General features: G+C 57.7%; 1 protein-coding gene across 2 annotated transcripts; it reads left to right on the forward strand.

Annotated features, from left to right (window-relative positions):
* The first annotated feature begins 27,202 nt into the window (after positions 1-27,202).
* PHF21B (PHD finger protein 21B) lies at positions 27,203-120,550 on the forward strand. Of its 2 annotated transcripts, none has more exons than XM_046010747.1 (13): positions 27,203-27,567; positions 28,464-28,529; positions 89,392-89,484; positions 92,307-92,657; positions 95,014-95,154; positions 109,267-109,318; positions 110,540-110,616; positions 111,949-112,003; positions 112,731-112,753; positions 114,720-114,878; positions 116,425-116,500; positions 116,839-116,942; positions 118,481-120,550. In XM_046010747.1, exons 1-13 carry the CDS (start codon positions 27,514-27,516, stop codon positions 118,697-118,699), a joined length of 1,470 nt encoding a protein of 489 aa, XP_045866703.1. In that variant the 5' UTR covers positions 27,203-27,513; the 3' UTR covers positions 118,700-120,550. The 2 variants fall into 2 exon arrangements, with proteins under 2 accessions (XP_045866703.1, XP_045866704.1); XM_046010748.1 differs by lacking the exon at positions 27,203-27,567 and adding an exon at positions 28,253-28,278.
* Positions 120,551-121,470: the final 920 nt, after the last annotated feature.

The raw sequence follows: 121,470 nt of genomic DNA on the forward strand, positions 1-121,470 counted from the left end.
CCAAGAAGGGCAGTCTCCCCCCAAGGCAGGGACCCCATTTGCCCAAAGGACCTAAGGGCGCCCAGCAAGGACCCCAGGCCTCCATTCCGTCATCTGTCAGCTGGGAATGATCATGCCCGTCGGCCTGTGTCACTGAGCAGGGCAGCTACGATTCCGAATGCCGGACCGCCCTCCACCACTCCGGCCCGCTCTCCACAGGGGGTGCCCTGGCTAGGAGACGGTGTTTCCGTTTGTACCCACAAAGGGATGTGAACATCGGTTCTGGAAAATCAGTAGGACAACACGGAGTAACAAAAAAACAACAACGAAAAAGGCATCTCAACGGCTCTTCTGAAAGTGGCAAGGACTCTTTCCTAGAATCCTACGATTTCTTTCTTCGGTTTTGCTGGGGATTGCACCACATTTCCTCGAAGCTCTTTCCGGGAGTTTTCATGGCAGAATGCGGGTGGGTTTGTTCACTGCTGGAGTGACAGGGGACAAGGCGAGCCCTCCGGAGCCCGGGGCCGAGCTGGCAAGGACGTGCTCAGCAGCGTCTCCTGGGGGACTTGGGACCACCTGACGGCCATCGTCTGTGATGGAAAGTGCCCGAGGAGAGCAGAATCACTGAAGCACATGACAGACACCCCAGGGCTCAGCCCAGCCGGTGCGGACGAAGGGGGCAGCACCCCCGTGCTGGGTAAGTCCCTCATCTACCCTAGGCCGACCCCCGCAGGCTTGTCCCTCTGAGAGGAGTCGAGTGGGACCCCCGGAAGCAGACTTTGGGGGCGCTGCCAGGGCCCTGCTTCCTGGGATCCCTTGCCTTCTCCGTGCCTGGGCTTGTCTACCCACTCCCTAGTTGGAAAGATCTAGATGCTTGGAGCATGCGGGCCGCATGGGAGCCTGGCAGGGAGTTTCCAAGTGCCCCGACCTCTTGGGAGGGGCCACCCCACGCCCATCCAAGCCTCTTTGAGCCCATGTCTGGTCAACGACTTGTGTGGGTAGAGGGAAGGCTCTTTGGAAGAAGCAGGACAGAGCGGCCCTGGACCCACATCCCTCTGGGTCTGAGCCCCAGAGTTCATCCTGGCCCTAGCCTGGCAAAAGGTCTAGGATTCGGGGAGGGGGTGGTCCAAGCCACTCTCCCTCTAGATGAGCATGGGCCGCAGAGTCACACATCTCTCCTGGGCGGGGCGCACTGACCTCGCCTGAATTTCTGTGTGTCTTGGTAAGTGCTGGGGAGAGAGGAGCTCCCACCGTTGGCTGCCCTCGAGTCTCATCGGGAGAGGAGGGAGTCGTAGAGCAGAACCCCCTGCAGCCCTCCCTGGCCTTCCGCAGGCTTCCATCCTTCCTCCATTCCTGTTCTATCAGGGGCCAGACAGGGCACGTTCCATGCTGACATCCCCCGTCCTTGCTGAGGGCACCGGCTCAGGGACCCGGGCTGGAAAAGAGGGAGACCCGGTGCTGGGCCGCACCCTGCCAGCCCCTTGGAGAGTCCCAGAGAGGACTTCCCCACCTCTTGTTCGCCCTGGTCTGGGAAGGGAGGCACAGGCCAGAGTGAGGGAGGGCCCTGTTGTCTCTGTGATGTGCTGCCCCACCAGCACGAGGGGACCCAAGCCTTCCCCGACCCCCTCCACCACCTGTGGGCAGGAGAGCTGGATGCACAGAGAGTGGGGCGCCCCCAGACCCCCTGCAAGCCGTCCGGGCCGAGGCCAACGCAGAGGAGCAAGGGGACACCAGCGGAGGGGACCAGAGCCCTCCCGGTGAGGTGGGGAGGAGTCCAAAGGGCTCAGAGTCGTGCAGGAAGGAAGGTGGGGTGAGGAGGGGGAGGAAGAGGGTCCCCCAAGTCCGCTGTGCTCAAACGTACACGCTCTGTCCGCTCCTCCGTTTACTCCTCCACGTCGTGCTCCAGCACCACCGAGCCCTGGGGAGCGGGGCCCCGCGTCAAGGATGGTGCCCCGTGCGGGAGCCCCGGGGATGGTGGTGGTGCAGGTGACGGTGTGGGCCACGGAGGGGGTGACCAAGGCCGCACCCGGGGCAGTGACATTCAAGCTGTGTTTAGGAGGACGGACTGAGAGCCGTCACAAAACCTCCCCAAGGGCCTGGGTCCCCTCGGACCTCTCTCTCGCCCCAATGCCAGTGACACTCATCGTCTGTTTCACAGTCCAGCACCGAGAGCCGCCGAATCCTGCCCTGGGCCGCCTCGCAGCCAAGCCAGGACTCCCCTCTGCGGGGTCTGGAGCGTGGCTTTGCTCCCCGTGGAGCGCGGGCTCGGAGAACGTGCCCCCCCGGGGAAGTGGCTCCGCGTCTGGGGCTTGGAAGGTCCCGCACTTGGCTTGACGCTCTGCTATCACTGCTTCGAAATTCTTCGTCATTTTTGAACCCGGGTCTGCATTTTCGTTTTGCCCCGAGCCTGTTCTGGCCCAGCCGTGACCCCCTCACCTCCGGCAAAGACACCCACAGGTGCACCGCAGAGCTCCTGGGACAAGTGACACCATTTTAGTTAACGTTTCATTGTATTTTCCGGCCCAGTCGCTCGTGGCCGTTATGACTGTCCCTGGGAATAAAGTTTCTGGCAACAAAGTCTGGCCTCGTAAGAAGTTCTTCTTATTAAGGGAGGCAGTATGGTCGATGAAGAGTCAAACACGGGCACCGTATGAATTAGGGTGATTATTCCCATGAAGGAGAGGCTCTCATTTTTAGGAAATGATTCCCTTCGGCATTCCTTTAAACAGCCAGCCTTCCCGATGCATTGTTACTGTGCTTCAACATATCAGAAATTATTTACATGCTGTCTTCTCAGGTCTGTCCCTCAGTCCCCACATGCCAGGCTCCTGCCTGGAGGGATCACACTCTGGAAACGTGGGTCCTCCCAGAGGAGAGTCACCTGGGGGAGGGGTCACCCGCCTTGCCGTGAGGGAGAAGGCCAGTGGGCACTGAGCCCAGGGCAGTGTCCCTAGAGCCCAGGGAGTAGGGGGATGTTTTCCCCAAGCAGGGAGATGGGTCTTGCCCGGCAGGAAGCCGTAAGAGCAGGAGCTCCCGGGACAGATGGGGACGCTGGGAGGAGGTCATGCTGTGTGGCCTGGGTTGCCAGAGGGAAGAGTCAGGAGAGGTTCCATTGGTGGCAGAGAGCACGGGCTTTTGTGCTCACCTGAGGACTGTCACCTCCGGAGCCAGGGGCCGGGGACATCACTGGCCGCAGCCGGAAGACAGATCAGGGCCCCACCAGCCGGGGGTGGCCAGCCGGCTGTGAGAGGCTGTGATGACCTGGAGAGCCCACGTGACCCACCTGAGACAGAGGCCCTGGGCATTGCAGATGGGGACAGCTCTGAGAATCATCCCCGAGGTGGCCCCAGACGGGAGGCCAAGGCCCGGAACTCGGGGGCGAGGCAGGTAGAGTTGAGAACAGCCAACCATTTCCTAACTCAGACCAAAGCCGGAGTGAAGGGATGAGCTCGGGCATGAACACGTGACACAGGGACCCGTGGGGACACGAGGGCCAGGAGAGAAGGCTGCCGTCTTAGGGCTTGTTCTGCTGAAGTTTCTGGTGGGTGCAGAGGGAGAAGGGAAGTCAGGAGAGGAGGGAAACCAGGCAAGGGACTCAGGCCCGCCCTGGTGTGGTGTGACCTCATCGGGACTTGAGGGCAGCTGCAGAGCCTGTTTGTGAACCAGTGACATTCTTGGGCTCCGGGTGCCTGTGCAGGTTTGAGGGACACTAGTCCACCCAGTGTGGGGGCTAAGCCTGAAGGCAGGGGCCTCGGTCTGTCCTTTGAGGCCGCTGTGCACGGAAGCCCTGCCGGTGACCGGGTCCCCTGAGGGTCCTGGGGACAGCACCTGTACGCCGGAGCTGACCACACGTGCTGCCCCTTCCGCTCACGTCCCAGGATCGGGGCAGGAGGGAGAGGGCGTCGCAGATCCAAATGGACCTTGGCCAGAAACCACTTTTGGGGAGAAACTGTGTCCCCAGTATCACAAAGAACTTCATGTTAGGGCCGCAAGCCAGGAGGGACCCTTCAGTGGGTCGGGACAGGGCACTTTTATTTCTGGAGGCTGATGCTCTTTCCTCCAGCCAGAGTTCCGTGTGACCAGAGCTCCCCTCCCCCAGATGCCTGGGAACAAACAGCGACTTCTCTTTCCCTGGCTCCGCAGGACGGCGTCTGGCCCTGGGCCGGCCCGTCGTCAGAGACTCGGAAGGGCCGGAGCATCGCCCAGCCGGACCCTCCATAGTCCTGGGGGGACACTCGGGGGGGGGGGGTGGGTGCTGTTTCTTCTCTTTTCCCCTCAAAAATGTTTACTCTGTGTCTACACTGGGCCCCCGAGTGTGCCCCTCCCTGGTCCGCTCCCAAGCTCCATTTCCGCACTTAGCCAGATGGGGAAGAAGTCAGCGTCTGCCCATGGGGTGGCGTGGGGACAGCACGTGAAAATGAAGGTCTGGTCTGGGAAAGTGAGGCAGGCGTGGCTGTGGCCAAAGGCAGGGGTGAGGCCACATCGCCGGCGATGGCCAGGACCCCTGTCATTTAACAGGTGAGCGGCCCAAGCTGGGGACAAAGCAAGGAGGGTTTTAAGCACCAGAGAGAGCCCACATATCCCCAGCCACATCCCACGTGGAAGGTGTGCGTGGCCTCAAGGCAGCAGAAGCCGGACATGGTTCTACCCCGCACCTCTCCCCTGCCGGGAGCTTGGCAAATGCCTCACCGTCTGGAGCCTCGGCACTCTCACTGGAGGGCGAGGGGGTGCGTCCCTCTCACGCCGCCCCATGGGAGAACCGAGCCCCGAGGCCCCCACGCAGTCCCGTGTGTTCCAGACCCGAGTCTGCGCGGGCCTCCCGCAGGGACTGGCTCACGGCCCGGCCCGCTGGACGGAACACGTTCTCCGCTAGAGGCAGCGGAAGAGAGAGCAGATGCGATGTCTGTTCCCAAGGGAGACGGGTCTCGCCGGCAGACTGGAGCGTTCTTTTCCACTTTCCCTCTGTGCCAGGTCAAAGAGACCCAGGACGAGCCGCCAGCGAGGAAAGCAGCCTCTGAGCGCTGCCCACGACCAAGGCTATCGGAGCGCTGGGCGTGGGGGCCGCGGTGCTCCTGTTCGAAGTGTCCTGCGGGGCGGCCTCAGACCCCACTTGGGCTCACCGAGACCGCAGAGGGACCTGGTGGCTTGACATGGCAGGACCGGTTGGGATATTTGCAAACCGTGGGCAGGAGAACCAACTTTCCAGAACAAATGTCTTTTCTTCAAGCAGAAAGAGCCCTGACTGGGAGGCTTCCGTGCCTGTTCCCGTGTGATCCTGGGCAGGTAGAGGACGCTGCTTCCCAGGCGCCAGGCGAGAACTCCAAAGCCTGCTCCGGAGAGATCTCGGGGTTGGTAGGGTAAAGACCTTCCTAATGCCAGCGAACCCAGAGCCCTCTTTAGGTCAGGGATTCAGGAACGCCCGGCCCCCTGCTGCTCATTGCTGTCCTCCTGCCCCAAGAGCACCAGCATCTCGGGGTCTCAGCACCCTTGGCAGGAAGAGGGGAAAGAAAATTCCAGACGCCCCACATCACCAAGGTGCTGAGTCCTTCTAGAGAAACGAAGGCTGCTGCCTCTCCCAGCCCCTTGTCTCCAGGCACTTCTCATTACAACCTCTAGTGGGGGTGTGGGTGGCTGGGACAGGCAGGGTCACCTCTGCGGGAGGTGGGGGCGGTCAGCTGGCCAGGTACAGAGAACCGTCCAGTCTCAGGGCAACTCAAAAGCATCTGCCGCTTTCTGCGTGCCCACCCCGCCCTCGCTCCCCCTACCCCTGCCTCCTTGCCCTGCTTCCTCCCTCCCTCCCTCTTTCCTTCCCCCTTCCACGCGTGTATTTGGAATTATACCGTGCGGACCTAGAAAAGGAGTCACGGTGGCCTTTCACAAAACAAAGCATGACAGATACGGCTCCTGTAACACGTGTAACGTAGCCATTAAACTGGAAGGGACAAGTCCAGTGTCCCCGGGAGAGGGCTGGTGAGCGACGCTGCCTTCTCTTCTGACGGACCTCGGGAGGCATGGCCGGTGGTGTCTGGGCGCAGGCTGTGTCTACACCCGCGGACCAAGGTCCCTGGGCGGACCTGCGGAAGGGGGTGCAGGGCTGGGAGACTCTCGGGCTCCGGGTCCACCTTCTCTGTCCACGTGGGGAGGCTGAGTCCCACGGGCAGCGTGTGTCAGTATTACATTGGCGAAGAGTCAGAACAGCCGGGTGCTTGGTCGTACCTGCCTCGGTGGGCAACCGCGTGGCCCCATTGACAGAGTAGGATTTCCTGGGGCTGGGGGGGCATCCACGGGGGTCTGCTCTGGTGCCAACGACAGAGTTAAGTCTAGAGAACGCGGAGTCAAGTCACGGTTCGTGGGTGTGGGTGTGCCCACGGCTGTTCCCGGGACGTGCCCTCTCGGCCCCCCCGTGGCTGGAATTCCGATCTCATCCACGCTCCGCTTCCCACCCGCGTCCCCGGAGCCTCAGACACGCGGCCGCCCGCAAATCACGCTGAACTCCCGTCTCAGTGGGGTTTCCTGTAAAACACGAATACTGCTTCCTCTGCCTCCGCCTTGGCTGGTTTGTGAACTAAACCAGAAGGGGTGTTGGAGCAGGTCTTGGAGTGTGGAGGCACCCCCGGGGAGAAGGCGCCCGCAGGCGCACCCGTCTTGGGGTCAGGCCGCCGCATCCATGTGGGTCAGGCGTGGGGGTGGGGAGCTGGGGGAGCACGTCGAAGATTCGGAGCCGCTTTGCACACCTTCCACCCGGGATTCGTCTTGTGCTTCTCCCACTTCACACGTGGCTCTCCGAGGGAGTCCCCGAGCGAGCCCGTTGCCTGCTGCCCCCGCGCGGGGGAGCCCCTCGCCTGGGTGTGCAGCACACGGACTTCCACGCAGCGGGTCTCGTCTCTGGTCTGGATGCGCGTGGTCCTGGGTCCAGTATCGTAGGGAGAACGTGAAGCACAAGAAAGGACTTCAAAGAACTGACGAAGGACCAACCATCGCTGCTGCCATTTCTTTTATTTTTTTTAAGATTTTATTTATTTATTTGACAGAATGAACGAGAGGGAGAGCATGAGAGGAGAGAGGGTCAGGGGGAGAAGCAGACTCCCCGCTCAGCAGGGATCCCCATGTGGGACTCGATCCTGGGACTCCAGGATCATGACCTGAGCGGAAGGCAGCCGCTCAACCAACTGAGCCACCCAAGCGCCCCTCATTTCTTTTAATAAACAAGAGTTCCTCCCTCTCTGCTAAATACAGCGCACGCTACAGCCCCTCCTGTTCCTCTTGAGCAAACAGACCTGTCCTGTGATAGGAGGAAGTGTTGCATGTTGTACTCGGGCAACTCCTCCAATCTGGAGTGCAAACCTGGGAGTCTGGCTGCCCAGTGGCTCCGTGCCCAGGAGGTCAAGCAGCGAGCACCGAGCACGCAGCAGCGAGCAGCTGGCGGGGCGGGGGGGGGAGCCCCTGCTCCCGGAGAAGCCCGGCCCCTGCCCCGTCTGTGGCACAGACCTGGGCTCTTCAAAGTTCTCAGAAGCTTTCATCTGAGATGAGCTTGCAAGTGTCTTTTCACTTTGAGTTGGATTTAATAGGCAGCTCTGTGTCCCTGCGCAGAGTCAGGAGGCGTGTCTGTGTGTGTGTGTGAGTACGGGTCTGGGTCTGGGTCTCCGTGTGTCTGTGATTATGTCTGTGTGGGCGTGACTGTGATGTGACTGTGTGTAGGTCTGTGTCTGTGTCTGTGGGACTGTGTGTGTATGTGTGTATGTATGTCTGCGTGTGTGTAGTTGTGTCTGTGGGTAATGTGACTGTGTGCGACTGTGTCTGTGTGTGTGTGACCCTGTGTGTGTCTATGTGATTATGTCTGTGATGTGACTGGGTCTCTGTGTGGCTGTGTGTGTGTATGTCTGTGTGATTGTGTGTGTGTGGTGTGACTGTGATGTAACTGTGTGTAGGTCTGTGTGTGTCTGTATCTCTATGTGACTGTGTGTATGTATGTGTGTGTATGTATGTGTGTGTGTAATGTGACTGTGTGTGTCTCTGTATGTATGTGACTGTGTGTCTGTGTGACTGTGTGTGTAACTGTGTCTGTGTAATTGTGTGTGATGTGACTGTGTCTGTCTCTATGTATGTGACTGTGTATCTCTGTGACTGTGTGTGTGTGTATGTATGACTGTGTGTGTGACTGTGTGTGTGTCTGTGTGTGATGTGACTATGTCTGTGTGTGTCTGGGTGTGGTGTGACTGTGTGTGTTTGTGTGTCTGTATGACTGTGTGCATGTCTGTGTGACTGTGTCTCTGTGTGTGACTAAGTCTCTGTGTGACTCTGTGTGTGTGTCTGTGAATGTGGTGTGACTATGTGTGTGACTCTGTGTGTCTGTGTATGTGTGACTGTGTGTGTTGGTGTGTGTCTGTATGACTGTGTGTGTGATTGTGTGTGTCTGTGTATGTGTGACTGCGTGTATTGGTGTGTGTGACTGTGTGACTGTGTGTGCACACGCATGAGCACACACATGCAGCCCCAGGGGACCAGGAGTAGAGTCCCACTGCTCCGGACATGGCAGACGGCCTCCTTGGGCTTGGTGGCAGGAAGCTGCAGGCAGGGGACTCTGTGGTCAGGAGCCCCAGGGAGGGCAGGCTCCACACTCCCCATTGAGCGTCTCCTCAGAGCTCCCCACTGTCCACTCCAGACCAGCATTTATTGAATGCCTACTGTATACCTGGGATACCTGCTTAGTACCCCTGCCCAAGTGACTTGCCGAGCCCCCATGGAAGACCACGGAGCAGATGGCTGGGGCCTGGGCTAGTTTGCTCCAGCGGAATTGGGCTCACACACCCAGGTGGCCCAGTGACGTAGTTCAAGTCCGTCACCCCCTGTCACCCCAATGAGGGAAAATAAACTGCCTTTATTCCGTGGACCTCGTGTTCTTCTCAGGTCTATTTTTACCCTCGGACTATTTATACGGGCCAGGTGCTGGTTCTGGGCCCAGAGCTGCCAACACGCCCACACCTAGCGCCCCCCCCCCTTCGCACCCCAGGCCCCCTCCTCCTCCGGGGTGAGAGGGTCCTCAGCGGGCAGGGACCCGGGCTGAGCTCCTGACAGGCATGGGCAGGACGCCGTCCTTGATGCCCTGGAGCTTTCTGTGCTGGGAAAGACAGACAGACACGCCCCCACATGATGGGAGCACAAGGCAGGGAAGGGAAACCCAACCACTGGGGGACCCAGAGTTGGGGAGAGGGAGGCTCATGACTCTGGGGGCAGCCAGTCCAGCAAGCCCTGAATGGGGGGCCTGGGCCATTAGAGAGGCCGCGGAGGGTGGCCCCACAGCCCGGCAGATAGCCCGGCACTGGGGGGGTACACGGGGTTCAGGAAGCCACACGGGGCACTTGGGAGGGCTTCTCTCTTATCCGAGAAGTCAGATCACTGCTCTGTGCCTCAGTTTCCCTACCCAAAATTGGGCGGAGCCATCGACTTGCTGGGCCAGCAAGGTACCACAGTTGGCAAGGCCTGTCTTCCCTGGTGTAGACAGCTCCTTCTCGCTGTGTCCTCACATGGCCTTTCCGTTGTGTGTGCGCAGGGAGGTAGATGGGGGGAGGTGGGTTGGAATATGAGTAGGGAGGGAGGGAGAGAGAGAGGAGAAGAGAAGGAAGGGGAGAGAGGAAGGGGAAGAGAAGGAAGGGGAGGGGAAAGGGAAAGAAAGAGGGAAGGAGGGAGGGAGAAATGAAGCGAGTGAGTGCTCTCGGGTGTCTCTCCCTCTCCCTGTGAGGGCATCAGTCCTGTGGGATCAGGGCTTCAGCTTCATGACCTCATTTAACCTTAACGATCTCCTTAAAGGCCCCCTCCAGTTCCAGCCACACTCGGGGTTAGGGCTCCCACCCGTGAACGTGGGTGGGACAGCCCACAGCACTGGGCAGCCCACGGCACTGGGTCAGGCAGTCCCTTGCCCACAGTATCGCAGGGATGATGCCATGACTTCCTTCAGCAAATGCCTGTCCCAACACAGAGACACAGATAATAAATAATCGATAATCCTTCTAATTGTTATGACAAAAAATTCAACATTGCAGAATCCGAAATATCCCCTCAGACAGGACCATGGAGAGCTCAGGTTAGGGACAGGGTTTTGTCCCTTGTAAAACAGCAGGTAGAAACGAGGCCTGGGCTACAGGTAGGAGAGGAATAGATTTCAACAGGCCTTTGCACTAAGAGAATCAAAGGTTTGGGTGGACAGAAGCAGGATGCCCCCAAGGGCGGGACTGGCAGGCGTCTACCCAGCTGCACTCAAGAACAACCCAGAGATCCTGGGGCCCCGGCCAGTGCCTGGGGTTCTGCTGTAGGGGCGGTCCCAGCAGTCGCCACACCGCCTCCCCACTCTCTCCTGGATCTGCGTCTCACCACCTCCCAGCCAAGACCGGTCCTCTCTTTCCTAGACCGTTTGATCATCTATCTGGGCCCCCTCCTTGCGCCCCCTTTCTGCCTAGCCCACCCGAGCATGGCATCCCCTGCACAGCCCCTGTCACCTGCAGAATCAAACCCAGGGTCTTCCGTGGGGCCACAAGGCCTGACCAGTTTTAGGCTTGGTGACCTCTCTGACCTAATCCCTCCTATCCTACTCATTCACCTCCTGTGACACTGGCCTCCCTGCGGTCCCTGCCCCAGGGCCTTTGCACAGACTCTCTCTCCAACTGTACTGCCCTGCCCCCATTCTTTACCTCCCTGCCTTCCTCCCATCAGCTAGGCCTCTGCTCCGACGTCGGCTCTTCAAAAAGCCTCTGACCTACAAAGCGGAGATGGCCCCTGATGTCATCTCCACCCCCTTCCCTGTCCCAGCTGTGCTCTCCTGCATAGCGCTGGCTGTAGACGGACCCGCATTCCGTCCAATTTCGTCTGTCAAAGCCCTGCCACCCGGCGTGACTCTCTGGAGATGGGGCTTTTAGGAGGTAAGTAAGTTTAACTGTAGGCATGAGGGTGGGTTCCTAATTGCGTAGGGTTGGTGGCCTTCTGAGAAGAGTCTCTTTCTCTCTCTCTCTGTCTCGCTTCCCTCATGGATAGCTGTATGTCCAGCCCCCAGGACAGTGCCCGGCATGGTTCATGCGAGGCACTGAAAATTAATTGATTGATTGATTGATTGATGTCAAAAATCAACTGATTGATCAGTCAGTCAAGTATATGGCTATCCTCCCCATCCATCATCGCTAGGAGGAATATGGGGGGAGCTCTGACCAGCAGCTTCATTGAAGGGGGCCAGGCCAGGCCACTGAAAGACCAGGCCAGAACCCTGCAAACAGCCCTCCCCCCTCCACCCCCCTGCAAGGATGTGGAGTGGAGAGAGGGGCTGAGCATTCCCAGGGGAAAGGGGGATGGGAATGCAGAGCCCATCCTGGGGACAGGCTAGGTGGCCCGCACTGGGGAGGAGGGGCTGGGCCCATGCCCAGGGGCTGGCGGGCACTAACCAGGGAGGGTCTGAACGGAGTAGCCCGGGGCTGCGGGGAGCCACTGGGGGCTCCCAGCAGGGCGGAGGGCTCGGTGGCCAGGCTGGGCCTCTGCCCGCTGTTCTGTATGGCTAAAGGTCATGGATGCCAGTGAGACAAACACCTGGAGGGCTTCATCAACCCATCTGGGACCTCTCAACAGGAAACCTCACCCAGCAGCTTCTCATCCCAACTTCTTGCTCAATTGGTTGATTAGGAGACATTACATGATTCATTTTATGACTCCAATGGTGAAGCCTTTAGCCTCGAACCGATGCCCTCGGCAACCCCAGATCTGAACGCTCTGGGCTTATTACAGAGTTCCCATTGGTCTCCTTTGAAAATCTTTCTAGGAGGAAGGTGCGGGAGGCCCATGGGCGCCTGGGACACAGGTACCAGCTAAACCAAGCCCCCTGCCCTGCCTACGGGGTCTGAGATAAAGGTTGGCAGGGCTGGTTCCTTCTGGAACCTCCATCCAACCCATGCCTCTATCCTAGCATTGCTGGCGACCCCTGGCACCCCTTCCAGTCTCCACCTTGTCTCTATACGACCTTCCCGCCACATGTGTCTATATTCCCCTCGGAGGCTAATCCAACACGCCCTCACTTCTCTTTGTCACACCTGCAAAGACCCTATTTTCAAATAAGGTCACAAACACAGGACCCAGGGGCTAGGACAATCTCCAAGATTTTCCAACTTGACTCTTTCCTAGCGCCTGGTTGCCAGTGGGAAATTTAACGACAAACCCCAAGTTTACACCCCTTTCCAGTTTTTAACGCATTTATTTAGTACCGAGTTGGATTCCTACGGGGACACAGAGGCACATAAATAAATACACACACACACTCGCAGTCACACCCACACCTGCGCGTGTACCATCTGAAGCCCGCACGGGCATACCCAAGGCAACTGGGGGCCGAGCCCGTGGTCAGCTGCGTGAAATGCCCCCGACTTGGTCCCGTTCACGACGGCACGACTCACAGAAATCGCAGTCACCATGACGTCAGTGATCACCTGCCCCGATGTGGGCGCGGGGCTGGTACCGGAGGTATCACGACGCCCCTGACCCTCCACGGGCCCCGCGTGCTCCACGGTTTACCTGCCATCTTAGCTGGGATGGAATGATCCTGGGGTCCAAGGTCACCGTCTTTTTGTCTTTTCTTTTCTTTTTTCCTTTTTGCACTTTTAGGAGCTGTGATATATCCAGAACTTCCCAGGGCACACGTTTTCACGCATCCTTTCCTTTCTCATTCCTCCCTGATTTACAAACCTTGACTCGTCTTCTAATTCCCCAATAAGTGAGTAATTATTGCAATTAACGTTAGTTCATGGCTCCTCTCATGGTTTAATAATGGTCTTCATTTCGTTGTTATAAATGTTACTAATAACTCGTAACTCCTTACCTACCGTCCTCACCGGTGACTGCCACGTGGCCGTTGAAAGATTTTCACCTGTGTCCTCCCCGGAGGGTGACAAGCTGACGCCAGAAGCCTGTAATGCAGTTCCCCCAGGCCGCGCTGTCCGTGGGCCACAGCGGTCAGCCTGCCGGCCACTGTCTGCCGCACGACCCTCGCAAGCCCAACATCGTTGCAAGGTACGGGGAACTCCCTGGCTTGGCCCCGGCGCAGTTTCGGGCAGAAACAGTGACTTACCAGTTGCGCTTCCTTAGCCAAGTCCCTCATGTGCTGGCCTCAGTCTCCACATCTATACGATGGGGTTAATAATACCCACCTCAGAGCGTCTGGGTGAAGGATGAAGACGATGAAAAAAATAAGGACACGGGAAAGCCCTCTGCATAATGCCGGGCATTTAAACACGCACGCTTCCGATAAACTTTCCTGCTGTTACGATAACGTACAGCGTCTATGTACTACCTGACACGTGATGGGTGCTTCATAAATGCTCTTTGATTCGGAATCTGCAAGCTCAGATGAGAGGCAGGGAAGTGGGGGGGGGCAGGAAGCCGGACGCCGTTCTGCGACGTCTGTTCTGCGGTTTTGGCATTCGGCTAACTAAAATGCGGAGAGAATAAAAGAGGGGTGTTTTTGTTGTTGTTTTGTGTTGTTTTTGAAAGTCTTTAGAAGTTTTCACTGAAATATGGGGGGAAATATGCTGACTGTGTGCATGAATAATTGAACTTGACTTTCTAGGGCTGCGAACACAGGCTGCAGAAGCAGGAACGGGCGGGGTCCCAGGACCGTGGAGCGCCGAGGTGGGGCGGCAATGCAGACAACAGCTCGTCTGGAGTCCAAACCCCGCGTGTGAGCAGCGCGGTGCTTCCCCACAGGCTCTAGGATGGAATCTGTTCCTGCCTCTCTTGGCTTCTGGGGTTGCTGGCCGTCCTTGCCAAACCCCGCATCTGTCACCGTATGGCCTTCTCCCAGCTGGGTGCGTCTCTGTCCCATTTGCTCCACCGTGGAACCCCTGCCTTCCCAGGTGACAGGATCAAGGCAGAGCTCGAACAGGGCGGGTCCCAGGAGGCCACGGCTGGGGTCCCCGACCTTTGCATTCAGGGACTCAGCAGTTCTTAGACTTGAACTTTCCTGGGTCGCGGTTTTGTTTTTTTTTGTTTTTTTTTTTAAAGATTTTATTTATTTATTTGATAGAGAGAGATCACAAGTAGATAGAGAGGCAGGCAGAGAGGGAGAGAGAGAGAGAGAGGGAAGCAGGCTCCCTGCCGAGCAGAGAGCCCGATGCGGGACTCAATCCCAGGACCCTCAGATCATGACCTGAGCCGAAGGCAGCAGCTTAACCCACTGAGCCACCCAGGCGCCCCGGTTTTGTTTTTTTTTTTTAAGGAAACAAAGATGTGTCTAGGATTTCCTGCCATGTCGTCAGGTGGGTCTGCCGTGTTCTCTGACTCTGGAGAGAGCAGTGCCCCCCATCCCCAGGTGCTCTGCCTGCCCCCACACTCTCGGGGGGATGCCTGCTCGGGGTGCAGCCAGACATGAGTGGTGAGCTTTGCTGAGGTGAAGGGGGCTGCCAGGCCGGCCTGGCCCTGTCTCTCCAGGGCCCCATCTGAGCTGTGGGCACAGAGCTGCAGGATACTTTTTTTTTTTTTAAGATTTTATTTGTTTATTTGACAGAGAGATCACAAGTAAGCACAGAGGCAGGCGGGGGGTGGGGGGGGGAGGAGAAGTTTCCCCGCTGAGCAGAGAGCCCGATGCGGGGCTCGATCCCAGGACCCTGAGATCAGGATCTGAGCTGAAGGCAGAGGCTTAACCCACTGAGCCACCCTGGTGCCCCTGTAGGACACTTTTTAAATAACTCTTTTTAAAATAATACTAACAGGGGCACCTGGATGGCTCAGTTAAAGCCTCTGCCTTCGGCTCAGGTCATGATCTCAGGATCCTGGGATCGAGCCCCACATCGGGCTCTCTGCTCAGCGGGGAGCCTGCTTCCCCCCTCTCTCTCTGCCTGCCTCTCTGCCTACTTGTGATCTCTGTCAAATAAATAAATAAAATCTTTAAATAAAATAAAATAAAATAAAACAAATAATAGCAATAGTAAGGACACCGGACATTGGACTGAGGGCCCACCCTCCCCCAGAATGACCTCATCTGAGCTTAGGCACATCTTCAAAGACCCTATTTCCAAATCAGGCCACATTCTGGGGTTCTGGGAAGGATGCGAATTTTGTGAGGACACATGTAACCCCATACACGGGTGAAAATGACCACAAACCTCACGTCCCGCTGCCTGCCTACCCCAGCACTGGAACTTGGCCCTTTGCAGGTCACCACATACCCCCCAGACAAGCCTGGGGGCGGGCAGGGCCTTCACGCCCAACCTCATCATCTCTCCAGCCTCCCTTCCCCCACCCCACACCCATTCCCACTCCACCGTCCAGTCACCCAGGCCAGAGGGCGGGTGCTGGTTACCCTCCTGGTTTTTTTTTTTTCCTGGTACCCAGGAAACCCTCCTCTCCCTTGTTCCCCCACGTCGCCCGCCCGCCTGCGTCGCCGTCACCCATCCTGCCCCACGGGTCCCACTGCTTCCTCCTGTCTTGGATACTGTCCCGTCCCAGCCACCGGGGTCGCGGACCACCACCCCTTCCTGAAGACAGCGCAGGACTGGCAGGTCCGGCCCCAGACCTTCAGGGCCCGTCCTCCTGTGGCCGCTGGTGCCAGGTGCCCTGCAAGAGGCGTTACCTGCACTCTGGCAGCCAGCCGAGCCCTGTGCCTGCGGTCTCGTGTCGCCAAGGGTGAGGCTGTCCATTGACTCACGTTCGCACGGGCATGTGGTGCGCCCTCTGCCACCGTCTCCAGCCTGGATGACCCCACCGAAGCGGGGGAGAGAAGGACACTCAGAGCCAACAGCTGCCTGCAGGCCATTCAGCCGGGGACCTCCCCCCAACCTCAGCCCCCCCACCGTCCCGCTCTTTTGCCTCTCAGAAAGGCCAAGTGCAGGGCCCCGAGGGACATCACGGGAGCAGCAGCATCAGCCCCCGGAGAGGCCAACGTCCAGAGAAGATTCAGGGAGCGTGACAGGGACAACCGAGAGCCACCAAGCTCGTCCCTTGGTGCTCCCAACTAAGCCTGCAGCCGTCCGCTCCGCCTCCCGCCCAGATGCCCTAGCCGTCAGCGCCTGCCCGCGGCCACAGCCCCTCCCGGTCCGGCCTCTCAGCCTGCCCCCCCAGGTGGTGTGGGACGACCTCATCAGCCACTTGGTTTCACAGGCCCGACAGGCAGACCCATTTTGGAGCCTCTGTCCCGTGCTCATGTCTATGCGGCATTCACTCCGCAGCTCTCACCCCGTCCTGCCCACACCACCAGAGCGAGGCCAGGTCTAGACCGCCCCCCACCCCACCCCACGTCTGAATTCCGCAGACAACAACACGGTCAGAGCCCTTCCCCACTCCGCCGTGTCTATCGACTGTCCTAACTGCTGTCGGGGGCTTTCGGCTTCTGTCTCCTTTCCCGGCATGTCTCTAACCCTCTCTTGCTGGGCGGATGCTGCCATACCCTGCCCCATGCCTCCCACTCTCCCACCTGCCTTCCGTGTGCCCGAAGCTTCTACTGTGCACATCTCCAACTCTGTGGCCTTGGGAGCGGGTATGAGGAGACTCTGCCCCCGGAGCGGCCCTTGACCAACGACGGGCAGGGTGTTGGGGAAGAACTCCCCCAGCTCTCTCCCCTTGGGTAGGACAAGGCACAAGTGAGGTCCATGTGGTCTCCCGGCTAGAGCCCTGGGACCCGCCCTTGTGACTTGCCCCTTAGCTCGCCTCGCCTGGGCTTCCTTCCTCCCCCCGGGCCACTTTCCGCACTTGCCGGTGCTTCCGCGATCACCTCCCAGCTGGACTCTGCCCCTCAAATCCCACTCCGGCCAGCTTCAGGCTCACAGCTCAGCCAAGCCACCACCCGTCTCCTCTCTCGGCACGCCAGTGCCCAAATCCACCTCGGCATTCGCGCCTGTGCCTCTAAATCCTTGCCGACACCCACCGACGAGGTGACCGGTTGCAACCAGGAACAGCGGTGGTGACGGCAACACCCCACCTCCTTCCCTCGTGTTGCAGGGGCCAGCGGAACGATGGCGCGTGCAGCCTGCCAGCGACAATGGGCACCTCCTCCTGGGTGCCTTCCAGCCCCTGTTTGTACCTCTCGCCAGCATCTACTTTGGGCCCCCCTGTGAGGTGGTGGGAAGGAACCTGTTACCCCCCCCATCAGATTGGGAGCCCCTAGAGGGATCCCATGTCCCCATAGCCTCTGGCATGACGGCCGACACGTAGTAGGACCCACACACGATGCCCTGCAATGAAATCCCACTTTCCCTCACTCTATTTCCCAACACTTACTCCCCCGGATGCCCTTTGGCTCTGTCCACAGAGAGAAGAACCAGGCTTGGGGGCGGATAGGGAAACATCACTTTCGCGATGACTCTGCCGCCGAGAGGTCCCAGGGTCAGAGTCCCCATATGGTCAGAAGCCTGAGGGTAAAAACATCACCAAATGTGAGAAAGAAAATCAGAGAAGCCATTCCACTCCTGCGACTTCTGGAGGCTTCCAGGCGTAAAGGTGAGAGAGAAACAAGGTTTGGCCCACCACGTGTTCTGGAGGAATCCTCCTTCTCCTTGTAAAGGGCATATCCTACATGTATGTACAACACATTGACTCATTCTCAGAAGAGAATTGAACCTCTAACTTGGAGTCTCTGATGTGGGCGTAAAAGTACTAATTAGGATGGTTCTGCTAATAATAGAAGCTTTGGGACAGAAGCATTCTAGGCGGCACCAGGGCTTAGCTCCTGTGGGGGACGGCTTCCGTCTCTGCGGTTCCTGCCGTGGGGGCCAGGCAGTCCGGCTGCTGCTGGAAACCCCCTGTCCTTCCCTGGCCATTTTCTCACTCGAGGTCCTCATCAGCCACTTTCACCAGGAGGAGCCCAAACTCCCAGAGGTGAAGCCAGGAGCCCACGGGCACCTGCCAGGACTTCAACCCACAGTTACTGACTCCAAGGATGATCAGAAACCTGCATCCCTGCTCCCTCCTTCCCCCCAGAGAATCTCCTACTGGGAGGTGGTCAGGCTGGTGTCTCCCCCCAACCCCGAGGCTGTCAGCATGGTGGCCACATCTCCCAGAAGAAAGGCTGAAGGTTTCAAACACCGGGCTCCTCCGGTCCCTTATCCGCCACTGCCACTCCCAGCCGGGGGGCCCAGAGAGCTTCCCTTTGGTTTCCCTTTGGCAGGTGGTCCTCTTGACTTGACGGCCACCATTTTGGGATCCGGCAGACCCGGACTGAGATGTAGGGCTCCCGCCCGACCCATAGGCTGGGTGACTCTGGTTGCTTGGTTCTCTCCTCTGTGAATGGGGCAGGATGTTAACACTTCTCTGGGGCTCTTATGGAATCATCAATCAAAGAGCACGTGTGGACAGACTTAATGCTGCCCCTGGAAAGTTCCCTGCACCGGCTGAGTCTCATCTCCCCCTTTGTCCAGAGGACACGTCGCCAGTTCTGAACATCTCTCTCGGCCCAGTCCATATCTCTGTTCCCCGTATTCGGGCTGATTGCATGAGGGAATAGAGACATTCACAGGGGCTGAGGAGAGGAAGGGAGCTGGGGGCTGCGGTCCCCCACAGACCTGTAGTTAGTGCCGCGCTGAGTACTCGAAATTCCGTTGAGATGCTAGATCTTACGTGCCCTTACCACGAAAGAAAAAAAGGAAAAATTTTAAAAGTCTTAAATATGAGGTGCCTGGGTGGCTCAGTCCTCAAGCGTCTGCCTTCGGCTCAGGTCATGATCCCGGGGTCCTGGGATCGAGCCCCCATCAGGTTCCCTGCTCAGCGGCAAGCCTGCTTCTCCCTCTCCCACTCCCCCTGCTTGTGTTCCCTGTGTCTCTGTGTCTCTCTCTGTCATATAATAAAGTCTTTGGAAAAAAGTCTTAAATAAAAAGGGCAGCAGGAAACGTTTGGAGATGACGGACAAGTTCATGGCCTTGACTGCGGTGATGGTCTCGTGGGTGCACACTTACCGCCCAGCTCACCAGGCCATGCACGTTGAGGACATACAGCTGTCTGTGCCTCAGTAATAGGGTTTTTCCGGGTTTTGACCTCTGCCTTTGAAAACTATGCTGTTGTTGGCAAGGGAGGTAAGAAAATGCATTGGGGGAGAGAAAGACAATCCCCCAAGTGGCTTTTTGACCCCGAACTTGTAACGGCACCAGGATGGAGACCCAGCTAGCATGGGAGGTGGTCGGGGCAGTGGAACCATCCTGGGTTTGGAACCAGACAGCTCTGAGTTTGAATCCTGACCCCAGCCCACACTGGTCAAGATCTGGGGCTACTATTTCGCTTCCCTGGCCTTGCCTTTCAAGCATGGGGCAATTACACCTGCCATGCAGGGGGGCAGGGCCCAAGGTTGAGGGGAATGATGATGTGGTGAAAGAGCCCAGTTCGCCTGGGGTAGGCACACACCATCATGGGTGACCCGTCCATGCGGGCTCCTGCCTCATCCTCTCCCTCTCCCTCTCCAGGTACACAGGGAGCCTCAGCCTTGGACCAGACCCACGGAACTTTCCCCAGTCTGGAAAGGGGCACCACGGTGCTTTGGGGGCATTCGCTCAGCCTCCAGGCCATCCCATGCGTATTTGAAGGGATTTTGGACGACAAGACCAGGCCAGTCTCCAGTTCATTGTCAACATAGAATCCGTACATGGAGGACTTGTCTTTCCACTCTAGCTGACGTAGCAATAGGTATATAGTAGAAATGCCCTGTAAAGCCACACGTAACCTTTGAGACTCCTGGGAATAACTATTTGGAAAAAAAAAAAAAAAGTCGGTAGAGCTCATGACTCTTGATCTCGGGGTCAAGGCTTCCAGCCTCATGTTGGGTATAGAGATGACTTAAAAATAACATCTTGGGGCGCCTGGTGGCTCAGTTGCTAAGCCTCTGCCTTCAGCTCGGGTCATGATCGTGGTACCAGCCAAGGCCTCCCCACCAGCCTCGGTTCCACCTCTCCTCTGTCCAGTAAAGGGCTCCCAGAACACATGGACGGGCATCCTGTCTTCTCCATTCACAAACCAGGTGGGATGCATGGCTCCAGAGGAGAGGACAGGGACGTGGGTTGGGAAGGAAAGGAGAGACTCCCTCCCAAATTAGCAAAACGTCCAAGCTAAAGTCCCGCCAGAGTCCCTGTGCACGCCTGCCAGGTGGGGCTAGATACGGAAATCAGGAGCAAGGACTAAGAACTCACAGCATCCGTGCTTCACAGATGCGTGGGGAATGAAGGGAAACTCAGTGTTCCCCAGAGAGAAACCTCCGAGAGAAATCTCCCGGTAAGCCGTTGTGTTGGACCGCGTTCCCCGGTGTTCCCGCGTGGGAGTCTTAATCCCAGTACCTCAGCATGGGACCTTATTTGGAAATAGGGTTTTTAGAGAAGTCACCAAGTTAAAGTGAAGCCATGACAGTGGTCCCGAGTCCAGGGTGACTCGTCCTGGATAAACAGGGGAACTTTGGACACAGGGGCACATCCATAGGGAGCCTGTCTTTTGGAAGCAGAGGCAGGTATTGGGGTGATGCTAAGAATGCCAGCAAACCCCAGAGGCTGGGAGAAGCCTGAACAGAGTGTCCCCCACAGCCTGAGAAGTAACCCACCCTGCCACCCCCTGCTTGTGGCTTCCGGCCTCCAGTCTGCAAGAGCATAGATCTCTGAGGATTAAGCCCCCCAACACAAGGAGCTTTATAAGGACCCCGGCACGAATACACATGGACCCTGACCTGACCCCTGCAGGTGAGCGGATGCTATCTGGTGTTTAGAGGGGACGGGACCATGGGTAGGGGCCCGAGATATGGGGCCTGTGCTGTGATGGGCTCCTGGTGACCACAAGTGGGTCCTGGGAGCATCTCTTTGCCTCAGTTTCCCCACTGGTAGCAGGACAGCCACTATTCCTGTCCTCCCTGGCCTGGGAGCTGCTGTGTAGGTGGAATCAGTTAGAGACACGGAAGGGCTAAGGCCAGCCTGGCGAGGAAGGGAAATCAGAGTTCCCAGTGGGCAGACTGTGTGGAGTTCTGAAGTCCCAACCAGGTTCGGTGTTACGCCGATGAGTCTGATGCTCACGCTTGTTTGGCAGCAGACCCTGATGTGAGCTGACGGGAGGTCGTCCAGGGGCTCTTGTTCCCCTTCTGGTGGACATTCGCATGTTTGGCAGCGGGAATACCGAGGGGTGTGGTTGCTGGGTGAGGCACTGGTCCATGGGGGCTGTAGGGAATGTCTGGTAAGTGCATCCCATGCCTTCTCCAACCTGACAGGTTCTGGATCACTGTGGACCTGAATACAAGCAGCCCTGTGCTCCTCTCTTCTCCCTGGGAGATGCAGGAGTGACGGTCTGCACGCCCGCAGGACTGGGGGGACAGCAGGACGGGGACCAGAGCCTGTCTGCGCATCAGAAAGGAGGCTCTGACTGAGTGCGGGTTTCCCGGGCTGCCCTAATGAGGTACCACACGCTGGGAGCTTAAAGGAACAGACATGTATCCTTTCACAGCCTGGAGGCCAGAAGCCCTAAATCCTGGTGTTGGCAGGGCTGGTCCTTCCAGAAGAGAAGAATCCTTCCCAGGCCTCCTCTCTCTCAGCTACTGGTGGCTCCGACAATCCTTGGTGTTCCTCGACTTAGGGACGCTAATCTCTGTCTCTGTCATCACACAGCGTGGTCCCGTGTGTGTCTGGGTCCCTCCTCTCCTCTTCTGATAAGGACGCCAGTCATACGGGAGGTCAGGTCCACCCTCATCCAGCATGATCTGAACTTGACTAATTACCTGAAGTGCGTGTGACATGGGACATCAGAGGAGAGGGTGACTCCAGGGTCAGTGGGCGGTGTTGCCACCCCCAGGGCCGGTGAGCTTAGAGCAGGGTGTGGTCCGTGCAGGCGCCCAGTGACATCCCAGGAGATGCTCGGGGACAGCAGGCTCCAGGCTTGAGCCAGTCCGTGTCTGGCAGACGTCTCTCGGATTCTCCAGCCAGGCTCTGAGCTGGTGCGCAGGCCATGGGACAGGCCCTGACCACCCATGTTCAGGGAGCAGAGTATGTGTGTGACGCTGAGGTTCTCCTGGGGCTCGAGCCCTTGGAACCCGAGTCCCCTGCACCAGTGCCCCAGGCTTCAAGCCTGACCTCCGGCCACTGCTCCAGACGATGGGGCGCTGTGCTGGGCGAGACAGAGCGGAGTACTGGGAAGACAAGGCTCTGGGGCCGTGAGACCAGGGTGGGGGGGAATTTTGCCCCAATCCCTACGGTGAGCTGACCATACAATTAGTCATCCATGCTGGGACACATTGCATAGTGAAAAAGGACGCTGTTAAATATTACCCAGGACAGTTACTCGTGAACGGGACTGTTGCAGGCAGTGTATGGATACCACATCCATAGCTACGCAGCTTGGGAAGGTTCTGGAACCACTTTGGGCGTCTGTGTCCTTGTCTATTAAGTGGGGATAATTGTTCTCACCTCCACAGGATCGCTTGACCCCAAGGAAGTCTTCTACAGAGGACAGAGGGAAGGCTCTCCGTAAACGGGGCCCACAACAGCACCTAATGCAAAGTCAAGTCCGAAGCCTCCCCAAGAACTCGCTCATGATGGGTGCACACCCTGCACCAGACTTTCCAGTCCCTTCTTGCTGCTCCCCTTGCTTCATGTCTGCAGGAGACCGGGGTGGCCCCAGGAATCGGAACCTGCCTCCTTATCTTCTCCTTCAGGCCAAGCATGGGCACCTCTGTCCTGAGTCTTGGCCTCTACCTCCCAGCTGCCCCCACCTTGTCCGCATCCCTTACACACCATGCAGTAATCTCAGAGCACAGACTCGACCAGAACCGTGCAGAAACCTTGGGCAGGTCCCCCTGCCGTCGTGCCACATCGAAACCCATGTGATCTGGTCTCATGGCTTTTTTTTTTTTTTAAGATTTATTTATTTATTTGACAGACAGAGATCACAAGTAGGCAGAGAGGTAGGCAGAGAGAGAGAGAGGAGGAAGCAGGCTCCCCGCTGAGCAGAGAGCCCGATGCAGGGCTTCAATCCCAGAACCCTGGGATCATGACCTGAGCTGAAGGCAGAGGCTTTAACCCACTGAGCCACCCAGGCGCCCCTCTCATGGCTTTTTTTATCCTACTTCTCTCCACCATTAAACCCTTTTTAAGGGTAGGAATTCGAGAGGCCGCTGATGTCTCTGTCTCAGGACCTTGGTTTATGCTGCTTCCTCAGCTACAGTACCTTTCCCTGTCATTAAAAACCAGGCTGTTGTCAGCCAACTTGCCCAAGACCACACAGCTCCTAAGGGGAAGAGCCTGGGTCTCTTCTGCCTTGGTCTGTGCCTGCCTCCTAGTCAAGCCAGGGCCCTCTGCGTTGGTCCTTTAACCTTCAAAACAGGGGTACCTGACCTAAGTCCTGGAACTCCGCTGAGGGCCAGCGAGATCACAGATATGGAGAAAGCATCGTGAATGGTAAAACCCAGAACAAATGCTATTCTTAACCCTTTCAAGGCTCTGCTCAAATGGCTTCTGGACAAGCCCCTTCCAGACCACCCTTCCCAGAATTAACCCTTCCCTCCCCCGCTACCCCATTTCCCTCACTCTGTGCTATCTTTAATGCAGGGTCCCTGGGATGGTCATTCCTTACGTCTGTGTTTTCTCTCTTGGAGCCTCACCACACCACGGTCCCCCGAGGGCTCTGAGACTCGTCTAACTGGACGTCTGTCACACAGCGCCCGGTGCGGGGCCCGGTACAATGCAGGTGCATATTAAATGCTTATTGAGGAGCTTTCGAGGTCCTCTTTCAAGGTGCACTTTGGCTTTTTATGGGAACCTTTCATGCGGGGAGAAACTGAAGACCCCTTCTTTAGTCTGAGAATTATCACCAACACTTTCAGTTCGTTCCAATGCCCCAAGGGCTTTCTTAGATGTGATCTCATGACCCCTCACCAGAACCCATCTTAGCTGGGGGTCCTTTGAAAACAGAGGCAACACAAATCTTACAGTCTCTTTCTTGGGGTACAATCCTAGGGCAGCAAGATGTGGGGAAAGGGAGGGAAGGAAGGAAAGCAAAGTCAAGGAGATGGATCCCTGCAACGCCCGCCGCTTCACACAAAGCGGGTCCCACCCAGAGCATCCAACCTGCCAAGGAAGGGAGTGATACTGATTTGCGGGCTCCTGTGTGAATCAGTTTCTGGTTGCTTCAAGTTCATTTGATGGAGTACTAGCCAGATACCCCGGACTTCCCAGTTTCTGTTCCTTCACCCTTTGTCCAACAGCGTGGAGGCCAGATCCACGTCCAAGGTGCAAAGCTTCACTCAGAAACTAGCAGGGGAGGCGGGGAGCGGCCAGGCTCCCAGGGGTCCACAAGGTTGGAGGAGCTGCAGCTCCCAACGTGGCAGCCGTGGGGTGGAGACTGCGCTGCAGGCCGGCCTTCCCCTCTGCCTGGTTAAGCCAGCAACGGACCGGGACTGGGGCTCCCCACTGAGCTAGTAGCCAAGGTCTGGGGCTACAGGAGCTGAGTGGGTCTGAGGGTAACTGTGGTTGGCCGGATAATTCCCATTCCCATTTGACATCCGAAGAAACAGAGGCTAGGAGATGTGGAGTAACTTGCCCAAGGTCCCGAGACTGTCAAGAGACGGACCTAAGTCTCAAATTCAGGTATTCAAGCTCTAATCCAGGACCCCTGTCCACCTGATGCAGGTGAAGAGAAACATGGATGATGGGATGTAGACACTGTTCACTTCTGTGGCAATTATTAATCATCCATCTTTCCAGAAACGGACTGTATTTCTCCTAGCATCCAGCCAGCCAGCCAGCCACCCTCCCACCCCACTCACCTGCTCCTCTGTTAAGCACTTGCTTGGTTCTGGGCACATGGGGCCATCCGCTAACACACAGATGCCAAGCTCTGCTCACAGACCAGACTCGGACTTGGCCTGGGCGCCCGTGGGGAAAAAAGCAATCACCTTTCTTACGGGACAGAATGCGCCTCACGCTAAAGAGCTCCACCTGGCAGGTCTCCCCGGGGAGGAGTGAAGAACTCATGTGTAGAAACCAGAGTAAGTTTCCCGGGAAATGGGGCATTTGAGGTGAACATGGGAGGATGAAGAGGCTTTTTAAAAGGTAGGATATGAGGGAAAGGGCACTCCACACGGAGGGCACAGCATGGGCAAAGGGAGGGCGGCCCGGAGAGCAGGACAGAGTCAGAGAGCGGCGTGTCCGCGGTGACTGCGCCAGACTCTGCACGTTTGCTCGCAAGAACTTCAGCTTCAACTCCCTCATCGTCGTTGAGCGCCCCAGCCCTGGGCCTCCGCTGCTTGCTCAGGAATTAGGTTGCTAGGAAAACAGCAGAGGGCCAAGCAGACATCATTACTGCGCCCTGAATTAATTAACAGAAACTTACAGACAGCATTTCAAAGCTCCACAGCAGAAAGCACTCTCCTCTAGCTGGCACCTGCCGGAGCGCACGCCTGGTCACGGGCGACCTGAGAGTCCTGTCTGCTGATTTAATTACATACATGGCCAATGAGATTATTATGAATTTTTACCAAAAAGCCAGTGACATTTACAGAGATTCTAGTAGGAATGCGCTCACACCGGCCGGCTGTCCCAGGCTCTCGCAACACACTGCTCCCCCGGGCCGTCCACTTTACCAGGCTGGGGCCAACTGGCGGCCAGGGCCAACGAAACCCCTGGAGCGGGAGGATGCCATCCTGAGCTGGGCTGAACCCAGAGTGGAAGGAGCCGGAACTTCTTTCCAGCGTCAGACCTTTTGTTTTGCATTCGGTGAACCGGGCTTGTCCCTGGTTGGTGCTAGACCAAATGGATCATGACCACTTAGAACATGCGTTAGTTGTTTTTTTTTTAAAGATTTTATTTATTTATTTGACAGAGAGCGATCACAAGTAGATAGAGAGGCAGGTAGAGAGAGAGAGAGAGGGGGAAGCAGGCTCCCTGCTGAGCAGAGAGCCCGATGCGGGACTCGATCCCAGGACCCCGAGATCATGACCTGAGCCGAAGGCAGCGGCTTAACCCACTGAGCCACCCAGGTGCCCCGCGTTAGTTTTGCATTGGATGACGAAGCTCACAGACTAACCCGCGATCCATTACTGAGTTTTTCCTAAAGGTTAGTGCTGGGGTCAGAGATGAGAGGCCCCTGGTGTCTGGGGCCCAAGGCACCAACACGTAAGTCACTTTTGGCAAAAGCCAGAACAGGGGCCAGAGCCACGCTGGGGTCCTGACCTGAAAAAACACTGCAACAACTTCTGATGGTGTAAGTGACATGGGACGGGGGCCACATGTCGAATGGGGCTTTGGGGGATTGTGTGAGCCGAGGTATTTCTTGGGCTGTGCAGGAATATGAAGTCATAATGATTTACCAGTTTAAACGTTTCCTTTGAGAGAGGACTGCTCGGTCCCCCCAACCCCCAGCGTCTTCCAAAGGTACCGGGTCGCCGGGGCAGGGCACGGAGCACCGGGACGTTCATGACGCGGAGGCATCGGCTCGGGGACAGTCCCCTCCGGGCCGTGGGCTGGGACTTTGGGGATGCGACCTCGGCGGCTGCTCGTACAATGTCACATCGACCGGGCGCGTTTACGATTTTTAGCAACGGCCTTAGAAAGTCCGGTGACATCTGAGAGCGTAACTGTGAGTGTGAAGAAACCACTACAGGGACAGTCAGGAGACCCGTCGTCGTCCCGTCCAGCACCGCGGCGGCCCTGGGGCGCGGGGGGACCCCGGCCACCGCACGAGCGCCCCCTCCCCGGGCCGCGCGGTGTGCAGGGCGGCGGGAGGGCCGGCAGGCGACTTGGGTGAAGTCGGCGACGGAGCTGCCCGGGCAGGGAGAGCGGGGAGAGAAGGGCCCCGCGCGCGGAGCAGGAAAGCCGCGGAAACGGACATTTTACCCTCCCACCGGAGAGTCCCAACGACCCGGCCTCGGGCGGCGCCGCCCGTTCTCCCCGCGGGCGGCGGGGCGTCCGGCCCGAGCGGCCCCGGGAACCGAGTCCCCCCGCCGCGGGCCGGCGAGTTCGCGCCCCGCCGCGCCGCCACTTTTGTTCTCGGGTCGGGGAGCCGGGCCGCGGCGGGGCCGCAGTGCGCACGCGCGGGCGGGGCGGGGGCGGGGCGGGGCGGGCGGCGGGCTCCGGCCCCGCCCCCCGCCGCCCCGGCCCGCTCCATCCGGGCACTGCCGAATTAGCATCGTGCCGAGGCACAACTTTGCCGAGGCCCTGCGAGATCCAGGCGCGCGCCGGAGGAAATATAGTCCCTGCCGGCCGGCGGCTCGCGCGGGCGGCGGCGGCGGCAGCGGCGGCGGGACGGGCGCGCGCGGGGCTGCGCGGGGCTCCCGGCGCCTGGGGGCCATGCGCCGGCCAGCGCGGGGGGCCCGGGGACCCGGCGCAACTTGCCGGCCGGCCTGAGGAGTTGGAGCGGCCGCGAGCTCGGCGCCCGGCCACCTTTCTTCCCCCTCGCCAGGACCCCCCCCCCCCAGGCTCCCTCCGGTTCGGCCTTGGGGGAGGGGGCTCGTGTGCACCCCCTCTCCGCGGAGGCCCGGTCCGCCACCGCCGGCTCCCGCCCCCGCGGAGTCGCGCAACTTCCCGGGAGCCGGGGCCAAAGTGAGCGCAAAGTGCTGCCCAAGTTGCCGGGATGGAGCTGCAGAGCCGGCCCGAGGCGCTCGCCGTGGAACTCGCGCGCCACCAGGTAGGCGGCCGGGGGCCCCGGGCCAGGAGGGGGCTTCAGAGACCCGAGCCCAGCGTCCTCTTCCTCGTCGTCGCAGGGTGTCCACGGCTGAAGGTGCCCGGCGAGGGCTCCTCCTCCAGCCCGCCCCGGGGCCGGGGGGAGTTTTTACGCGCCCGGTCCCCCGCCCCCCGAGCTCCTCCTCCTCCTCCCCCCTCCTCTCTCGCAGTCTTGCACAGTTTGGGGGGGTGGGGTCCGGACCCCGTGGGACCCGAGCCTCGCGTCTTTTTCTCCACGCAGGGTCTGCAGGACTGAGGGTGCCAAGAAGGGGCCCCTCCGTGAGCCTGCCCCGGGGTGTTTGTGTGGGAGCTTGGACCGACCCCCACCCGGCCCCCACCCCCATGCAACCCCGCACAGTTTGTAAAAGTAGTTTTGGCGATTGTTGCTCGGGCTAGCGGCGGCGTGGCGGCCGGAGCCCGAGCGGAATTGCGGCGTGCGCGTGTGTGTGTTGGGGAGATTAGGACGCGACTTGAATATTTATGAGCTTTGCTCGACACGGACTCGCCGTGTTTACTTGGCTCTTTGTTCCTCCCCCCTCCCCCGGCACACAGTCACACTCACACTCACTCGCACACGCACCCCTGCCTGCAAACTTGCACGGCTCGGGGCGCGCCGCCGGGTGGCCGCGGCCCCCGCCCCGCCCCGCGAGCTGCCCCGATGAGGCGGCAGCCACAGGTAAGCGGCCCCGCGCGGCACTGCCCGGCCGCCGCGCGTGCAGGACGCGGCCCGGGGAACTTGGGGCGCGCTGCGGACAGCCCGGTCCGCGAGCTGTCGGGCGGGGGGCTGCGGCCCGCGGGGCCCCGGGCGCACTCGATCCCCCAGGGCGGCCGGCCTGAGCCCGCTCCTCCGTGTTTCCGCAGAACGGCGACCTCAAGAAGCAGCTCCACGAAAGGCAGCCGCGGATCGCCGCGCTCAGCGACAAACAAGTAAGCGAGCCGGAGCCTGCGCCCCCAAACTCCGCCCGCGGTGGGGAGGAGGGGTCGCCCGGCACTTTGGCAGCACCCTAAAAAGTGCCGGCCTCGGCGCCGCACGCTCAGACTCCCAAAGGAGTCTGTCTGCAACCCTCAAAGTTACCCGCCCCCCCCCTTTTCTGGAAAGAAAGAGCCGGGCTCTTGGAGGCCGAGGGGTGGAGAGCAAGGCTCCGGCAGTGGCCGAAAGAGAGAAGCTGCACTCAAAAGGCGGCGAGCAGCCCGGCGTCCATTTTGAGTTGGTGGACATGTTTTTGGAATGTGGCAGTTTCTCCCGGCTGGGGGTCCCCCACTTCACGCCGCTGTGAGGGTAGGGGTGGCGGGGGTCGCAATTTCAGGCCTGGATACCAAACTCCTTGGAAGCGATTTCTGGATTCCATTGCAAACCTGATTTAAGGCGTCGTTCCTCCGGGCTCCCCCCCCCCCCCTCAACACTTCTCCAGCATCACTTTTTATTCTCGGAACCTGACGCCAGCTCGCAGGGAACAAAAGAAAGGCGCCCCCAGGACCCCCCAGTTCTGCCCCAACTTTGGCCTCTGGCCTCCAGGCGTAGATTGGGACACCCGAGGAGCGCCTCGCGGCGTGGGGCACGGCCGCCGACCCCCCTCCCGGGCCCTCCGGGGAGGAAAAGTTGTCCATTGTGACTTAGTTGCGCTGAGCTCAGCGCTCGGGGTTTCAGCACCACGAACAGATGCCGCCGCCAGAGCTCGGCCGGCCGCGCGCCCCCGCCCCCTCCCTCCCCGCCGCTCGCGCCCCTCCCCCTCCGCTCCTCCCCCTCCGCGCCCGGCTCCCCGCACACGCGCTCCCGCCCCTTCCCCGCGCCGCCCGGAGCCGAGAACTTTGAGCGGCGCAGCCAATGGCGCTCCCGGGGCTCCGAGGCTGGCGGGGGCGGGGGCGCCGGCGCCCCACCCCGCGGCCCCTCCCCTCCGCGGGCCCGCCCCCGCCCCGCCGCACCCCCTGGCCTTCGATCGCGCTTCCTTCGGAATGCCGGCCGCAGCCTCAGCGCCAAACTTGGACAGCGTCGCCCCGCCCCCGCCCCCGCCCCCGCCGCGGCCGCTGATGTGGCCCCCTCCGTCCTCTCCCAACTCCCGGCCGCGGATCCGATGGCCCCTCCCCGGAGGGGTTTTCGGTGGAGGGAGAGACGTGGACGAGATCGGCGGGGGTGGCGGCGGAGCGGGAGAACTCGGAAGCCGGGTGTAAATTTCGAGTCTTTAAAGTTGAAAAGTGATGGGAGGGGGCGTGCGGAGAGGAGGGGGCCGGGGGCTGCGGAAAGAAAGATGGCTGTCCCCGCGGGTCCGCGCCTGGTCGGGGGCGCCCGGCTGGACGGGAGGGTTGGGACGAATGCATTAACCCCTTTCTGTCGGTGCCGCGCCGCCCCCCCCCCCTCCCCGGCCGCGCGCGCCCGCCCGCCCGGCCCGCGCCCCCGTCCGGGCGTGGAAGCTTCCATTCCCGCCGGAGGGGGGTCCGGCGCGCGGCCCCGGCGAAGTCGGGGAGTTCGCGGGGGGAGGGGACCCAGGCCCGGCATTACCATTTTGATTGCTTTGATGCCATTTTTGGAGGGGGAGGGGTTGGAAGACCCTTCGCTGAGCACAAAGATGTTTAATCAGTGTGCAGAATCAAATCAGATACTTTATTTATTTTTTTTTAAAGAGAAAAAAAACCCATCATCAAATCCCGTACGGTGTGATAGCTGAGGGTTGCTAAACCCTTTTTTCAGTGGGTAAAACGGCAAGTTGTTGACTCTTAGGCTCTGAGTGGAAGATTTAAGAGAGAGAGGGAGGGAGAGGGAGAGAGAATCCAGTAATCCCGCAGCTTTTATGGTAACAATGTCTTTATGTGTGTTTCTGCATGGCAATAGTTTCACTATTTGGAGTGGCTTTTCAGAGCTTGGGTTTGATCATTTCGTCTGTATTGTAGCAACTGTTTCAAGGCTGTTTAAAATTTTATGCTGATAGTATATGAGTAGCTATTTATTATCCGTCATGCCGGAATTTAGATGAGGCTGAGGGAAACATTTGAAAATTCTGCTCGGAGGCTCTGGTGCAGCTTCAGGGAAGGAGCTGTCCGACTCCAGGCTGCCTTTGCCTTTAAATCTGAACTCGGGGAAGGAAAGATGCTTGCGAAAGGAATGCACCTCCATCTTTTTGTGTGTGTGAAGTGTGTGTTCAAAAAGAAAGGAAACAAGGAAAACTTTTGTTCTCTGGTCTTTTAAAAATGTTTCTTTTTTAAATGACTAAATATAACATCTGGTAAGCATCCAGCATTGGGCCTGGCCATCGAAACTTGTGTTTAGAACTGTCTGTTGTTTTTCCTTTTCCCTTTGTGGCATTTTATATAACAAGGGCTCATAAAAGAGGGAGGGGAGGGGGCTGAGGCCGTGGTGCAGCATGCTAATAAAGCTGCCTTGTCTCTCCCGAGCTCGGAGGTGAAATCTTTCAGAGGTCACCTATGAAATGAGTTGGGTAGACTTAACATTTACTCGTCTCTCCCTCCTTGGGAGAGTTTGGTGGTGATTGGCAGCTCGGCTGGGGAAAGGTCCATGCACAAGCCCTTGGAGGTGATTCTGGGCTGCACCCGGGGTCTGGAAGAGGAGCAGCGGGGCTCTGCTTGGTGACTTCGGAAGCTTCCCCGGGAGAAGCAGAAATGTGGGAGGAGGTAAGAAAAGGCGAGTCTTTTCGAGTTTGTTTTTGACTCAACATAAAATGAAAGGTAGTGCTCATTGATGGATTCCCTCAGGAAGACACTCAGACCGTTTACACTCACGAAGATGTGTTTTTGGGCTGCTCCCGCCTGGAATGGCTGGAACGGGGGCTGTAAATGTTAAGTTTCAATTAAAAACGCATATGGGGTGACGGGCCAGGTAGTAAAGCGAACCGAGGACTCCGTTATCCACATCTGTTAGAAACATGATAGCCGCTGAGTATTATCTTTTGGTGCCCAGCCATCAGTTTCCCATTCATGCCCTTGACACTGGAATTGTTTCAGTGATTTCTAGAAACATGGACAAGTGTTTAAAGATGTTTATCAAGGACTCACAGAAGTAAATAGGTTGGTCAGAAGTAGAGAGCTACAAATCCTGTATAACGCCAGTGTGTCTCCCACCATCGGTGGACAAGGGAATAAACAGGAAACCAGCTTCTGTAGGACCTTGCTGTTTGAAAACGGAGTTCATATTTTTTTGCTTTAAAAAAAAATTAAAAAGGAGGTGTGGGGAGTTGGTCAGAGCTGCATTTGTCCAGGCCGGATTCCCAGGTGTGGCCGCGCCTGGCTGCCAAGGTTTTGAATTCCAGTGGAGGACGGACCCCTCATCTTTAAGGAGATATGATGTGTGAAGACTCCATTAGTTGCTCCAGTGGTTTTACGCCGTGAATTTGCAGCACACACAGAGAGGCAGTAACATTTTTATCTAAATTGTCAAGCAACAAGCACTTCCATGTAAATAACAGACCCATCATAAGTACTGGGTTGGTTTGGCTTTTTTCCCTTCTCTCTTTGGAGTTCTCAGCTTGACATTTGGGTGCCACGTGTACCGGGCGTCTCCAGACTTGAACTTCATGAAGTTCAGCTTCACCAGACTGAGAAGAGTCCCGTGTGTTAACTGCAGCCTGGGCAGGCGTGGCCTTGTGAGAGAGGGACCCGCCCGGAGGTGAACTGGGGGCCTTTCGCGCCGCTCGATCCATCAGTTTGATGGACTCTGGATTCTGAGGGGCTGTCCTTAAGTGCAGCAATAAAAATATGTCTTCTTGAAAGGTATTATGTATGTGGCACGCACCCCGGGCACTGAATCATGTCCTCACCGTGATTCACTAGCCACGGTGGTCACCGGAGGGACTGCGCCAGACGGAATTGCAGCTGAGTTTTATTCCGAAAGCTCCCGATTGTTTGCAGTCCCTCGGTAAAAGGACAGAGCTGTTTTCCAAGCGTTCCTTCAAGTCCGTCCCTATCTGGGAGGGTACATTTTTGGCTTCCTGACTTCGATTGGAAGTTGTCACGCTTCTGATATAGCATCATCACATGCTAAAGAGGAAACGTACCAAAGCTCCACATTCTGTCCCCTGTAGAGAAGAGTATGGACTAGGGCCGCAGCCCCCACCCTGGCTTGACCCGCCACCACCCTTCCCCTCAGCAGTCCGTGTCCCTCCCATACTCACCCCAGCCCTGTTCCTGAAGTCCCTCTTCTGCTACCCCTTCCCCTCCCCCCTCCACCGCCCAGGCCCCTCCCCAATCATCTGTTAGTTGGAAGATTACAGTACATCCCCTATAAAAACCAATAAATAAATAAATAAGCAAACAAACCGAAAAATGAAAAAAACACACCGCCAACAAAACCCAGAACCGTTTATTAAAGTATAATGCACCTAGCGTATCACTCACCCGTTTAAGGTGCACGATTAAGTGGTTTTTTTTTAATATATTCCAGAGATTTTCAGTTGTCACCACCATCAATTTTAGAACGTTTTCATCTTTCAAAAAGAACCCCCCCGGCTGTCCCTGGCTGCCCACCCCTGCCCAGCCCTAAGCAGCCACTGGTCTGCCTTCTGTCTCTAGAGAGTGGCTCATTTTGGCGTTTCCTGTGAATGGAATCACGCGACGTGCGGTGTGTATGACCGGCTTCTTTCCCTGAGCGCAGCGTTGTCCAGGCTCATCTGAGCCGTAGCAGGCAGAGGCCCTTCATTGCTTTTCATGTCTGAGTAATATTCCATCGTGCGGAGAGACCACAGTCTGCTTGGCCGTTTGCCAGCTGGTGGGCATTTGGGCCGTTTCCTTCCCTGGGCTACATGAATAACACTGCATCTCCTCTTGCCCCTTCTGGTATGTTCTGCTTGGTCTCCACTCAGGACATTGTCCCATCTCCCTCCTGCACATGCGGCGCTGTCCCCGTGGTTGCTTTCCAGCAGCTTCTCTGGCACTGTGAGCATTTCCTTGCGTCTCGAGAGTGTGGGTATTGTCTCTCTCTTTTCCTGTCTGCTCTGTGCTGGACTGTAAGCTCTGTGAAGGGTGGTGGCCCGTCTGCTCCCCTCTGCCCTTGTATTCTCAAGGCAGTGCCTTCTAGGGATTGATTGCACATTTGCTAAGTGAGCGGAAGACCTTGTAACAAGAGGGGCATGAGGATTAGTAGTGATTTACCGAATGGTCCTCGCCGAATCCCCAGCCAGTGGTAGGCATGCAGTAAATGGCAGGTTATTGTATGTTCGAGATGAGCGGACAGAAATGAGTAAGACGCGCAGCTCCCTGCCCTTGGAAACCGCACCAAAGAGGAAGGCAACGATAACCGTTTTTCCAGAAGAGTTCTGGGAAAGTCCCGCTGTGGGAGCACCTGCGTTGTTCCTGGCCTGGAGACTGAGGATTGCTTCCTGGGGGGGTTGTGGGGGGGGGGTCCTCGAGGACACCTGGGGTTGTGGACGGGAGAAGCTGGTAGCCAAGCCCGCTAAGGGGCAATGGCTTGAAGAAACCTGCAGATGCTGTGAGCTTTCTGGCAGTAAGACCATGGGAGACAGCAGGAGAGGGACATCAGAGAAGGCGAGCGGGGACCAGAGCAAGGATGGCATCACTTGCTTGGATGAAGGGCCTGGCTTTTACACTGTAGGCTTAGATGGAGCCAGGGGCCGTTAGTGCACACAGGCCAAGAAGCCGCAGGAATGGTGCTGGGGACACGTGGGAAGGGAGGAGGGAAAAGGAGGCCTGACCTGCCTCCCTGCTTGGCCCACGTGCATGACATGGGGGAGGAGGCTGGGAACCTGCAGCCCCATAGCCCTGGGCGACCAGCACCTAACAGGATGCGGGGCCGGGGGCCACTGGGGCCTTCTTCCTCCCGCCTTCACCAAGAGTTTCTTCGAGCTGAGAAGTGGTGCTTCTGGAAACCTAGTTGGCAAGCCTGGCCAGTTGATTTAAGAACGAATATATGTATATGTGTGTGTCTGTTGGTGCTGTCTGTGTTACTGCTTTTATTTTGGCTATGGAGCATATGATAAGTGAAGTAAGTAAAGAGTATGTTAACATGTATCAGTAAATACATACACGACGCGTACCTAACCAGTATGTGATGTAAGTCAGTTACTAATAAATACATAGACGCGTACGTAACTCGTATGTAACATAAGTCAGTAACTAACTTTTCAGGATTATGCACTGAAGATGAGGGGATTCATTTTGGAGCTAAGAAAACGATTACCGTTCTCCTGCAGTAAAACCTTAACGAAGGAAGGCGGTGACCGCTGTTCTTTTTATTAGCTCTCTTAACAGTGAGAAGATAAGAATTCCGCTTTCAGAAAAGTTTTTATTGTAAGAGCAACACATGCTTGCTCGGAAAAGGCTTACAGTATGAATCTGAAGGTCTCACCACCCCGGCCCCCTTCTTTCCGCCCCGTCCTCTATTGGGGCTGAGACCAGGACATGTTCTGTGCGCACACAGATGCCCGAAACCCGCGTAAACATGCACGGTGCGGGCACCAAGCTCAGCGTGCCTCCGCTTGCTTCCTACACTCGGCATCATACCGCACACGTCTGTCTTGGGAAGAACTCGGTTGAATGCCACGAGCCTTCAATGAGCAGCCACCAAGTGCTGGGGATGTGGAGGTGATGGTGGGTGGGGCGCTGTTATTAGCAACAGGGGCGTCTCATTTTGTAAGGCTTCTTACACTTAGAAAGTGCTTTCATTGTCTACAAACATTTCCACATATCGCTGGGGAGACAGGTGTCCCCAGGGTTTCCTAGCCCTTGAAGCCCGGTGAGGCCTCTGCTTGAGGTATTCAACCGCTGGACCAACACCGGTGGCAGGCGGGGGGTGTGCTCTGATGGGTGCTTGGGGATCGCTCTGAGGTGACGTTTCTACCCGTAGGGAAGCAGAGAGACAAACTGCACAGAGACGGCTGTCTGCCGCACCGTACTCTGCAGCGGGTCTGTCTGGCCCGTCACCTCTTTGATGCTGTCTTTTTCTTTGATAGTCAGGATAATCCCATGAGTTGGGGCAGGCCGGGCAGGGGAATCTTTCCTGCTGGACCGATTGGAGAAGGGCAGCTTCCCAAGGTCAAACAGCTCGGGACCACCAAGACGGTACCTTCTGTTGCAGCCACTGCCTCATCTCCGACGGGCCCCTGCTTTGTAGAGTCAGATGTCCCGTAGCCACGAGAGCAGAGACCCTAAAGTCGCCCACCACAGTTCATAACCCAGCTCCCCGCATCTGGCCGAGTCGCTTTGGACGAGTCATTTTGCTGCCTCGAGCTTCCTATCCGTAAAGTGGGTGTAGAAACAGGACCCATCCCGACCAGGAAGCAAAGGGGTTGATGGAAGGGAATCGTGGTCCTTGCATCCGAGACCACAGGAGACACCTGCTGAGCCCAGCCCTGTGCCTTGGGGGCCGCCGCCTTGCACTGCTACTCACGACCGTTCCCCGAGCCCATGTTCTTCTCCAAGCGACGGCGTCCTGTTGCCCCGTGGCTCCCGGTAGAGCTGGACATCGGCTGTGCCGTCTTCTCCAGCCAGTCCAAGTTTCACTTTGATATTCAGCCTCTTAAAACAGCTGCTGACGGGGCTGTACAATTGATTTCAATTAGCTTTGAATGTTTTCAAGGAGATGATTCTGATAATAACTTTGGTAATCCCACGATGCCTTATTAGAGCTGTTGGCTATGATGATTAGCCCTGTGATTTAGCAAGTTTTTCCTCTGACACCTTTGTCCAGGACCCGCATCACGGGCTTGCTGCTGTTTTCACATCACTTGGATGAGCCCACACTGAAGGCGCCGCGGCCTGGTCGCCCACCGGAGCTCGCGCTGGGCCCGAGCAAGCGCCCGCCTTCCCCGGCGACCTGGGCTCGTGCCGCTGAGCGGCGTCTTGGCACGCGTCGGTGACACACGGGGGCAAGGAGGCCCGTTTGGGGGGGAGGGTATCAGTTTGCTCAGCCTCTGAGGTCCTCACCCCACCCAGACACGGGAGGACGTTAGGGGAAGAGGCGGGTTTCTGCAGGGGTTGCACGTGGCCACGCGGTCCGGAATGTATGTTGTTGATGGAACTGGGACTCTGGGTTTGATTTCCCTTCCAGAAGAGGGCCGCCAAGAAGGCTGTTAACCTCTGTCTCTGAGAGGCACGTAACAAAGAGGTTAAAAAGCACGAGCTTTATAACGGGACGGACAGGAGCTGCAGACCCCGCGCCACCCTCCTGTGGCCGCTCCCCGTTCAGTGGGTGTGAAGTGGGGGTGCAGCCCCTTGCACGTGAGGTACCAGAGCGTGGCACGAGGTGCGCGCACAGGAAGTGACCTGGGAGAGCTACTCGGAGGGTTCAGCCCGACGAAGCGTTCAGCTCTGGGTCTTCAGCAGGTGGGACCTGGCGGTCATCTTCTGTTCTCCTTCTTGAGTCCCAGCTTCCCTGCTCGAGGCTAGCCTGAGCCATGTCCCTCTGAGGGCTCTGTTGGACCAACCCATTCCCCATTCACATAGCTCTTTGGGAAAGGCCTGCTCCTAATTTCCATTTTACTGAGGACAGGCTGGAGCCCGGGGAGAGTCAACGGCTTGTTGACATCACACAGGCGGTGAGTGGAGGGGCTGCAGTCCACTTCTGGGCCTCATGGTTCTCATCTCTCCGCGGGAGTGGTGGGGAGAGGGATGACCGCACTTCATGCCACGACCTAGAAAAGCGGCCGGGGAGTGGAGTCAGCACATCGGAGACAAGCGCTGGTGCATTGGAGGTAGCCGGTCCATGACGAAGAGTGGGAACTTTACTCTGGAGTACGAGGTCGTAGAACTTTGGTAGGACCCTGGCTCTGCACCTCGTCTCTGCCTGGGGCACCAGGATGGGGAGTGGGTGGCAGGCTGGGTGCAGGGAGGGGTCTCTGCGGCGTGGAAGCTGAGGTTCGGGCTGGCCCCCAAGGCACACTGTCCTCCCCACCCTTGGGTGACAAGTCCCTGGGTCTGCCTCCTCCACTCTCTCGGTGCCACCTTGGTCCCCTCTGGCTTGGCTGCTGGGATTCTTGTTTTCAGGGTTAGTTCACACTGACATGCGGAGGCATCTTCTCATTTTGAAACGGCCTCTGTTTTCCAAAGGAACAGACTTGCTTCCTTGAGTTGTTTTTTTGGTTTTTTTTTTTTTTTAACCGTGGCTTATTGTTTGGTGGTAGCGGTTTTCCAGAGCCACGTGAGAAGTTGCTCGTCCAGCCCCGTCCTGGTTTCAGTGTCCGACAGCCAACAGCGGGCATCCGTGCGGGCTCAGACGGGCCACACTTCACTTTTTTTTCTTTTCACTTGGCACCTCTGTCGGTCATGTAAAACAGCAGAAAGACGTGCTTCTCCGGGGATGTTAGGGGTTTTTTTGTCCAAGGCTGAGTGGCTCCTGAGCCTCCAAGTGATCACAATAGGAGGGGCAGGTGGCTGAGTCCTTATCTCCGAGTGGGGGTAATGCTGCTTCCCAGGCAAGGTTGTCCTGAGGATGCGCGTCCCAGGGGCGCGGGGTAACTCCCAGCATGCAGCAGGGCAGCGGAGTTCGACGGAGCTGCTCTTGGTATCACTTGACCGACGGTAATGTACGAAGCAGAGGGCCGGCGGCACCGTAAAGATGCTCTTGTCGTGGAGAACTCGGGGGCTTTTTGTCGGGACGGAAACCTCTGGTTGCTCTTGTCTCCATGGATTGCTGCGGCCACAGCTGGGACGGGGTCATGGACTTGGGATTTCATGGAAAGTTAGGGTGTGTGCTCCCCCAGACTTGGGACGATGGCTCAAAGCACAAGATGTGGGAGCCATGGGGGGCATTGCGGGGCATCTCTGCCGAGCCCCCGTGTCACACGTGGGAAAATGAGGCCCTGAATGGGGGGTTGGCAATGGCACCCAGGAACCAGGACAAGCCCCAGGGGATGGCAGTCTTCCCAACCACACAACACAGTCGCGCAAGAATTGCATGTTGTTTTTTCAAACAGTTGCATTTCATTCCTCGGAGGGTGTTTTGGGGAAGCATCCTGCTGGGGGTCCGCTGTGTAATGTGCCGGAGTCGTGCACAAGATGTCCTCTCTGACAACAGGACCGCCAAGGAAAGACCCCAGGGGGGCGTTCAGCGGCCGTCCTTAGACTGTAAGAGCAGGTGACGCCCGTTTGGCACAAGTAGGGGGCAGGCGCCGCTGGCAGGACCCAGCCCACTCCAGGACTGCCAGGTTGTGAAACTCACTGAACCCGACTGCAGCTCCAGTGTGGGCGGGTTTCGAAACACTGGTTCAGGACGAGTCCCTGCAGGGCTGTCCGTGACCCAGGCCGCCGGCCCGCACTCCTGCCCGCACTCCCGCCTTCAGAGACTGATGGTGGCTTGCGCGGGGAGAGTCACTCTCCCAAATGGAAAAGGTGCTAAGAAATTGTGATAATGAGGGGAGCAGTCGTCTTTAAGGGAAGTCACGACTGCCTTTTCATCTCTTGTGTGGAAGCAGCAGAAAGTTACTTGAAACAGCAATTTGGAGAGGTCTGGGAGACGTCCGTTGGGGTCTCCCTGGGGGGCGCCAGCAGGCTGCTCCAGGTGATACTGTAATGGATCTGGGGAGAGGCTTTTTGTCCCACAAAAGAGAAAAAGGCAGGGATGGGGCAGGGGAGAGAGAGAGAGAGGAGAGGGAGATGGGTTTCTCTTTGATGTCATTCAGGCGGAAAGCCAATCTGCGCATGTAAATGAACTTGAAAATGCAATTAAAAATATATACATATTAGAGACTGTGATCCAGAACTTAACGTGAGGTGCAAGTTACAAAGTGACGAGCCGCATCTCCTACAATCAGTGATACCAACTCTTCCCTGTGATTAGTGCGTCTGTCTGGGCGGTAACAAACACACCACAGATAAATACCAGAGTTCTCTCTTAGACTATAGTCTGACAGTCTCTCCGAGTGCAGAGTTTTCATTGCCCGCGTCGCCAGCCCCCTCCCAGCTGCCACTGCCGAGGGGACAGGTGCTCAGGAAGGCCTCTCCAGCGGCTCGTCCTGGCTTGATGGGAGAGGTAGCATGACAGTTGTGGGCATCACTGCGGGCAGAGATCAGGGGATCCTGAACGTGGTCACGGCTGCGGCTCCAGCCAGTGGGCATGTCACAGGGAGGTTACAAGGAGCCACCGATCTAAAGCTGGAGCTGGGATGTGATGGGGCGGTGGGCACTGGGGTGTTCAGCTTAGGGAGGAGGCTTGAAGGGAACAGGGTGACAGAGTTCTCCATGACTTAAGGCCTTCATCGAGAAGGCAGCTGTGGGGAAAGGGCCTGCAGATGCTGGAGCCTCGTGGTTCTCTGCAGGAAGAGTGTTCTGGGCAGAAGTCACAGCCTGTACAAAGGCCCTGAGGTGGGGCGTGCCTAACTTTTCCAGCGGAGGCTGGTGTGGCTGGGAGAGAGTGACAGGTGAGCGTGAGGGAGGTCAGGGAGCTGATGGGACAGGTGGGGTGAGGCTGTCCTCTCCAGCACCACTGACCCCTGCCCTTAAATCATCATCTACTGGCTGTAATGTGTAAGAGGGAACAGCCCTGGGGCACCCGGGTGGCTCAGTGGGTTAAGCATCTGCCTTCAGCCCAGGTCTTGATCTCAGGGTCCTGGGATCGAGCCCCGCATCAGGCTCTCTGCTCGGCAGGGAGCCTGCTTCCCCCTCTATCTCTGCCTGCCTCTCTGCCTACTTGTGATCTCTCTCTCTCTTAAATAAATTTTAAAAAAAATAAATAAATAGAAGAGGGAGCAGCCCTTCCATGGGGCAGAATTTTGAATAGAAACGGCAAGTTACCAGACGGGCAATTTTAACTCCCGAGTGTGGAGATCTTCCCTGATGAACTGTCCCAGGATAGAATTGGTGGTTCTGTGTCCTTTGTCCACCAAACCAGCATCCAATCAGCCAAGGGGAAGCAGCAACCAATGGCAATCAGATGGGAGACCAGGCCGGTTCTCCCTACACTGGGATCCTGTTCGGAGATGCTAAGGCTCATCACGGATTCCGTAACTGCCTAATTCTAATCCGAGACGCTCGCTAACGCAGAATTGCAACCTTTGACCCTCAGGCCAGTGTGTGGTACTGCTGAGGGCTGGGACCCCTGCACAGACCATGCCCTGCCATTTGGTGGGGGAAAACACTGTGGTCCGGCAGCACCCGTCCCCCACCACGCCACGGCCTGGGCCCCGTGCAGCCTTCTCCTTTGACACTTAACCAGAAAGCCTGTATCTGTGAGATCTCGTGAGGGGTGGATGTGGGTCGTGCGCGCATTAAGGCCTTTTCTGAACGCTGCTGGCCCAGGGGTGCACTCTTGCAGCCAGCTCCGAGCCGAGTCCTCCGCCGTGCGTCCTCTGATCGCCTTTCCGAGCTCCCTCCCCGAGCCCCGTTTCCTCCTTCTTCATCGTCCATCACCCAGGCCTAGCTGGGGTGGGCTGGTGCCCCTCCTTGGGGCCGGTGCCCCTCCACAGCGCCGTCGCGCCGGGTCGCGATCTAGTAGTGTCCTGCCTCCCTCTCCCCCGGTCACCGTCTCACGTGGCGTCCACGGACTGAGCGCTCAGCTTCTGTAACCTTCAGGGGCTAGGACAGCGAGCCCCGAGGGTCGGCAGTTCTGGGCCCTAGAGACCCCCCCACCCCCCGGCGGGTTAGGGGAAAGCGGTCAATCGCCCAGTTGGAGGGCCGTTGAAGTTCTTCAGGAACATTTCCCTCTCCTTTAGGTAAGTAAGTGGAACTCGAGTCTATTCCTGCACATAAAACGGGCCTGCAGCGCCGCGCGCCCCGGCCGAAGTCGGCGCCTCGTTCAAGTTATTTTATTAACAGGTTCTGCTGAGTGGGCTCGGGTGGGGACTGCTGCCCTCATATTGTCGATCTGATTATAAACACGAGGGACAGGACCAAATAAGTAGCCTTTAAAGGGAGAAGAGTCTGGCAGCTTGGTTTAAAGTGTCCTTTAATGAACTTCTTTGGCACTTGTCTCTTAGCAACACATTTTATTACATCCTGGTGCAGCTGGACGCGCGCGCGGTAATCATCCCCCTCCCCCGGCGGCTCCGCGCGGCGCTCTCGGGCGACGGAGGGAGGAATGTCCCGACCCGCTTTCCCGAGGCTCCGTGTGCATCTCTCCTGCTTTGTTTGGTTGACGAGAAAGGCAAACACGGCCCCGGGAGTGGGCACCTTGCGGGCTGGCTGGAGCTGCCATGGAGGGGAGCCCAGCCCGGGAGGTCGGCGGCCCCTCTCGTTGCCGGGCAGCCCCCGGGCCAGATGCTGGTGCTGCGGGCTGCTCGTAGAGGTGCCCAGCCTCTCCCGGGTGCTCCCCGGGTTTGGGTGTTTTTATCTGGACTCCTTCCCTGTAATGACACTAATTTGGAAGCGGTGGAAGTGGGGATGTTTGCAGATCTTCGTGGTCATCAGCAGCCTGTGAGCAGGGAGGGGGGAAAGCTCTAGGTAAAGTGGACACGGTCGGGAGGGCACCGCAGGGCAGAAGGAGGGCTGAGACGTGGGGCCTGGGTCCACGGCTCAGAAGCCCAGGGAGCCCAGCCCGTTCCTGACCTTCCTGAGCTTACCCTCGTTGTCGGCTGCGTGCACGTCCTGGGGCAGATGACCACTAACCGGGGGCTCACAGCCACAGACGTTCACTCTCTCCCCGTGTGGAGCCAGCGCACTGAGACCCCGGTGTGGGCAGGCCGAGCTCCCTCCTGAGGCTCCAGAACACTGTCCCTCCTCCTCTTCCAGCTCCTGGGGGCTCTTGGGCACTCATGAGCTTGTGGCTGCTTCTCCCCAGGCTCTCGCCTCCGGCTTCATGTGGCCATCGTCCCTGTGTCTCTGTCTTCTCTTCCCATAAGGACCCAGTCGTTGGATTTAGGGCCTGCCCTAATCCAGTGTGACCTCGACTTAACCGATCACATCTGCAGACATCCTTGTTCCACATAAGGTCACCCTGAGATTTTGGGTGGACATGAATTTGGGGGAGACCGTTCAACCCAGTGCACCTGCCGCTTGAGATAATCACACTGACCTCAGGTGAGGGCCGGGGGACTAGAGTCGATGGTGGCCTCTTGGTGCTGGCCCGACGCTGTGAATGCTCTAGCACCCCGGTGTCTGCCCTTCCCCCCTTTCCCTGCAGTCGGGAGCTGAGAGCGGAGCTGCAGAAACCGTGCTCATCATGAGAAAGTGGCCGTATTGGGGCGCCTGGGTGGCTCAGTGGGTTAAGCCGCTGCCTTGGGCTCGGGTCATGATCTCAGGGTCCTGGGATCGAGTCCCGCATCGGGCTCTCTGCTCAGCGGGGAGCCTGCTTTCCTCTCTCTCTGCCTGCCTCTCTGCCTACTTGTGATCTCTGTTTGTCAAATAAATAAATAAAATCTTTAAAAAAAAAAAAAAGAAAGTGGCCATATTTTCTCAGTGTGTCACCGGGCAGTGGGTGTGAATACTGGACATCGGGACCATCCCTGGAAAAGCCGGGTGTGTCCTTTATCATGGCTGGCAGCTCAGCAGAAGTGGAGAGTTGGACGTGAAACTCCGGCTTGAAGACCAGCCAGCTGGTGGTTTCACCCTGATCGGTTCTCACTTAGTCGCAGGGAAAGGGTGCTCTAGAACACAGTGAACAGCCAGTGGGAACGCGCGCCTGCCGAGCGGCATGGGAGCTCCCACTTGTCTTGTAGGAAGGTACGGGATCCCCGGCTGGAGCCCGAGGCTCTCCTCCTGTGGGCTCCCACCTCCCAGGAGCTCTGGGACCTTTTGTCAGGCATACGTCTCCACGGGCCTCAACCCCCCGCCATCTGTGAAATGGGTGTGATGAGGGATCCTGCATCTGAGACCTCTGGTGGGGATGAAATTCACTATGCGGAAGCCCGCTGTAAACCACGACCTGCCACATGTGGGGGTTGGTTGAGACATGCTGCCCCAAGACTGCGGTCCGCTCTCTTGGACGATCTGGAGGCCACGTCCTCTCCGGGCCGCTCTAGGGCCGTCGTCACCGGCAGGACGATGGAGCCAGTATTTCCCTGTGACTGGCTGCCTGCTCCCTGGCCTTCCTCCAGTGGCCGTCACTCCCACTCGCACTCCAGTCTGCCAGGCGAGGACGTCAAGGCTCGGGCGCGGGGACCCAGCCACAGACTCAGTCTGGAGCCGCGGTGTGAGCTCAGTCGGCCTCCGGGTGCAATCTTGAGCACCTGCACGGTCTGTGTGTCGTGCTGGCCACCACCCATCCCAGGGGCTGGGGACGCTGCACGTGGGTGTGGCACTTGGGGGTCATACGGGTCTTCCCTGCACCTGGTGCGCTGTGGTGGGAGTGGTGGGGGAAATGTGTCCCAGGGGACTGAGTGAGGAACTGGAGGCCCCCAGGGCCCTGTGGGTCAGGCTTCCGTCGTTCCGCGTCATTTTCTGCGTCTGGGAAGTGGGGACGAGAGGTCGGTGTGCTCCGCAGGGTCGTTGCAAGAGCAAAGTGGGGACACGAGGGGAGGCCCGGGGGCTTGGAGGGCTGGGCGTGGGGCTGCTGGGGCCATGTGGGTGGGCTGCAGTGCCCGCTGTCTTCCCCATCCTCCCCCCCACCATTTAGTTTGCACCTACTGTATGCCAGGTGTCCTCCACGCTGTAATGCTGTTACTCCCTGGAACAAAGCTGTGGTCCCTGTTTACGGCGACAGGAAGTGACGCCAGAGCCCTTCCCTAGGGGTGTGGAGGGCAGCACCGGGCCAGGCTCTGACGGAGCTGGTGTGAACCCTGCAACCCTCCCGCACCTCCACGGGCGGCTCCGTTCCTGGTGCGCGAGAGACGCTCAGCCGCGATCCCCGGGCCGCCGGAGGTTTCTGGGGCTCCATGGGGGGACGTGGCCCATCATCACCCTTGCTTTGCAGCCGCCCGCAGTGGAGCAGGACTGGGAGACGTGGCTGGCGGTCAAAGCCGTGGGGTGGCTGTCTCCCCGGCTCCTGAGCGCCGGCTGGGGGCTCAGGTCTGGCAGCCTCTAAGACCAGGCCAAGGGGCTCTCTCGGGTTTGGTGGGGAGCCTGATGTGACTCCAGCTGCTGCCGCCTGAGGCCACAAAGAAGGGAAGGAAGACCCTGCTGCAGACCGTGGTGCTGGTCCTTTGTTTCAACCCTGTTAGTACCGTACGCCGCGTCGGAAAATTCTGCAAGGCTAGCATGTCTGTGGCTAGCTGGTAGGTAACAGAATCCGGAATTGTCCCCTCACCGAGTGGGTCCGGAAGGGGCTGGTCTTCCATGCTCTAATGGAAACACGCACTGTGTTCCCACTGCGTCCCACTCGGCTCCGGCCACCCGGGCGGCACGGGCTGTGCTCCGAGGGGGCGTGCTGGCTGTGAGGCTGTGGCAGTCAGGCCCCCGGTCTCTGCCCTCGCTCAGCACTTTCCTCTGGGGCCTCCAGCCCTTGGGCTGTGTCCTGTGTCACTCTAGCCCCCGTTCCATTGGCCAAAGCTGCCACAAGGCCACATTTGGCAGCAGAGAGGCCCTGAGAGGACAGGACAGGGGACAAGGGATCATCCCGCCCAGTCGGGCAGCTGTCTGTCCCATGGCCACCTGCTCAGGTGGCCCCTCGCACACCCGCTTCCCAGCACCCCTCTGGGGTCTTGGAGCCTACAATAAGGTGGTGGAAGGGGCTGGGAGAGCGTGGCCTCTGGAGCCCACAGACGCAGGTCCGTGTCCTGCCCCTGCCGCGACAAGCCGTCTGTCCTGTGGAAACCATCCCCGCCTTGCTCCCTGCGCCCGTGCACACGCGTGCTCTCCCCACTCCCAAATCTGGCTCGCCTGTCGGGCCAGGTGTAACCATGTGTCCTTCAGGCCGTGGCTCCATGACCCCCCACTGCCCAGGGCCCTGTGTCTTGCCAGCGGCTCTGGGATTACTGGTGGAGCGGGGGCTGTGGGAGGCAGGGTGGCCGGGCCAGCGGCGGACACAGCTCCCATCATGTGTAAGGGAATCCCTGTGCACCCCAGGGGCGACAAGCCTTTGAAGCTCTTCCTTAATTAAGTTTTTCATCTGGGCCCGCGGTAAACATCTGCTGTTCCGTCGGGGCTCGTGTTAACCTCGTGTGCTCTGGCCGAGGCACGTGACCGGCCTTCAGGGGAGAGGGTGGCTGGAGATTTGTGTCGTGGGCATTGTCCCTAAGTCTTCATTACGGAGGTGCTCGTGTGGTCTTTGCCACCCCCTCCCACCCAGTCCATCCCTCCCAGTTCGCTGGGTCCTGGCCACATGGCAGAGGTCAGCCTGTGGCTGTGAACAAGACTCAGCCTCCGAGGGGAGACAGAGCAACGGTGAGAAGATGTGCTTCAGCCTCATGGGGACGGTGGCTGCTCCCGGGAGCAGCGCTTGGTTCTCTCTGGGAAGCATCACAATGTGATCCTCCAGCAGGTGAGGAAACTAAGGGCAGAGAGACGAGCGACCTGCCTGAGGCCCATGGTGAGTGAGGGGCTGTGCCAGGATTCCGGAAACATCTACTTGACCCCAGCAGGCACTCGTATCCCCATTTTACAGATGAAGAAACTGAGCCCCGAGAGGTCTGCGACTCTCCCAAGTCACCCACCTTCTAGATGGCGGTGCTCAGGTCCGCAGCCCCGTCTCCCCTTTCCCCGGGCTGTGCGGCTTCCAGAGACGTGGGGGTGGAAGGATGCGGCGTGCAGCCCCGGATCGTGACCTCTTGGCTGGCAGGCACTCTTCCCGCCCTGCCCCTGCTAGGTGCCCCACGTCCCCCGGCCGAGCCAGAATGCACTTGTAGAGGGCTGGGCTCTTCCGTGACAACCCCTGGCTCAGTACTCACCACGCATGTGTGGTTTGAGGACGAAAAGAGGGATTTGATGGGGGAGGGTTTGGTTTTTGTTTTGGATCTGGGCCTCCTGTGTTGGTTCTGGGTCCTCTGGGTCCTGTTCTCCCATCTCTCCATCCACCTCCCGGGGGAGACTGTGGTGAGCGACGGTGAAGTCTTGGGGACGGCCCTCGTGAATTAGGAGATAGCCGCCCCCCAGGAGCCCTGCCTCGCCCCAGCACAGGCGTAGAGCAGCCCGGGGTGCGGCGTGGCAGCCAGGGACAGCAGCCACCGTGCTCCGGGCCATCGGAGGAGGGGGATGCCTGCGGCTCTGGAACTTGACCCTGAACAGCTCTCCATGGGTTCAACCCTCAGGTCCTGTCTCTGACCATGTAAGTCTCATGACCTCAAGCAAGGAACTTGCCATCTGGACACCTCCACTTATGGCCCACAGCAGAGCTCCAGAGCTCACGCGGGTGTTAGTCCCTGGAGTGGGGCTGGGGCTGGACCCCCATTCAGTCGGCCTTCTGCCCCAGCTGCAGGGCCCTAGCGAGTGGGGGCCACGTGGGATTCCAGGGAGCACAGTGTGCAGGCCGGTGACTTGGGGAAGACGTCTCAGAAATTCTCTGATGGCTGGTGTCTCGTCTGACCTCAGATCACGTCTTCAGCCTCATCTCCCCCCACAGAGCTGCTGACCATGTCTCAGACACATGAAATGCCTGTGGATTACCCTTTTCTCCTTAGCAAGATCTGGCAAGATCCCCCCGAGGTCAACATCATCTGCCCTCTCCCGAGGAAGGCACCTCCGGATTCACCTGGATTGGATCGTGGGGCCACGCTGATAGGATGTGGAGGATGTGGAGGATGTGGAGGATGGGGACACAGGGTCACCGTGGACGGTGACGATGCCGAGGATGACTCAGGGATGATGGAGGGATGATGGGAGTGTTTTCCGAGCTACCGGCCTGTCATCAGCCCACGTCCCAGCGAAGAAGTCTTGTCTCCACCCTATACTGCAGGAATCACTGCTGGCGTCAGGGGCCCGTGCGGCCCGTCTGGGCTTCGCTCCTTCGGGGCGATCAGACCGCTCCGTAAAATGAAGGCCGTGCAGGGCGCTCTCTGCGTCTGACATGTCGGCGCTGAGTAGGTCTCTTTGTAACTGTCTGTCCCTCTTCTGACCAAGCCTGCAGTTCCGACGGCCGCCAGTGGGTAACGCTGAGGTTCTGGAAGGAAGTTCCAGGAACAGAAAATAACGTGATTTTTCTTGGAAGCTACAACTTCAAAAAAAAAAAAAAAAAAAGATTTACGTATTTAAGTCTTTTCTGCACCCAGTGTGGGGCCCACACCCGCAGCCCCGAGATCAAGAGTCGTACACTCCCCGGACTGAGCCGGCCAGGCACCCCTTGAAAGTCAAAACTTTAAATGAAAAAGAACAAGACAAACAATCCTATCACAGTACGAGTTTAACTGACGGGTTTCGGAGAGAGATTTAAATAAACACAAACACGCGCGTCTTCACTCACGCAGTTGCTACTTATCACACTTAACAGAGGTTTTGAACTCTCGGACGACTCTTTTCCTCCCCACTACAGTGTTTTCATGCTTTGCAAAAAACTCGGGCCCTGATTGCACCGTTGTCCAGGGTCCCCTGGATCCTGGCCCCGTGACCGTCTGTCTGCGCCTGGATCTCCGGGGAGCCCCACCGGCCAGCAGGCGCCTGGTGCTCTTCTCCGCTTGCAGAAACAGAAGCCCCACCACGGAGCCCGGAGGTGTGTGTGACTTGCCCCTCCCCCCACCCCCGCCCCCGCCACGAGATTCCGGAGCCTCTCAAGTGTGAGAACCAGGCCTCCGGGTGAGGATTGCCCTTCCCCTGGCCGCCTGACAGATGGGAACGTGTGGACGGCGTGCTGCTTCCGTCCCTGTCCTCTCTCGTGATGCTGGTGGAGAGGACGGCGGTGCTGGCGGCCGTGGTGGTGACGGTGTGGACGGTGACAGCGATTCTGTAAGAGCCGTGACGGTGTGGTGGTGGCGAAGACGGTGAAGACGAGGGCGGCGACTAGCGTGATAGTGTGGATGAGGGTGGTCACGGGGGTGGGGGGTGATGGGGACTTTTGTCAAGATGATGGTGGTGATGGGGGTCCTGCCTTGCTCCCCTCAGGGAAAGGCTGGGGCGTTCGGGGCATGGAAGAGGGGCCCGGTACTCTCCTTGCACTCGTAGGGTACGGAAACTTCCTGAACGTCAGTTTCCCTGCTTGTAAAATGGAAGTAGCCTTGTCTTTGTAAGCTATCGAAGCCTGTTCAAATATTCATGGTTTTATTGTAATTAGAGGATTGCATTCGATTTTACGTAAAGGGGTAGAGGAGGAAAGAGGACTCTTGTGAGAATGGTTTGTGATGTTAGACTACTTTCACTTGTATTTTATGTCATTGGTATTTAGACATTTGTGCCTGCGTTCATCTTTTTTAGGATGGACTTTAAAACCTGCTTCCTTAAAAAAAAACAAACACCTGTTTCCTTAAAAATTTGTTTAAAAAAAAAAACACAAAGTACAGAGGATCGGCCGCCCAGCCTCCTTTGCCTGCCCCTTGGTGTGGTATTGGGAAGGGGCAGGGTCCCCCCCACCGGCAACCCCTCCCTGCAGTCTTTGCCCTGGTCTCCCCGCAGGGCACCTCTGCCCCGCGCCGTGTGGCCACCGCGGCCTCTGCCCTCGTCGGTGAGCTGCCCACGCCGAGTGGCTTGGATGGCTGGACTTCCAGAGAGCTCCGGCCAAGGCTGAGAAGCTCTCTTTCCCCATGGTAGGTGACTTTGACTTTGCTCAGTCCAAATCAGATTTTGTTTTATCTGCTGGAGCTTCGTTTCATAATTCTGCTGGCTTTGATCTCGTCATCGCAGTTTAGAGCTCTTCCCTTGCTGACTTTCCCTCTTAGCCCCAGGTGCCTCCTTCCCAACACGGGCCCTGCTGCTCCCATAATACATACTTACCCCTAATGAGCTACTTAAAAAATAAGCATTGATTTCTAGATAAAAATCATAATTAATTTTAAATGCCCTCTGTAAACCTTGTTACAAATAATTGCCAGAAACACACAAAGTCTGAAACTAATTAAAATCGACAGCCTCATTTGACGCAGGACGTGCTTTTCATTTTTTAGTTATGTATGTGAGCCACATGGATATTGCTTGGGCCGGCGGGGGTTGGGGGGGATTTGCTGGAGGAGCAGCTCAGCTCCCCATTCTTGGGTCTGGGTTCATCCGGTCCCGGCTTGCGGGCCTCTCTCTCTCCTCTTTAGAGCAGCTGGCTGACTTTCCATGCCTCCAGTTCCACATCTGTGAAATGGGTTTACTAATGCCAGCCTCCCAGATGGCTGGTGGAGGGGGACGGCGAGCCGGTGCCCGCTCAGAGGCTGTGGTTCCTGCTTAGTCTCAGCCTTCTGTCCTCCCCACTCTCCCTGCCCCTGACCAGCCCTGGGAAGGTTACCCCACACATCAGTTCTTGGGGTCGTATCGTTCGCTCATTCCCTCGCTCACTTGTGCCGTGAGATAAACAGAAGATGATGGCCACGCATGGCAGGGGCACCGAGCAGGCAGAGATCCTGTCCTCTGGATGAAAACTCCAGTACCGAGGGTGGGGAAGCGACTTGATCAAGCCAGGCCTGGCCAGACCAGGTGGGAACCTTCCACGCTCCCACACTGCTGGCCTTGGGAGGTTGGCGGGGTCATCGGGAGTCGGCCAAGGCCAGTGCAGAAGGAGCCAGCTGAGGGCCCCAACTCTGCGATTCCCCTGCCTGCCCCACTCCTGAGGTAACACAAGTCCCTTTCTCAGCAGTCGAGGGGATGTGCAGGGGTGAGTCCAGCGGCATTGCTGTAGTAACAGGAGCGTTTCTGTCTCTCGCATTCGTGGCCAACCTTCTGTCAGTTTCCATTCCAGAGTTCTCAGAATCACTCCAGCGTGTCCTTGAGCCCAGAGTCCCCTAGACGTTCCCAGTTCCTTATTAGTCCCTGGGTGGCCCTTGTCTAGGGCCACGGGAGAGCCAGGGCCACCTCCCCCGACCCGCTTCCTGAAGAGCACAGGTGCAGGGCCAGACCTGCCCAGGACTGGTCCTTAGGAACTGCTGTGCTGGTAACGGACGCTGGGCAGTGACCCCGTGTCCCGCAGCACCTTGGTTTCCTCATCTGCAGGCAGGAGAGCAACACTAACCCGGCTGTTTTGTTTGTTCACGTCTTTATCGGGGAGGGGTTGGCGTTTCCTCAGCACCTACTATGTGCCTGACCTCAGGCGAGGGCTAGGGAAACAGACCAACTGCACGGGGCCCCTGCCCTCTACAGGCTTATAGCCGGGTCTGGAGACAGGTCAGGGTGCCCCGTCTTGGGGAGTCAAGGGGGGACCTCCGGTCTGAGGGGTCCCTGCCAGGGGCCGCAGGAGACAGCATCCCTTAGAGGGTGGGGGTGGCGGAGGAAATGGGCTTCATGGGTCATGCAGGCTGTTAGGACGGTGTCTCGCCTCCCTCCCTCCCTCTCCTCCTGCCCCCCCCTTCTCTCCCAGCTCCTGGGTGTCTCTCAGCCCCTCTCCCCCTGGCTCTTTGGAAACTTTTGGTCAAAACAGCCAGTTCCTCCTCAGATCTCTTGTGTGCCTTGGGTCTCGGAGACAGATAAATGGACGCCCCCCCTGCCATGTCCCCGCAGGCGGCAGCTGCAGAGAACCCAGAACAGAGCTCGGGAGTCATTTATTTCTTTCTCGCCCTGCAAAAATGCTTGGCAAGGTGGAATAGTTTGATTTGATTAGCAAGTCTAAATGTATTAGCAGCAGGACCGAAACGGTATTACAGTTAGTGGTAGTTAGCGGTGCTGGTGACTCTCGCGGTGCCGGGTGACAGTTGTTGCTTCCTGGGCCCGGGCTAGACTGGGAGGACGCCTTACCCTTGCGAAGGGACTCGGCTCCCTGGAGACATGGGACCCTGGCCCCGTCGTCGGCATGTCTGAGTCACAGCGAATTAGTCACTTCACAGAGACAGGTGTGCCGGGCCCACTTGCGTTGTGACTTCTTGGTGTTTGTTGGGGTGGGGGGCAGTGAGACTGACTTTTGGGGAACCGGAACCTTCCAGGCTGCTTCGCTTTGGCGCCATCAGTGACAACAGCAACAAGTTCCTTAGGACCCTCCTCCTCTCTCTACACGACCTTACCGTGGCCCGGCCCCGCATACCCCATTCACTTGGGTTTCCCTGTGGGCTTTCTCCCCGAGAGCAGGGCCCAGGCGGTGTCCCAGGCCCGGCCCGGGCTGCAGAAGACGCCCGTGGTTACATTTGCTGTGCATGGTGGGCGCGTGGGGACACCGGGAAGGTGCTGGGCGTGGACTTCAGAGACGCCGGCCCACGTGCCCATGTCTTGACAAATTAGTTTATCCTCCACCCCGTGTTGTCAGTGACTTGGACCAGGCTGCAGGGTGGGGCAGGAGTTCCCCAACTCCCGGTGGGGGCCTCAGACCTGACAGCATCCTGCAGGAGAAGCCAAGCGCTGCTTGTGGGGTAAAGAGAACGTTCTAGAGGTAGGTCGGTGTGAGTGTATTGAATGCCGCTGAATTGTTCACTTTAAAATAGTTCTTTTGGGGCACCTGGGTGGCTTGGTGCGTTAAGCGTCTGCCTTCGACTCGGGTCATGATCCCAGGGTCCTGCGATCGAGCCCCGCATTGGGCTCTCTGCTCCGCGGGGAGGCTGCTTCTCCCTCTCTCTCTGCCTGCCTCTCTGCCTACTTGTGATTTCTCTCTGTCAAATAAATAAAATATTTTTTAAAAGAATAAAATAGTTCTTTCTGGGTTATGTGAATTTCACCTGAATTTTTCGAAACCGCAAATTGTTAAGACGTGGGTCTTGGAAGCCCAAACTCTGTAAACTGAGCACATCTCAGAGGCTTCAGGGAGATAAAGTTTCTGAAAACACAGAGCTGGTACTGGAAATGATCGTGGATACTGAGTCACCTCCAGGATGGAGGGAGTGCAGGGGTGAGGAGGGGAAAACCTCCCGCCCAAGGCCCCAGGGACATGGGGAAGACCCAGTGCAGAAGGTGCGATCCTGTGGGCAAGAGTGAGGAAGAGGAGGAAGAGGAGTGAGCCCAAGTGTGACCATGTTAAGTTTCAGCCTCTGGCTGCCCTCCAGGGGCTGCAGGAAGGGGCAGCGTGAGCCTCTGTCATGCGGGGGACGCAGCCCCGCCTGCTTGGTCGCCACCCGTGACTCTTGTGCCTGTTAGAGACCCCAGCAGCCTCTTTTTTTTTTTAATATATTTTTTTTTATTTGACAGAGATCACAAGTAGGCAGAGAGGCAGGCAGAGAGAGAGAGGAGGAAGCAGGCTCCCTGCTGAGCAGAGAGCCCGATGCGGGGCTCGATCCCAGGACCCTGGGATCATGACCTGAGCCGAAGGCAGAGGCTTTAACCCACTGAGCCACCCAGGCGCCCCCCACCCCCAGCAGCCTCTTGAGTGTGCTTGTCCTTTCCCTGGCCTCAAGGTGGACTTGGCCTCAGCAGTGGCATCTGCCAGGCTTGCTTGGAGAGGCGGCCCCAGACAGCAGCTCGATCCCATCCCCCATGCCCCCCCCCCATGGTCAGGAGGATCCTCTGGGTTCCAGATCTGAGCCAGGCCTGGTGTGAGTACGACAGGTGCAGCAGGGTGAGACAGGCATGGTCTGCCCACGAGGGCCGTCGGCCTAGAGCCACGCAAGCCTGCGTGGTGGGGTGTCTGGGGGAGCCGGCAAGGCATACAGCTCGAGGAAATGCTTTCTGAACTTAAAGTGTGAGTAGAGTTTAGGGACTATGGTTATTGGTGGGGAGGCAGCAAGAAAGCATTGAGCTACATAGTGGGAACATGGGCTTTCGTGTGAGGTGAGGAGCCCTGGGCCTGCCTCACTCGGGCGCCTCATTCGGGGGCTCTGGGCAGGCCCTGCACAGCACACCAGCCTGTCCAGTCCCTTAAACGACATGTATTTGGCCCCTCCAAATGCACCTACGGTCCACAGCCTTTTAACAGAAGCTAGAACCTAGTACCCTGGGGTGCCGAAAGATGCTCAGCCCTGCCTGTGTCCAGGAAATAGTGCCCTTAAGAACCACAGTGAGATTCTTTCCCTCCAAAGACGCTGATGGTGCCGGTGAGCACACAGACCAGCCCAACCTCCTACGTAGTGCGTAAGGGCCAGAAATTGGGGGGTTTGGAAGACAATTGAGTCATCCAGTAAAGCTCAAGCTAGACACCTGTGTCCTGTAAGCAGAAGTCCTGCTCCTGGGGGTATGGCTCCCAGGACGCCAGCATGTTCCCAGCAGCCCAAACTAAGCAAACAAGCGGGAGCTGACCGTGAATGGGTCCGTAAGGACACGTGTGGGCCGCAGGGCAGCAAGGAGGGCCCGCCGGGCCGCGTGCAGCAGCCGCGAGTCTTAGAAATGTGGACCTGCGTCCGGAGTGGGTGTCGCAGAGCACTCTGGTAGGAATCCATTTAGGTAAAGTTCAAAAATGCGTGGAACAAAGCCGTATCTTTTGATACATCTATTTCGATACAGAAATGGAAAATTCACGGAGTGAGAAATACAAAATCACAGTTACCTGTACGTGGGCGAGAGTGGAGAGGGCCCCGGGGGTGTTTCGAAGCTAGTATTCCTTTTACCTTGTGAAGCTGGGTACCGGGTACACAGATGATTTGCTGTTCTTTAAACAATACGTGTGTTTTATCATTTCTGGTGTATCTTCAGCGCCAGGTGATAACACGTGTACATTTCAGTAGTGAGCCTGCAGGTGTGGAGGGTCCTGCCTCAGAGGCGCGGTGAGATGTGCTTCAGAGCAGGCAGACAGGGGGCAGGGCTGTCCTTGGCCATAGAGCCTCCAGGGACAAGGCATGTCCAGCTTCCCAGAAGAGAGCTGTGGAAGTTTTGGAAGACCGAATGGTCAAAATGGCATGATACCATATGTGTAAATTGTGAAATGTAAGTCCTAAATCAGCTTTTCTTTTCCTCCAGAGGTGGAATCAAGGCCACATTCTTTTTTGAGAGATTTTATTTATTTATTTGTTAGAGAAAGAGAGAGCACAAGCAGGGGGAGCGACAGGCAAAGCAGGCAGAGGGAAAAGCAGGCTCCCCGCTGAGCAAGGAGCCCCATGCGGGACTTGATCCTAGCACCCTGGGATCATGACCTGAGCCGAAGGCAGCGGCTTAACCAGCTGCGCCACCCAGGCGTCCCATAAAGGCCACATTTTAAAAGTTTGGTTTTTAATTAGGATAGATTCTGTGAATGCAGCAAAACCACTTAGCGCCCTCTCCTCGGCAAGGCCTGGTGGAACCCCGGTGTCCTGAGTGGTAGGACCGCTGGGCCCCTGTTGGTTCAGCACCACGGACAACGCCAGCACCTTTGGTCCCACGTTACACAGGCTTGCCTAGCCCAGACAAGCCTGGAGATAACGGGCTGGAATCCTGCTTCTTGCAGTTGTGAGTTGTGTGGCCTTGGGCAAGTCTCTTAGGAGGCTCGTCCAGAAACATCAAAGGAAGGAAGTTACTGCCATGGCACCCAGCACCGGCTCTGTGCTCCAGAAACGGTCATCCTACTTAGAGAACCCTTTGTGCTGTTGAATGGGAAGGGGCTGAAGGGTGGTCAAGGTGCTGGGATGGGCAGGCCAGGGCATATGGCGCCAGATCAGTCCTGCTGGTTGGAACCATGTGACTTGTGAGGGACTTCTTTGTCACCACCATGAGTGGTGACTCATGTGACCAAGCTCTGCACATGCTTCTAGGCTGGCTGGTAGGGGACGGGGAGTGGACAGGAGCTCCACTGTGGCTCTGTGGGACCTGCCTCTCCACCACCTGCACTTCAACCTCAGGGCAGCCAGAGGAGGAGTGAGGCCAGGCAGGTGCAGGCATTGCCTTGGGGTTGTCTTAGTGGTGAGGCAGAGGGAGCTTGGCCAGGAGCTTGGACCCTTGGTGCTCAGCCCCTGGAGAGAAGGTGGTCTGATGGACTTGGGGAGGGTAGTGAGATGGTCGGTGGCTTCTGGAAAGTCATTTGTTCTCTTTTCTTAGTGAAATGAGAAGCAAGGCCCTCAGCTGAGCGTCGGGCTGCAGGGTAGAGGGGGGAGCAGGTGGGGAAGGGGTGAGCAGGGAGCAAAAGGCTCTGTGCTGCAGGAGAGGCAAAGGCAAGGGAAGATCCCCGGATTCTCTCAGCTTTAAAGTCCAGGCCATTTGTTTCCAACACAACACCACTCATTTGTAAAATCACAATTCTTTTTGATTTATTTGTTCAGTGATTGGGCACCGAGCAGTATTCTAGGATCTAAACTTTCAGTAACAGCAAGAACGTTACACCATTAATTGGAACGAATTGGTTGGCGTCTGTTTCTCCGTATACCACCCTGATCTTATTAAATCTAAATCACTCGGCACTCGGCAGCTCTGATTTGAACTGTAAGCCCAGCATGGTAGAAGGATACCTGCTGTTCAAGGACCGATCTTTCTTTCTCCTCCGATTTCTGGCTTGATTCGACATACGCGGTGTAGCATCGGCGATGCGCGTGAGCGCCCGTGGGGCGGTGGCAGGGACCCAGAAGTGGCTGTCGGCACGGTGCGTTTGTCTAGTGCAAAAACTCGCCGTAACTTGCATGGACATAGGACCCAGTACTGTGGAGCCGCAACTTGTTTGAGTATGTGGGTTGTGTATATGAAAATGTAAGCGTGAATCACACATTGGGACATGCTCATGCAGACCGTTCTGTCCTTAAGCCCATCACGACCTCACACACCAACACTCCAGGGCTGAGAGGGGCGCTGGTGTTTCACTCCTGTCTGTTGTCATAACTGCTGTGGCCCCAGCCCAACGCTGTCCGTGGTCCTGAGCAAGGAGGAGAGTTTAACCTAGTCCAGGGGTCTCGGGACGCAATACCACCACCCTCCCCACCCCAGGCTCCAGACTTGGATGGCTCACCAGTGTCCAAAATGTACGGAGTTAGTATTGTTTTTGCTAATTCTGTGTTGCCTTTTCTTGCCTCTTCTCCTGGCTTATTGCTGTTAATCCTTTAAAAATTGATTTGGCACCTCCTCCTCCAAGAAGTCTTCCCTGACTTCCCAGTGCTGGGCTGGGTCTTCTTCAGCTGGTCGCACAGCTCTGGGAGCAGGGACCACACAGTCTCCTCCCGTCGTGCCTCACCAAAGCTGGGAAAACAGTAAGTGACCAATATATGTTCATTATATTTCAGAATGGTTACTTTCCCCCTTTTCTCTGTGAAGCATAAGACGATTTCTCTCCCGTATTTACTTTGAGAACTTGATGAGGTTCCTGGAGGTAAACCCGCACAGATCTGAGGGCCCCTTTAGAGTGAGCCCTTAGGAGACTGTAACTCTCGAGCTCGTCCACATCAGTCGCCAGCGGTTCTCTGAACTCACCTTCTGAGTGTTCTACCCGTTCCTGGCCGGTGGCTTCTGCTCGCAGTTGGCTGTGATTATCTGTAGCTGCGCGTCTTCAGGCAGCCTCCTGCCTCCCTCTCGTAGCTTGCTGGATGCCAGGCCTGTACCAGGGCGGAATCTGGCAGCAGAGACACAGCCCCTGCGTGGGAGGAGCTCCCTGTCCGGGGACCGACACATGCGGCTCTGGTGCTCACTTCTCTGGGGACAGAAAGGGCTGGAATGGAACTGGTTCCAGGACAAGGTCACTGCCAGGCCCAGACACAGAGGAGAGCTCCTTCAGTGTTTGCTGACTGGCCGAGGGTTTGAGGTGCTGCCTCTGTGCCTCGCTCTGCCCAGAGCACCCCTGCTCGGACCCTCACAGTGGAGTCCCGACTCGGCACTCCGTGCCACGGGCGTGCCCACCAGTTCCCTCCGCGCACCTGGTCCCCTCGGGAAGCTGCCTCAGCCAAGACTTCCGGCTTCCTTGCACCCACCCCTGTACCGCAGTGATGAAAATGCACATTTGGCCAAAATGCCCAAATCCATAAGTCATTGTACATTCTCCCAAAGTTAAAAAAAAAAAGAAAAAGAGTCCCCCTTAATCACCTTTCATATTTTCATTAACAACGTCAAAGCGATTAGCTCTGCAAAAACCAGTCTGAATCATAGTCATCTTAGAAGAAGTGGATGAAGAATGCCAAGGAATTTGAATTTCAAAGCCAAGCCTTTATCTCTCATTAATGCTTTCCGCTGTGAGGGCTCCCCCAAGACCCAGCCGTGTCATCCATTAGGGGAGCTAGTGAATTTGTGCAAACGTGGAATCTTTGCTCATTTTAAAGCATTCGGGGCGGACAGTGTGGGCAGCCCCACTTCCAGACCCACGTGACCACCCCACTCCCCACCCCCACCCAGGGACTCGGGGCAGAGCTGCGTGGCCTCCCGAAACGGCTTCCTTAGTCTCACTTGTTTGTCAGAAGCCGTGGGCACCTGTTGCATGCCCCACAATGCAGGGAGCCGGGAGGGGTGCAGAGGGAACATGCCCCGGGGCGGCTCTCTGCCCAATGGAGAGATGTCCCCAGCCTCTCCCAGAACGGCGAGCACAGACTCTAGTCAGGACGCGCAATGACGCGGAAGATGGTGTCTGCCGGGAGCCTCTGGGCTGGGGGGTGGGGATCCCGATGTGGAGGTCCTAGCAGGTGTGCGTTCTCCAGGGGACAGGGCAGCATCTGGAAGGCAGAGCCACCTAAGGGCCAGACCCTGTCCCCGCTGCACGGAGTCACTGCACATCCCAGAGTTCATCAGAGCCGCGCTGGGCCCTGCGGATGTCTGCAGGGACCCAGGGACACAGTGGGTGGATGCACGTAATTGACTCCACGTCTACCAAGTCAGCCAAGCTCCGAACGGAAAAGTGAAGCCGCTTCTCCCGGTGCTCCCGACTCCAGAACGTCAGCCCCGTGCAAACCGCGTGCCCGGCACGCCGCCTCTCCCGCTGGCCCCGATGGGCTCCTGAGAAAGCCCGACAGCCTGCAGAATGGGGCTGCCTACCAGCACGAGGGCCTTCTGTCCTCCTCTGGAATGGGCTGGAAAACTCAAGGGGGGGCAGAGCCGTCTCGCCAGGCGAGCGGTACTGGTGAGGACATCGGGGCGTCCCCACAGAACAGGCTTTGTCGGCACCTGGTGGCGGGGGTGGGGGTCCCTGATGGTGACTTGCTGCGTGCGTCTAGCCATGAATGCGGAGACGCCCTGAGGTGCGTCAGAACCCCCTGGGCCCCGTCACGCCCTGGGGGCAGGAAGGGGTTGCCGAGGCCAGATGCAGAGGCCCCAAGTTCCAGAACATGCTACTTGGACGTGTGCCGAGGTTGTCATTCCTCAGAGCTGGTCTGAGTTGGCTGGAGGGGGGCTGTGCAGCCGCAGATCTGCAGGGAGGGGGCGCGGCTGCTGCTCCTCGGCTCTGAGGGCTGGCGGTGCGGGGAGGGCATGAGCGCCAGCCCCACGCCCACCCCTGCCTGCTGCTCCCTCGCCGCCCGGTGTCTGCCCTGCAGCGTTGCAGAACGAACGCGCAGTTGCTGGAGTCTCTCCTGCAGAAACAGCGTGCGGGAGAGGATGTCCCTGCCCCTCCTGCCCGGCAGGCTTCGTGGCCAGCCAGCGGGAAGGGGTGGGGCAGCACCACTGAGTCACACTGCCCGTGGGCGTGGACGGGGGAGGGCCAGGACTTGCCAGCATGCTTGCCCTCTGAGGTGCTTGTAATCTTTCTAGAAGTAGGCATCCTGGGCTGGGAGGCAGGGATATCCTCCCGGCTCTCTGGTGAGCTAGCTGTGTGGCCGTGGGCTGACCGCACAGCCTCTCTGGGCTCTGGTGCCCCGACATAGCAAGCACTGGGGTGGGGCTGTGATCTCTGGGCCTTTCCAGAGCTCACCGCCGGCGGTTTCACGAGAGGATGGTGCTGCCCGATGGCATGAGGACAACGGAACAGTGATAGGCTTTCCAGGGTTTCAGTCTCAGCTCCAACATGGACTAGCTGGGTGTCCTTGGGCTGGTTACTTAACCTCTGTGTGCCTCGCATTTCCTCATCTGGAAAATGGGCACAGTAAAGGCTCCTGTGGCAAGGATTGAGTGAAACAGTAGAGGGGCTCCTGGGTGGCTCGGTGGATTAAAGCCTCTGCCTTCGGCTCAGGTCATGATCTCAGGGTCCTGGGATCGAGCCCCGCATCGGGCTCTCTGCTCAGCAGGGAACCTGCTTCCTTCTCTCTCTCTCTGCCTACTTGTGATCTCTCTCTCTGTCAAATTAAAAAAGAAAGAAAGAAAGAAAAGAAAAGAAAAGAAAGAAACAGTGGAAATTCTGCACTTGTGGCCGCGCCAGACAGAGCAAGACCCAAACAAAGGGTAGACTTCGTTCTTACTAAGCACGAGCGGGGTTTTGGCCTCTCACGTCTAATCTATTCTCCTCAAGCAGCTCCGTCTTTCTGTTGAGCCCCAGGTCCTCCTGACTCACAGCCGCTGTGGCTTGTCCGGCCTCTGACCCGGAGCATGCACTGCAGGCAGGGGGACCGTGAGGGGCAGGAACCCCAACCTAGTGGTCGGTAGTTAGTGCCGCTGCCTGCGGAAACAGCCCTCGTCAGGGGACGTCCTGCTAACTGACGTGAACGGGCCCTGCAGCCTCAGCGCCACATGGAGACCACGTCATGTCCCCGTGTCAGCCCCACGAAGCCAGGGCGGCTGTGGCCATCGGAAGTGTCTGCGTTGTCCACGGCAATGGACAAAGGGGACCCAGGAGCAGAGCATCTTGCTGTGCCGGAAAGTGCCGGAAAGAGACTGACAGGATCACAGCTGTGCGGCTATGACCACGGGGGACTGGAGCCAACTCGGACCCCGCATGGCCACAGCTGGGACCGCTGGAGCCCCAGAACGTAGTGTTGGGTTATAATCCCAAGTATAAAGTAAGCATCAGCTAGTTCGTAAGGATAGCAATAAGCCGTTAAACAGAAAAGAGAGAAATCTCCCGCCCAGAAGAATTCCAAGTAAAGTAGGGAAAAACTCGGCCCTGGAGGGGGGCCCCCCACCCCCGCCTCCAGTGCGGGCCGTGTGTATGGACTCCCTCCGGAGGGCAGTGTGGATGGAGGAGAGAGGAACTTCGCGGAGGAGAAGCCTGATGCACACGCCCCGCCCCGACCGCGGTTGATGCTGGGGGTCAGTGAGGCCAGAGGAGAGGGCGGGGCCGCCTGTGGGCTTCCTCCCAGCCCTGCCACCCCAGTCCAGCCCCGGGAATATAACTCCGCTGGGACTTTGTACTGTCTTGGCAACTTTTCTGTGTATCGGAAACTACTCTAAAATTAAAACGTTATTATTTTTTTAAATTAGAATTACAAAGAGCATTCAGGAGCCGACCCTTGTGTTCCTCGGGTGGCGGCCCCAGCCCCCTGCCCTGCTGGTCCCAGTGCAGGGGGTGTCGATGGCTGCCCCCCCCCCAGCCGAGCAAGGGGACGCTCCCATCCTAGGGCTCCCATCGTAGGGGACTGGCCAGAATAAGTTCCTGATTCAGTCGCTCGTGGCCCCCCGGGGGAGGCGGTGGGGGAATCGCGTGTTCTGGGGAATGCACTGGGACGCACTGCTTCCGGGCTGGGGCTCTCTCGCGTGCGCACAGGGGACTGCGTACGTGCAGTGAGTGCGCTCCGGGGAGGTGAGGATGCTGGGGCCCGGGAGTCTGTTGAGATGGTGGCGTCCCTCTCTCAAGCACGGATTTGAGAGGGGGTGCCCCTCTCGGGCCCTCCCAGCCCACGCCTCGCTGATTCCAAGTGGCCTCCGTGGCCACCTTGCTGTGGCTACAGGAGAAATGTCCCCTCACTCAGAGGCTGGCACAGTCAGTTGCTTCCCACGGGCCTCAGCTTGGGGCCCCCAGGACAGAATGGCCTTGGACCTCCTGTCCCCCCCCACCTGCCTGGGGACTCCCTGCGGACCGTGGCTGGCCCCGACCCCTGCTGGTCTTCGGTGCCCAGGCCAGCCTTCCCACATGACCCAGAGCTTCCCGCGAGGCTGCCCTCCGAGGCGCATGAGCCGGGCTTGGGGCCACGTGGGCCTGCTGCTCCCTCTGCAAGGCCGTGGGCGAGGACAGCCTCTCCGCGAGGCTCAGGCTTCTCCGTGAAAGGGGCTGAACCATCAGGTGTCTGGGGTTTCTCCGAGGCCACGTGAGGGCTGCCAAGGGCCGAGCTGGGCTCGCTCGGGGCTCTGGGTCTGCTCTTCAGCTCCCCTCTCTGCCTGTGCTGGGAGGCCAGTGAGGGTGCTCCTAGGGCCCAGGGACACCAGCGGGGAGCCCAGGTCGGACACCTGGGCTGGGACTTCATTGCACATTGTTTTTCCAGAAGTGTGCGTACTGGGCAGGCATGTTTCCAGCACCGAGCCCTGTCCTGGCAGCTCCTGGCCCCAGCAGGAGGACACCCGCGCTCATGCCCTCAGCGGGTAGAGGGGCATAGGGAAGCCTGGGTGACAGGCAGGCTTCGGAGGGAGTGGGGTGAGTTGGGTCTTTGATGCGGCCGGTGCGAGGAGAGGGCTGCCCAGGCTGAAGGGACAGCAGGAAGGCTGTGAGCAGTCATATCCAGAACCCTCCGGAGCCTGCCGTCTGCCTTCCTGCATGTGGGGACAGAGCCCTGCCTTCATGCTGGGTGGGTGAGCAGGCACGTGGAGGCCTTTGGAATTTGGAGTTTGGGAGGGGGCCGCCCCTGTGCGGGGGTGGGGAGGTGGGTGTCAGAATGAAGGTGGTCTTGCTGTTTGGCTCAGGGCACCTGTGGGTAAATGGCTGGTGCTTGTGCCCAGGCTCCTGGGGCGGCTCGTCCCCCCACGGCAGCGGGCGGGCAGGTGGCCCTCAGCTCCCTTGGGGCCAAGTCAGAGCTGAGCGGGGCTGTGACAGGGGGGCCGCCTCCAGGAGGCTGGCCAGAGCCACACCGCTCCAGGGCCCCGAAGCCGCCTTTGCCGCCCTGCTGCATTTCTGCTGGCGCGGGCAGTGGCTCCGAAGTGTTCCCTGTCCCTCCGCCCGCCGGCTCCCTGGGCGGGCAGCAGCGCTCGGGCTCTTGTCTGGAGGGAGAAGGAGCTGTACTCGCTGCCGGCCGCGTGGCTCTGGGAGGGAGGGGAGCCCGGAGTCGAGGACAGACCCGGCCCAGGGTGCAGGGACGGGAGTTGGGGAGGAGACGCTGTAACGTGTCTCTGAGGATAGATAGGGGCTTGTCAGGCCGAGACCAAGCAGGACCACAGAGAGCGGAAAAAGTCAGAAGCAGCAGGACCCGTGGGGTGAAGAAGAGGCAGGGGGTGGGGGACACTGAGATCTTGGCTGGAACGGGCGCCTCCCCCACCCCCAGAAGGGCAGGGACGCCCGCACTGGAGATCCAGACAGAGATGGCTGCCGTGGCGGGGGCGGGGGCGTGCGAGGACTGTCCACGGCCGTGTGCCAGGCCGCAGGTCCCAACGAGAGGGCATCTCGAGAGAGGAGGACAGTGGCCAGCCTTGTGGGGATAGCTGTGAGCCTGAGGCTAGGCAGGGCTGTGGGACGGAGAGCAGCTGCTCTGGACGGTGGTGGCCCGGGTGGGGACAGCCCGCAAAGCCCATCCCAGGCTGATGGAGCACAAGGCTGAGACTCAGAGTGGCCGGGTCGCCCGCACCATGGGCTGCTCAGCTTCCCAGCCGCCTCCTCCCCCGCATGTGGACGGGAAGCTAAGGATCAGAGAAGTTAGGGTGCCTGCCCAGGCTCACACAGCAGGGAGCCGTGAGGGCAGGTTTGGGCCACACCCTCCACTCTGAGGACCCTCCAGAGAGGCAGTTCCAAGCCCAGCAGAGTCTCCAGGAGGCCCAGGAAGCGGGTCTTTCCCGATTGGGCTGCAGGGGGCTCAGGCCTTTATCCACTCAGCCAAATAACTAAACCGAGGAGACCTGTTTCTTGTCTAAAGTCACATTAGACCATTTGCTGCAGGCGAGAGCTTTCCCCCAAAGATCTCACCCTGGGAGGTATCTCCTTCTAAAATGTAGTTATTAATCACTTAGCCAACATTAGCATAATCCATTTGTTTAAATGCGGAGCTCAGTGGGTGAGATGCCCCTGTGGATTGGGGGGGCCCCCCCGGCGTCGTCTTACTGCTGGAGGTCCGGTGCCAAGGGACTGCCCAGGGGTCAGGCCTGAGCTCCCAGGGGGAGGGGCTGGGTCCAGGGTGAGGTGGGCTGGGAACAGGGGACCCCAGGTAAACTGCACGAGCTCCTGCCCTCTCTCGGGGCTGGGGCTCTCCGTCAGAAGAGTGACCGGTCTGTCTCGCGTGGTCTGGGCTCGGCGTCTGGCGTTCTAACGGTAAACCTCCGCGCGGTGGGAACAGAGGAGGCGCCCAGGTTGGCAGTAGCGGTAAGGAAGGTGTTGGCTCCTTCTCATGGGTCTGCTTGTGTGCAGGGGAAGCTGGGGCTGTGGGACCCCTTCCCCCACCGCAGGCTGGACTGGGCTGGGGTGTTGTCTGGCTCTGGAGCCGGTGCTCCTCCAAAGGGTCCCCTGTCCTCCAGGCTTTTCTCCATCACGAGGAATTCAGTGGTTTGTGTCCCCAAAATTGATATTTAAAAATGCCTCCTGGAAAAAAAAAATGCCTCCTGGCCCGCCGAAACGCCTGGGGGGTGTTTGCCCTGGTGTTTTCTGGCTCTGCCCGGGGGCCAGGCCTGCAGGGGCTTCGGCAGGCACGGCCCACCGGGTTTAGTCAAGGAAAGGTTCTCGGAGGTTCTTGGAGTTAAAAGGAAGTCTTTGGTTCATGTCTGGATGCCTCCTTGCGGTCTAGGAAGCACCTCCGTTCTCTTCATTCTGTAGCTGAGTAGCACTTTCCACTCGGGGTGATGGTGGCGATGACTCTGGGACACCGGTGGCCTGTGGAGGTGTGGCGACACCACGTGGGTCGGGCCACCTTGGACCCTTAGGACCCAGCTCTCCGGAGAAGTCCCTGTAGCAGCCACTTTCTGGGTAAAAGCAAAGCAGCTGTGTGGGCCCTGGAGCAGCCGGAGCGGCTCTGTCCTTGGTGCATACGTGTCCTGTGGGTGGGCCAGCGTGACACCCACCCTCCGCTTGTCAGCGCGTGACCTCACTCCCTGCACCACGGCCAGCTGCCCCGGAAACAGTCCCTGTGCCCGGGGTCACGGGAGAGTTCCCTTCTCGCTCACCCAGGACAAGGGGGCCGGCTGCCCACATCTCGCTGGTAGTGTCCCCCCGGCAGGGCGCACTCGGCTTGGAGCCAAGACCTTATTCTGTTACAAGGAGAGCCGGGGTGAACCCCTGTGCCCCAGACAGCTCAGCGTCCTCCCCTGCAAAGTGTCTGCTTCAGGGTTGCTGAGAACCCAGTGAGAATGGACGAGCCGATCATTGTGGCCGCCACATCCCCGCGGCTCTGGGTGGTCGTGATTAGTTTTATCTTCATCACCTCGGAGCTTGGAACAAAGTGGCAGCACTGAGGTCTTCCAGGGGCCTGTGTCCTCTGGCCACGCAGAGAGCAGGGGAGGGCTTCCTCTGTGCCCCACTCCCACCCCTGTTCTGGGGGGAAACAGAGGGTCCTTCCCCCATTCGTGTGTCCTCGATACAGGTACCCCCGCGAGCAAGACACAGTGCCTGGGACCCGACTCGCACTAGGGTTCCCCAGAGAAGCAGGACCAGTAGGACGGAGCTCTTAACGTGTGCACGTGTGTCTATTGTGTGTTTATATTTATATGATGCCTTTATACGTGTTGAACACACGTGTGTGTGTGCACATGTGTGTGTCCGTACACACGAGTGTATAAGAGATTTGCTACAAGGAATTGGCTCGTGCAGTGGGGGAGGCAGAGAAGTATGAAGGCCCACAGTTTGCAGGTTGGGGGCCCGGGAAAGCCAAAGTACAGGGTTCGGCCCAAAGCCAGCAGGCCGGGGACGCTAGAAGGGCCACTGTTTCACTCTGAGTTGGAGGGCAGGGTGAGACCGTTGTCTCCTTCGTCGGCAGATTGGATGAGGCCCCCCCATCAGAGAGGGCCACGTGCGTGACTCAGCCTGCCCACCTGAATGTTCCTGTCACCCGGAAACAGCCCCGCAGGAACACCCCAGATAGTGCTGTGCCGAATGTCTGGGCAGCCATCCAGCTGACACGGGGGAGGACCTGTCACTTGCCCTCCCGGAGACCAGACGTCGGGAGATGCGGCAGCTCCAGGCAGTGCGGGCACAGTCCCTAACGCGGCCCGGGAGCAGGAGGGAGCTGGGAGTGACGCCCGCTGGCGGAGGGAGGACGGGGCAGCTGCAGGAGGGCCTCGGGCTGGGGACACGTGACGCAGAGCTGCCCTGTGCCAGCGAATGTCCAGTTTGTAGGGCAGTGGGAATGAAAAGGTGCCTCGACGTTATCTTTTAAAGCCAACGTTTGGCCGCGAACTTAGGAAGCCACAGAGGGAAGGGGTGTCTGTGCAGGGCCGGGTTAACTACGAATAAACCGCGGAAAATGGAAAACTGCATCTGGGAAGGGGGTCCCTTGGCTCTTCTGGGAAGACCTGGGCTCCCTCTGCCCCTGAGAGGCACTGGCTGTCCTGACTCGATGCTCCTGCAGCATCCCCAACGGACCCTTCCAGCCCTGGGCCGCTGTCCTGCGTGCCTCTCGTGACCTGCCCGCTGTCCCCACCGGCCGCCGTCTTTTCGGCCAGAGCCTGCCACCACCCTCGGGTGTTGGAGACGCGGCTGAGGGAGGGAGCACTTTGCCGGAGGGCTCAGGGGTGGGAGCGCTCTTCTAGACCACCAGAAGGCTCGGGCAGGAGCACAGGCGTGGAGGCACCGAGGGGCCCAGAAACTGGGAGACGTTTAGTAGATGAAGCCCGAAGCCTGGAGCAGGAGCGCGAGAAGATGGAGGAGGACAAGACGCTGTCGTTCGTTGAAGATTTCCATGACCCTGCATAGACCGAGACTTTGGTGCCTTGTCCTAAAGTAGGAGCACGAGTCAGGGGTCCTAGCAGATTCGAAGCTTCCAGAACCTTCCAAAACCTAGAGTTTGGGGATCGTAGCAGATTCGAAGCTTCCAAAACCTTCCACAACTACATTTAAGCGTAAATAAGTTCTCCAAGAAATCCGCCCCTATGGAGCATCTATGGGATCAGAACAGGCACTGAAGAGAGGAACAAGCCCCGGACAGCCAGAACTGCCAGAAATCGGGTATGTGTCAGTGGGATTAAATAATCAAAGGAAGGAGGAGAACGCCCTCAAAAAGTAGAATAAAATGATAAACAGACAGAAATGGATAAGAGAAGCAAACGGAGGAACCTGTATCAGACCACAGTGCCTTCCAGATGAAGCAGGAATTTGACAGAAGGTCAAAGAAATACGGACGTTCTCCATCATTAAAGGGCACCTTTCCAGCCTTCAGAGTTCTTAGCACAAGTTGGGGTCCACGTGGTGGCACATGATGACAAGATGCCAGAACACAGGCTTTGAACCCAGGGAGCTGGACCATGTCACAGAGAGATTTGGGGAGGCGGGAGCGGCCCCAGAGGCCAGAGGGCAGTCAGGCAGTTAGCGTAAATGCCGATGGGCCATGATCTCCAAGCTAGAGGTCTGCAAAAGACAGGCCAGGGCCTGGCATCTTGCCTTTTTCCATGAACTCTTGAGGTCCGGTGCTCCACCAAAATGAAGGAATTAAACCCAGAAAAATGAGATCTAAGTGCAGGAGAGGGGTCCAGTAGCCTCGAGAGAAGCCCATTTAGGTTGGAGCAGGAGATGGAAGCTTCCGGGGGAAAAAAAGGAACCGACATGAGGTTGGTTGTACAGAAAAAGGACTTGTAAGTCAATCAGGGAATTCCAGAAAAATGAGCAGGAGGATTGTAGCAAGCTGAGCGACCAAGAAGTCACAGCAGAGAGAGAAAGCAGTTCTGGGAGAAGGTGGACATCGGATTAGGGAAGTGTGTGATTTAAATACGAATACAGTGAATTTGGAAACCCCACCCAGAGGAGCAGCCTGGGCACCGGACCGTACCAGCCCTTCACAGACTAACCGCCATCCAGGTGAACCTGCTCTCAGATCTTCACGTTTTCACGCACAGCGTCAGGGAATAGAAACTTCAAAGACAGTTAATCCTTGTAAGGTGCATGGACCAGTGCCCGACCCGTGAGAGGGCTATGTGCTCAACCTGGCGGGGGAAATGTCCCTCTGCAGAAGGTCAAGGGCCAGGCCAGGCCAAGCGGTGGCCATGGCCAGGAGGACGCGTCCTCGGTGGTGGGCGTGTGGGGTTGCAGGGAGCGAGGTCAGGTCATGTGGACGGGGCCCGGGTGATCTCACAGGGGAGGGGCGTGCCCAGGTGGCTGTGGCTGTGGGCGGGCGTGGGAGGAGTGGAGGAAGGAGGGCGTGCGCTGACGCTCCTGAGTGCCCCAGAGAGTGTGTGGGACCCTGCGCTCCCAGAGCCCTGCCCCTGTCCCAGGTCTTAGTGACACCAGGTGAGGGAGATCAGGGAACCTGGAGGGACCACCAACCCCTTCCCTCTGCCTGTTTCCAGTTTCCAGAGGGGCCAGGTGGATTCCAGGAATGGGAACCACCGCCTTGGGTGGACACAGCCGTGGTCCCTGGGAGAAAGCTTCCCCATGGGCTTCTGGGCTCCCAGACCACTGCAGGGAGGTCCCCCGAGGTCTCCACCCCCCCCACTCGCGGGGACAGTGGCCGCCTCATAGAGAAGCCCAGCAATTCTGAGAGCCATAATGTGTGATAAATCCCAATATTTCTGCCATTAAACAATAGCGTCACGAGGGCTGAATTGCCACCTGCAATGAGTAAATTAAATATTGACGATTTCATTGACTGTTAGATTTAATTTGGAGCCATCTTGCTGCGGCCGTAATGGGGCTGGAGATGACTTACTATTTAATCCCAGCTGTCATTCCCGTTAAGGGCTGAGTGATGACGAAAAGATGTACTCGTCTGGGTGAACAAGTCCGGACTCTCAGGCCTCTGCCCCGTCAATCTGGAGCCCGAGTGGTGGGGGCCGCCCCCTAGCAGCCTTACCTCCTCCCCCAGGCAGGACTGAGAAACTCTGTCTTCCTCCCTGGAGACCTGCCCTCACTTCGTTTCCTACGGGGGAAGCCGGGATCGCCCACTGGAGGCCGGGAGCCTCAGCTTGGTGCCTTGGGGGCTGAGACGCTTAGCGCCCTTCCTTGTCTTGGATTTCCCTTTTCCTCCCCGCAGCAGGGAGAGCCCTGCTCCGTCAGTCAGGATCTGCCCCTTCAGAGCCAACTTCTGTGATGTGGCTTCTTCTCAGTTAGTTACTCTGTTGACCTGCGTCACTCAAGGGAGGCCAGATGGATGTTCACAGAGAAGCAGGAGGAGATGGAGCGAAGACGGCGAAGTTGAGGCAGGACTTCGTGCAGAAATACAAGCCCACCAGGCTCGGGGGGCTTGCTTGGGGGAGGGGGGCCTGGCCGCTGAAACTGGGCTGGGGGAGGGGCAGCAGGCTGTGGCTTTGAGCACTTCCAATGCACCCAGATGAGAGAATTCAGGAAGGGGCTCAGACAAAAGATGCCCAGCATCTCTGAGACAGAGATGTGTGGGCCCAGAGGGGGAAGGGAGCCTTGTGTCCTGGCGGCCATAGATTCCTTCAGGGGACTGGAAAGTATAGAACAAGCACTGAGCGCTTGCAGAAGTCTTTTCTGAGCGGATTTGCAAAAAAAAAAAAAAAAAAGGAGCTGTAGCTGTTCAGTGCACTCAGGGGCCTCCCCCAGCGCAGGACCCTGCCGCAATGGGCTGTGACCCATACACGTGGACCCCTTCATGGGCTGAGGAGTGCTGGGGGTCACACCCTTCAGCAGTGGGGTCCTGAGCTGAAGGAGGCTTCCTGAGAGCTGGAGGACTCAGCCTGAACCCAGGGAGGAGCGAGGATGCAGGGAGGAAGGCTCCAGGGGCAGCCCCGGCTGATGGAAGAGGGGCACCTTCTGAGACTTGGTTCCAAATCAAATGGGGCTTGAAGCTTTGGGCCCCAAACGCACACACCTGGAAGCTGTGGGTCTCAGGGGGAGGGCCTCCTGGTGGGAGGGGGTCTCCGTGTTAACAGGGAGCCCCCTCTTGGCTCCCCCACCAGGAGCCATAGAAGAGGAAACACTCAGAGATGTTGGCTGTGTTCAAGGAACCACGAACCACGCCGGGGCTGGGATGATGTCGTGGGCAGAGACTAATTAATGAATTAGAACCGGAAAAATAAAATGAAAGAGAACATGGGGAATGAGAAGTGATCCCAGCAGGAAAGCCCTGTGGAGCCTGGGACCTGTTGGGTTTGCACGAGACTGAGGATGGTGGGGGGTGGGGCGCTCACAGGCGCTGCCAAGACGGTCGGGATGGTTGCAGGTTACGTTTCCAGTTTGACCTTCCAAATAGGTTGAACTTCGGCTTGAGACGTAACAAGCTGGGAAGCCATATTCAGGCTAGCAAGTTCCTCCCATCCCAGGTGCAGGATCAGGTCCCGGAGAGCGTCTCTGCCCCGGCTGGGGTCCTTCGTGTCTGCGTGGAGTGTGCAGTGGGTCCTTCCCTGGGCTCCAGTGTGCCCCGCCGCCCCACCTGGTGCCCGCCCCCGGCTGCCTGCTGAGGCAGAGATGGCAGGGATGGCTGACACGCCCCCATCCTGCCATCGGTATGTGGAGGAACCTTGTTGGAGCTAGAGATGAGGGGATCCCGGGATACCCCCATTTCCACCTGTCCCCCTAACTCAGTCCGCTCAGAGGCCCAGGGGCAGGAGCAGGGAGACAAGGCCCAGGCTGCTGGCCACTGGCCTGGGGACTGCCACGTTCCTCGTAGAGCCATAGAACTCTGGCTCCCCACTCCGGTCAGGAGGGCCTCAGATTCAAGGCTTGGGTCTGCCTGGGAAGCCCCGAGACTTCATGTCATTCAGCCAGGGGTAAGTTGCCCCATTTCACAGAGGACCTGGGGGGACAGTGTAAAATAGGGCAGAGCCTGGCTGGCTCAGTCAATAGAGCGTGTGACTCTAGAGCGCGGGGTCATGAGTTCAGAGCCCATGCTGGGCGTGGAGCTTGCTTTAAAAAAAAATTGTAAAATGATTTGCACATGAATTAGAGCTTGACAACACCCAGTATTTCTGCGCACCCCACGTGCACCAGTGCTTTCCCTCCTTATGTTTGTGAGTGTTATCCCCAGCAATTTACAAGAAATTACGCGGGAGGGGGAGGGAAGCGCGCTGATATTCACCACCGTCTAGACCGGCAGTCGGCCCCTCGTGCTTGAGTCTCCTGATCCTGCAAGGAAAGGGTCTCCCTCCCCAGTTGATGGAGGAGAAGACTGAGGCTCAGGCGGACCTCTGACTGAGTGAGTGCCATGCCGGACAGCAGAGCCTGGACGCCCCCTTTCCCCTACGTCCCTCCTTCCATGTCCACGGCTCCATTTTTCACTTTAGAGCACACCATGAGGTGGGCTGTGTGCGGCATTTGTCGTTTCTGACGTCGTTTGCTCACTCAGGAGCTCGGTCTTGCTCCTGGGACCTGGGGACTCTCTCCCCAAGCACACTTCCCCATTCAAGGTCTTGTTCCCTGCCACATGGCTCTGGATGGCCGAACCAGGGTGAGCCCGTCGAACCCAGTGTCGCGTCAGCTTGCTGGTTGGCGGGCTGGGTTTGGCAGGGCGACCGTCTTACGGGACGGTCAGCGCACTTCCCGGCTCTGCCGTTGCCTACTTTGAGTGCCCAGCTTGTCCCTGTCCAGACCTGCAGCTGGTGGCCTCGCGTGGGTCAGAGCCTTTAAGCGACGGGGGAGGAAGGAGGGGAGGAAGTGGACGTGAGAAGCACATGGCAGGTGGGCTGGAGTCGTGGCTCTCCCGATGTGAGTGTCCAGAGCCTAGGAGCCCATGCCTCACACCACCAAGCCTGGAAATGGGATGCACAGGGGAACGAAGCTTGTTTCCTCACTCACCTTCTCTTGAAGGGATGTGGTTTCCAGCGTCTGCAACAGAGGGCATCTACCTGCCTGGGGGCGCCTGGGGCCTCCGTCCGTTGAAAAGCATCTGACTCTTCCGCTCAGGTCATGATCTCGGTCATGAAATTGAGCCCCACATCGGGCTCCGCGTTCAGCAGGGAATCTGCTGGAGTCTCCCTCTCCCTCTGCACCTCCCGCAGCTGGCGTGTGTTCTCGTCGCAAATAAATCTCTTAAAAATTTTATAAATAAAATCTTTAAAGTTTTTTAAAAGATTTTATTTAACTGACAGAGAGAGACAGTGAGAGAAAGAACACAAGCAGGGGGAGTGGGAGAGGGAGAAGTAGGCTTCCCAAGCGGAACAGGGAACCCGATGTGGGGCTCAATCCCAGGACCCTGGGATCATGACCGGAGTGGAAGGCAGACGCTTAATGACTGAACCACCCAGGCACCCCCCCCCCAAAATTTATTTAAAGCTTTAACAGCCTAATTACGCAAGGCATTGGTGGGAGCTGCCCCATGCTACAAAAGGCCAAGTCCGTCCATGGTCTACAAGGTACCTTGTAACCTGGGTCCCACTTGAGTCAGACCAGCAGGTAGCAACAGAATTCCCATTTCGCAGATGAGAAACTGAGGCTCACGGGCTTAGCACGTTGCCGCGGGTGAATGGCGAGCGAGGAGGCAGAGGACTGGCATGTGAGTGAAGCCATTTCCTGACCCCAGGCCCAGTCTCTTCCTTCACTCAAGTTTGCGTGTACCGTCTTCTGGAGCTGTCAGGGCCAAAGGGCCGAAGACATTTTCTTGAGCACCCACTGTGCGCTGGGAACCAAGGGTGTGCCTCCACGTGGGACGCAGCCGGTCCCCCAGGTGCTGAGACGTGGGCTGGAATGCAGGGGTTGGGGTGTCCTTGGCGCCCGGGAACCTGCATGGAGCAGCTGCGTGGCCAGCCTGGATGCGGAACCTGGTGCCGAGGCTCTCTCCGCCCCAGGTGGCAGTTGTCACGTGTGTCCCTGCACATGCGGACTGAACCCTGTCACTTGACTGAGTGTTGGTTTCCAAAGAAGGGGGCTTGGAGTGGGCCCAGCGGTCACAGTGCCTGCCGGGGGTGCAGATGGCACGGGGGGTCTGCGGAACCCCGGAGCTGGCTGTGTCCTGTGGGGGACATAGAGGCACAGACCAGCCTGCTGGAGAACCAGGCCTCCTGACCTCTAGTGGCACCTTTCCCAGAGCCCCACACACTTCCTCTTAGCCTCCAGGTCTTGAGCCGCCCTAAAATTACATCCCGGGGGCTCGCACAGACCTGGCCCTGCATGAAACAGAAGGGGGAGTGTACATCTGTCTGTTCTGCTAAGAGCCCGGGCCGAATCTGTCCCAGGGATTCTCATGCCGCCCTGGCAGTCAACCCAGGTAGACCTCTGGGTGGAGGTGACCCCCACCCGCTCACTGTGCGCTGCTGGGGGACAGACACAGGGACCTGTCTGGTTCGGCCGTGTTTCCAGGATTCCGGGCAGAGAGCATGCCGGATGGAGGCCTGCAAGCAGGGTTGCACCTGTAGGGGAGGGGGAGGGGTGGAGTGGGCATGAGGGCCCGGCTGCTGTGCGGTCAGGGGCCTCACTGAGCGGGAACTCATCTGGATCTTTCCTCTGGGTCTGGCAGGCCTGGGCTGTGGCTCCTGGGCCCCCGCCCCAGCCCTTCCAGCTCTGCGTCTGCCTCCGGCTTGTGTCCTAAGGTTCTCAGTTGCTTCCTCCTCTCTGAGTCAGATCCACTATGCTGGACTTCGGGGATCGGCCCCACCCCCGTGGTGCACGTGGGGAAACTGAGGTCCAGCTGGACCTGAACCAGGCACCCCCTGCACGCCCCCTCCTAGTGTTCTCCAGAGATGTGCTGTGATTCCCGGGACGCGTGGGTGGGCCTGCCCTCGCGTGGCTTCCCTGCGTCCTTCGGGCCTCGATTGAGCTGCAGGTGCCCGGCTGTGACGCTGAGCCTTTGTCCTTCGTTCTCTGGTCCTGCGCCTCTTACAACAGGTAGAGCATGCTTGGTCTCTCTGGCCAGTCTGCCTGGTTCTGACCCGGCTGCCCCCACCTCCTGGCTCGGGCAGGTCATTTAAGTGTCATGGGGATGAGTCATCTTCTCTTCGGCTGGTCCAGGGAATGAAATCAGCCAAGCCCATGAGGGGCCTACGGCAGCGTGGCCAGTGTGTCCGTATCCTGGTAGCTGTTCTCGCCCCTAGGGGTCTGTGTTTCAGGGTACCGGGGCCCGTGGTGCCCCCCAGGTTCTGCCGTGGCTCAGGAAGCCTACAGGTCTGTATACTGCCCATCGACTACCGCCTGGGGGCCTGACTCTGTCCCGGACCCCCATGGCCGGGTTTGAGACGACCCAGGCCTTGGAGCAGCCGCCTTTTCCTCGAGTCCCACTGGGAAAAGGGGGACGTGCCCTCGGTCCCTGCTTGCACAGATGCAGGTCCGGGGCCTGATGTCCGAGACCCTTCTGGCCCCAGCGTGCTGGGCCCCCACCCTCCAGGGCAGCCCCTCCTAGCCAGGCCTTTGCCGCTGCTGGGCCCTCGTTCCTGGTCCAGTTCACTCACTTCCTCTGGGAAGGTGACATGCTTCCTCTGCCCCCACAGCCTGAGGGCGGGTGGGTCTGTACCCCACTGAACTGTGAGCCCCTGGAGGACGGGGGCTGCCTCGGATTCACCCCTGCTTCCCTGAGCCTGGAACGAAGTGCAGCGGGGTGGGGGGCAGGAGGCAGGTAGGGGGGCTCCTTGCCCTTGTGCGCTCCGACACCGCCCTCACTGGCCTCGCCTTGGTCTGTCTCCATCAGACCCAGCGACCCACCGAAGCCCCCGTCTGGCGCACGGCGGGGGCGCAGGTGGTTTGGGGAACAGGTGGGGCGGGTTCCCTTCTCCCCGCCTCCGCCCAGTCGCTGTGAAAACGGAGCTTCAGCATTACATACTGTGCGCGCCGACCGCCGCTGGGTCGGGGACGGGAGGCTTCTCAGCTTCAGTGGCATGGGTGATTCTCCGGTCTCTCAGCCCCTCCTGTGCCCACTTCTTCTCCGCCATGGGGGTGAGACCAGAGCTGAGGGGTGGAGGGGCCCCAGAGGGGCCACCTCACCCACGGACCCACGGCCTGTGCCCCGTGCCACACAGTCCCCAGGAGGTGGGGGAGGCCGGGCGGCAGGGACCCCAGAGGGGCTGGGAGCCGGGGGAGCCTCGGCTTCCTTGTGCGAAAGGAACAGGGAGCACTCTGGGTTCCCGAAACGTGGAGTCCAGTCGGGGCTGCGTGCCCCGCAGCAGGGGTCGGTACGTAGGGGGAATGTTGTCGTCGTTCTGTGATCTCTCTACTTGTTCAACAAACAGTTGTCAGAGCTTCGAAACTTGAACAAGGTGGGATGTTCTGAAGTTGGTATAGGAATTCAAAATTAAATTCCATGAAAGCACGATAAGTTGGCCACCACCTGGGCTTTGCAGGCCGGGTTGGGGTGTTCCTGCCCCACACCCCATGTTTGCCGCCTTCTGCCCACGGCAGACCCCAGGTCCACCACCTCTGCCCCAAACCCTGGGAGAGGCGGCTCTGGTTAGTCCTGCCCCACCTGGCCAAGCCAGAGGGGAAGATCGCGGTGGTGGGAGGAGTCCTGGGACACCGAGGCAAGGAAGCCTCCATGGGTGGGCTGCGCCAGCCCCTCCACAGGGGTCCCAGGCTGCTCTGTGCCCCCCTAGCCCCGAGGATGTGTGTGTGGGTCCATCCGTCCTTGCCTGGGCCTCCCGCCCAACCCTCTCCGTCCCTGAGTGCTGCTCGGTCCTCATTTTACCTTTGGCACTTTGGGGTCTCCAGAGTACCTCCCCTCTGCACCAAGGACAGGCTTGTTGCACTCAGGAGTCTCTGGCCGAGGGCAGCCTTCCCTTTCCCCCTGGTCTCTCCAAGGACCGAAGGGATAGGCTTCCTCTGTCCACATGCTGTGTCCCAGTCCGCAGCTGTGTGCAGGGATGCTGAGACAGAGGGGTCGGTCCTCACCCCACCCCGCCTCAGCCCCTGCTGTGTCTCAACCCATCCCCTGGCCCTGTCCTCTCCTAGTCTCCTGGGTGTCCCTCCATGTCCCCACCTGTGAAATACTGCCCCAGTGTCTCCATCACCTTCCCCTCGGGGTCCGTCGAATTCTGTGGTCCAGCCCTGTCTGAGCTGCTCAGAGGTCTGGGGGACGGCGGGACGCCACCGTGGGTCAGGGCCCGGACTATGGGTCTGCTTCCTGCAGGGGCCGTGTGTGCCCAGCCCAGAGCCACATGGGGTCGGGGGAAGCCCCCGGTCTCTGCAGCTTCAGGTGCTTTCCACGCTGATCAGAGACGTGGGATCAGAAGTCTCCAAAGCCCTGTCGGTACTCAGGGAGGCCAATGTGCGTTTTATCTATGTGAATGGCTCCTAGAGATTCCCTCTCATCCTAGTCCCGCTGATCCCATTTCTAGGACGGTTCCGTCCTTGAGACGGCACCTTGCTTTTTAGGCCCTCACCGACGTAACCACAAACATTGATTCCTCTCCAAACACAGCTGTGAAGCCTCCAAAATTGGGGGGCGGGTCCAGCATCCCAGCTGTGCCCATTTTCCTGGCTCTCTTGGGGGTCGGAGCTGCAGTCCGTGCCGTTTTAGACATGCAGCTTTCTCCTTTGAAACATAATGTACACACACTGAAGTGCAAATCTCCATTGTGCTGCGCCCCGAGTTTTGACAGTGGTGTCCTCCTGCGTGACTCACACCCGAGATGTACAGCATGCCCCGCATCTCGGAAAGTTCCCTCATGCACCTGCCCACCGAGTGTCTGCCCGTTCCCGAGCATCGTGTCCGTTCAGTAAGTGGCCCTCCTGTCTTGCTCCATTCGCTCAGCTCGAGCACCTCCACGCTGCGGGTGTACCTGCCCTTGACTCCCGGGCGTGGCTGAGTGACGACCCATATGACGTGGGTCTGCCGCCCCCGGTTTGCCCATTCACCAGTTGATGGGCATGTGAGTTGGTCCCATGTTCCGGCAATTATGAACAAAGCTGCCGTGAGCATTGTGTGCACGTCATTCTGAGGGCATTTTTTCACTTCTCGTGTTCGTACCTAGGAGTGAAATTGCCAGCATCGAGGGCACAGGTGTGTTTAGTTTCATAAGAAATCACCAAACTTCCCCCAGGGAGGGGGAGGTCACCCCCTTCCCACTCCCCAGCTGCTCCGGCATGCTCTGCTGACTTCCCAGCTCCGTGCTTCCATGCCTCAGTCCTTGGCAGCCTTGCCCCTCTGTGCAGCTGTGCTCAGACCGGGCGCCCACCCCAGGTGCAGAAGTTCCCCTCACTGCATATCCTTCCATCTTGGAACTTGGTCTTTCAAGGTTCCCCTGTATCTACCACTTGTCTCTAGTCCCATGGAAAAATATGGTTTTTATTCTGAGTGTGTCGTCTTGTTACCATGGAGCACAAGGTCATTCACCCTTCCGTGTTAGAAGTGGACATCCATGGCTTTTGTCTTCAACGATCCCATAGGACAACTCTATCCATTAGAGGTATAACGGGAGCCACGTGGGTGAGATCGCGTATCTTCTAGAAGCCCAGTAACCAGGATATCCAAAACATGACTGTTCGACATGTAACTAACGTTTTCAAACATCAGTGAGACGTTTTACCTTTTTCATCCCAAGTCTTTGAAATCCCGTGGGTATTTTACATGGACAGCGGATCCCACTGACACCAGCCACATTTCACGTGCTCACCAGCAACAGGTGGCTGGTGGTCCGGCACTCGGAGGTGGCTTTGGAGCTGTGGAGAGCTGAGTCCAGATCCCAGCTCTGCCTCTGCTTCACTGGGTGATTTGAACAAGCCACTCGGCCTCTGCGTGCCTTGGTTTCCTCATCTGTGAGATGGGATTCAGCTCTAGATTGTGGTGGACAAGACGTGCCTGTGGAGCTTCTCCCCGACGTTGCTCCTCTTGGGGCTTATCTCTTGGCAGGATGTGTCAGGGACCTTGGGTGATAGGGTTGTGCGGGGAGAAGGGATGCTCCGAGTATTGAGAAGCGGGGTGCCATGGCCTGGAGCATGGTGGGCCCAGCAGAGGTCTCTGCAAGGAGCAGCCCCAAACCAGGTCGGCAGCTAGCACTTTCCCTGTCCCCGGAGCCCGGCAACGCCCCTGCTCCATTACCAGGCACAGCCCTGCATGTCACTGGGTCCAGCTCAGAGCAGGCTCTGCTCGAGGCCTGGGCAACACGACGCGCCGGGGGCGGAGACTCCCCTTCTAGAGAGGAGCATCTTACGTTCCTGGTCTCACCTTTCCGTGAGATATCAGCGGGTATCAGCGGGTAACCGCACACACCCGTGTGCAGAGCAGCTGAGGCTCGGGGTGGCCTCCCCAAAGTCACAGCTGCCTGAGGCCATGTTGTCCTCCCTCCCGTGGCAGCTCCCTTTTTCTCAGGGATCCTGGGCTCTGGGTATGCTTCTCTTTGGACTGTCCGAGCAGACCAGTGTGGACCAGTTAAGCGTCCCTATTTTTCAGACAAGAAAACTGGAGGCCCAGGGAGTTTGCCTGAGTTCTGCAGGGGTTACGGCGGGCGGCGGGCAGGGCTGGGATCTGAGTCCAGGTCTCTGGGCCTTCCCGCAGCTCCTGGGGAGGCACCAGGGAGCGTGGGGGCGGGGGCGGGAGTGACAGCGGGACTGGTCACCACGACCCCTCGGGACCACCCCCGGCAGCTTGCACGCGGGGACAGTAGGTTGGCGCATTTCTGGAAGAGGAGGAGCAGACGTGTTGTGTGCGGTGTGTGTGACCCGCACCAGACGTCCGAGGCCCCAGGCGTTTGCCCAAGCGGAGCGGGCCCTGCCCTCATCGTAAGGCTGCGCCGTCCCAGACGGTGCTCTCCCCGCCACTCACGAGGTGAGCGTGACAGCCCGAGGTGGCAACGTGAGCCAGCCCAGCGGCGATGCTCTGGCGGCCCAGGGTTCCGGGGCGGGTACTGACCTGCTGTCCGAGAGCATGGGACGGGACCGCGCCTTTTCCGTGTCGGAGAAGCGGTCCCAGGAAAGGACTCTGATTGGTCTGCTGGGTCACGTGCCCACCCTCTTGACCAATAATAATTCCCAGGTAATCCAGGGCTGTGATTGGCCAGGTTGGGTCATGTGTCGCAGCCCGCCACCCACGCAGTGCGTTCCTAGGGGCTCCCGTGCTTCCTTGTGTCGTGCAGGCTGCGGTCGCGTCACCCACCGCCGTTGAGTGTGGGTGAAGACGGGCTGAGGGCCTGGCAGGGGCCTTCCAGGCGGGGGCACAGCGTGTGCGTGTGCGCGTGCGCCAACACTGGGGCATGCAAAGGCGTGGAGGCTTGAGGCGTGGCCCCCGTCCGCTGGCGCATGCCCGGTCTGTCCGACGCAGACTCCGGGACCCGGGCGGGGGCTCTGGCCTCGTCGTCGTCTCCAGGACCGTCCGCAGGAGCCAGACGGCGGGCGTGAGACGCCTGGGCCGCGGCGGGGCCTGCCGCGAGCGGAGCGGGCCGGGGGTCGGCTGCGCCCTGGAGACCGCCCGCGATCGCCGTGGCGCCTTCTCGCTCCTCCGGGGCTGCCAGGATGACCTCCTCCAGCGCCCGGCCGCCCCGCGTGTGAGACGGGAAGGGTGAGGAGGTCCTGTGCGGCCGGATCGCTGAAGACGCTCAGCAACAGCTGGTTCCTGGGTTGGGTTTTTGTTTTCGTTTTGAGATTCAGGTATTTTGAGCCAGAGGGAGCAAGAGTGTGCGCAGGCCAGCAGGCGAGGGGCGGGGGGGCTGGGAATCAAGCAGGCTCCACGGCCAGCGCGGACCCCCTCCCCACCGTGGGACTCGAACTCAGGACCCTGAGATCATGACCTGAGCTGAAATCGGGTCACGGGTCGCTTCACCGACTGGGACACAGAGCACCCCTGTTGGTTCGCTCTTGTATCGGAAAAGCCTTTTGTCTGAAGCGTGTGCCCGCGAGGGCTCAGAGCGGCTGCCGGGCCTCCTCGTTGAGGTGCGAAGTTTACACGTCTGTGTGGCACAGAAGTGCCCGGAGGTGGCTTTGCCCCTTCCTGTTGGTGTAAGAGAGGCTCGGCCAGCTGAGCCTGCGAGGGGGGGGCAGCCGTGCTGAGTCTGCGTGGCCGCGTGCCTGGGGCCCCTGACAAACCCACCCCGTCCCCTAAGCCAATGCCTCATCCTGGGCAGGTGGGGAGGCCGGAGGGGGCTTCTGGGTGGGCTGCAGCCGACCATCCTCCCGCGTATTCGCCTTACCTGCGGCGGGTCTCGGCGAGGCTGGGCCCTGCCCAGACGTGACCTCGTAGAGCCTGTCAGCGTCCAGTGGATCCGGCATCCAGAAACCCCTCCGGGAGGGAGGATCACACGGGGGGTGGAGGGCTCTTCCCTGCAAAATGAATGTGCTGGCCCAGGGGCGGCCTTGTGACGGAGCCGCAGGGACTGTCACGACACCCGGCACGTGGAATGCTCTGTGGACAGGCTGTCACCATTCCCACCGCACGTGTGCCCTGCCCAAGGCCGGACTCATCAATGTCAAGTTCAGAAGAGATTTTCTAGGCTCTACCTGACCATCTCCTCTAGACGCTGGTGAACCCATCCTAGAGATGGGGAAACTGAGTCAGGAGAGGAGGCAGTGGTCTCGGGTTGCTCTGATGTGGACGTAGCACCGGGATTGTTTCCATTTGGTACAAGAGACCCTGGGACCCCTCCCCTCCCGCTACTCAGGGCCACGTGCTAGAATCTCCACCATGGCCGCCCCCTCCCAGGTCCCCAAGCGTGGCCACCAAGTGTCACAGTCCCCCCTCTGCCCTGCTCTGGACAGGCTGGTGCTGGGACATACCTCTGAGGGGAAAAGGGTTTGGCTTCTGCCTTTATTAAGCACCTTCTGGGTTCCAGGCACTGTGTTCCTCTGTCTTCCCCAGTCCCCCTCTGTGTCTGAGATGGCCATGCGGAGCCCTTGGGGAAACTGAGCTCCTCTCTCTGTGTGTGCCCATTCCTCCCCCTCCCACCCACAGCCTGGTCTCATCCTGCAGGACAGGGTCAGGAGGAAGAGAGGGAGAGGTAGGGACCAGGTGGTGAGAGGACTGTGAACTTGAAGCCTGAAGGCCAGGGTCCCCTCCCAACCATCTCTCACCAGCCGCCTGGGGCAGGGTCATTTCACCCTCTTACGTTTTCATCGTCCACACCTCCGTCTGGGTTCTGATACTCAGCTCCCAGAATTGTGGAGATCAGCTAGACACAGTTATTGTATCCACATCAAACCACACCCCACACCCTTCCCTGCTGGCAGGAAGCCCCCATCTGCCGCCGTCTGTGCTGGCCGAGTGGGGGCCGAGTGGGGACAGGCTCACTGACCGGGACCTGCAGATCTAAGTTCACATCCTGTACCCCCACACGCTGACTGGGAACCTTGTCTTGCTTACGTCCGTCCACACGGGACACTGCTCCTCCAACTAGAACCCTTGTGGGAATGCATGGCCCTGCTTTGAGGGTCACTCAGGAGCCCCTGGCTTGCTGGAATGTTCCGTATCTCAGTCTGGGTGGCGGTTACTTGGGTGTAGACATTTGTCCCAATCCGTCAGGTTGCGTGCTGAACTCTGCAGTCCCTGTGAGTAGACTGGATGTCTGCTTTATGCACTGGGGCCCCTTTTTGGAAGTGTCTGGGCCAGGGCCTGGGGGAGGCGCCCAGAAAGATGGGGGGCGCTTCCTGGGGCTCCGGGCCGATGTGCGTCCCTTAAATTAGATTCTGGGGCATTGGACGTGGAGGGATGAGGAGGCTGAAGCCAGCGGGAGTGTGCATCCCCCGATCACATGTGGAAATTAGATTTCCTGACCAACTGTATTTTCCCGAGGTCTGCAGGCCGGTGGGGAGAGCGTTCCCCATCGGAAGCACCCCCATGGACTGCATTCTGCGTTCACTGGGATTTGCTGGAGGACACGGTGGCCTTTGGATCGGAGGGCCCAGGCAGCTGCTCCCAGGCCTGCTGCCAAGGAGCAGATACAAGTACTCCACGTCCCAGATAGCGGGGGCTCTGAAGCCAGGGGGCAGGCGGTCTGCAGGAACCAAGGCCCAGGGCAGGGCAGGCACCACCCATTCCATGTTTCCTTCTGACCTTGGGCTCCTGTGCCCCTCTCCTGGCAGCTTCGGAGACAATACCCTGCCCCAACCCCTGCCTTCCCTCCTGCATGTTCTCCGTCATCTCCGTCATGGCAGGGTCCGGGGGACAGAGGAGAGGAAGGAGAAGGAGCCCTGGACTCTTCCCGGAGGTACAAGGCTCCAGCCGCTGTCCCTGGGTCCCCTGTGCAACAGGCCTCACCCAGGCCACTCCAGGCCTGCGAGGCTACATCTTCATTGGGGCTGGGCTCCTCCCTGAGGGGACCCCTGCAGGGGGAGGGGGGCAGCCTGCTCTGGGGGCCTTCCATCCCGGGCTACCATCCCAGCAAGCCCCCTCAGGGAACAGGGCTTCCTGGCGGGCCAAGCAGGGGGCCCTGGACCAGCCCCCTGGACCTGATCGGCTTTTGCTCTGAGTCCAGTGCTCTCTCAGAAACGGCATTTCTTTCCAAGTTTGGGGGATGTGATGCGGCTGCTTTGGTTGGTCCCATGGACAACCCCCACCCGGAACAATGGGCGTGGCTTCCGGAGGCTGCCAGCCATGGGGAAGTTTCCAGCACGTCCCCCCCGCCCCGGCTCCCGCCCCCACCTGTGGTTGCCAGGGACCGGTGGTGGGCTTTTTTTGGCTTCCCCTCCAGATCACAGCCCCCAGTCATCAGTCCACGATGCCATTTAGAGTGTGTATTTCCTACTAAATAGCATAAAATTACACCCTTTCAAGTTAATGAAACCACTTTGCAATGCAGGCTGCTGAGAGGGGGTTTTAAATGTCAGCGCCAAGTAGCCGCTCGAGTTTTCTGGTACTTTCCGATTAAGAACGGCCTCCCCAGGAAGGACCTCTGCATTGGTTAAGTGGCCCTGGGCAGCCTACCACAGCTGGGCTGCTCGGTCAGGGTCACCAGGACCCAGCCGGGCGGGAGCGGGGCCGTACGTGTTCCCCCACGGCGCACTCAGTAAATGGGTTTGCTCGGAGGGGCATTGTGTGCAACATCCCCGGGTCTGAGCTCCGGAAAATGTCTCCCTGTGGGGTGCGGAGAAGCCGGTTTCGGAAGAGCTTTCTTGTTTTAATGACCCAGCATTTCAGTCCTGAGAGGCCCATTGGGCAGAGCGCCCGTCTCCCGGGAGCTACTGTGCATTGGGAACCGACCCCTCCCAGAACCCAGGAGAGAACAGGATGCCCGGGGCAGGGTCAGCAGCTGTGGGTGCCGCTGGGCAAGAACCTCCCAACACGGCCAGTCCTGGGGGAGAGCTGGACAGGCCTCTGCACCGCTGTGAGCCGCTCGGAAGCTTGGCCCGCCAGCAATCAGTCACGCGAGAAGAGAGGAGAACCACATCCTCTCTGCCCCATAGGACTGTGCCAGGGCCTATGGTCTGCACCTTACCAGCTGGCCTCAGGTCTGACCTCCACCCAGAAGTCCCCGTCCTGCCCTGGCTACACCATCCAAGAGCCTACAGTGGCCGATGGCTCCCAGGCACCCACGGGGGATGGCCGAGCTCCTGGGTGAGGCATTCAAGGCCCCGCCTGGCCCTCCACTCCTCCACTACCTGCCTTTGGCTTTGTGGTCCAGCCCCCGTGCTTAGAGCCCCTCGATGCCCCTGTTTCTGGTGCCCTCACCCCTCCTACCGCCCACCTGTCCCTCCTGATTACCACACACTTACCTGGCTGCCCCCCTGAACATTCTGGTCCATCCTTCAAGGCCCAGCTAAGACACCACCTCCTCCAGGAAGGCTTCCCACGTCCTCTCTGCAGAGCCCTCTCTGCCTCCGTTTATGCTTATTTTTTAACTACAGATACACAAAGGGAACTACAGTGAATTTCCACATGGTCTGTGGCCAAAGGAATAAACAGGCATCTTGTCACATTTGCTCTGATCGTCTCGTGAAGAGGTGAAATAGGCAGAAGGGGTAGGTGTCCTCCACGTACCCTCTCCATCCCCTCCCCCCCCCCAGGCAAGGGCAGCCACGATCGAGGATCGGTTCTGTGTGTTTACTGTTTATCAGCAAACCTCACAGTTGGGTGGGGCTTGCTAGACGTGAATGGTGTTCGGTGGCGGGGAGTCCTTGTGGGTGTCACCGGGGCATGTCCCCAGGCTCTGTGGGGACATGTGTACTTCTGGCTTGTCGCTCTGGCTGCTGGGAGCCAGAGAACGTTCTCCACCGTGAGGACATCGGAGCTGCTCCATCCCCTGCCAACGGACAGTCCGTTTTCTCCCCGAGGCAGATGCTGTCCTGAAGCCACTCCCACGTGTGTCCCTGGCACATGGGCATGCATGGCCCTGGGGTGTGTGTCTAGAAGGGGAACCGCAGAGCTGGGCATGCGAGTCTTCGCATCAGCAGGCAACCCCGCTGCCACTGTCTGCACGCCGGCGTCTCCCTCTCTTCTTTCTTGCCTCGGTGGGCCCTTGGTCCCATTTGTGAGCGGAGTCGTCACTGGAACGATTCACGCCTCCTCCCGTTCCCCTTGCTTCAGACAGGAGGCGAGAGGGACACTTGTCAGCGCGCAAGCCTGCAGGGGAATGACATTTGCATGAGGCTGGCTGGCCCTGACGGGTCCTATGGCTCCGGGGTGCGTGTCCAGTCCCAGGTGTAGACCCAGACGACGAGGTCTAGGAGGAGCGGGGACTCCCAGGATGGGCAGCGAAAAGAGGTGTGCATTTCCCTGGGCTTTCACACGAACCCCCGTGGCCCCTGAGGGTCCCATGTGGACGGGCGTGGGGTCAGGGGATGCTGGTATGGGGGCAACAGGCTGGGAGGCTGGTCGCGGCCAGACTGAGCGGGGACACGCCCGCCGCACGCGGAGCTCCCTGAGTCCTTCCCCGCAGCGGTAAAGGCGGCCGGCGGGTTTCGCTGGTGAGTGAGAAACCGCTTCCCCCACAGCGGAAGGGGTGCCTCTGTCGTATTCGCGTGTATTGGCGCTTCCCGACGTTGGCGGTCGTAGCTCTGTTTGCCCCACGTGGCGGCCACTCTCGGAAGATGGGAGGAAGGTCACAACCGGAGAAGACACACAACCCGCGTCCCGACGGGGGGCCAGGCCACCTTCCGGGGGGCTTTTGGGTGGCTCTGGAGACCCAGGGCCGCTGCCCCACTTTGTCACCCAGCTGTGGGGGAGGTGGGAGCCATGTGGGGTGCAGGAAGCAGGAGCATGCCCTCCCGCTGTCCTCAGAGCTGTGTCTGAGGACACAGCAGGGGGTGTTCCAGACCCGTGTCCCCTCCTGGACAGCGCCCTCCCAGCTGAGGTGAGTGGAGGTCACAGGGGACGTGCGTGGACACAGGCAGGTGGGCCCCGGCGCAGCTTCTACCCCCGGGTCCACGGTGCTGGCTGGATCCCAGCCACCACTGGGCAGAGGGCTGTGGGGGAGGCCCCACCCGGACCCTGGCTCTGCTGGTTACTGACCCGGCGCCCAGAAAACCAGAGCCCCACCGGGCCCGTTCCCTCCTTTGGGACACATTGGTTCAGATAAGGACAGTCACGCACTTGAGAAACACCCGTCTCTGGGCAGTGTACCCTCCTTCCACGAGGCCACTGCTCCTGTGATGAATTCCGAGGTCCTTAAGGGTCAACCTGTGACCTGGCCTCGTCTCGGTCCCCTTCACAGGGTCACTTTCCGTTCTGGTCACTGACCACACTGTACGCACACAACCGTGCCACCTGGCCAGTACTTCTGCTGGTTGTCCCTCCTCCTCCCTGTCCCTCCTGTCCCTGAAGTGGTGTGGGGAGAGGCTCACTGGGACTCCGTGCCCGTGCCCCCTGCCCCATTCCTGGCTCGAGGTGCGGCATGGGAGTTGTCCTCTTCTGTCCTGGAGGTGGGGCAGCCCCATGGCTGGATTTCTGTCTCCTTTGGGAACACATTTACATGGCAGGGACGGGGTGACCTCAGAAACCCCTTTGGTGCTACTGAGAGGGCAGCTCTGTGAGGCCTGGAGTCGTTTTGGGCACAGGAACCAGAACCGAGGCCCAGAGGGCGGGGAGAAGTTTGCACGTGTACGGAGAGTGGGCTCAGGTCTGCTGCCGTGGGGGTGCCGGGTGGCAGGCCCACCGCGATAGGGAGACTGGGGGGCCGTGATTGCTGGTGTGAAGAGGAGCCCCCGTCCCCCGGCAGCTACCTGAGCGCTGCTGGCAGCGTCCCCGGGTTGGGCCCTGGAGGCCTGAGACCCTCCCTGTCTGATGACGGACCTCACACACCTTCACCACGCTCCTGCTTGGGCCAGGACCTGGGCTCTGGGCCTGCCAGAAGCTGCCATCCCCGCGGCGAAGCGAGAGGTACAAGCCGGTTCCGATCCGTCAGGTCGAGGGCTGGGACGGGAGCAGCCGTGGTGAGGCCGGGAGCAGCCGTGGTGAGGCCGGGCCCACCACTCCGTTCCCGGGACCACAGAGATCCTGGGGGCCACATGCCGTTTGTCAGAGCCGGCCTGTCCCCAGCACGCGGACAGGCAGCGGTGACACCCGATACCTGTCTGGCCGCGTCGGAGCTTCTCCGAGGCTGCCCCAGGGACTCCACCGATGCAGGAAAAATTTGAAGTTATCTTTGACTTTTATGGCCCTTTTTTCTCCTATTAAGATGCTTAGGGCGGTAAATGTAGCAGTCGGGAGCTCGTTTATCTTGACGCAAGTGTGGCCATAAACTGCGTGGGGCTCGTGAAGGAGCCGCCGAGGTGATTGTTTCTGCTGGTATCGATAAATTCAGACGCCGAGCAGAAAGGTCAGCCCCTGCCAGATAAAATGTCCTTTCAGCTCGTTAATTAAAGTTCTGTAAGGACGTGGAAGATCGCACTCCGGGGCCAGACCTCAGAGAGAAGCTAGTTGATGGGGCCGGCAGAGGGCCCCGAAGCCTGCCTCGTGCGGGGTTGGAGGGGGCTGCAGGTGACTCCGGTGTCCCCGGACGAAACCCACCGTTCGCGGAAGCGGGAGGTGGAGGGTCCCGGCTCGGCAGCCCCGCTGGTTAGCAGACTCCTCCTAAAAGCTGGGACTTCGGGCTTCGACCCGGGAGCCATCCCGTCTTCAGGGCCCCTCCTGATGCCCTGGCACAGAGGGACCCCAACATGCCGTCGCAGGGTCAGGCACCCCAGCTCGGCCCCGGCAGCACTATGCCTGCCACCGTCAGGCTGGGTTGCGGTGGAATCCGACGGTGTTTCCACTGACGGGGTGCGCAGGTGAAGGCCGTTTGTTCTGTGGTGGCCCCCAGGCGTCCGTGGCACGTTGTGTCTCTCGGTAACTGAGTATGGAGAATGAGGTCAGCAAAGCTCCCCCTGTCCTTCCCTCCCCGCCCCTCCGCATCCCGACCTCAGGGCCTCTGCCTCCATCCAGCAGCTTCCATCCACCCGAGTCTCTCCGGGTCCCCGTCCTTCTGCTCCCTGATGGTAAATTCCTAAGGCGCGTGGATGGAAGTCCCCAGCAGTGGAGAGAGAGCTGCGTGCCAACCAGGAATGAAGGCTTGGAGCCCACAGGGCGCGTGGGCAGAGAGCTGGAAGAGTGCCCAGAACAGCGACACGTGCACCAGAGTGGACACCCAGAGGAATGAAGGGCTGCGCACAGGGACACCCCAGAAGAGACACGCGGCGGCGCTCAGCTCTCACCTGCAAGGGCTGCCCCGCCCCTCAGAGGCCGGTGGCATCCGGGGGGCTTGTTTGGGGGCATCCAAGCCGGCGGAACTCCCAGGGAAAGTCGGTGGGCGCCCGTTCTCTGGTTTCTGTCGGTGATGGACGTGTGTTTGCCCAGTTCTGCCGCCCAGCATCTTCTGTCTGGCCTCCATCTCTGCAGGTGTCCCTTGCTCCCCGGGGACCACACAGCGTCACTCTGGTGACCTCTAGCACCTGTGTAGGTCTCTGATGCAGAACCTGCGAGAGGGGACAGGCCGGCTTCCTCTCAGCCTGCGGTGCCCAGGTTAGCAGAAGGCCCTGGAAGCTTGGGAATCAGATGGGAGCTCTGTGCCTGACTCCACTCGGGCCTGCCTGGGTCCACCCACGGATCCAAAAGTGATGCCGGATCGCCCGCAGGCCTGCGCCGGGGACGGCAGAACCTTCTGCACTCGCCCCCTTGCGGAAGGTGGAGCAGAATCTGTAAAATATGGGTGTCAGCGGCGCTTGGGGTGTTCTCCCAGCACGTTCCACATACCCCGCGGGCGAGAGACGGCAGGCGGCACAATGAAGCGAGAGGCGTCGGCGCGGAGGGACCACGTCTGCTTTCGGTGCTGTCTGCCTCGCACGTGAAGCTCTGTTCGGACAACGTCCGCGGCGGATTCCCAGGGACCCGTGAGGGTTTGGCCCACAATCGGAGAAGCTGCCCCTTGGTTCGTGGCAGCTCCGCCGTGTCCTCTGGGGACGGACGAAACCGGCACCAGGATCAAGACCGTGAACAGGTGCCCAGTGTCTTCCGTCATCTCTTCCTCCCATCCCCCCCTCCACAGAACCCCTGACCCGTCTCCCGGGTCCTGGAGATCCGTTTGCTGCTTCTGGAATTGTATAGAAATGGCATCCTGTAGCCTGTCCTCCTTTTCTTTTTTTTTAATTCCGTGCCTCGCTCCTTCCCTTCAGCCAGATCGTTCCGAGGTTCCTCCCTGCGCTGGGGTATCAGCGGCTCCTTCCTTTGGGTCGCCGCGTGACGTTCCTCTGGGTGCAGATGGCACTGGCTGCCGGGCCGCTGTAGGCAGAGCTGCCGCCGGCATTCCCGGGCCGGTCTGCTGCGGCAAGTCCCCCACGGACGCTCGGAGCTCACGGTTCTGGAGGCTGCGGGGCCCAGATCTGTGCACAGACAAGGGTCCTCTTCCGGCTGGCAGACTTCTCACCGCTTCCCTGCATGGGGCCAGGGGCTCGTGGTCCCCTGGGAGCCTTGTTTTTACAAGATATCGATCCTCTTCCGTTCGTAAGACTCCACCTTCCTGGCTTAAGCCCCTCCTACACCCCCCATGGAGAGCATAACAGGTGCCTCTGGTCCTTGATCCATCTTCCTGCTGCCCAGAGAGAGAGAGAGAGAGAGAGAGAGGCGGGACCAAGCCTCCAAGATCCATCCCCTCTCAAGGCTCCTTGTCCACATCCATCACTCCCAGGGGCCTTAGAGTTTCAGCACAGGAATTTTCGGGGAGTGGGAATACAAGCATTCAGCCCATAGCAGTATACATATGTTGAATTTTATGAGAAATGGCCGAGCTGTTCTGCCGTGTTCTTGTACCATTTTATGTTCCCAAGGGCAGTGGACGAGCTGCCGTACGTGATTGCCAACTCCTGATTCGGGCCGGATTCCGGATGCGGCCATCCAGGAGGCGAGGTTGCGGTCGTGGGCCCTCGCCCTGGTTTTGACTCGCATCTCCCTAATAACCCACGTGTTTGGTGTCTTGTCATGTGCTCGTTTGCCGTGTGCGCATCTTCCTTCGCGAAGTGTCTGCTCAAATCTCGTGTTTGTTGTTTTCATTGGATTGTTCTGATGACTGTGTTTTTGTTTTTAATGCATTCATGGGGTGGGGGGCGGACGGAGCACAAGCTGGCGGGAGGGGCAGAGGGAAAGGAAGCAGGCTTCCCGCTGAGCGGGGAGCCCAACGTGGGGCTCGATCCTGGGGCCCCGGGATCATGACCTGAGCCGAAGGCAGACGCTTCACGATGGAGCCCCCAGGCGCCCCTGTGATGATGGCGTTTTGAGAGTTCCTCTATACGGACCAGGTGCCGGTCTCTATCAGACACGTGACTCGTAAGCTTGTGTTCCCTGTCTGGGGCTTTTCACTCTGTTCACACGTAAGCTTCAGGAGCTTCTAAATTCTCCTCTCGTCCAGGTCGTTGATGTGTTCTTCTATGGTCTGGGTGTTGGGGTCACAACTAAAGCTCTCTGCCTAGCCTAGGGTCCCGCGGATTTTTCTTCTGTGGCTTTTTTCTAGTTTTCTAGGCTCTATCTTTAGGTCTCTGTTCCATTTTGTTGTTGTTTTTAAAAAAATAATGGAGCGAAGTATGGATTAACGTTAATTTTCGTCGGTTTTTAGTAGATGGGTATTGATATTGAAAAGCTTTACTTGTAAAAAAGGAAGCCGAGGGCCAAGTGTCTTTGGGACGGTGCCATCCTGTTTCTTTCTCTGGTTTCCAGAATGTCCTGCGTGACAAAAACATACTTCCGTGGTTGTGAACTCCTGATGGAGCCCAGATTATGCCTCCGGGGTGCTGTGCCCCGTTTGGCCAGGTGGCGGGAGTCATGCACCTGCCGGGCAGCCCCGGTGGCCTCAGCGCGGTGTCGGCGGTCCCGGCTCAGTGCCCCCTCCTGTCTTCCAGGCGTTGGGAGCCATCACTGCAGTGCCTGTCACGGGTCCTCAGGTCAGCTCCTTGCAGAGGCTGGCCGGGCAAGGAGCGGCGGTGCTACCTCAGGTAAGCAGCTCAGGGAGGGCCCCGGGGGGTCTGTCCGTCTGTCCCCAGCCCCCAAGCACTGAGGTTTGAGGTGGCCACTGCGCTGGGCAGGGACCTGCTTGGGCGTGTCTCTTCGCCGTCTGCCTTGTCTACCCGTCAGAGGAGGAGACAGACGTTCCGGTGAGACCCGGTTTTTATCAGGAGGAATTGCAAAATCATTTCAGTGGGTTAGGACCCAGGATTTTTTTTTCTTTAATGGAATAAAGGAAGCCAGACTAGAGTAGGACAGAAAGTATCAAGATGCACCTTCAGTGTGGTTTCTTGATGAGCTTATTTCTGGACGGGATCACGAGGTAATAGAGATTCTGAACCCTGGGTCGGAGTCAGGTTTAGACAGTGCAGGAAACCCTGTACAAGATGGTTCATCTGGGGAGGCAGCGAGATACTAAGCCAGGCGCCCTGGGTCCCGTCCACAGCATCCCTGACCGGGCTCCACGCTTCAGACAAGTCTCCTGGCCTCTTAACCTTCCTGGGCTGAGTCTCCCCTCCTGCAGAGGGGCTGGTGCAGGGGCCTTCTTTGTGGCCGTGAAGCTGAATCAGGTGGCCGGGTGCCTGTATGACCACGCCTGCTGGCGGTTAACCGGCGCTCAGCCTTGCTGGGCGCGTGCTGTGTACTCCATACGCTGGTGGCTTGGAGGTGAGGGCAGCTCCTGACAGACGCCCCGCGCTCGGGGGTGATGCGCGGCAGCTCTTGCCCGAGGGGCAGCCTTTCCCGGGAGCCCACCTGTGCTGACTCCCGCCAGGCCCGGAGAAGGAAGAGAGCATAGAGGGGAGGGAAGGCCCCCCCCACGGACCCCCGTGGGAGGAGGCCCAGCCTGGGTCTGCACCCAGCTCGTCTCCAAGTGGCACCAGCTGAAAGTCACGAGCTCTGGGGTCTCCTGAATAGGTTTTCTCTGGGTTGGAGGCCCCCGTTCTCGGGAGCCCAGCCCCTGCAGCCTGGGCACGGCTCCCCGACATGCAGAGTTGGGGTCACCTGGTGCTGAACGAGGAGTGACCGGGGTAGGAGGAACCGACAGCAAAGAACGGCCTCCCTTGACCTCACAGCAGGTGACCCTCCTTAACCAGCCCTCTGCCCATCTGTCCCCACCTGTCCCCTGCAGAGTCAGAGTGCAGCCATCCCCAAGCTGGCAGCCGTCCGAGTTTCCCACGTTCAGTGTTGGTATAGGTGTCAGGCTCTGATCCCGACCCCACAGATCAAGGACAGAGCAGGACAGGATCATACAACTTGGCGGGTCCCCTGATGGTGGGAGGCCCTTGTGGTGAAGAGCCCGCCTGGTGGGGGAAGGGAGGGACCCTCGAATCGAGGCCGGCTCTGCAGCGGACCCTGGGGAGGAGCAGGCAGACAGGATGCTGGCTTGACTGAGGGGCACAGGGCACCTGATGTGACCTACGCCAGGTCACAGAGCCCCGGTGGAGCCACCCTGACCCCTCCCTCCACGGGGGTCACTGGTGATGGGTGAGGGCGATGGGTGTGGCCGACACCGCACACCGCCAGCCCGCACGGACACTGGGCGGGCCTGTGGAAGTCCTGAGTGCGCGTCCCGCTACCCAACAGTGACGCCTGGGGCATCGTTCTTCTCCAGGGCTAAGTCCCTTCCTGTCCAGGCCTCCATTTGCTCATCTGTAGAATGGGCCATATGCCAGCTTGGCAGCGCGGTCACGGGCTCAGATGAGGCAAGACAGGGCAAGTCCTCTTCGGCCTGCTCGTCCCCAAGAAGGTGGCCCTGGTGCAGATCTCACGGGGTCGGCGTGAGGCTCGTTTCTGGTCGCAGGAATGCTGGGACGCTCGCAAGACTTTGTGTGTCCCCGCCCCCCTGTCCCCGACAGAGCAGGTACATGCCCGATACCACACAGGTGCTGGAGGGGGGATCGGCCCAGATCGAGCCGTCCGGAGCCCTGGCCTAACCATGTCCTCGCCTTCTGCACCTGTTGGGTCCGTTATCAAAGGAACGAGACTGAGACAAAGTGAAAGTTATGCAAAAGCCTTATTCTATGCCAAGCATTAGAAGTCGGACTGACCGGCCAGAGCCGCCTCCAAAGAAAGCGACCCCCGCCCCTTGGTCTTACAGGCTCGTTTTATCCGGCACAACCGCAGACCTTTACGTATGTGGCTTTGGCTGATTGGATGTTTCCACCTGTCTGACCTTGTTTTAGTGTGTGTTTGAGTAATAGTTACCTGGAACCGATATAAACAAAATGGCCTTGTTTTAGGTGTGTTTTAGCAACAGTTACCTGGAACTGATATCAATAACTGTTGAGGCATTTATTAAACAACAGAATGTCTACCGAGGCAACATGGAGTGACTATGGCTAGGTAGGCCCAGGCAGGCCCTAGGGGTTTAACAGGTGTTAACGTGGAATCGACCTCAACACACCAGCTTTAACTCACTGTGTGCCCCACCCGGACCAAGGAGCGCCCATGGCCCCTCCCGGTCACCATCCCAGCAACAGCGCTGTGTGGGCTTCTGGCGTCAGAGGCAGCTCGCTGCTTTGCAGCTGGTCAGAGGGCCCCTGACCGGTCCACGGGCAGCTTTCCCATCCCTCCGCCCCTTCTTCACCGTCTTGTCTGCGTTGAGCTGGAAGGGGCTCGGGCCCAGAGTTGAGCCCCAGGGCCTCTCCGCTGCTGTCCCGTCCCCGCTAACGTGGGAGGTCTCTGAGCCTGGCCATGTCAGTGCCCGGGGAGGGGGCATCTGTCCCGAGTGGCGGGTCTGCTCAGGGCCGCCCCCCCGCCTGCTTGTGTGTCTTGTGTGTCTGTGACCATGCACCTGCCCCTACCTCCCCAGGTTAGGCCAAAGACTCTGATTCCAGACAGCCTCCCCGTCACCCCAGGCCGGGACCGGCCACCCAAGCAGCCCCCGACGTTCCAGAAGGCCACCGTGGTCAGTATCAAGAACCCCAGCCCAGCCCTCCCCACCGCCAACAACACCGTGAGCCATGGGCCAGCGCCCGGCAGCCAGCCCCAGGCCCTCGCTGAGCCCGCCGCCGTCGCCTCGCCCCTGAGCAGCGCCGGGGTGGCTTACGCCATCATCTCCACCGCCCCCAGCAATGCCGCCGCCATCGGCCCCAGCACCGCGGTGTCTGTGGTCAGCGACAGCGTCAAGGTCCAGCCCCTCCTCATCAGCGCCGACAAGAAGGTGGGTGTGTGCCCGCTCACGCGGGAGGCGGCTGCCCGAGCGGAGCAAGTGCGTGGTTGGCGGAAGGACCCAGAAGCCCCTCGAATGAGTGGGGTGTGAGTGAGCGGTCCCGTGAGGGTGTCCGCGCTGGCGGGACGGGGCTGTGGAGGAACGACGGAGCGAGCGAGCGACCGGGCGGTCGGAGGGCCAGGCGGGCGGTGTGAGCAGGAGGGGAAGGGAAGGGGTCGGCACGCGTGTGACACGATGCAGGTGGGTGCGTGTCATTGAGGGGACACTCGGCTGGACAGTGAACACCGGTGGGAAAAGAGGGACTGGTCTGTGAGTGAATCACTTCCCTCTTTGGAATCATGAATTAACCAGTAGGAAGTGTGGCCGGACGATGCCCGTTGCTGGTGCTGGGCCTCTGGCTGGTGTAGTCAGGGAGCCGAGGAATTTTGGGGAAGCCCTGGCCCCGAACGGAAAGTCTGTGATTTCTTGCCAAGATTTAAAAGGAAACTGAGGGGGCGCCTGGGTGGCTCAGTGGGTTAAGCCTCTGCCTTCAGCTCAGGTCATGATCTCAGGGTCCTGGGATCGAGCCCTGCATCGGGCTCTCTGCTTGACGGGGAGTCCGCTTCCCCCTCTCTCTCTGCCTGCCTCTCTGCCTACCTGTGATCTTTCTCTCTCTGTCAAATAAATAAATAAAATCTTTAAAAAAAAAAAAAAAAGGAAACTGAGGTCCTCTCCCTGTCCCCCTCTGAGGTCCATGGAGGTGGTAAGGGCAGGCCTTCGGGGCTGTGGGGCTGCGAGAAAGGCACCCCTTCTTCTTTTTAGCCTCCTTTCCTCTGTGCCCAGTTTGGGGCCTGCCAGGCTAACGTCCCTCTTGTCTGGGGTCAGCGTCCCTCCTAATTCCCAGCCTGAAAGCTGGTGCTCCACTTCTGAGCGCCTGGATTTTACGGCACACGGTGTATGTCTGGGTGCACTATGCTTCTGGGTCCTCCCACCCGTGGGCGGGAGCCCCGGGGATTCTCAGTCATCACGGGATGGGGAGGCGCCCTCCTCCGGACCATACCTGGTCCGCAGGGGGCACTTAGCAGGTGTCTGCGGGGTGCCTTTTGTGGGATGCATGTGCCCTTTTCACTGCAAGCTCACCAGCATTCAGTGCTGTCATTTTAAACACATTTTCCTCATTTAATTGGTGCAAACAGATGCTCGCTGTTCAAAGTTGAATTCCTTGGGTTATTAGGAAGCTTGGATGTTTCCCCATACTTTTCAAGAATTCTGTCTCCTTCTGTGTGACATGTTTGAGAATATTTTTTGCGGTTTTCTACTGGGGACCTTAATGTTTTTCTTCCTATGAATATAAAGAGGGGCATTTTTTTTTCCATCCAGAGAATTCTAGGGATTTAAAATTGTGATAAAAAGGAGAACAAAGTCTCCCATAAGCGAGCAGAAAAATGGGGGCTTTTTTTCCCCCTTCCTGTTTAGAAGCCTCTAATTCATACGATGGTCACATTCTTAGGGGGAAAAATACAAGTTCAGGTTATTCTTGGCTTGGGTGAGACCCTGGTTGACTGTTCCTGGCGAATTCCTTCCCCTGGATCCATGAGAGATTATGGTTCCTCCCCCAGTTTCCCGTCCAAAAGATGAATAAAGTCGTCGAGCCCCAGATGGAGGGGCGTCTGCCGCAGGGAGCGGCTGGCCTGTGTAAGTTGCTTTCAGGTTCTCAGCCTCAGACCCTTCCATCAAACCAAACGATGGCCGTGAAGCCCGATGACAGCTGACGACGTAGGGCCACTCTGGGCTGTGCTGAGCAGGGTCTGGAGCCCACCTCCCCCTTCCCCACCCCTACCCCCCAGGCCACGTTGGAAAGCCTCAGACACAGGGCAGGCTGGGGAGGGGACAGACTGGGCAGTGCACTCGGACAGACCCCTAATGACCTCAGGTGGCAAATCTGAGCCCTCTTGGCCTCAGTTTCCCTGCACTTGAACTGGGGATGAAGAAGCCAAGCTCTTTTGAGTCTTTGCTTCTCGAATCTTTACCACCGCCCTGGAGGGAGGATTGCAAAGAAGCCGAGGCTCAGAGAGGCAAAGTGACCGCCCAAGGCCGCACAGCTGTGACACGGTAGCACAGGACTGAACCCAGTCCCCTCGGGGTTCTACACCAGGCTCGTTCCCAGGCAGACCCTCCTCTCCGTGTGAAGGGCTGTCCGGAGGAGCCCACCCTGGGTGCAGGTGCCCGCTGGATGGGAGGGCTTGGTGCAGGCTGCCTTGTTGCTCTATAATCCTGCCTTCCAAGGCCCCGTGATGCTCCGGCCCTCCTGGCTCCCCTCTCCTCTGCGGCTGCCCCCCTCACCCCGCACCCCTGCCCCGCCTTCCAGGTCATCATCATCCAGCCTCAGGTGCAGACGCAGCCCGAGAGCACGGCGGAGTCGCGGCCGCCCACGGAGGAGCCATCTCAGGGAGCTCAGGCGACCAAAAAGAAGAAGGAGGACCGGCCCCCGAGCCAGGAGAACCCCGAGGTAGGGTGGCTGGGCTCTGGGCATCTCCGTAGGAGGCAGGGACAACAGCGCAGTACACAGCCAGGAGGATCCATGGCTCAGGGTCTCCTCCGGCAGGAGGCAGGGCTCTTGACACCACGTGGTGCTGCCGTGGCCCTGCCTCTTTTCCCTGCCTGTGGCCACTCTTGAGCATCTGAGGGCTGGAGAGCAAGACCGCAGATGCTTTGGAAGTCAGCTGCAGCCAGGGGTGGCGCGGGAGAGGCAGCCGACTCCTGAAAGTACCTGTAGAACTTCCCAGAAATTGTGTATTAGTGCCATCTCCCCACCACCCCCGGAGGGAGGAGGGATATGTGGGCCCTCGTGGTGCTGTCCTAATCCATGGTTAGCACAGAAGCCCCTGCTCTGTGGGGGTGTAAGAGGCCGGGAGCTCTTTGGTAACTTCTGGTCCCAGCAGGTGACCCCTCTCGTGTTCCTCTTGTATCCTCTGCCCTCCTGGGTCACAGTCAATGCTTTGGGCCTTTTTCCATGCATTTGACCTCACTTGGACACCCCCCTTTTTTCCCTACCCGATTCTCATTCATCCTATAAGATTCACTTCAGATGGCCTCTCCTCCAGGCAGCCTTCCCTGACCACTTCTCCTCAGTGGGCAGAAGAGGCCCCACGGGGCTCCTAGAGCTCCTAAGGACTCTTTTTATCATGTGCTGTTGGTATCAGAAGCAGTCAGTCTTTCATCCATTCGGCATTCATCAGACACGTCTTAGGGTTGGCTGGGTGCCAGGTTCTGTGCCGAGGGTCGGGCTGCCGAGATGGGGCAGATGGAGTCCTGGCCCTCGGGGACCTCGCTGCTCCCGGTATGACCACTAGGACTTCAACTTTGGCTAAAAAAACTCAAGTGTCGTCAGAGAATTGCAAATCCAGAGCCGGGGGAGGAGGCACAGGATGAAGGGCAGAGCGTGTTTGCAGCGGGAGGCCTGGCGAAGGCTTTGCAGAGGAGGGGCAGGACCAGCAGGGCCCAGGGAGCAGGTGGGGCTTCAACAGAGGGGGGCAGAGGCGTGGGGGGTGATGTGTGGTGCAGAGGACGCTCCTCAGGCGGTCACTTGGCAGGCGGGAAGGCCCTTGGCAGGCTCAGGAGAGTCGGCTGGTCTACTCGGAGCCCGGGCAGCACGAACTCATGAGAATTCTGAAGCACAGGCTTGAGGGGCGCCGGAGCCTCATCCTGGAGGACCCGCATGCAGGCTGCCAAGGTGGAACTTTAGTCCCTGGGCACTGGGGAGCCATGGAATGTCTTGGAGCAGGAGAGTGTCCGAAAAGCCTGCAGGGAGTCAGAGTCTACCAGTCGCTGAGGCTGAGATGGAACCAGGTTTGGTCTGCGGCCCCAGCCCGTTTATCTGCAGAGGCACTCAGTCCCATCCCTTGGTGCCGGGGGAGCACCTGCCGTCTGCACGGTGAGCCCCGGGCCGGCTCGCAGCCCAAGGCTCCCCCGTGCACCCCTCCGTCCTCCCGCGGGGCTGCCTCGCGCCCACTGCACCATCGAAGGTTTTCTGGGTGGATCCTCCGTGCTCTCCCAAAGTACATGGAATCCAGCTATGGTGCGTTTATACAATTAGCATAATTACATTTAACAACATAATTAGTGTAAATACGTGTAATGACTTACATAGAACTTGTAATTACAACATGTCCTGGCGTAAAAATCCTTATTAAACTTTCTTTTTAAAGAGGTCTGGGAGCATTGTGTGGTGCAGACACGGGGCTTGGTGGCGTCTTTGAAACCAGTTCACGAAGAGCCCAAGTCAGGATCCCTTGAGGTTGGAGCGGCAGCTGCCCCCAGAAACTTCCTCAGATGAGCCCTTTGGAGTCCTGAGGAGGCTGGTGACAATCGGTGGCTCCCGGGGCTGTGTGAGCAAGCCCGTGGCAGGCCAGCCGGTGGTGGAAAGGAGCCTCGAGTTTACCAGCACCAGGACAACTCCAAGGCTCTGCCCCGCTCTTCCCTGTTTCAAGGTCCATGGCCTTTAGGACAGAACTGTGACCTTTTCTGTGCCACCCATTATCCTGGCCTTGGGCAGCATCCGACTGAGACTGTGGCCACCTTCAGACCAGCATGTGCCTTGCAGGGGGACAGCCAGAACAAGGGCCCAGCCACCTCTCCGGGCAAGACGTGTGCACACAGATGCTCCTTCCCTCCATGCCGTCCCCGTTACCACGGTCCCTGTTCCTGCCCCTGGATGGGGTCAACCGCTGTGTAGTCTCCAGGCAGCTAGAAAGATTTTCCTAAAATTCAGAAATAACCGAGTCACCCTCCCCTTCTGGAAACCCATCAAGGGGGGCTCCTGGCATAGCAACTCCGCTGCATACAACAACAGCAGCAGATAAAATGTTTCAATGTAACCAAAGCACCTGAGTTCGCTTCTTGGCCAATTAGCTACACCAGGCGGAGCGATCGCACAAAGTAAACTTTATTTGCAGCAAATAAGGAGGTCACAGGGAGTCGCTTCCAATGCAGTGACTCCCTCAGACAGGGCGAATGGGGACCTTTCGTTTAGAATTAGGATGAATATTTAGATGGGGAAGCCTTGTCATCGTTCGTAGAGGCGAGCATGACGTCGCGCACGCGTGTTGAGGAAACACGTCTGTACGTACACTGTGTGTTATGTACATGCGGCTGTGGCTCGTCTGTGAGTGGAGATGTTCGTTAGCTCTGTAATGGTTTGGGTTCTCTTATGGAGCACTGTCGCTCCATGGCCCATCGGGGCAAGCATGGGCCAAGTTTGGTTCAGATGGTCCCAGAGGTCCGGGCAGTGGCCATCCCATCAAGGGGCAGTTTCGGGTCATATTTGCCTGAGTTAAGAGGTAATCCCAAAAGAAGAGGTTGGAGAAAAACAGAGGTTATTGAGAACAAGCAGGTAGATTCAAGGTCAGGTCTCGGGGTCTGGCTGGTGACAGGAAGAGACCACAGAAAGGCAGTTGTGTGTGACTGTTTCCCAGAAACACAAGCAGTGAGCAGGACCGACGCCAGGTCCCCGGGCTCCGGGGCCACCGCTGGGAGAAAGTGACCAGGCCAGAGGTTCCCAGAAGTTCTCCAAGAAAGAAAGGAGCCAACCTGAGCCGGAGGCCACAGCTGCCCCCGGGGAGAGAAGCAAGGCCAGGGAGATGGCAGTCCTGCCCAAAGGGATGGGTGAGCAGGAGGCAGAGAAGACAGAAATGCAGAAGAAAGAGAAAAAGGAGTTGTACCCAAAAATGACCCTGTGGACAAAATTCTGGAAGCCGCGCAGCAACCCCTGCCAAGGACGGCAGGCACAGTCAGCGTCTGGAACCTGAGTTCATTCAGGAGGAAGTTAATTTGTGGCGTACTCTAGCAACGCCTGGCATAGAGGCACACTTTGGTAGTCACGCAGGTTTTTCTCAGAAAGGAATAGCATGCACTTGAATTCAGTAAGGAATAATGAAGCAAAAAAATATCATGAAAAACAAAGTAAGACTGGGTGAATATAAAAATGGTTTGAAAAATCTGGGAATGAAACACATGGTAATTCATTGAAATTTAAAAAGGTACTGGACAGAGTGAACAGAGATAACGGGTGCTTTAGGGGCACCTGGGGGGCTCAGTCGGTTCAGCATGCAGCTCTTGATTTCAGCTCAGGTCATGATCTCAGGGTCGTGAGATCGAGTCCCACATCAGGCTGTGCACTGGTCTTGGAGACTGCTTAAGATTTTCTCTTTCCCTCTTCCTCTGTTCTACCCACCCTACAAACAAACAAACAAACAAGCAAAAGAATACACCACCACAGATACAGCACAGAGATACAGAGAAAGAAGTGATAATTTGTCATATACGTGGAGTGAAGTCAGTTCACTCGCAGGAGCTTCTAAATTGTTTCCTGCCATCCCCTGCACAGAGCCGATCCAGGGACAGTCCCTTCTTCAGTGACCTTTAACAAAAGAAGGCATGGGGCAAAGCATCATTGCAAAGCCACTTGAAAGAAAAAATAGGGGAAAGAGAGCATTTTTACCATAAGATAAAGGATACTCACTAGATTTAAAAAAAAAAAAAAATTCAGCACCTTACTGTGTATTCAAAGAAAGAGAACAGTAAAAGAATCACCACGAATGAAAAAGTTACAAGGCTTAGTTTGGGGAGGAGAAGGCTGAGTGTCACGGTACCAGAGAGAATGAAGCGTGAGCTGGAATTATGCGTGGATATAAATCTGAGTGGATAAGCTCAGGGGGCCCTGGACACGGCAGAAGACACAGGGAGGGTCGGAGGAGGGAAGTGAGCGAGCAAAGTACACACAATAGAAAAGGAAGAAGGAGTTTGTAAATAGTCAAGAGTGATCCCTACGAAGACAAGCCAAGAGGACCCAGCTGACGTATAAGTGGAGGCTTCTGAGCCAGAGCCCAGAATTACGGAGCCGAGGAGATAAAGTGGCGCTTCCCACCGCCCACGGTGACGTGGGTTTGGCTCTCCCGTGGAGGCGGTTTTCTCCCATTTCCTGTCCTCCAGTCAGTGTGCACTCAAGTGACCTCCTGTGGAGGACGGGGTGGCGGGAGGGGGGAGGGGGAGGGGACCTGGTCTCCACGTTGCTTGTCTTTGCTCAGTCCAGTCTTTCCCGGGGGGGTCAGCGAGGCAGGTGCCGGTACTGGGGGGCTCCCCTAGAGTCCCTGCCGCCAAGTGGTCAGCCAGGGGACCCCGAACCGCAGTCCAGAAACCACACTGAAGCCAGGGGGCCCCGAACTGCAGCCGGGACTGCCATCGGCTGAATCTGCCCTGTGGCCGCATTAATAATTTTGTTAGTCTTGTGCATTCGTGTGAGCGCACACCTGCCAGGATAGAATTTACGGGACCCCCTTTCCGTGGTGTGGTGGTACGTCCCGATTTTTTTAACCTAATTTGAGAAAAGTTGACTGAATCAAAGAAGAAAGACTGTGCACATGTTAACGGACTCTGTCCCCGGTACTGGGCACCAGGGAAAATGAACGCGTACACCACACTGCCCCGTCGCCCAGCACAGAAGCATCTGGAAGGCATCCGGGCAAAAGCGATCATGTCACTCTGCAGGGAAGAATGCCGGCAGCATTCAAGCCCAGAATACGGTAGAGCAGTATCTACCCCATCCTGAGGGAAGAGAGGAGAGCCTTTATGTCCAGTCCAGCTGCCCTTCCAGCTGAAAGGCTGGGCATGCGAGGGTTTAAATCTGCCCAGGAACTCAGGAGATGCGGCTCCGTGGGCCTGGCTCCCCCCTGAGAGGCAGGGAGCGCGCCGGGCACCACCCTGCCTCGGGAGCCGAGTGGAGCTGAAACAGATCCGAGTGTAGATCCTCCGTTCTTCCAGCAACATCCAAAGGCCTCCCCTGTAACCCCGCAGGGAGGGCGCGGGAGAAGGTGGGAGGCAGCGTGAGCTCTTGGCCGGGCTTCTCTGTAGTAGCTGAGGGTTTCAGTGCCTCAAAGAAGATCACAGAGGGCGCCGGGGTGGCTCAGTGGGTTAAAGCCTCTGCCTTCGGCTCAGGTCATGATCTCAGGGTCCTGGGATCGAGCCCCGCATCGGGCTCTCTGCTCAGCGGGGAGCCATTTCCTCCTCTCTCTCTGCCTGCCTCTCTGCCTACTTGTGATCTCTGTCAAATAAATAAATAAAATCTTAAAAAAAAAAAAAGATCACAGAAAGCGGACAGATTGAGGAGTAGAACTATTTTGAACAGAACAGAAGTAAAAAAAAAAAAAAGGAACAGCGAGCAGTCACTATTTGAAATGGTGTAGAAAACCCAAGAGAATCAATTAAAAAACAAAACCAAAACTACTCCTGACAGAATCAGGCACGGCAGGGTTAATGTTAACGCAAACCAACGATGACGGTCACAGACACGCAGAGCAGCGTGTTAGAAGCTTCACAGGTACCCCTCCTTGCGTTGCAGCAACAAGATGAAATACTTGGGATTGGGGTGCCTGGGAGGTCAGTTGGTTGAGCGCCCAGACTCTTGATTTCCGTTCAGGTCATGATCTCGAAGTGGAGAGACTGAGCCTCTGCGCTCAGCAGGGAGCCTCCTTGAGATTCTCCCTCTCCCTTTCCCTCTGCCTCTGCCCCTCTCTCTAGAGGTATCTCTCTCTCTCTCCCTTTCTTAAGAAAAGGAAAAGAAAATTCTAGGGTCTCCTGGGTGGCTCAGTTGGTTGTACATCTGCCTTCTGCTCAGGTCATGATCCTGCGGTCCTGGGATCCAGACCCGCATCGGGTTCTCTGCTTGGTGTTGAGTCTGCTTCTCTCTCTCCCTCTGCCCCTCCCCCCTCCCTCTCTCTCTTTCTCTCAAATGAATAACTTAAAAAAATCTTTAAAAAAAAATCACTGACAACAGTGGACAGCCGCTGGAGGGTATGTTTGAAACCCCCGAATGAAAAAGAAGAACAGAGAGGTGCACCGTGGTTCCAGAAAGGAAAATTTTACGTCCGAAAGTTATCGTCATGACCTGAGTTAATGTATGATCATTTTCACATCATCCGAGTAAACACACCTCAGTGTCCTTCATGGTTTCCAAGTTTCACATGAAAACATATGCAAGAGGACCCAAGGAAATGCTCAACAGGAAGAACGGGGGAGGGGTTCGAATTCTGCCAGAATCCTGTGACGTCTAGGGACCAAAGGTGTCGCCGTCGCTCCCGCACACAGCTAGGAATGGGAGAGGAGGCACGGAAAGACACCACAGAGACTCGAGATAATTCAGTATATGATCAAAAGGGCTCCTTAAACCAGCAAAAAGTGGAATGATGGAATCTTCAGTAAGTGGGATTGGAAGACACCAATGCCAGACGGAATGAAAGGAATCCCTCCTTCACACCGTCGACACCAGGGTCAGCTCCAAACGGATCAAAAATTTGCATGTGAGGGGAGGAGTCAAGATGGCGGAGAAGTAGCAGCCTGAGACTACATCAGGTAGCAGGAGATCAGCTCGATAGCTTATCTAAACATTGCAAACACCTACAAATCCAACGGGAGAGCAAAGAGAAGAAGAACAGCAACTCTAGAAACAGAAAATCAACCACTTTCTGAAAGGTAGGACTGGCGGAGAAGTGAATCTAAAACGACGGGAAGATAGACCGCGGGGGGAGGGGCTGGCTCCCGGCAAGCGGCGGAGGAACGGAGCACAAAATCAGGACTTTTAAAAGTCTGTTCCACTGAGGGACATTGCTCCAGGGGCTAAACCGGGGTGAAGCCCACGCAGGGCCAGCGTGGCCCCAGGCCCCGCAGGGTCACAGAAGGATCGGGGGTGTCAGAGTGTCGGAGAGCTCGCAGGTATTAGAACGGAGAAGCCAGCTGCAGAGACAGAGCCGAGGACTAAACTCTCAGCTCGGGGTTACCTTGAACTGGTCGCGGGCTGGGTGAGCTCGGAGCGCGGCTAGAGGCTGGGGATACGGGAGTGATTGGGTGCTGTCCTCTGGGGGCGCACTGAGGAGCCAGGCTCTCGGCTCCTCCGGGCTGGAGACTGGGAGGCCGCCATTTTCATTCCCGTCCTCCGGAACTCTACGGAAAGCGTTCAGGGAACAGAAGCTCCCAAAAGCGAACCCGAGCCAATTACTTAGTCCGGCCGCCAGTAAGGGCGGTGCAATCCCGCCTCGGGCAAAGACACTTGAGAGTCACTACAACAGGCCCCTCCCCCAGAAGATCAACAAAATATCCAGCCAGGACGAAGTTCATCTATCAAGGAGAAAGCAGATTCAATTCCTAAGACAGCAGAGCAATTCCAGAGGAGGAGAAAGCAAAGCACGGAACTCATGGCTTTCTCTCCATGATTCTTTAGTCTTGCGGCTACTTCAATTTTTTTTTCTTTTTTCAATTTTTTTTTCTTTTTTCTTTTTTCTTCTTCTGCTAAATTTTTTTTAAACTTTTACCCTTTTCTTTTTTAACATTTTTTGACTAGTTCATCTAAATATATATATTTTTTCTTTCTTTTTTATATTTTTTATTTGTTTTATTTTTTAAATTTTTTTCTTTCTTTTTTTTTTTTTCTTTTTTTTTTAGAAGCTGTTTTTATCCCCTTTCTCCCCCCCACAATTTGGGGTCTCTTCTGATTTGGTTACAGCGCATTTTTCTGGGGTCTTTGCCACCCTTTTAGTAGTTTATTTGCTCCTTCATATTCTCTTATCTGGACAAAATGACAAGGCGGAAAAAATCACCACAAACAAAAGAACAAGAGACAGTACCGAAGGCTAGGGACCTAATCAACACAGACATGGGTAATATGTCAGATCAAGAGTTCAGAATGACGATTCTGAACATTCTAGCCGGGCTCGAAAAAGGCATGGAAGATATTAGAGAAACCCTCTCTGGAGATATTAAAGCCCTTTCTGGAGAAATTAAAGAACTAAAATCTAACCAAGTTGAAATCAAAAAAGCTATTAATGAGGTGCAATCAAAAATGGAGGCTCTCACTGCTAGGATAAATGAGGCAGAAGAAAGAATTAGTGATATAGAAGACCAAATGACAGAGAATAAGGAAGCCGAGCAAAAGAGGGACAAACAGCTACTGGACCATGAGGGGAGAATTCGAGAGATAAGTGACACCATAAGACGAAACAACATTAGAATAATTGGGATTCCAGAAGAAGAAGAAACAGAGAGGGGAGCAGAAGGTCTATTGGAGAGAATCATTGGAGAGAATTTCCCTAATATGGCAAAGGGAACAAGCATCAAAATCCAGGAGATGCAGAGAACCCCCCTCAAAGTCAACAAGAATAGGTCCACACCCCGTCACCTAATAGTAAAATTGACAAGTCTTAGTGACAAAGAGAAAATCCTGAAAGCAGCCCGAGAAAAGAAGTCTGTAACATACAATGGTAAAAATATTAGATTGGCGGCAGACTTATCCACAGAGACCTGGCAGGCCAGAAAGAGCTGGCATGATATATTCAGAGCACTCAACGAGAAAAACATGCAGCCAAGAATACTCTATCCAGCTAGGCTATCATTGAAAATAGAAGGAGAGATCAAAAGCTTCCAAGACAAACAAAAACTGAAAGAATTTGCAAACACCAAACCAGCTCTACAGGAAATATTGAAAGGGGTCCTCTAAGCAAAGAGAGAGCCTAAAAGTAGTAGATCAGAAAGGTACAGAGACAATATACAGTAACAGTCACCTTACAGGCTAATAATGGCACTAAATTCATATCTCTCAATAGTTACCCTGAATGTTAATGGGCTAAATGCCCCAATCAAAAGACACAGGGTATCAGAATGGATAAAAAAACAAAACCCATCAGTATGTTGCCTACAAGAAACTCATTTTAGACGCGAAGACACCTCCAGATTTAAAGTGAGGGGGTGGAAAACAATTTACCATGCTAATGGGCATCAGAAGAAAGCTGGGGTGGCAATCCTTATATCAGATCAATTAGATTTTAAGCCAAAGACTATAATAAGAGATGAGGAAGGACACTATATCCTACTCAAAGGGTCTGTCCAACAAGAAGATCTAACCATTTTAAATATCTATGCCCCTAACGTGGGAGCAGCCAACTATATCAACCAATTAATAACAAAATCAAAGAAACACATCAATAATAATACAATAATAGTAGGGGACTTGAACACTCCCCTCACTGAAATGGACAGATCATCCAAGCAAAAGATCAACAAGGAAATAAAGGCCTTAAATGACACACTGGACCAGATGGACATCACAGATATATTCAGAACATTTCATCCCAAAGCAACAGAATACACATTCTTCTCTAGTGCACATGGAACCTTCTCCAGAATAGATCACATCCTGGGTCACAAATCAGGTCTCAACCGGTATCAAAAGATTAGGATTATTCCCTGCATATTTTCAGACCACAATGCTCTGAAGCTAGAACTCAATCACAAGACGAAAGCTGGAAAGAACCCAAATACATGGAGACTAAACAGCATCCTTCTAAAGAATGAATGGGTTAACCAGGAAATTAAAGAAGAATTGAAAAAATTCATGGAAACAAATGATAATGAAAACACAACAGTTCAAAATCTGTGGGACACAGCAAAGGCAGTCCTGAGAGGAAAATATATAGCGGTACAAGCCTTTCTCAAGAAACAAGAAAGGTCTCAAGTACACAACCTAACCCTACACGTAACGGAGCTGGAGAAAGAACAAGAAAGAAACCCTAAACCCAGCAGGAGAAGAGAAATCATAAAGATCAGAGCAGAAATCAATGAAATAGAAACCAAAAAAACAATAGAAAAAATCAATGAAACTAGGAGCTGGTTCTTTGAAAGAATCAATAAGATTGATAAACCCCTGGCCAGACTCATCAAAAAGAAAAGAGAAAGGACCCAAATCAATAAAATCATGAATGAAAGAGGAGAGATCACAACTAACACCAAAGAAATACAGACAATTATAAGAACATACTATGAGCAACTCTACGCCAACAAATTGGACAATCTGGAAGAAATGGATGCATTCCTAGAGACATATAAACTACCACAACTGAACCAGGAAGAAATAGAAAACCTGAACAGGCCCATAACCAGTAAGGAGATTGAAACAGTCATCAAAAATCTCCAAACAAACAAAAGCCCAGGGCCAGACGGCTTCCCAGGGGAATTCTACCAAACATTTAAAGAAGAACTAATTCCTATTCTCTTGAAACTGTTCCAAAAAATAGAAACGGAAGGAAAACTTCCAAACTCATTTTATGAGGCCAGCATCACCTTGATCCCAAAACCAGACAAGGATCCCACCAAAAAAGAGAACTACAGACCAATATCCTTGATGAACACAGATGCAAAAATTCTCGCCAAAATACTAGCCAATAGGATTCAACAGTACATTAAAAGGATTATTCACCACGATCAAGTGGGATTTATTCCAGGGCTGCAGGGTTGGTTCAACATCCGCAAATCAATCAATGTGATAGAACACATTAATAAAAGAAAGAACAAGAACCATATGATACTCTCAATAGATGCTGAAAAAGCATTTGACAAAGTACAGCATCCCTTCCTGATCAAAACTCTTCAAAGTGTGGGGATAGAGGGCACATACCTCAATATTATCAAAGCCATCTATGAAAAACCCACCGCAAATATCATTCTCAATGGAGAAAAACTGAAAGCTTTTCCGTTAAGGTCAGGAACACGGCAGGGATGTCCATTATCACCACTGCTATTCAACATAGTACTAGAAGTCCTAGCCTCAGCAATCAGACAACAAAAAGAAATTAAAGGCATCCAAATTGGTAAAGAAGATGTCAAACTATCACTCTTCGCAGATGATATGATACTATATGTGGAAAACCCAAAAGACTCCACTCCAAAACTGCTAGAACTTGTCCAGGAATTCAGTAAAGTGTCAGGATATAAAATCAATGCACAGAAATCAGTTGCATTTCTGTACACCAACAACAAGACTGAAGAAAGAGAAATTAAGGAGTCAATCCCATTTACAATTGTACCCAAAACTATAAGATACCTAGGAATAAACCTAACCAAAGAGACTAAGAATCTATACACAGAAAATTATAAAGTACTCATGAAAGAAATTGAGGAAGACACAAAAAAAATGGAAAAATGTTCCATGCTCCTGGATTGGAAGAATAAATATTGTGAAAATGTCTATGCTACCTAAAGCAATCTACACATTTAATGCAATCCCTATCAAAATACCATCCATTTTTTTCAAAGAAATGGAACAAATAATCCTAAAATTTATATGGAACCAGAAAAGACCTCGAATAGCCAAAGGAATATTGAAGAACAAAGCCAAAGTTGGTGGCATCACAATTCCGGACTTCAAGCTCTATTACAAAGCTGTCATCATCAAGACAGCATGGTACTGGCACAAAAACAGACACATAGATCAGTGGAACAGAATAGAGAGCCCAGAAATGGACCCTCAACTCTATGGTCAACTAATCTTCGACAAAGCAGGAAAGAATGTCCAATGGAAAAAAGACAGCCTCTTCAATAAATGGTGCTGGGAAAATTGGACAGCCACATGCAGAAAAATGAAATTGGACCACTTCCTTACACCACACACGAAAATAGACTCCAAATGGATGAAGGACCTCAATGTGAGAAAGGAATCCATCAAAATCCTTGAGGAGAATGCAGGCAGCAACCTCTTCGACCTCAGCTGTAGCAACATCTTCCTAGGAACAACGGCAAAGGCAAGGGAAGCAAGGGCAAAAATGAACTATTGGGATTTCATCAAGATCAAAAGCTTTTGCACAGCAAAGGAAACAGTTAACAAAACCAAAAGACAACTGACAGAATGGGAGAAGATATTTGCAAACGACATATCAGATAAAGGGCTAGTATCCAAAATCTATAAGGAACTTAGCAAACTCAACACCCAAAGAACAAACAATCCAATCAAGAAATGGGCAGAGGACATGAACAGACATTTCTGCAAAGAAGACATCCAGATGGCCAACAGACACATGAAAAAGTGCTCCACGTCACTCGGCATCAGGGAAATACAAATCAAAACCACAATGAGATATCACCTCACACCAGTCAGAATGGCTAAAATTAACAAGTCAGGAAATGACAGATGCTGGCGAGGATGTGGAGAAAGGGGAACCCTCCTCCACTGTTGGTGGGAATGCAAGCTGGTGCAACCACTCTGGAAAACAGCATGGAGGTTCCTCAAAATGTTGAAAATAGAACTACCCTATGACCCAGCAATTGCACTACTGGGTATTTACCCTAAAGATACAAACATAGTGATCCGAAGGGGCACGTGTACCCGAATGTTTATAGCAGCAATGTCTACAATAGCCAGACTATGGAAAGAACCTAGATGTCCATCAACAGATGAATGGATAAAGAAGATGTGGTATATATACACAATGGAATACTATGCAGCCATCAAAAGAAATGAAATCATGCCATTTGCGACGACGTGGATGGAACTAGAGCGTATCATGCTTAGTGAAATAAGTCAATCGGAGAAAGACAACTATCATATGATCTCCCTGATATGAGGACATGGAGAAGCAACATGGGGGGGTGGGGGATAGGAGAAGAGTAAATGAAACAAGATGGGATTGGGAGGGAGACAAACCATAAATGACTCTTAATCTCACAAAACAAACTGGGGGTTGCTGGGGGGAGGTGGGATTGGGAGAGGGGGAGCGGGCTATGGACATTGGGGAGGGGAGGCGAACCATAAGAGACTATGTACTCTGAAAAACAACCTGAGGGTTTTGAAGGGTCAGGGGTGGGAGGTTGGGGGAACAGGTGGTGGGTAATGGGGAGGGCACGTTTTGCATGGAGCACTGGGTGTTATGCAAAAAGAATGAATACTGTTACACTGAAAAAATAAATAAAATGAAAAAAAAAAAATTTGCATGTGAACCATGAGGGTCTCCAGCAGGCTCGGTTGGTGGCCATGGGGACTCTAGGTCTCAGGGTCCTGAGTCTGAGCCCCACGTTGGGCGTGGCGCCGACTTACAAATAGGAATAATGAAATAAATGTAAACACTGAAGTTACAGGTGCTACAATAAAACACAGGCAGCCTGCTTTATACCCGAGTCTGTACGTAAGATTCAAAAAGCCAGACAGCGAAAGAGAGAATACCGGTAAATTCCACTACACCCAAGTTTTTCCATCCATGTGGCCAACAAAAGCATTGTTCCCACCTCCTGAAGTGTGAGTCCTGCACAGCCAGGTCCTCCCGACGAGGACAGTGTGGACGGGGGACAGAGAGGGGATGTGCCACGGAGAAGGCGACGCCCCAGCCCCATGATCGAGGGCGGCGTGCGACAGAGGAGTCACGCGGCTGACACGTTCCCGGATACGGTGGGCTGGGAAGGGGTTCACCTCTGTGGTCTCCCGCCCCCAAGCCGATAACCCAATCTCATCATGAGAAACCATCAGACCCGTCCCAGCACCGGGGCGTCCTTCCTGCCCAGCCCAAGCTCTAAGCGGTCAAGGTTATTAACGACCAGGACAGCCTGAGAATCTGGCACAGCCCAGGGGAGCTAAGGGGACACAGCAACTTAACGCAGCGTGGGGTCGCGGGTGGGGTCCTGGGACGGACAATAGGTGAAAACGAAGGAAACCCGAAGCCGAGAAGCCAGCCCCGTAAGGTGGTGCTCCGCCAATGTTCCCTAAATCAACACACGCGGGAGGCTGTGTTAACGTTTCTCTGTTTCCTTCCCTCAGAAAATCGCCTTCATGGTAGCTCTGGGCCTGGTCACAACGGAGCACTTGGAAGGTAAGGCTCTGCGCGGCGCCTGCCTGCGGTGCTGGCCGGTGGGAAGGCAGCACCCGCCAGTGACCCGCCTCCTGGGAGGTCTGTCCCACGTGCGAGGGTCGTCAGCGCAAAGACCACGAGAGCCGTCCTGCTCCCCCCGGTTCCATGGCTGTCTGCACAGAGCCTGCCTTCTGGTTTTGGCAAAGAGACTGTGTGGGTCCCGTGCTCCCCCGTTGCACGCAGCCCAGGGAGGTGGTTGCTGGAGCCCGACCGCCTGGCCCTGCCGCTTGCTAGCCACTCGGGCTTGGGCCCTCCCGGTCACGTCCGAAGGTCTGCGTTTGAGTCCCACTCATGCTGCTTCGAGCCATGGGCAAGCTTCCTCCACTCTGAACCTCTGTCTCCTCTTCCCGCAACTCGAGGAAGGCTGCACCTTGAAACATTGCAGTGTCGTCGTGAGGTCGAGATGAAAAAGCTTTCCTGATACCTCCTGACTGTGGTTATGCTTTTTATAAGTAGCTCTCCTTGTAAAAATTCTCCCCCTGCCTATGAGACCCTAAGTATTTATTTATTTGGAGCCTGGCCTGGGGTGCCTTACAAGAAACACATGAACGATACTGCAAAGATTTAAAAGAGAAAACTGAGTCCAAAAGACAAGTTAGAAAAGCATGTCAAAACAGCTGTATTCAGAGAAACCGATCCCAGGTTCCACGTGGGAGGCAAAGCAGAAGGAAGGAAAGCGGGGGACCATGTGTGTGGGGTGGTCATGGTCACCGCGTGAAACACATCACACCAGGGGCCCCCTCGGAAGGATTCGTGTGGGAGGCTTCACGTGGGCAGAGCCCACCTGAGCGGCAGGTGGACCTGGTTCCTGGGGCTGCCCTGAGCCTCCCTGTGCAGTTGGGCAGGCGCTAGCCTGGCCAGCAGACATCCCCCGGGAGATGCCCCCGGGCTGGATGATGGCACATGGGGGTTGTGCCTCACGACGACACTGCAGTGTTTCAAGGTGCAGCCTTCCTCGTGTTGCGGGAAGAGGAGACGGAGGTTCAGAGTGGAGAGCGCACCTGCCCATCTGTCTGCCCCAGAGTGAGTGATTCGGAGGCCACTCTGGGGCGGGGACGCCGGGCAGACAGAGGCTGCAGAGCAGGGGAGGGGACCGGGAAGCCCGGGGTTTGCAGAGGAAGAAGAGTTCGGGGTTCCCAGGACAGGAAGGATCCAGTAACCGCTGTGTCTGTGCCTTTCCAGAAATCCAGAACAAACGCCAAGAGCGGAAGAGAAGAAGCACAGCGAACCCCGCCTACAGTGGCCTCCTGGAGACAGAGGTGAGGCCCTGCACTCCCTCACCTGCCCCTCCGGGGACTGGCGTTCCGGGCATGACAATGAATGATGTCCCTCCCCTCCTGAGCTCAGAATCTGTTGAGAAACAGACGCAGATCAGAACGGCAGGTCCTCACTCGGGCTGCACTGGGGAGCGTGGCTTGGGTGCAGGTTATGAGGTTTCCTGGTTCTTCCCCCCGACGATCAGGTGTGGAGCCCTGTCAAGGCCCCAGGAAGCAGCCCCAGAATCATCCCCTAGCAGGGAAGCCGTTTCCTTGGGGCCCGTGGTCCGGCTGTCGCGGCAGCTCTCTGAAGCCGAGCGAGGTCCCCAGAGGCCAGCGCCCGGCACGTTCCAGACTCGGGCTGTCCCTGCTGGGGGACAGGTCCAGGAGGGCCTGTGGGAGGGTCGAGGTGCTGCTGTTCTCACAGGGTGCTGGTCAGTCCAGGCTGCTGTCCTGGGTCCCCGTCAATGACCTGGAACTCGGTGGGGAGGGGGCAGGGGTCCCGGCCAGAGCGACGGTCGCCGGAGTCAGGGGAGCCCCGCCGCCCCGCCCTCTGCTCCTGTCCCCCCGGCTCTCGCACGGAGAACGCGCCCGAGTGTCCGTCTTCATGCCCCTCGCTTCCCCGCTCTTTTCCTGAGCGTGCTCTGTCCCCGAGATGGTGTCCCAAGCACTGGGCCCCTTCTGAAAGATTGTCGCTGAGCTGTTTCTTGACCGGCACGCGAGGAAGCCGTGTGCCATCTGTATGACGAGGGCCCTGTCCCCTTTGCCGCGCTCACCGATGAAGCCATCCACCGCTCTGCCGGCCCGGCCATATGTAGTGTCCCAAGTCCGTGGGGGCCGGCGGGAGACCACCTGATGAGCAAGTCAGGAGTCAGCTTGGCGCTGTGACCCTTGAACCCAGGGCCCACCGTAGCTCCGGGAGCGGCCCTCCACGGGCCTCACCCTTGGCTGTGAGCACAGCGCGGCCACATCGAGCCGAGTGATGTCACTCAGCCGTCCCCCCACAGCAAAGCCTCCCAGACCAGGGTTTGAACGGGCTTCCCCCGTGGCAGAAGCCCCCTTTTGGAATGTGCCAGAAACCTGATTTGGGGTCTCTAGGGCGTCCTTCCTGAGCGAGGTGGTTGTACCCCCAGGGGACAGGGGAGATTCCGTGCCTCCCACGGGGCAGAGCCGGCTCACCCGCCGTTCCCCTGCGCTGCTGCCCCCGTGTCCGTCCTAGTTGTGACCTCCGGAGCCGTGGGCGGGAGCCTGTCCCGGGTGCGTCCTGGGTGGGAGCCGCATCCCCGAGCAGGGCTCCATGTGAGATGCCTTTGTTTTGTTTTCCGTCCCCCGCAGAGGAAACGGCTGGCGTCCAACTATCTCAACACCCCCCTGTTCCTCACAGCGAGAGGTAAGTGCCCGTAGGCCACGGCTCCCCAGGGCTGCCCCGGGGCCCGGGGCCAAGGCGGCATGGGTGACCCCCCGCTCCAGGCCTGTGTGGGGACAGAGCTGCTTTCCAGCGGATGGTGCCTTCTAGCTCCCAGGCCCTCCTCGCTGTGGCCTCCTTTGCCCCGACATCTGTGCGGAGGAGGAGGGCGGGCCCGAGCCGGGACGATGGCGTGAGGGCTGGACACGGCAGCCCGTGGTAAACGGTCGGACATTGCTTACACACAGAAGCTCTGCTCCCCTCTGGACAGTGTCCTCTGCGGACAGCTCTGAGCCAGCAACTGAGAAAAACCATGTTTTGTGATCATTAAATGTGAGGTTTGGCCTCACTTACTAGAAGGACAGTGGGCTATGGACAAAAAAAAAAAAAACCACACGCACAGTTGAAAATGAGTCCCTGTGAGAGGTCCGTGGAAGGTTGGCTTGCCTGCGGGGCAGCCTGGTGCCCGTCCCAGGGTGGGTCCTGGCCACAACCAGGGCAGAGACCCTGACTTCCGCCATGCCCCAGGTGAGAACTGGGTGTCCCAGGGCCCGTGATGCTCCCGTCCCACCCCAGGTGAGGACCGGAGCCTGGGATGCTCCCGTCTTGCCCTGGGTGGGAACCTGCCTCACCGGGCCTCGTGGCCTCCGGTCCTGATTGGTGCCCCTCCAGCGCCCGCTAACGTGTTCTCCGCCCTTCTTCCCTGTGCTAGCCAATGAGGACCCCTGCTGGAAGGTAGGTGTCCCCTCGCCAACAGGTCGGGGTGGGGCGGGTACAGGCGGGGCGCTCCTGGCAGGGGTGAGCCGAGGGGAGGGCCTTCGGGCTCAGTCCTCCCTACCACGAGCTTTGCAACACCGACTGGCTCAGCCCGCAGGCGGCTCGAACATGACCTCTCTCCGCCGACTGCTGAGGACGCAGGGATCCCGGGGGCCAGGAGGCAGCTGCTAACACCAGGGCCGGCCAGGCTCTACCTGGCTCTGCTCGGCCCTGCTGTGTGACCTCGGGGGGAGCAGCTCTCTCGGGTCCGCATCGCCCACCTCACGGGGGTCTAGACCCTGTAATCCTCAGGGTGTCACCCCTCAGGAATCCGTTTCAGTGATCCTTTGAGACCCCGACGCTCCACGCACACTGGTGTCCCTGCTTCCCAGGACACAAGCTGGTTGTGACCTCATTTTTTTTTTTGAGATTTTATTTATTTATCTGAGAACGAGCGAGCACCAACAGGGGCAGCGCTAGAAGGAGATGGAGAAGCAGACTCAGCACTGAGCAGGGAGCCTGACGCAAGGCTCGATCCCAAGACCCTAGATCATGACCTGAGCTGAAGTCAGATGCTCAACCGACTGAGCCGCCCAGGCGCCCTGTGACCTCATTTTCTAAATAAGTTTTGGATCAAATCCTAAAAGAATTGGTAGCCCCCACATGCCTATAACGGTCAGGCCACCGAGCAGCAGCAGGCGACGGGCGTAAACTCCGGTGAGCCCCGCCTTTTTGCCACCAGAACCGTGTAGTGTCACAGACCGGTGCTGGTGGCCTGTCGTGCTCGTCCACAGACACCTGTGCCCAACAGCGGGGGCACAGGATGGGCCTCGAGCCTGAGCCCCGCCTCCACAGACCCCAGGCCTGGAGGGGCCATGGCTTCGGGGCAGGGGACCCCGCCACTGGTCTGGCATCCACCTCCGGCTCACTGAGCGATCTTGGGCACATGGCTCGCTGGCCCGGGGCTCCTGCACTGACGTGAGTGCTGGCGACGGACCTCTGAGGCCTCGTCTCTGCTGCCGCCTCCATCAAGGGCAGCCTGGGGTTCGGGGTCCTCGTGGTGTGGGTCATCCCCCATGAGAGCCTCTGGTCCTTTGCCACCGTAAAGTCAGAAGGTGCTGCAGACACACGGGCAGAGAACAGACCTCCCATGCGTGGAGTGGGTGGTGGAAAATTGTTCAGACTCTGCAGGTCACGGGAGGCATGGGGTGATGAGAGGCTCCTCTCTCTGTCCACAGTGCAGCAAGCTGGCTGGAAAGATAGTGAGCTCCCTGCCCTGCGGGTGTGTAAGCAGAGGCCAAACAAAGAGGTGGACGGGACGTCTGAAGTTCCTTTAGCCCAGGGAAAGAGGAAGCCGCCCCTTACCAGGCTCCTATGTGGAGTGTGTTCTGTGTGCCCTGTCCTGCTGGGCCTTCCCAGCATCCTGTGGGGCCGGCAGCATTAGCCCCCGTTACAGAGGTGGGCACAGAGGAGTGCAGGAACCCACATGGGACGTTGGGAGATGTCAGGTTAGACCGAGGTGCATCAAGAGGACTGGAGAGCTGTGACCGCAGACCCCCCAAGGCGGTGGGCAGGAGGGAGGCTTTGCGAGCGCTGGCCTGCCCCCCCCCCCCACTCCAGGATATGGGACAGTGGGACGTTAGGGACCCAGGTGGACTGCGTCCTAAGCCCCAGCAGGACCACCCATACCTGGCGTCTGGGTTTCAGCTGGGATGAATTGGGGTGCCAGGGTGCCACACCCCGCCTGACTCTGACTCAGTGGCTGTGTCCCTAGGAAACGTGGCCCAGGTGGTGCCCTGGAGTCCACGTGCACGTTCCTGGGCTCGTCTCCCAGAGCTGCTGAGAAACACTGGGTCCCAAGCAGGTCAGGACGGCGGCTGGCTAGGGGCCCCCCTGCTCCCTCCCAGCCCCGCCGACCCACCTCCTGTCCTCCCTTCTCTTCCAGAGTGAGATTGCCCATGATGAGCACTGTGCCGCCTGCAAGCGAGGGGCCGACCTGCAGCCTTGCGGCACCTGCCCGGGGGCCTACCACCTCAGCTGCCTGGACCCGCCCCTCAAGACGGCACCCAAGGGTGTGTGGCGGTGCCCCAAGTGCCAGCAGAAGGTACGGGAGACTGTGCTGCTGGGCAGCGGGCCCTCCCGCCCCCCACCGACTCTCCCTGCACCGAAGGACCCTCCCACAGCACAGCATCTGAGGCTGGGGAATCTGGGGGGCTGCCCCGTGCGCTGCAGGGTCTCAGTGCCCCCAGGCTCTGCCCGCTAGATGCCAGGACACCCCCACAGTGGCCATCTCAGACATTGCCAACAGAGGCCCACTGGGGACGACTGAGCAGAGGTGTCCTCTCTGCGGCGATCTGACCCAGTGACTCCACCTCTGAGCTCCAGATTCCCCCTGGGGAGAACCTGAACTAGCATCGCAAACCACAAAAACAGAGCTAACTAACGCGTTCCATCTCCCTGCCACCACACACGGGAAAACCTAGCAGGTTCGAAAAAACAGTAACACTCCCTTCTGATGCTGATGCGGGGAAGTAGACACTCTTTTATCAAGAGCCTCACAAATGTGTGTGGAAAACCTAGCAGGTTCGAAAAAACAGTAACACTCCCTTCTGATGCTGATGCGGGGAAGTAGACACTCTTTTATCAAGAGCCTCACAAATGTATATATATCTTTTAAACGCAGAATCTAGCTTTGGGGAATGTAGTCCCAGGAAGGAATCCAAATACAGATAAAATTCTGTGCATGAAGACCTTGTCTATAAAGGAAGAGATACAGCTGCCTCGCAGCAGTAGGAGACCGTGAACTTCATTCCAGCAGGTGCGCTCAGTGCCATGTTACACGGTCACTGGAGATGGTCGTTACGAAGAGTTTGTGATCCTTTGGGGCGTGTTCTCTATGTGGACCTAAGTTTTAAAGAAAGAAGGCTCCAGGCTTTATAGTGGTTCCTTAGCTCCGTCGTCAGCTCCCCGAGAAAGCAGCAGGTAGAATAAGACACGGGGGAGGGCAGCCTTCTGAGTGTTATAGGCACGTGGGAACTTTCCTGTGCTTTTGTGTGAAGGGTGTTTTTCTACGTAGTGCGTATGTGTTACTTGTAAAATCCTAGGGGAATCACCTTTATTTCTGAAAACACTGATTCTTGCGGGTTCCCATCCTCCCCGGGGACTTAGGGAGAGGCTGGGTACAGTGGCCCTATGTCACTGTCTCCCGTGGGGACCACCAGCCGCTGCGTCGTGACTGCCTCAGGGCTCACAGCTCTTTGAGGGAAGACGAAGAGGACGCAAGATTCTCTTCCCCACCTGGGCACGGTGGTGGGGCCTCACTGGGCCCTCGGGGTGTCCCCCACTTGCCTGGGACTGCTCTCGGGTCCCCAGGACACGGGAAGAAGACAGGTGGCCATTCGTGGATGCATTCGGTCAGGAAGAATTGGGACTTCCACGCCAGCACCGTGGGGGGCCCTGGCAAGAAGCGGGTTCCTGCCCTCGAGGAGCCCTGCGAGCCGACCATGAGGCGGGGCAGCCCCATCCCATCATGGTTGAGGAACCTGCTGCTCAGAGAGCTTGTCCCCCACCCCTGCTCCCCCAGGGGGGCACAGCCAGGCCACGGCAGGTTCTGGCCCATCCGCTTGCTCATCTCCCTGTCTGCCCTCTAGGCCTTAAAGAAGGACGACGGTGTGCCCTGGACCGGGATGCTGGCCATCGTGCACTCCTATGTCACCCACAAGACGGGTAAGACTGCCTCGGGGAGTGGAGAAGGGCACCGCCTCCCTTCTCTCCAACCCCAGCCCCATCCTCTGGACTCACTCTGGGTCCATCCGAAGCTGTTCTGAGCCGGAGCTCCGCAAAGAGGGCCCCCGGGACTGATCCTGAGTGCTGGGCAGTTCCCATGGGGGGAATGGCCCTCCCAGCCGCTGTGTGTGCAGCCGGGGCCCCTGGCTTCTGCAGGAGGATATGGCAGAATGGCCTGGAGGTGCAGACCTTGGGTTCTTACTGCTCTTCCCGCTCACCCGTGGCCCAGCCTTTTTGCTCACCCGGCTTGTGTCCTCACCTGGCCTTCTCTTCGCCAGTCAAGGAAGAAGAGAAGCAGAAGCTGCTGCAGAGAGGCAGCGAGCTGCAGAGCGAGCACCAGCAGCTGGAGGAGCGGGACCGGCGCCTGGCCTCAGCCGTGAAGGTTCGCTGGGTGTGGGGGGCAGGAGGCCGGGGGACCTTAGAGCCCCGAGATTTAAGTCCAGAGCCTCACTGTTCTGTTCTTGAGGCCCCGGGAGAAGACAGGCTCCCCAGCATCATCAGCAAGCCAGGAGGTAGACAGTGCGGCTCTGTGACCTGCTCAGCAGAGAGCTGCCAAACTGAGGCCGCCCAGCTCCGCTCCCACCTAGCTCTTCGTCTGGGGCCAGGCCCCGTCTCTGAACCTCAGTTTCTTCTTGCGTAAAGTGAACATGACTTCCCTGCTGTGGTGTGGCGGTCACCAAGACAGTGGTGAGGGTGGTGATGATGGTGATCACGGTGATCATGGCTGATGATGGTGATGGTGATGATGGTGATGATGATGATGATGGTGATGATGATGATGATGGTGACGGTGGTGGTGATAGTGATGTCAGTGACGATAGCGGTGATGGCCGTGGTGCTTGTGATAACGGTGGGGGTGGTTGGTGGTGATGGTAACAATAATGATGGTGGTGATGGCGATGTGACGGTAGTGATGGTGACGGTCATGATAGTGTTCAGGTGGTGATGATGATGGTGATGATGGTGATGATGGTGATGGTGATGATGGTGATGATGGTGATGATGATGATGATGGTGATGGTGATGATGGTGATGGTGATGATGGTGATGATGGTGATGATGATGGTGATGGTGATGATGATGATGATGATGATGATGGTGATGATGATGGTGATGATGATGATGATGGTGATGGTGATGATGGTGATGGTGATGATGATGGTGATGGTGATGATGGTGATGATGGTGATGATGGTGATGGTGATGATGATGATGATGATGATGATGGTGATGATGATGGTGATGATGATGATGATGGTGATGGTGATGATGATGATGGTGATGATGTTGGTGGTGGTGGTGATGATGATGCCAAGGGCAATGCCAGGTCCTCGTCTCACTTAATCTGAATAACCCAAGGGGAGGCCCCGTGGTTATTCCTGTCTCAGAGTCTGGGTGCAGTCTCAGGGAGTAGAAGTGATTTCCCTGAGGAGCAAGTAGCTTACACTCCAGCTTGGGCCCCGTCCCGACTGCTGTCTGTGCTGCCCTGAAACGTACAAAGCCCACCGAAGGACGAGAGCCCGGCAGGCAGCAGACAGAGCAGAGAGCGGGCCGGCCGGCCGCACATCTCCTGCCGCTGCTGTGTTGAGCCAGAAGTGGCTCCCGGCTTCCCCGGCAGGAGGAGAAATGACCCGGTCAGCGAGGTAGCATCACAGTCAGGAGGAAGAAGGTTCCACGCTCCCACCCAGGCACAGCATTTCTAGCCCTGAACTCTGAAACAGACTTCTCCTGGGTGTCTGGCTGCAATTCCATTCCTCACGGCTGCTGGTTTGTGGAAGGCCCTCGGGCTGGTTTCTTTCAGGCCTCTGGCCGCAAGAAGGGAGGAACCGTGGGAGGGGGGCTGAGAGCATGGCAGCCCCAGGCAGCCTGCAGGGTGGGATTCTGAGACGCTGCCCCCCACCCCCTCTCTCTCCCCGACAGAAATGCCTAGAGCTTCAGACGAGCCTGCTGGCCCAGCAGAGGGGCACCCAGTTGTCCTTGGACCGCCTGCGGGCCCTCCTGAGACTGATACAGGGCGGGCAGAGGCTGCAGGTCACCATGGCAACCACCAGCCCCGCCCCGCTGCTGGCCGGGCCCTGGACCAAGCCCCCAGCCCCGACCGTGCACTCTGCCCTCCAGCAGCCCCAGGGGCACAACTGACCCCGCGGACCGGCTTCACACCCACGGAAGGTTCTTGGGACCCCGCTCAGCAGACCTGAGGTTTCTGTCCGCCTTAATTCATAAACACTATGAATTTCAGATGAAAATAAAACCCGACCGAGAGAGAGAGAGAGAGAGAGAGAGAGAGAGAAAAGAAGGGAGGAGCCGGGTGGAAGTCCCAGAGCTGGGACCGGTGGGGATGGAGCCCTCCTGTCCGCGTTCGGACGGGACACCAAGGAAGCCAGGTGGGCGCGGACGGCCGGGGTCGCACTCAGCCCCCGGCTGTTGGGCTGCCCAGGCCTTTGGCTTCCAGGCACAGGCATCTCCTTGGCCTGGGGCTGCCCCCGGGGAGAGAGAAGGGCAGAGGTCGGGAGGGGAGCCAGGAACCCGAAGACCTAGCTAAGTAGTAGCAGTAGTTGGGGCGAGCAGTGGGTAGCGAATCTAGGTAGGACTCCGCGCCCCTCCCACTCAGGGGCCCGGGGCTCGAGGCTGGGGCGCCCTAGCGCCTTCCTGGAACGCAGGCCCCTCTCTGTCAGTATTATTAGCGTTCAGAGTCACAGCTGTCGAACTTGAAAGAGACCATAGTGTGGGTCCCTCCGGGGAGGGACTCTGCGGTCCCCACCTGCCGGGTCCTCCACACCCTGGGTCTCCGGAGCACCCGCGCCGTACGCCTCCTGCCCTCTGCTGAGCTTCTGGACTCCTTTTGCCATCGATGTGTTTTTCTCATGGAGTTTCTGGGCAAGACAGAGCTGCAGGCTGCCGGGGAGGCCTGTGGCGGGTTTTCTATCCGGGGTTGAATCCCTCCACTTACGACTGAAGCCTTTTCTTTTCTCCTCCGAAGAGCCGATAAAGTGTTCCATTCCTCTTTTCTTGCCAGTACAGACTTTTATGCCAAAAAATAACTTTACATTTTTGTATGGCGTTTTTATTGTAAGATATTTAATGTGAAGGGGGGGACGCTTGCTGACTTCTTTTCCTGCTTCCAGTGGTCTCTGCTGCCAGGTACGAATGCGAAAACCCCTCCTGGGGGGACGGCCAAACCGGAGAGATCCGGAGGGTCCTCTCAGAAGGGGGGGAGGGAGGGGGGCAGTGGCCTCGGGAGGGTTTGGCCTTCGGAGACGCAAGAGTCCCTCTGCTTGCTATCTCCTCGTGATCCTGAGAGCTGAGGGCACGTGCGTCATAGAAGGGCTCCCGCCTCCCGAGGTGGGAAGTCCATCCACCAGCTTCTCCAGTCCCGAGGGACGTAGCACAACCGGAAAGGCATCCGGAAGCCACCGGGCTCCCACCCAGCATATCACACGGTGCCCAATTGCATTGAACACACGTGTGCGTGTGCACACACAGCCCCAGACCCACACGCACACGTGCACGCCGACAGGTGCAGAGCGGGGAGGCTGGCCGGGATCCCACAGACTGCCGCGGTCCCTCCCGTCATTTTCTCGACTCCGGGAGAAACTGTGCTGTACGATACAGATCTATTTTAATACACTTAACACTGGGTTGAACAAGATTTTTATATTCTTTTACTGATGAACAAAGTGAACTGTGAGACACACGTCTTCTATATTGGTTACTCTAGATGCCAATTACGCATTCCCGCGTGGCTTGCGATGTAAATGTCTTCAGAATCCTTTTTGTTGGTTTGTTTTTCTTCTTGGATGGATTGAATTGAATTTTTAAAAAAAATGTAATGGGAGGATGTGGAAGGTTGGACCCGGGAGGGGTAGCTGCCGACGTGTCTTGAGACTTAGTGTTTTTGGACCAAGGAGGACCGTCCAGTGGATAGTGAGGGTAGAGAAAAAGTGTTTGTCTTTAATAAGCCGATGTAGTTTTCCTTCTGTACGACGTATTAAACTCGACTGATGATTTCAAAGCCTTGTGGTTTGCTTTGTCTTCAGCAGAGAGACCTCCGTGAGCACGAGGGGCGGGGGTGGGGGGCATTGGGGAGGTGGAAAGTCAGGGTCCTGCCCCTGATGGGAGGCAGGGAGGGACAAGAGAGCTCGTGGGCACCCTCCACGTGCTGATCCAATGCACCCCTCCCCCTCCCAGTGGCAGGTGCACCTGTTGGGACCCGATGGTGGTCACAAGCAAGAGAAAACCACCCAGTCGAGCGCTATGCGGTGTGGACACTGCTCCCTCCCTCTCCTGCGTCTCAGCCCCTCGACAGCACCCACTTTTTTCTGTTGCACACGAGCCCCTACAATCACTCAGGGGCTTTGTCCTTGGCCTTCCAAGAGACCAGCCCAACTGGGGGGCCAGACCCCTGCATCCTGACCCCAGGCCCTTCAAAGGCCTCCGGTCGTCCCATTCAGGTGAGGAGCCCACCTCTGGACAACCAGATGTGGCCAAGGGTAGGATCAAATATGAAGGGGTGGGCGGGGCTGCAGGGGTGGGCGGGGCTGCACGGCCCAGCCAAGGAAGGTCTCTGACAGTCCTGTCCTGTTTCCAAGCTGGTCCAGAATCGCGTAGTTTGGTTGGGGCCCAGAGTTCAAGGCGCCTCTGCCTGACCCCGGCCGCACCCTCCGCCAGTACCCCACTGCCTCACTGAGCACCGCCCCGGTCTCAGCCCCTGGGGCCCAGGAGGAGCCCCTCCCCCCATCCTGGGGACTCAAGGTTCCCCTTGTTCTCAGTCTCCTGTTTTCTTCCCAACCTTTCGTGTCCTTTCCAACAGGCTGCCCCTCTCCCCATGATTCCCCTGGGGCTGCCCAATTCTAGGTCAGTCGTGACCTCCCTGTGGCCAGATCCAGTGGGGGACGTGCTGACCGTGGCCC

The sequence above is a fragment of the Meles meles genome, chromosome 7 (assembly GCF_922984935.1).
Source record: "Meles meles chromosome 7, mMelMel3.1 paternal haplotype, whole genome shotgun sequence".
NCBI lineage: Eukaryota > Metazoa > Chordata > Mammalia > Carnivora > Mustelidae > Meles > Meles meles.

Excerpts from the sequence above, each read along its gene's own strand:
- PHF21B (XM_046010747.1), top strand. The coding sequence starts at position 27,514 with ATGGAGCTGCAGAGCCGGCCCGAGGCGCTCGCCGTGGAACTCGCGCGC. Across the intron at positions 112,004-112,730 it reads CCTGTTCCTCACAGCGAGAG|CCAATGAGGACCCCTGCTGG; the intron begins GTAAGTGCCCGT and ends TCCCTGTGCTAG. Across the intron at positions 112,754-114,719 it reads ATGAGGACCCCTGCTGGAAG|AGTGAGATTGCCCATGATGA; the intron begins GTAGGTGTCCCC and ends CTTCTCTTCCAG.